This window comes from Leiobunum rupestre, chromosome 1 (assembly GCF_980474605.1).
Source record: "Leiobunum rupestre chromosome 1, qqLeiRupe1.1.hap1, whole genome shotgun sequence".
In the NCBI taxonomy this organism is placed as follows: Eukaryota; Metazoa; Arthropoda; class Arachnida; order Opiliones; family Sclerosomatidae; genus Leiobunum; species Leiobunum rupestre.
In genome coordinates, this window is record NC_143384.1 from 71,370,014 (window position 1) to 71,514,192 (window position 144,179).

General features: G+C 35.3%; 8 protein-coding genes across 15 annotated transcripts; 5 read left to right on the forward strand and 3 right to left on the reverse strand.

Moving 5' to 3' along the window:
• Positions 1 to 15,993: 15,993 nt before the first annotated feature.
• Positions 15,994 to 26,117, forward strand: LOC149966256 (uncharacterized). 2 transcript variants are annotated; one of them, XM_090181253.1, is made up of 10 exons: positions 15,994 to 16,126; positions 16,955 to 17,019; positions 17,082 to 17,192; positions 17,255 to 17,368; positions 19,434 to 19,541; positions 21,030 to 21,116; positions 21,185 to 21,367; positions 22,446 to 22,571; positions 25,469 to 25,675; positions 25,995 to 26,117. In XM_090181253.1, the coding sequence occupies exons 1-10, from the start codon at positions 16,057 to 16,059 to the stop codon at positions 26,049 to 26,051; spliced, it is 1,128 nt and encodes a 375-aa protein (XP_090037379.1). In that variant the 5' UTR covers positions 15,994 to 16,056; the 3' UTR covers positions 26,052 to 26,117. The 2 variants fall into 2 exon arrangements, with proteins under 2 accessions (XP_090037379.1, XP_090037388.1); XM_090181262.1 differs by having other exon boundaries at positions 16,958 to 17,019.
• A 24,037-nt stretch (positions 26,118 to 50,154) lies between these two features.
• LOC149966257 (centrosomal protein 20-like) lies at positions 50,155 to 52,580 on the reverse strand. The gene is made up of 5 exons (XM_090181338.1): positions 52,423 to 52,580; positions 52,167 to 52,367; positions 52,022 to 52,106; positions 51,864 to 51,957; positions 50,155 to 50,190 (listed from the first exon to the last, which is right to left on the reverse strand). Exons 1-4 carry the CDS (start codon positions 52,448 to 52,450, stop codon positions 51,900 to 51,902), a joined length of 372 nt encoding a protein of 123 aa, XP_090037464.1. The 5' UTR covers positions 52,451 to 52,580; the 3' UTR covers positions 50,155 to 50,190; positions 51,864 to 51,899.
• LOC149966258 (uncharacterized) lies at positions 50,926 to 51,982 on the forward strand. 2 transcript variants are annotated; one of them, XM_090181322.1, is made up of 4 exons: positions 50,926 to 51,173; positions 51,256 to 51,478; positions 51,536 to 51,612; positions 51,679 to 51,982. In XM_090181322.1, the coding sequence occupies exons 1-4, from the start codon at positions 51,053 to 51,055 to the stop codon at positions 51,777 to 51,779; spliced, it is 522 nt and encodes a 173-aa protein (XP_090037448.1). In that variant the 5' UTR covers positions 50,926 to 51,052; the 3' UTR covers positions 51,780 to 51,982. The 2 variants fall into 2 exon arrangements, with proteins under 2 accessions (XP_090037448.1, XP_090037439.1); XM_090181313.1 differs by having other exon boundaries at positions 50,927 to 51,173; positions 51,676 to 51,982.
• Nt5a (5' nucleotidase A) lies at positions 52,573 to 54,736 on the forward strand. 4 transcript variants are annotated; one of them, XM_090181300.1, is made up of 2 exons: positions 52,573 to 52,709; positions 52,907 to 54,736. In XM_090181300.1, exon 2 carries the CDS (start codon positions 53,031 to 53,033, stop codon positions 54,303 to 54,305), a length of 1,275 nt encoding a protein of 424 aa, XP_090037426.1. In that variant the 5' UTR covers positions 52,573 to 52,709; positions 52,907 to 53,030; the 3' UTR covers positions 54,306 to 54,736. The 4 variants fall into 4 exon arrangements, with proteins under 4 accessions (XP_090037426.1, XP_090037401.1, XP_090037417.1 ...); XM_090181275.1 differs by having other exon boundaries at positions 52,582 to 52,612; XM_090181291.1 differs by having other exon boundaries at positions 52,606 to 52,717.
• A 99-nt stretch (positions 54,737 to 54,835) lies between these two features.
• LOC149966260 (uncharacterized) lies at positions 54,836 to 59,239 on the reverse strand. The gene is made up of 3 exons (XM_090167515.1): positions 58,763 to 59,239; positions 57,261 to 57,611; positions 54,836 to 54,969 (listed from the first exon to the last, which is right to left on the reverse strand). Exons 1-3 carry the CDS (start codon positions 59,202 to 59,204, stop codon positions 54,836 to 54,838), a joined length of 927 nt encoding a protein of 308 aa, XP_090023641.1. The 5' UTR covers positions 59,205 to 59,239.
• A 249-nt stretch (positions 59,240 to 59,488) lies between these two features.
• LOC149966261 (protein SSUH2 homolog) lies at positions 59,489 to 79,551 on the forward strand. 2 transcript variants are annotated; one of them, XM_090181347.1, is made up of 9 exons: positions 59,489 to 59,724; positions 59,795 to 60,003; positions 67,944 to 68,121; positions 72,223 to 72,352; positions 74,803 to 75,051; positions 77,290 to 77,384; positions 77,445 to 77,537; positions 77,607 to 77,814; positions 78,475 to 79,551. In XM_090181347.1, exons 1-9 carry the CDS (start codon positions 59,708 to 59,710, stop codon positions 78,619 to 78,621), a joined length of 1,326 nt encoding a protein of 441 aa, XP_090037473.1. In that variant the 5' UTR covers positions 59,489 to 59,707; the 3' UTR covers positions 78,622 to 79,551. The 2 variants fall into 2 exon arrangements, with proteins under 2 accessions (XP_090037473.1, XP_090037482.1); XM_090181356.1 differs by lacking the exons at positions 59,489 to 59,724; positions 59,795 to 60,003 and adding an exon at positions 61,035 to 61,246.
• A 278-nt stretch (positions 79,552 to 79,829) lies between these two features.
• Positions 79,830 to 98,642, reverse strand: LOC149966262 (uncharacterized). 2 transcript variants are annotated; one of them, XM_090181410.1, is made up of 5 exons: positions 98,595 to 98,642; positions 82,057 to 82,409; positions 81,432 to 81,988; positions 81,057 to 81,366; positions 79,830 to 80,166 (listed from the first exon to the last, which is right to left on the reverse strand). In XM_090181410.1, the coding sequence occupies exons 1-5, from the start codon at positions 98,612 to 98,614 to the stop codon at positions 79,970 to 79,972; spliced, it is 1,437 nt and encodes a 478-aa protein (XP_090037536.1). In that variant the 5' UTR covers positions 98,615 to 98,642; the 3' UTR covers positions 79,830 to 79,969. The 2 variants fall into 2 exon arrangements, with proteins under 2 accessions (XP_090037536.1, XP_090037527.1); XM_090181401.1 differs by lacking the exon at positions 98,595 to 98,642 and having other exon boundaries at positions 82,057 to 82,556.
• LOC149966263 (uncharacterized) lies at positions 83,276 to 110,316 on the forward strand. Its single transcript, XM_090181390.1, has 5 exons — positions 83,276 to 83,568; positions 104,806 to 105,143; positions 105,912 to 106,661; positions 108,682 to 109,009; positions 109,904 to 110,316. The coding sequence occupies exons 2-5, from the start codon at positions 104,853 to 104,855 to the stop codon at positions 110,125 to 110,127; spliced, it is 1,593 nt and encodes a 530-aa protein (XP_090037516.1). The 5' UTR covers positions 83,276 to 83,568; positions 104,806 to 104,852; the 3' UTR covers positions 110,128 to 110,316.
• Positions 110,317 to 144,179: the final 33,863 nt, after the last annotated feature.

Below are 144,179 nucleotides of genomic sequence, written 5' to 3' on the forward strand. Positions count from 1 at the left end.
TTTTAGAAATTGTGGATTTCATAGAAAATCATTGGGAATTTTTGGGGATTTTGTGGATTTCGTAGATAATCATAGTTATTTATCTTTAAGAAATTGTGGATTTTGTGGATTTCGTAGATAATTATAGGGATCTTTCTTTTGGATTTCGTAGAGAATCATAGTGATTTTCTTTTAGAAATTGTGGATTTCATAGAAAATCATTGGGAATTTTTGGGGATTTTGTGGATTTCGTAGATAATCATAGTTATTTATCTTTAAGAAATTGTGGATTTTGTGGATTTCGTAGATAATTATAGGGATCTTTCTTTTGGATTTCGTAGAGAATCATAGTGATTTTCTTTTAGAAATTGTGGATTTCATAGAAAATCATTGGGAATTTTTGGGGATTTTGTGGATTTCGTAGATAATCATAGTTATTTATCTTTAAGAAATTGTGGATTTTGTGGATTTCGTAGATAATTATAGGGATCTTTCTTTTGGATTTCGTAGAGAATCATAGTGATTTTCTTTTAGAAATTGTGGATTTCATAGAAAATCATTGGGAATTTTTGGGGATTTTGTGGATTTCGTAGATAATCATAGTTATTTATCTTTAAGAAATTGTGGATTTTGTGGATTTCGTAGATAATTATAGGGATCTTTCTTTTGGATTTCGTAGAGAATCATAGTGATTTTCTTTTAGAAATTGTGGATTTCATAGAAAATCATTGGGAATTTTTGGGGATTTTGTGGATTTCGTAGATAATCATAGTTATTTATCTCTAAGAAATTGTGGATTTTGTGGATTTCGTAGATAATTATAGGGATCTTTCTTTTGGATTTCGTAGAGAATCATAGTGATTTTCTTTTAGAAATTGTGGATTTCATAGAAAATCATTGGGAATTTTTGGGGATTTTGTGGATTTCGTAGATAATCATAGTTATTTATCTTTAAGAAATTGTGGATTTTGTGGATTTCGTAGATAATTATAGGGATCTTTCTTTTGGATTTCGTAGAGAATCATAGTGATTTTCTTTTAGAAATTGTGGATTTCATAGAAAATCATTGGGAATTTTTGGGGATTTTGTGGATTTCGTAGATAATCATAGTTATTTATCTTTAAGAAATTGTGGATTTTGTGGATTTCGTAGATAATTATAGGGATCTTTCTTTTGGATTTCGTAGAGAATCATAGTGATTTTCTTTTAGAAATTGTGGATTTCATAGAAAATCATTGGGAATATTTGGGGATTTTGTGGATTTCGTAGATAATCATAGTTATTTATCTTTAAGAAATTGTGGATTTTGTGGATTTCGTAGATAATTATAGGGATCTTTCTTTTGGATTTCGTAGAGAATCATAGTGATTTTCTTTTAGAAATTGTGGATTTCATAGAAAATCATTGGGAATTTTTGGGGATTTTGTGGATTTCGTAGATAATCATAGTTATTTATCTTTAAGAAATTGTGGATTTTGTGGATTTCGTAGATAATTATAGGGATCTTTCTTTTGGATTTCGTAGAGAATCATAGTGATTTTCTTTTAGAAATTGTGGATTTCATAGAAAATCATTGGGAATTTTTGGGGATTTTGTGGATTTCGTAGATAATCATAGTTATTTATCTTTAAGAAATTGTGGATTTTGTGGATTTCGTAGATAATCATAGTTATTTATCTTTAAGAAATTGTGGATTTTGCGGATTTCGTAGATAATTATAGGGATCTTTCTTTTGGATTTCGTAGAGAATCATAGTGATTTTCTTTTAGAAATTGTGGATTTCATAGAAAATCATTGGGAATTTTTGGGGATTTTGTGGATTTCGTAGATAATCATAGTTATTTATCTTTAAGAAATTGTGGATTTTGTGGATTTCGTAGATAATTATAGGGATCTTTCTTTTGGATTTCGTAGAGAATCATAGTGATTTTCTTTTAGAAATTGTGGATTTCATAGAAAATCATTGGGAATTTTTGGGGATTTTGTGGATTTCGTAGATAATCATAGTTATTTATCTTTAAGAAATTGTGGATTTTGTGGATTTCGTAGATAATTATATGGATCTTTCTTTTGGATTTCGTAGAGAATCAAAGTGATTTTCTTTTAGAAATTGTGGATTTCATAGAAAATCATTGGGAATTTTTGGGGATTTTGTGGATTTCGTAGATAATCATAGTTATTTATCTTTAAGAAATTGTGGATTTTGGGGATTTCGTAGATAATTATAGGGATCTTTCTTTTGGATTTCGTAGAGAATCATAGTGATTTTCTTTTAGAAATTGTGGATTTCATAGAAAATCATTGGGAATTTTTGGGGATTTTGTGGATTTCGTAGATAATCATAGTTATTTATCTTTAAGAAATTGTGGATTTTGTGGATTTCGTAGATAATCATAGTTATTTATCTTTAAGAAATTGTGGATTTTGTGGATTTCGTAGATAATTATAGGGATCTTTCTTTTGGATTTCGTAGAGAATCATAGTGATTTTCTTTTAGAAATTGTGGATTTCATAGAAAATCATTGGGAATTTTTGGGGATTTTGTGGATTTCGTAGATAATCATAGTTATTTATCTTTAAGAAATTGTGGATTTTGTGGATTTCGTAGATAATCATAGTTATTTATCTTTAAGAAATTGTGGATTTTGTGGATTTCGTAGATAATTATAGGGATCTTTCTTTTGGATTTCGTAGAGAATCATAGTGATTTTCTTTTAGAAATTGTGGATTTCATAGAAAATCATTGGGAATTTTTGGGGATTTTGTGGATTTCGTAGATAATCATAGTTATTTATCTTTAAGAAATTGTGGATTTTGTGGATTTCGTAGATAATCATAGTTATTTATCTTTAAGAAATTGTGGATTTTGTGGATTTCGTAGATAATTATAGGGATCTTTCTTTTGGATTTCGTAGAGAATCATAGTGATTTTCTTTTAGAAATTGTGGATTTCATAGAAAATCATTGGGAATTTTTGGGGATTTTGTGGATTTCGTAGATAATCATAGTTATTTATCTTTAAGAAATTGTGGATTTTGTGGATTTCGTAGATAATTATAGGGATCTTTCTTTTGGATTTCGTAGAGAATCATAGTGATTTTCTTATAGAAATTGTGGATTTCATAGAAAATCATTGGGAATTTTTGGGGATTTTGTGGATTTCGTAGATAATCATAGTTATTTATCTTTAAGAAATTGTGGATTTTGTGGATTTCGTAGATAATTATAGGGATCTTTCTTTTGGATTTCGTAGAGAATCATAGTGATTTTCTTTTAGAAATTGTGGATTTCATAGAAAATCATTGGGAATTTTTGGGGATTTTGTGGATTTCGTAGATAATCATAGTTATTTATCTTTAAGAAATTGTGGATTTTGTGGATTTCGTAGATAATTATAGGGATCTTTCTTTTGGATTTCGTAGAGAATCATAGTGATTTTCTTTTAGAAATTGTGGATTTCATAGAAAATCATTGGGAATTTTTGGGGATTTTGTGGATTTCGTAGATAATCATAGTTATTTATCTTTAAGAAATTGTGGATTTTGTGGATTTCGTAGATAATCATAGTTATTTATCTTTAAGAAATTGTGGATTTTGTGGATTTCGTAGATAATTATAGGGATCTTTCTTTTGGATTTCGTAGAGAATCATAGTGATTTTCTTTTAGAAATTGTGGATTTCATAGAAAATCATTGGGAATTTTTGGGGATTTTGTGGATTTCGTAGATAATCATAGTTATTTATCTTTAAGAAATTGTGGATTTTGTGGATTTCGTAGATAATCATAGTTATTTATCTTTAAGAAATTGTGGATTTTGTGGATTTCGTAGATAATTATAGGGATCTTTCTTTTGGATTTCGTAGAGAATCATAGTGATTTTCTTTTAGAAATTGTGGATTTCATAGAAAATCATTGGGAATTTTTGGGGATTTTGTGGATTTCGTAGATAATCATAGTTATTTATCTTTAAGAAATTGTGGATTTTGTGGATTTCGTAGATAATTATAGGGATCTTTCTTTTGGATTTCGTAGAGAATCATAGTGATTTTCTTTTAGAAATTGTGGATTTCATAGAAAATCATTGGGAATTTTTGGGGATTTTGTGGATTTCGTAGATAATCATAGTTATTTATCTTTAAGAAATTGTGGATTTTGTGGATTTCGTAGATAATTATAGGGATCTTTCTTTTGGATTTCGTAGAGAATCATAGTGATTTTCTTTTAGAAATTGTGGATTTCATAGAAAATCATTGGTAATTTTTGGGGATTTTGTGGATTTCGTAGATAATCATAGTTATTTATCTTTAAGAAATTGTGGATTTTGTGGATTTCGTAGATAATCATAGTTATTTATCTTTAAGAAATTGTGGATTTTGTGGATTTCGTAGATAATTATAGGGATCTTTCTTTTGGATTTCGTAGAGAATCATAGTGATTTTCTTTTAGAAATTGTGGATTTCATAGAAAATCATTGGGAATTTTTGGGGATTTTGTGGATTTCGTAGATAATCATAGTTATTTATCTTTAAGAAATTGTGGATTTTGTGGATTTCGTAGATAATTATAGGGATCTTTCTTTTGGATTTCGTAGAGAATCATAGTGATTTTCTTTTAGAAATTGTGGATTTCATAGAAAATCATTGGGAATTTTTGGGGATTTTGTGGATTTCGTAGATAATCATAGTTATTTATCTTTAAGAAATTGTGGATTTTGTGGATTTCGTAGATAATTATAGGGATCTTTCTTTTGGATTTCGTAGAGAATCATAGTGATTTTCTTTTAGAAATTGTGGATTTCATAGAAAATCATTGGGAATTTTTGGGGATTTTGTGGATTTCGTAGATAATCATAGTTATTTATCTTTAAGAAATTGTGGATTTTGTGGATTTCGTAGATAATTAAAGGGATCTTTCTTTTGGATTTCGTAGAGAATCATAGTGATTTTCTTTTAGAAATTGTGGATTTCATAGAAAATCATTGGGAATTTTTGGGGATTTTGTGGATTTCGTAGATAATCATAGTTATTTATCTTTAAGAAATTGTGGATTTTGTGGATTTCGTAGATAATTATAGGGATCTTTCTTTTGGATTTCGTAGAGAATCATAGTGATTTTCTTTTAGAAATTGTGGATTTCATAGAAAATCATTGGGAATTTTTGGGGATTTTGTGGATTTCGTAGATAATCATAGTTATTTATCTTTAAGAAATTGTGGATTTTGTGGATTTCGTAGATAATTATAGGGATCTTTCTTTTGGATTTCGTAGAGAATCATAGTGATTTTCTTTTAGAAATTGTGGATTTCATAGAAAATCATTGGGAATTTTTGGGGATTTTGTGGATTTCGTAGATAATCATAGTTATTTATCTTTAAGAAATTGTGGATTTTGTGGATTTCGTAGATAATCATAGTTATTTATCTTTAAGAAATTGTGGATTTTGTGGATTTCGTAGATAATTATAGGGATCTTTCTTTTGGATTTCGTAGAGAATCATAGTGATTTTCTTTTAGAAATTGTGGATTTCATAGAAAATCATTGGGAATTTTTGGGGATTTTGTGGATTTCGTAGATAATCATAGTTATTTATCTTTAAGAAATTGTGGATTTTGTGGATTTCGTAGATAATTATAGGGATCTTTCTTTTGGATTTCGTAGAGAATCATAGTGATTTTCTTTTAGAAATTGTGGATTTCATAGAAAATCATTGGGAATTTTTGGGGATTTTGTGGATTTCGTAGATAATCATAGTTATTTATCTTTAAGAAATTGTGGATTTTGTGGATTTCGTAGATAATTATAGGGATCTTTCTTTTGGATTTCGTAGAGAATCATAGTGATTTTCTTTTAGAAATTGTGGATTTCATAGAAAATCATTGGGAATTTTTGGGGATTTTGTGGATTTCGTAGATAATCATAGTTATTTATCTTTAAGAAATTGTGGATTTTGTGGATTTCGTAGATAATTATAGGGATCTTTCTTTTGGATTTCGTAGAGAATCATAGTGATTTTCTTTTAGAAATTGTGGATTTCATAGAAAATCATTGGGAATTTTTGGGGATTTTGTGGATTTCGTAGATAATCATAGTTATTTATCTTTAAGAAATTGTGGATTTTGTGGATTTCGTAGATAATCATAGTTATTTATCTTTAAGAAATTGTGGATTTTGTGGATTTCGTAGATAATTATAGGGATCTTTCTTTTGGATTTCGTAGAGAATCATAGTGATTTTCTTTTAGAAATTGTGGATTTCATAGAAAATCATTGGGAATTTTTGGGGATTTTGTGGATTTCGTAGATAATCATAGTTATTTATCTTTAAGAAATTGTGAATTTTGTGGATTTCGTAGATAATCATAGTTATTTATCTTTAAGAAATTGTGGATTTTGTGGATTTCGTAGATAATTATAGGGATCTTTCTTTTGGATTTCGTAGAGAATCATAGTGATTTTCTTTTAGAAATTGTGGATTTCATAGAAAATCATTGGGAATTTTTGGGGATTTTGTGGATTTCGTAGATAATCATAGTTATTTATCTTTAAGAAATTGTGGATTTTGTGGATTTCGTAGATAATTATAGGGATCTTTCTTTTGGATTTCGTAGAGAATCATAGTGATTTTCTTTTAGAAATTGTGGATTTCATAGAAAATCATTGGGAATTTTTGGGGATTTTGTGGATTTCGTAGATAATCATAGTTATTTATCTTTAAGAAATTGTGGATTTTGTGGATTTCGTAGATAATTATAGGGATCTTTCTTTTGGATTTCGTAGAGAATCATAGTGATTTTCTTTTAGAAATTGTGGATTTCATAGAAAATCATTGGGAATTTTTGGGGATTTTGTGGATTTCGTAGATAATCATAGTTATTTATCTTTAAGAAATTGTGGATTTTGTGGATTTCGTAGATAATCATAGTTATTTATCTTTAAGAAATTGTGGATTTTGTGGATTTCGAAGATAATTATAGGGATCTTTCTTTTGGATTTCGTAGAGAATCATAGTGATTTTCTTTTAGAAATTGTGGATTTCATAGAAAATCATTGGGAATTTTTGGGGATTTTGTGGATTTCGTAGATAATCATAGTTATTTATCTTTAAGAAATTGTGGATTTTGTGGATTTCGTAGATAATTATAGGGATCTTTCTTTTGGATTTCGTAGAGAATCATAGTGATTTTCTTTTAGAAATTGTGGATTTCATAGAAAATCATTGGGAATTTTTGGGGATTTTGTGGATTTCGTAGATAATCATAGTTATTTATCTTTAAGAAATTGTGGATTTTGTGGATTTCGTAGATAATTATAGGGATATTTCTTTTGGATTTCGTAGAGAATCATAGTGATTTTCTTTTAGAAATTGTGGATTTCATAGAAAATCATTGGGAATTTTTGGGGATTTTGTGGATTTCGTAGATAATCATAGTTATTTATCTTTAAGAAATTGTGGATTTTGTGGATTTCGTAGATAATTATAGGGATCTTTCTTTTGGATTTCGTAGAGAATCATAGTGATTTTCTTTTAGAAATTGTGGATTTCATAGAAAATCATTGGGAATTTTTGGGGATTTTGTGGATTTCGTAGATAATCATAGTTATTTATCTTTAAGAAATTGTGGATTTTGTGGATTTCGTAGATAATCATAGTTATTTATCTTTAAGAAATTGTGGATTTTGTGGATTTCGTAGATAATTATAGGGATCTTTCTTTTGGATTTCGTAGAGAATCATAGTGATTTTCCTTTAGAAATTGTGGATTTCATAGAAAATCATTGGGAATTTTTGGGGATTTTGTGGATTTCGTAGATAATCATAGTTATTTATCTTTAAGAAATTGTGGATTTTGTGGATTTCGTAGATAATTATAGGGATCTTTCTTTTGGATTTCGTAGAGAATCATAGTGATTTTCTTTTAGAAATTGTGGATTTCATAGAAAATCATTGGGAATTTTTGGGGATTTTGTGGATTTCGTAGATAATCATAGTTATTTATCTTTAAGAAATTGTGGATTTGGTGGATTTCGTAGATAATTATAGGGATCTTTCTTTTGGATTTCGTAGAGAATCATAGTGATTTTCTTTTAGAAATTGTGGATTTCATAGAAAATCATTGGGAATTTTTGGGGATTTTGTGGATTTCGTAGATAATCATAGTTATTTATCTTTAAGAAATTGTGGATTTTGTGGATTTCGTAGATAATTATAGGGATCTTTCTTTTGGATTTCGTAGAGAATCATAGTGATTTTCTTTTAGAAATTGTGGATTTCATAGAAAATCATTGGGAATTTTTGGGGATTTTGTGGATTTCGTAGATAATCATAGTTATTTATCTTTAAGAAATTGTGGATTTTGTGGATTTCGTAGATAATCATAGTTATTTATCTTTAAGAAATTGTGGATTTTGTGGATTTCGTAGATAATTATAGGGATCTTTCTTTTGGATTTCGTAGAGAATCATAGTGATTTTCTTTTAGAAATTGTGGATTTCATAGAAAATCATTGGGAATTTTTGGGGATTTTGTGGATTTCGTAGATAATCATAGTTATTTATCTTTAAGAAATTGTGGATTTTGTGGATTTCGTAGATAATCATAGTTATTTATCTTTAAGAAATTGTGGATTTTGTGGATTTCGTAGATAATTATAGGGATCTTTCTTTTGGATTTCGTAGAGAATCATAGTGATTTTCTTTTAGAAATTGTGGATTTCATAGAAAATCATTGGGAATTTTTGGGGATTTTGTGGATTTCGTAGATAATCATAGTTATTTATCTTTAAGAAATTGTGGATTTTGTGGATTTCGTAGATAATTATAGGGATCTTTCTTTTGGATTTCGTAGAGAATCATAGTGATTTTCTTTTAGAAATTGTGGATTTCATAGAAAATCATTGGGAATTTTTGGGGATTTTGTGGATTTCGTAGATAATCATAGTTATTTATCTTTAAGAAATTGTGGATTTTGTGGATTTCGTAGATAATTATAGGGATCTTTCTTTTGGATTTCGTAGAGAATCATAGTGATTTTCTTTTAGAAATTGTGGATTTCATAGAAAATCATTGGGAATTTTTGGGGATTTTGTGGATTTCGTAGATAATCATAGTTATTTATCTTTAAGAAATTGTGGATTTTGTGGATTTCGTAGATAATCATAGTTATTTATCTTTAAGAAATTGTGGATTTTGTGGATTTCGTAGATAATTATAGGGATCTTTCTTTTGGATTTCGTAGAGAATCATAGTGATTTTCTTTTAGAAATTGTGGATTTCATAGAAAATCATTGGGAATTTTTGGGGATTTTGTGGATTTCGTAGATAATCATAGTTATTTATCTTTAAGAAATTGTGGATTTTGTGGATTTCGTAGATAATTATAGGGATCTTTCTTTTGGATTTCGTAGAGAATCATAGTGATTTTCTTTTAGAAATTGTGGATTTCATAGAAAATCATTGGGAATTTTTGGGGATTTTGTGGATTTCGTAGATAATCATAGTTATTTATCTTTAAGAAATTGTGGATTTTGTGGATTTCGTAGATAATTATAGGGATCTTTCTTTTGGATTTCGTAGAGAATCATAGTGATTTTCTTTTAGAAATTGTGGATTTCATAGAAAATCATTGGGAATTTTTGGGGATTTTGTGGATTTCGTAGATAATCATAGTTATTTATCTTTAAGAAATTGTGGATTTTGTGGATTTCGTAGATAATTATAGGGATCTTTCTTTTGGATTTCGTAGAGAATCATAGTGATTTTCTTTTAGAAATTGTGGATTTCATAGAAAATCATTGGGAATTTTTGGGGATTTTGTGGATTTCGTAGATAATCATAGTTATTTATCTTTAAGAAATTGTGGATTTTGTGGATTTCGTAGATAATTATAGGGATCTTTCTTTTGGATTTCGTAGAGAATCATAGTGATTTTCTTTTAGAAATTGTGGATTTCATAGAAAATCATTGGGAATTTTTGGGGATTTTGTGGATTTCGTAGATAATCATAGTTATTTATCTTTAAGAAATTGTGGATTTTGTGGATTTCGTAGATAATTATAGGGATCTTTCTTTTGGATTTCGTAGAGAATCATAGTGATTTTCTTTTAGAAATTGTGGATTTCATAGAAAATCATTGGGAATTTTTGTAGATTTTGTGGATTTCGTAGATAATCATAGTTATTTATCTTTAAGAAATTGTGGATTTTGTGGATTTCGTAGATAATCATAGTTATTTATCTTTAAGAAATTGTGGATTTTGTGGATTTCGTAGATAATTATAGGGATCTTTCTTTTGGATTTCGTAGAGAATCATAGTGATTTTCTTTTAGAAATTGTGGATTTCATAGAAAATCATTGGGAATTTTTGGGGATTTTGTGGATTTCGTAGATAATCATAGTTATTTATCTTTAAGAAATTGTGGATTTTGTGGATTTCGTAGATAATTATAGGGATCTTTCTTTTGGATTTCGTAGAGAATCATAGTGATTTTCTTTTAGAAATTGTGGATTTCATAGAAAATCATTGGGAATTTTTGGGGATTTTGTGGATTTCGTAGATAATCATAGTTATTTATCTTTAAGAAATTGTGGATTTTGTGGATTTCGTAGATAATCATAGTTATTTATCTTTAAGAAATTGTGGATTTTGTGGATTTCGTAGATAATTATAGGGATCTTTCTTTTGGATTTCGTAGAGAATCATAGTGATTTTCTTTTAGAAATTGTGGATTTCATAGAAAATCATTGGGAATTTTTGGGGATTTTGTGGATTTCGTAGATAATCATAGTTATTTATCTTTAAGAAATTGTGGATTTTGTGGATTTCGTAGATAATCATAGTTATTTATCTTTAAGAAATTGTGGATTTTGTGGATTTCGTAGATAATTATAGGGATCTTTCTTTTGGATTTCGTAGAGAATCATAGTGATTTTCTTTTAGAAATTGTGGATTTCATAGAAAATCATTGGGAATTTTTGGGGATTTTGTGGATTTCGTAGATAATCATAGTTATTTATCTTTAAGAAATTGTGGATTTTGTGGATTTCGTAGATAATCATAGTTATTTATCTTTAAGAAATTGTGGATTTTGTGGATTTCGTAGATAATTATAGGGATCTTTCTTTTGGATTTCGTAGAGAATCATAGTGATTTTCTTTTAGAAATTGTGGATTTCATAGAAAATCATTGGGAATTTTTGGGGATTTTGTGGATTTCGTAGATAATCATAGTTATTTATCTTTAAGAAATTGTGGATTTTGTGGATTTCGTAGATAATCATAGTTATTTATCTTTAAGAAATTGTGGATTTTGTGGATTTCGTAGATAATTATAGGGATCTTTCTTTTGAATTTCGTAGAGAATCATAGTGATTTTCTTTTAGAAATTGTGGATTTCATAGAAAATCATTGGGAATTTTTGGGGATTTTGTGGATTTCGTAGATAATCATAGTTATTTATCTTTAAGAAATTGTGGATTTTGTGGATTTCGTAGATAATTATAGGGATCTTTCTTTTGGATTTCGTAGAGAATCATAGTGATTTTCTTTTAGAAATTGTGGATTTCATAGAAAATCATTGGGAATTTTTGGGGATTTTGTGGATTTCGTAGATAATCATAGTTATTTATCTTTAAGAAATTGTGGATTTTGTGGATTTCGTAGATAATCATAGTTATTTATCTTTAAGAAATTGTGGATTTTGTGGATTTCGTAGATAATTATAGGGATCTTTCTTTTGGATTTCGTAGAGAATCATAGTGATTTTCTTTTAGAAATTGTGGATTTCATAGAAAATCATTGGGAATTTTTGGGGATTTTGTGGATTTCGTAGATAATCATAGTTATTTATCTTTAAGAAATTGTGGATTTTGTGGATTTCGTAGATAATTATAGGGATCTTTCTTTTGGATTTCGTAGAGAATCATAGTGATTTTCTTTTAGAAATTGTGGATTTCATAGAAAATCATTGGGAATTTTTGGGGATTTTGTGGTTTTCGTAGATAATCATAGTTATTTATCTTTAAGAAATTGTGGATTTTGTAGATTTCGTAGAGAAACATAGGGATCTTTCTTTTGGATTTTGTAGATAATCATAGGGATCTTTCTTTTGGATTTTGTAGAGAATCATAGGGATCTTTCTTTTGGATTTTGTAGAGAAACATAGGGATCTTTCTTTTGAATTTTGTAGAGAATCATAGGGATCTTTCTTTTGGATTTTGTAGAGAATCATAGGGATCTTTCTTTTGGATTTTGTAGAGAATTATACGGATCTTTCTGTTGGATTTTGTAGAGAATCATAGGGATCTTTCTGTTGAATTTTGTAGAGAATCATAGGGATCTTTCTTTTGGATTTTGTAGAGAATTATAGGGATCTTTCTGTTGGATTTTGTAGAGAATCATAGGGATTTTTCTTTTGGATTTTGTAGAGAATTATAGGGATCTTTCTGTTGGATTTTGTAGAGGATCATAGGGATCTTTCTTTTGGATTTTGTAGAGAATTATAGGGATCTTTTTTTTGGATTTTGTAGAGAATTATAGGGATCTTTCTGTTGGATTTTGTAGAGAATCATAGGGATCTTTCTGTTGAATTTTGTAGAGAATCATAGGGATCTTTCTTTTGAATTTTGTAGAGAATCATAGGGATCTTTCTTTTGGATTTTGTAGAGAATTATACGGATCTTTCTGTTGGATTTTGTAGAGAATCATAGGGATATTTCTGTTGAATTTTGTAGAGAATCATAGGGATCTTTCTTTTGAATTTTGTAGAGAATCATAGGGATCTTTCTTTCGGATTTCGTAGAGAATCATAGTGATTTTCTTTTAGAAATTGTGGATTTCATAGAAAATCATTGGGAATTTTTGGGGATTTTGTGGATTTCGTAGATAATCATAGATATTTATCTTTAAGAAATTGTGGATTTTGTAGATTTCGTAGATAATCATAGTTATTTATCTTTAAGAAATTGTGGATTTTGTGGATTTCGTAGAGAATTATAGGGATCTTTCTGTTGAATTTTGTAGAGAATCATAGGGATCTTTCTTTTGGATTTTGTAGAGAATTATACGGATCTTTCTGTTGGATTTTGTAGAGAATCATAGGGATCTTTCTGTTGAATTTTGTAGAGAATCATAGGGATCTTTCTGTTGGATTTTGTAGAGAATCATAGGGATCTTTCTGTTGAATTTTGTAGAGAATCATAGGGATCTTTCTTTTGGATTTTGTAGAGAATCATAGGGATCTTTCTGTTGAATTTTGTAGAGAATCATAGGGATCTTTCTTTTGGATTTTGTAGAGAATTATAGGGATCTTTCTGTTGAATTTTGTAGAGAATCATAGGGATCTTTCTTTTGGATTTTGTAGAGAATTATACGGATCTTTCTGTTGGATTTTGTAGAGAATCATAGGGATCTTTCTGTTGAATTTTTTAGAGAATCATAGGGATCTTTCTTTTGGATTTTGTAGAGAATCATAGGGATCTTTCTGTTGAATTTTGTAGAGAATTATAGGGATCTTTCTTTTGGATTTTGTAGAGAATTATAGGGATCTTTCTGTTGGATTTTGTAGAGAATCATAGGGATTTTTCTTTTGGATTTTGTAGAGAATTATAGGGATCTTTCTGTTGGATTTTGTAGAGGATCATAGGGATCTTTCTTTTGGATTTTGTAGAGAATTATAGGGATCTTTCTTTTGGATTTTGTAGAGAATTATAGGGATCTTTCTGTTGGATTTTGTAGAGAATCATAGGGATCTTTCTGTTGAATTTTGTAGAGAATCATAGGGATCTTTCTTTTGAATTTTGTAGAGAATCATAGGGATCTTTCTGTTGAATTTTGTAGAGAATCATAGGGATCTTTCTTTTGAATTTTGTAGAGAATCATAGGGATCTTTCTTTTGGATTTTGTAGAGAATTATACGGATCTTTCTGTTGGATTTTGTAGAGAATCATAGGGATATTTCTGTTGAATTTTGTAGAGAATCATAGGGATCTTTCTTTTGAATTTTGTAGAGAATCATAGGGATCTTTCTTTTGGATTTTGTAGAGAATTATACGGATCTTTCTGTTGGATTTTGTAGAGAATCATAGGGATCTTTCTGTTGAATTTTGTAGAGAATCATAGGGATCTTTCTTTTGGATTTTGTAGAGAATTATAGGGATCTTTCTGTTGGATTTTGTAGAGAATCATAGGGATTTTTCTTTTGGATTTTGTAGAGAATCATAGGGATCTTTCTTTTGGATTTTGTAGAGAATTATAGGGATCTTTCTGTTGGATTTTGTAGAGAATCATAGGGATTTTTCTTTTGGATTTTGTAGAGAATCATAGGGATCTTTCTTTTGGATTTTGTAGAGAATCATAGGGATCTTTCTTTTGGATTTTGTAGAGAATTATAGGGATCTTTCTGTTGGATTTTGTAGAGAATCATAGGGATTTTTCTTTTGGATTTTGTAGAGAATCATAGGGATCTTTCTTTTGGATTTTGTAGAGAATCATAGGGATCTTTCTTTTGGATTTTGTAGAGAATTATAGGTATCTTTCTGTTGGATTTTGTAGAGAATCATAGGGATTTTTCTTTTGGATTTTGTAGAGAATTATAGGGATCTTTCTGTTGGATTTTGTAGAGAATCATAGGGATTTTTCTTTTGGATTTTGTAGAGAATTATAGGGATCTTTCTGTTGGATTTTGTAGAGGATCATAGGGATCTTTCTTTTGGATTTTGTAGAGAATTATAGGGATCTTTCTTTTGGATTTTGTAGAGAATTATAGGGATCTTTCTGTTGGATTTTGTAGAGAATCATAGGGATCTTTCTGTTGAATTTTGTAGAGAATCATAGGGATCTTTCTTTTGAATTTTGTAGAGAATCATAGGGATCTTTCTGTTGAATTTTGTAGAGAATCATAGGGATCTTTCTTTTGAATTTTTTAGAGAATCATAGGGATCTTTCTTTTGGATTTTGTAGAGAATTATACGGATCTTTCTGTTGGATTTTGTAGAGAATCATAGGGATATTTCTGTTGAATTTTGTAGAGAATCATAGGGATCTTTCTTTTGAATTTTGTAGAGAATCATAGGGATCTTTCTTTTGGATTTTGTAGAGAATTATACGGATCTTTCTGTTGGATTTTGTAGAGAATCATAGGGATCTTTCTGTTGAATTTTGTAGAGAATCATAGGGATCTTTCTTTTGGATTTTGTAGAGAATTATAGGGATCTTTCTGTTGGATTTTGTAGAGAATCATAGGGATTTTTCTTTTGGATTTTGTAGAGAATCATAGGGATCTTTCTTTTGGATTTTGTAGAGAATTATAGGGATCTTTCTGTTGGATTTTGTAGAGAATCATAGGGATTTTTCTTTTGGATTTTGTAGAGAATCATAGGGATCTTTCTTTTGGATTTTGTAGAGAATCATAGGGATCTTTCTTTTGGATTTTGTAGAGAATTATAGGGATCTTTCTGTTGGATTTTGTAGAGAATCATAGGGATTTTTCTTTTGGATTTTGTAGAGAATCATAGGGATCTTTCTTTTGGATTTTGTAGAGAATCATAGGGATCTTTCTTTTGGATTTTGTAGAGAATTATAGGTATCTTTCTGTTGGATTTTGTAGAGAATCATAGGGATTTTTCTTTTGGATTTTGTAGAGAATCATAGGGATCTTTCTTTTGGATTTTGTAGAGAATCATAGGGATCTTTCTGTTGGATTTTGTAGAGAATCATGGGGATTTTCTCTTGGATTTTTGTGGATTTGAAATTTTTTCACATGGGTTTTGTGGATTTTTTAATTTGTAGAGAATTTTGTTGATTGTTAAAAATACATAATTTAAAAGAAAATCCGTGAGTTTAAAAAAAACTAAATCCACAATGGATTTTTCGATTAGTGTACGTGATTTATCTGAATTTCATAAAGCCACGTATCGTTCGCCAATTGTCGAATTTAAAGGGAATAAATAAGTTAATCACAATGCTGTACGGACAATTAAGTCGTATATTTGTAATTGAATAAATTGAATGAGCCGCTACCTTAGCTGGAACTTACGTTGGGACGAAAACTAGTTTTACAACGCCACGCATCAAACCAAGCAGAAATGGCTCCTCTGAGAAACCAGTGGCGTAACGTTTTCATTTTATTTTTTGCCATATTTTTGGTGAATATGGGTAAGAGCCTCATAATTATCATCGTTGATTCCGATGTTAGGCGTTTATCGATAATCGAAGCTACAAGGAAAATAAACCGATAAAATTAGACAATTTTGAAAGTTAGTCGCAAATAGATTATCCGCGTTAAAGTTTAAAAATCGTAATATCGTAAAAAAATCGCAAGATCGATAAAGATCTAAATCAACAATAAATAACGTTATATATCAATTAAAAAAATAAATTTCGATTAATATCGCGATATCGATAAAGATCTAAAACACCATTAAAAAGACGTAAAATATCGATTTAAAAACTAAATTATCGAAATAAAAAAAATGTAAAATTTCGATTTAAAAACTAAATTATCGAAATGAAAAAACGTAAAATATCGAAATAAAAAAACTTAAAATATCGAAATAAAAAAAACGTAAAATATCGAAATAAAAAAACTTAAAATATCGATTTAAAATATTAAATATCGATTAAAAAACGTTAAATATCGATTAAGAAATTAAAATATCCAAATAAAAAACTAAAATATCGATTTTAAATATTAAATATCGATTGAAAAGAACGTTAAATATAGATTAAAAATTAAAATATCGAAATAAAAAAACGTAAAATATTTATTAAAAATATAAATATCGAATAAAAAACGTAAAGTTTCGATTAAAAAACTAAAATATCGAATTAAAAAACATAATATATCTATTAAAATATTAAATATCGATTAAAAAAACGTTAAATATCAATAAAAATCCTAAAATCGATTCGTACTACACATATCTGAATTCCGTAAAAAAATTTTATCTAAATATCGTGTAATTCGGTTTACGTTTCTGGCAGAAGAATATTTGACCGAAGAGATCGAGTTCACTTTGTGCAAAATGGCGTTAGGGCCAAATAGAAATGTAAGTTACGAGAGATTAGTTCAAAATAAGAGAAATGTAAATAATTTTTCTCGAAAACCCAGCTGACCGCTATTGTTCCATCGCAAAATGGCTGCCATTTGACCTGTATCGTGGACTTCAAAACGGAGATTGAAACCTTCCGACCTCACTTGAGCCCCTGCGGACAGGAAAAGGTAACGACCAGCAAACTACCACCTAAATACGGCTCATTTAAAAAAAAACGTATTTGTCGTAGGTTTGTATCGCTGGACGTTGCGTTCCAAATTCTCAAACCGTCGATCCCAGCGTCGAAAGATACAATAAGTTGTGCCAGGATATCAATCGCGACTCTTCGGCAGTTGGAAATACGGTAAGGTTACTTTGAACGTTGGCTTTTTTGGAATTAAATCGCATATTTCTTTTATTTATTTTTAAAAATTCTACGCAATCAAAATGTTCTGAAATTTCCAAGTTAAGCTCTGGACCCCAAAACGTTTTATTTTTAATATTTGCATACATTTTCAGAGCACGTTTTTCTGACCTCCGATAAACGTTTCTGTCCATACTAATCTATTAATATCCTTTTTAGTAGGTGTGCCAGTCTCGTCCTTAACAATTGGGCTCATTCGAGTCTCGTGTCCTTAATTGCCAATTGGGATCATTTAAGTCTCGTGTCCTTGAAAATTGGGCTCATTTAAGTCTCGTGTCCTTGACAATTGGGCTCATTTAAGTCTCGTGTCCTTGACAATTGGGCTCATTTAAGTCTCGTGTCCTTGAAAATTGGGCTCATTTAAGTCTCGTGTCCTTGACAATTGGGCTCATTTAAGTCTCGTGTCCTTGAAAATTGGGCTCATTTAAGTCTCGTGTCCTTGACAATTGGGCTCAATTAAGTCTCGTGTCCTTGACAATTGGGCTCATTTAAGTCTCGTGTCCTTGACAATTGGGCTTATTCGAGTCTCGTGTCCTTGACAATTAGGTTTATAATAATAATCAGCTAGGCTAATACCCAAGGCACCAAACAAGGCCCAAATCATCTAGCGACTTTTATTGCCCTTAATTCAGTTGGCGGGTTATATTCCGTAGGAGGGTGGTGGCAACTTCTTCATGCCACGCGAGCAATATCCTCCCTCCTGACAAAATCAAATCAGCCCTATATCTTATTGGATCCCTAAAGCTGACGTGTTGAGACGTTATTGAAGCGCACACCGGTGACGTGTTTCCTTACCCCTCTCGTTGCGGGCGGGAATTCAACCATGGGTGCGTCAAAATTCTAAGAATTCTTCCGTTGATAGTGAGAATTTTCACTTCTCCAAATTTGGACGGTCATTCTCACAGGAGGTGACGTCGTCTCTTCTCACAGGAGGTGACGTCATCTCTTCTCACAGAAGTTGACGTAATCCCTTCTCGCGAGTTGTCTTGAGAAGAGTGAGAATGCCTTCGAGCATTCGCACTTGGTCAAAAATGGGGAAAATTATAAATAACAATGGCAGCTAATATTCTAGTCAGTTTACTTGATGCTGAAGAAAATAAACATTATGATATTTTTGTGGACGAAAATGAGAAAACCGAATGGTCAGTTAATTTCCGGTGAAATATTTCCTTTTAAATTATAAATAAAATTTTTTCTTCCTTTATATATTGTCGTGAAATCGTGTAAAAATAATATTTATCGTCAAAGGCTTAGATTACAACGTTCGTGGCAGTCTCGTAAGCCGCCATCTTTAGAAAAATCTTTTTACATTTGGCGCTTTTTAGCGAGTTCTCACGGGGAAAAACGTTTATTCCCATTCGACCGAAATCCCATTCGACCGAAAGAATTTTAAAATGTAGCCCAATTGGCGGGGTGATTTGGTATTTTATTTATAAGGTATGTACTATCGAAGATCCATGTTTAGGTTAGGTTAGGTTAGGTTAGAGTTGGTTAAGTTTACTATTTCAGTTTTGGTTCAGTTACTTTTCTTGACTAGGTGAAGATAAAAATATAATTCATGCTCATTCCATTTTATTTTCCAATTTATATAGCAGTGTTCGGTCGAATGGGACACATAAAAGCGTTCGGTCGAATGGGACACATAAAAACCGCACGTTTCGGCGGAATTCGGTCGAATGGGACACCTCAAAAACCGCCTTCGGTCGAATGGGATTTCGGTCGAATGGGACTAAAGCGGAAAAATGCTCACGAAGAATTCCTTTTTAGAATTTTGACGGCCCTATGAATCCTTCGGATTGATACATAATATTCATCCACTTACGTATAAATATATACTTGCTACTTCCAATGAAGTTTATTCCGAATTGCCAATACTACCTAAACTACTTTTGAACATATTCAATAATTCATTGATTTAAGTATATAATATATTAAATCTTATTAAAGTTGGACAAGCTTGTTACGGAAGTGTTCTAGACTTGTACCAGTGTAAAAATATTTACAGGTCCGTGGCCATCCATGCGAAGTTAGCTGTATGTCGAGCAACAGGCAGACTGTGGTCAAATTACCAGACGGCGAATATTGCTCTGGTAACGGAGCAAATCCCAACTCCGTAAGACTTATTCACATTTATCATTATCTTTTGCCAACATTTTTTTCCAAAACATATTTGGCCAACCGTGTTGCTCTGTGAGAGTGGATAATTTTTTTTGGTGACCTAGGCTTCAGTCTTAATATTTATATCAAGAATGTATTTATTTATACTCAGGGAGACTATTGACGGACACGTTGAGGCCCTAACCCCGTCACGCTAAGAGGGGGGGTGAAAAAAGGAGGTGGTCTTATTTTTTGCGTCCTCGCAGCAGCGTTAATCGCGTCGAGAAACGTAATTTTTAAGAACCAATGAGATTGCAGTATTATTTGATTTTATTAAAGCGGAGGAGCATACCGGGGGCCCCAACGGGTGGAATTGGAGAAACGCTAAAAATAATCTCGACATATTCAGTCTCCCTGAGTATAAATAAATACATTCTTGTTTATATTACATAAATTTAGTAAATATATCCTTTTGATTACGTAAATATTCATATGAAATATCTTTATTAATGTTGATATATTTTGTGGTAGTAGTAGAGATATTTAATGAAGACGAATAATACTAGCAATATTCTTCGCCGATTAAACAGCAAAATCATAGGATCTTTTGGTCGGGCCTTTGAACGAACTCGATTCTAAATTTAGCGATTTCAAACTTTCGTTTTATTATTATTATTTACCAACTTTTCTACCCTAAAATTTTTACGCTGAACGATTGTGGTCTGTGATGATAGTCTATCTTGAAGTTAGGGGGGAAGACTACCGTGGGCATTGTCTACTTTCGCGCTATTTCAAGCTGAACTCTTTTAATTTTGTATTTTAACTTATAAAAATAATATTTAAGTGTAGAGTAGCCTCTTGTTTAGTGCTTAAAATAATTTTGTCAATTTTAAATTTAAAAGTAATTAAGTTATTACGTTTTAATTCGGACCCCCGAAGCTAAACAAGTTGGGCAAGCGCCCAAACTACGCTTTAGTTAGGATCTTGTATCTCGTTAACTTATAATATTATAATTATCAAAATTATTTTAAGCACTAGAGGAAGGTTCCGCCTAATAAGAAAAATATAATTCAATTATGTAATTGTTAAAACAGAAACGTTCAGCTTGAACGAAAAAGAGGCTTTTACTGTATTCTTCCCCCTTAAGTTTACGTAACGGAAAATCGTCAGATCCTGTTCTATACATTTGACACAGATTAGTGGATGGTCGGTTAATGCGAGTGAAAACGAGTTGAGGTCACAAGAGTCAAATTATAAAATAACTACCTAGAAAAATGAAGGGATGTTTATATTAGTAAATTTTATGTTACTTTTCCATCATTATTTATCATTTTTCAAAAAGAAAACCTTATATTTACTGTTGAAATCGCTTAAGTTTTTCTATAAACCTTGGCTGAAATGGTCATGGGCGAAATAGATTGGACAATACCAAGTGGCATATTTATCCCTTACGTTACCTACGCCAATACGGATTTTAGCTGTTAAAGGTAGGCTTTCATTGCAGTTTTGCATCGACGGAAAATGTCTTGAGCGACTTGGCACTACGCAAGATGCCGTCTGCAAATCGCACGGACGGAACTGGGCCGTACCGGTAAGGAACTCTTACTCTATTAGGACGAAAGAGAGTAGATGGACTAGCTAACAAAGTGCCCATTCTAGAAACCGGGAGTGAAGTGCACCCTTCTGTGCTTACCGCAGAGTCCTGGTTCCACAACAATTGTTGAGGTTTACTACAACTCTGGCAGCGAATGTAACACTGACGTCACGAAGCAGTGTATGGAATATAACAATTTCTATATCAAAGCGGCCCTTAAAAAATCACACAAAATTACTGGAAAAGTAGTACGTACCTATTCAAATTCTTTTGTCGGATCTATCATTGCCGCCTTCATTATGATACGGCCCTGGTTATTAGAGATGGCAATGGATCTACGCGATTCTTCGAAAAAACGACTTTACTGGAGAGCTTGGAGCCATCTATTAAGTGCAAAGGAAGCTAAAATTCAAAATAGACGTTATTTCAGGTCAAAACGTGCGATTATTGCGAGTGTAGTAGGAGACTGAAGTCATATTTAATTGTTATACCTTGTTTTATATAAAAACAATTTGAACAATTAATAAATAAGCGCGAAATTTAAAATGACAGTGGCGCCACACTCTTCAGAAGTAGTAAAACTGGACGATGCCATTTTCCTGTGTTAGTATTCGTAGCTTGCTCGTGGGCATGCCTTGTGTTCGTTCTCCATGACATTAAGACGCCCATGGCGGTCACCTGATAATTTCGCCGGATCGTGTGGCGTTTTCCCTCGTGATCTGTGACGTCGAATTAATGTCATGGCGGCCGTATTAAGGCGGGTCTTAGCTATGACGTATGCCTACGACGCTACGAGCAAGCACCCAATGGAGGAAACGTGAAACATGCGTATATGAATCTTTTATATCTTCAATTTCAACCATCAAAACCATCTAATACGCTAATAGTTTTGGACGCCAACCGAAAGAAGGCGTAGCAATCGCATCTTTTACATTGTTTCGCTTCTCCTCCCAGACCATTGAGTTGGGAATATTAATCTAGAGATCCAATCAAAATGACGAGAAAACGTTATCATACGACCCGTGGCACCATCCATTATTTTTGAAATAAAAATCTTTTTGCCGGAAAAAGCGTCTTATTTGAACGAACTATTGAGAGATAGACGGCGCCACGGGTAGAATGATAAAGTTTTCTCGTTATTTGGGAGCAGACGGCAGTATTCTTATTTTTTAAAAACTGGTTTCGCGAAATACTGAAATCCGACGTTTTGATTGGACCTCTAGATTAATATTCCCAACTCAAAGTCCCAGACACCGGTGACTTTTCGGGCACTTACTTTGCCCTACAAAAGAAAAGAATATTCGTTAAAAGAAAATTCATTTTAAGTCGGATACTAACGATTGCCATATCGAATGTATCGTAATCGACGATAAAGGATTGAAGACAAAGCATGCTAAACTGAATAGGGCTAACTTCGACCCCTGCGATTTCAACGAGGGCCAGCCTGGACAGGTCTGTATATATCAATTGACGCTTCCATTCGCGACCGACACGAGTCTAGGTACTACAATGGCGCCAGCTTCTCCGAGGTAGCGCCTAAGATCTAGTGAAAATAAAAAATAGCAAAACGTTGCGAAAAATTATATTAAAATTAGAGCTCGGGGAAACGTATAAATTAACCGCCAAAATTTCAATTAATCATAACAAATTCGATTACTTGTTTATTTATGGATATTATTTACGTCAGAAATCCATACCTCTACTTGCAATGCTTATCCTGCCGTAAGATCACTCTGACGGCTTCGCCCCGCCTTCGAGATAAAAAAACCCCTTTGCGCGCGCTCCCCTTTCTTGTTGTTGTTTGTTAACTTAACATAGTGACGTCAAAAAAACCGTCAGCCACATCTGCCGCGATAAGCATTCCAAGTAGAGCTATGGATTCCTGTTTACGTCTATTATACGATTTAATATGCAACAAATAAGTTTTTATTCGGATAATTTTTGGATATGGATATAAAAGAAATGAAGGGAAAATTTTCTATCCGAACGCCCACACCCTAATTAAAATGCAAATATCATTATTTGTAAAGTCAAATTTATGAATTTAACGATGACGAGAAACCTCATCGTTATTCGTTTACGCAAAATAAATTTTACTTACCCTCAAGCGTGGTTTCCACTAGTGCGCGTAATAATGGACTAGAAACTTAAAGGATGCTTTTCGCTCAAGCCAAAACGCTACGACGCAAAAAATCCCCGTTAGGCCTTATGATATTTTTTGCGTGACGTTCACCGTCGTGACGTTTTTGCCTTAGTTAAAATCAGCCTTTAGGCGTAACAGATGTTTTTGCGTCGTGACGATTTTGCCTTAGTGAAAACCAGCCTTTAGGCGTAACAGATGTTTTTGCGTCGTTACGTTTTTGCCTAAAGGCTGGTTTTCACTAAGGCAAAAACGCCACGACGCGACGGTGAACGTCGACGCGAAAAATTTCCGTTAGGCCTAATACAATATTTTTATGTTGACGCTCACCGCTGTGGCGTTTTTGCCCTAGGGAAAACCAGCCTTAAAGCTGGTTTCACACTCGACGGAAAATATTCCGGAAAGACGATAATAAACGCCGAGCTGAAAATTGATGCCCATTCGATATACCGCTATACGTTTTTCCCTTAGTGAAAACAAGGATACATATATGTTAGAAGGATAGGTAGCCCTCCGACCAGCCCGTGTTTTCAAAACGCCGGCAGCGCCGTCGATATTAAGAGAGCCTCTAAACGTGGGACGTCTTGATTCTATTCCCTCAAGGACAAATTTTGGCGGTGCTTCCTCCATGTTTTGTCCTTGATGGAATCTAAAGACGGATTCTCTATCGCTCATGACCCACCGACGGCGCTGTCATTTTTCGTGCCTCGCCTCATATCCTTCTAACATATAGGATCCTTGGTGAAAACCAGCCTTTAGGCGTAACGGATGATTTTGCGTCGTGACGTTTTTGCCTAAGTGAAAACCAGCCTTTAGGCGTAACGGATGATTTTGCGTCGTGACGTTTTTGCCTAAGTGAAAACCAGACTTTAGGCGTAACGGATGTTTTTGCGTCGTGACGTTTTTGCCTAGGTGAAAACCAGCCTTTAGGCGTAATGGATGATTTTGCGTCGTGACGTTTTTGCCTAAGTGAAAAAAAATATCTGGGTGGGGTGGCGGAGTGATTAGCAGTTTCGCCTAGAAGCAAGAAAAGCCGTGTTCGATCCCATCTTAAGGCACTGGGTGAAAATTCGGAACCACTCCTTCTGCGTAGTTCTCTCCTCACTGGTTAAACGGATTATTGGCCGAGGTCTTCGGTTTCCACTTGCATAAAATGTTTTAACGGTAATAGTAAGTGTAAGAATCCGTTAAACCCAACTTATGTGGACAACTCTAATCAAAGTTCATTCCTCTCGCAGTCATAAGACTTATATTAAATGCTATGTCATAGAGAATCACAAATTAAACCCTTAGATTTTATCATCACTCCAAAATGTTCTAAACCAGATGAAAACACCACGAAGAATAATATAATTCCATAAAAACTTGCGGAGGTTAACGGACAACGGTAATAGCATATGTAACATAATTACTCATAAGTATGCCTCTGTATAATATTTCCATTGAAAAAAATTCAATGAGACCTTGTTTCACGCGGAACATGCATTGAGCGGACCCAAAAATGCAAAAATGCTTAAAATCCTTGCGCTATTGAAAAGGTTACCATGGAAATAAAATCACGTGATCGCGAGGCACGAGCTAAACTCGACATTGGCAAAGCCAGAAACACGTGAGGAATTCTCACTTACATCCGTTTCCCATCAGTAAAGTTGATGACGCATATTTCGTCACAGAGTTGTAAGTGACGTAATTTAGTCATATCCCGTGAACAAGGTTTCATTAACGAAAATGCTTTTATGGCATACTTATGAGTGATTATGTTACATATGGTAATAATTAGTGTAGGGACCCGTTAGCTCGCGTGGCACGAAGGGCTGGCCACCACCCTCCTACGCTTTGAAACCCGGCTACTTGAATTAAAGGCATTAAAAGTCGCTCTATGACTTGCGCCTAGAGCGGTGCTTTGGGTTTCAGCCTAGCTGGTTATTATTAAAAGGTTCACAGAATAGTTTGAAAAATTAGGGCCGACTTAGAAATACCTTCCCACTTCCCAAAAACAAACGATTCTGTGGAAAAAAAATCTTATACATATCTATACTTTGTATGGCTTGAGTTTCGATTGTGGTGCCATGGCTTCTTCGGCTTGTCAGACGAATCTGGTAATCGGCCAACTGAAAACATTTCGTTTCGCGATACCAAATTGACTACGTGGATGGGAAAGAGAAGTTTAATGAAAAGGGGATTGCACATTAATGAATACTCACCGCAGGGTTGCCTGAATGGGAAATGCATAGCGAAGAGCCCAGATGCCCTGGATGCCTGCAAAGAACTTTACGTTGATAAGCAGATTATAGCGCAACCCCAATTTCCTACCTGGGATAACAACTGCAAGGCCCAGTGCGCAGTTAAAGGAATCGCTGCTCACATGACATACGGGAAACCCCATTACAAGGACGGTTCACCCTGTCATACCAAAGTAAGAATTTCCGGAAAGTATTCATTTTAACCCTGAATATCGAGGTAGTCAGCCCTCAGTCTGGGTGATGGAAGGGGCTTCGTTATTACGCATTGAACACGCGTCATCGCTTAGAAATTGCTTTGATAGGCAGCGATTTCCTATCTCCTGATTGGCTCAAGTGACTACGTAAAACGCGGAAAGACACCACCTATCCTAGCCCCAGATGGTAGAAAAGGTCATGATATAGTTCGACCTTCACGGTAGAAATGAATACATTGCTTATAATGACGCGAGGTCTTTATTCGATTTCTAACTTTTACGGTTTCATCGATTTTAGTTATACAACGGATACACCTGCAAAAACGGCGTTTGCCAAAACAAGGTTGTCGGTTGACTTAAAATAAAGTTGATGTTGCATCGATAAAATTCCGATAATAAAATAAAATATATTTAACAGCAACCAGATTTTTTTACTATATGAATAATTTAAAAAATTAAGCATTTATTTCAATTATCAACCAAAACCTGAAAAAAATTAAAAGTAACACGATACTTCTGTATATTTGAACGCAGTTGCGCAAAATGGAAGATTAACCTACGCTTTTCCGCTAAAAACCGATTTTGCTTTCCACTTGACGTGAGGGTGAAAATCGGCCTTAATCAAATGTAGATGTAAATACATATTTTCGGAATCGATCAATTACGATAGAAATGTGAGCAACCTTTGGTGGAGCGCAAAAATAGCCCAAACCAGAAAATGTATGAAAATAACCCCCTAGGAATATGCACAAAAATTGCTTCACAATAAAATGCGTGAAAATTGTACCCCGCAAGTATGTGCATTAAACTTGCCCCCTAATCAAATGCATGAAAATTTCACACCCAAACTATGAACTAAACTTGCCCCCTAATCAAATGCATTAAACTTTCCCCCTAATCAAATGCATTAAACTTTCCCCCTAATCAAATGCATTAAACTTGCCCCCTAATCAAATGCACGAAATTTGAGCCCCAATAATATCCATGAAAATTAGTCCCCAATAATATGCATGAAAATTAGTCCCCAATAATATGTATGAAAATAGCCCAGCAAGAATATGCATGAAAATTTGTCCCCAATAGTATGCTGGAAAATTGCCCCAATAACATTTATTAAAATAACAACCCAATATGTATCAAAACAAGAACCTATATATGTATAAGATCGATCAAATCGGTTTCAGAATAACTCCGGCCAAAAAACCGCGTGCGGCGCGCGCTAAAGGTTAAAGTCGTTCCTAGCTCAAGCGCGCGCTGCACGCGGATTTTAGGGCAGAGTTATTCTGAAACCAATTAAATCATGGCCCAAGCGAAGCCTTTTGTTCAACGTTCTTATTCATATATATGTTCTTGATGAAAATAATACCCCAAAGATATACATGGAAATTTCACCCAGTCATATATATGAAAATAACCCCCAAGAATATACATTAAAATTACCCCCAATAATATGTATGATAATAGCCCTCAAAGAATATACATGAATATATCCCACCCAAGAGTATGTATTATAATTACCCTCCAAGAATAACCCCCCCCCCCCCAAGAATATTCCCGTAAAATATCTAACAATAATATGATGAAAATCGCTCCTCCCCCCCCCCACCCCCCCAAGAAGTGAAATGTGGGGTACAGTGCTGGTAGAAAGAAGAAATTTCCCCAGAACGTGTACTACTTTTTTCACGGACGTGTTTGAAGTAAAGAAAATAACCTTATTACGTTTCGACCTTTTCTAACAAGAAAAGGAACAATTTTCTGAACAAGTAATGAAGTAAGTTTAACAATTTCATGAAAAACCTAATATTTTAAGGTAATTAAAATATAAACGTTTTTCTTAGAGAAAATTATTGAGAAATATCCCATGCACTACATGCTAAATTTCTCATCCTCTGTACCAGACTAGTCCAGTGTTGCGCCATATCCGCAAAGTATAACTTGTATATCTAAATGTTTTTTATATATTTTGAAATACACAAAATGTAATATTTAATTAACTATTTTACCATACACACAGTGAAAAGAGTTTGACCTAGATCAAGCACAGTTTCTGTGGACCAAAAAGAAGCTCAGTGGTTTGAGAATGATTACAGTGAGTAATGCAAGCACCAGAAAACTGAGAGCACAAACTTACAACTATTTTCTTTAGGATTCCACAAAAAAACAGGGCATTTGAAGATAATGACTGTGAAAGTGATGATACTTTTGATTTGGAGAATTCTATGTATGATTTTGCAACAAAACCAAATACAACAAAATGGAAAACTAAGAGTACTAGTAAATACAGAAATTATAATTATCACTCTTATCCAAGATGGAAAAGTAAAATTATGCTAAAATACAAGCATTGAAACCGGGTAATAAGGGCAAATCTATGAAACGGGTGAAGAAAGGTCCCAATCCAAAACTGATATTTCCTTTTCAGCTCAAAATTAACTCCTATAAAATGAAGTCCGGGATCCATTGCTATTAGAAGTATTACTCAAGTCCGAAATGGAAGCAAAGCAAATACTTTAAAACATAATTCGGAACACTGATTTGTTTATAAAAGACTTCAAACCTGCTGGGACAGAAAACCAATCTGCTCACCCGCTTGAAGATGGGTTTGAAATGGAAAGGGAACACAGCAGATGAGGAGGTTCCACCACGCAACCCACCGAGAGCAGGGAATTAATTACCTTGGTATGCATGTAGACGGTGCAAATGTTTTTACCAATTAAGCCAAAATGCTGCACTAACAGATCGTAAGAAAACTATCGGGTAGCGCAAAACCAAGTAGCAGGGAAATGCGAATATTAAGGTTTGGGATCCAGTGATAGGTAAAAAAGCACTTTGTGGACAAATCGAGGTAACCAGCGTAAAAAAGGAAACTTAAACAGTATTTAAAGTCCCAGCTGCTTGATTTTGCGCTTGTTGCAGCCTACTTCCAGGGGCTAGTAGGCCACACTTTGAAGTTCTCTGGCGCTCTTTTAACTCATCGTAGGAAGATGGGGAAAAACAGGCAGACTTCTTAACTCACCCCCTATAACTCCTTAAATTTTTTGCATATCCTTTTGAAACACCCTGTATGTATAATTTCTGGATTACATAGTCGCCTTCAGTTGAACTTTTTCCTAATACTGAAGGTCTCTATTGAATCCCGAATCTAATCTAATAGTTCAATCAGCATGCTTGTTTGGGCGTACGCGACTTCTTGTTTTTCTTATATCATAATTGTTTTTAACTCTTATCAATCAGATATTAGCATTTCTAAATCAATATTACATTTTTTTTAATTCTGTATAAAAACCGTTGTAAATCTCAAAAAGGGGTTAGTTTTTGATTCCTGTTCGTCTCATGTAAATATGATTTTAAATTAAAAGTTTGCATATCATGAACCGTCGTTTATTCTGTTGATATCTATCACGAACAATGCTAATAGTTCTCCCTGGTATATTTAGGAACAGGGGCATTAGATAAATGATTCTAAACAGGGAAATCTTACGGATCCAAATTATTGCCCGTAAAGATGTAGCTGCAATGGCTATGAACTACGATAATAGATCCTACCGACATGCTGCATACTGGCAGCTTGGACGCTTGGGTCCCAAAAATCGACGAGTAGTGCCAGCATGCGTGGTCAACTTGTTGAGAAATGCTTATCCTAAAGCTCAGGGAGAACAGTCCACTGGCTACAAACCAGCGGAACTTGATGAAGATAACTATTATCTGTTTTAGAAGGAAAAAAAAGCAATACTCAAAAAAAATTATTTCATCGTTAAAAATTATTTCATCGTTATATCCGTCCATATCTATTAAAGTTTTAATATCTTTGTCAATATTAGTTTTTGTGATTCAACTTCTTTGCAAGCGTACTGATTCAAGATAACGTTTATCTCTGATTATGGAACCTTATTTTTTGTACTAAAGATAACCATAAATCCTTCGTAATGCAAGTTAGGTATTGATTATCGTGTTTTTGAAATGTTTAATAAATATTCGTTAAATTTTAACAAACCCTCATCTTATCTGCATCTCTTTTACATCGTTCTGGACACCACCAGAATTGAGATATAACAGTCTATCCAAAATAATATGTTTGAACAGTGCTTCTTTTTCCCCACCTATAACAAAATACTATAGTTTCAATTTGTTTATTGTAAATTTGCAATGTTTCATACCTTTAACATTTTTTTCCTGAGACTTTTGGTCACATGCTATATGTTGTGTGAATGTTTAACATTAAGATAGTCCTCTCTAAATAAAAATATGGAATTATTATTACTCATTCTGGATTTTATTTGTATATGGGCATCAGTGACCCCCTCTGCAACTGTGACAAACTATTGAAGCTTTTGCAGAAGTTTTTTCAAGCAGTTAGCAATTGAATTGTTAGTGACATATTAACCGGTGCTGTTTGCCCTCTTAATGGTGTGACATTGTAACCAGCGCTAGTTGCCCTCTGGCTGTTAGTGATATTGTAACCGGTGCTGTTTGCCCTCTTAATGGTGTGACATTGTAACCGGCCGTAGTTGCCCTCTGTCTTTTAGTGACATTTTTACCGGTGCTTGTTGCCATCTTAATGGTGTGACATTGTAACCAGCGCTAGTCGCCCTCTGGCTGTTAGTGATATTGTAACCGGTGCTATTTACCCTCTTAATGGTGTGACATTGCAACCAGCCGTAGTTGCCCTCTGTCTTTTAGTGACATTTTTACCGGTGCTGGTTGCCATCTTAATGGTGTGACATTGTAACCAGCGCTAGTTGCCCTCTGGCTTTTAGTGACATTGTAACCGGTGCTGGTTGTCATCTTAATGGTGTGACATTGTAACCAGCGCTAGTTGCCCTCTGGCTGTTAGTGATATTGTAACCGGCCGTAGTTGCCCTCTGTATTTTAGTGACATTTTTACCGGTGTTGGTTGCCATCTTAATGGTGTGACATTGTAACCAGCGCTAGTTGGCCTCTGGTTGGTGGTGACATTTTCACCAATTTAGGATTTTCCTGATGTCTAGCCCCGGCCGAGTTTTTTTAACAGTGCTATATCTAAGACGTAGAAGAAATTGAAATTAAGACTGTTTGATTATTAGAATTAGCTTGACAATGATAATATTTAAATTGGATCTTACTTATGAAGTTTGAGCCAATTTGCGGCGGTATCTTAGTAACCAGACTCTTTTTTCACTTCAAATTGGTACCAGCCAAGATATCTCGGATCTCCTGTCAAAACTTTAGGGGACATTTTATTGACCCTTGTTGAATTTCATAGCGCCAACGGGTTTTCGTTCCCATTATTATCGTCTAAGACTTTAGCCGTGGTCCATACGGATCCTATTTTCAAAAAAAATATTGATTAAAACATAATTAGTAAACAGTACTTTATACGTGAAAAACGAATAGGTTTCACTGAGAATAGTACTACTTTAAAAATTAAATTAACGTATTAAAGTTAAATTTTAAAGAACATTGAATTAAGTTACATTAAAATGTTAGGCGTGTACTACTTTAATTTTTTTAAATATAAGGTATATATACGGTCGTACGGAACATAACGAGTATTAAATTGTATAACTTGCATTGATTGAAGAGCTTTCACGCAGCTAAGAATGACGAACTAGCTGGCTTAAAGTTAACTAACAAAATCTGATAACGGAAGTTTAACCAAAACTAACAATTCACTAAAAAGGTATAATGATAATGATAATAATAAAGTACCAAGGGAAAACGATAAAAATTAACTAACTAATACGTATTAACTGATAACTATTAAAAAACCTAAAATTTTACAGAAATTTTCCAATAAATATCTAACTAAAATATCTTTTAATCAATTGGAGAACGCTCTATAAGAGAACCAAATCGAATTGGACCCGAAGATAGTTCGGCCTACAAATATGTATAGGCCAAAATAACAATGTTGGGTGGTAACGCATCTGCACAGTTATTCCTTAAATAATGATAAATACGGTTAATTATGGTAAATAGTGGTTAAATAGTGGCATATATTGGTTTCTATTGTCTATGTGAAATCAAAAAAAATCATTCCAAAAAGGAATATATCAACTTTAGACGATCTTAAACTTCATTTTAATTACTTTTCAAGTCTGTTCCAAATCTATTTTATCAACATAAATGTATTTTAAGATTTAAATACTCTAAATAATTCTTGGAAATATATTTTTTATCATTATTTACCACGTTTCTCATTTTATACCATAACGTTATTTACCATTATTTACCACATTATTTAAAACCTGCTAAATACCACTTCGGAACCCTGCTGATTACTACCTTTTATAATGCTGACTCTGTAATCAGCTACGTAATCAATTGAGTACATTCAAAGCTACTAGCTTGTACACTGATTACGGCAAATGATCCGCCCCTCAGGTCAGTATAAAAACTGAACTTTTGGCGGCTAAGTTCTTAGGACAGAAGGTGACATTACCCGATAAATTTATTCCATATTCTTGTTTACGAAACCAATATAAATGTTATGTTTTGATCTGCGGGGTTTCGTGTCTTCATTAAATTTTAATTTATTTTTAGCGAATCTCATAATGAACTTTGTTTATCAAAACCTCGTTGACATCTTTAAAAGCAGCAACCTAATTATGTAGCTCACACAAACGCCGCGAGCAAAATTGGCGCTGTGTGTAACTTCCAGATAACCATGAGCAGGAATCTTCTGGTTATGTACAGCTAATTTTCCCTTGAGTTCTATTGAAATTTAAATCGATTTCATATTGTAATTGGGTTTTACAAACACTTAATTTCTGAAGGTAAATTTAGTTTTAAATTTCAAATGAAAAAGACGTTTAATCCGTATTAATCGCCATCAACCTAACTTGGTTGTCATTCTCTCAACGAAAAGCGTAGCTTGTCTAAGTGGTCTTCATTAGCTAAATGATAGCGTTTCGTCTGTGTATTCGAAGTTTAAAATCCTTTTAATGATCGCAACGCAGAAAAAGAAACAGAAGTTCATTTCCAAATAAATAAAATAATCGTTAGACAACGGCTGCAAACTTCCGCAGTCGACATTAAAAAATAAGTTGCCAAAGGCAAAAATACAGTCTTTCCTTGTGACGCAGTCTACACTCGTTATACTCAACATTTGGCGAGAAAAGCACATTAATAACATTTTTTTATTTAATTTAATATTGTTTAGTTCTCAATTTTAATTTCATGTTAATAAATTCTCAATTTTAATTGCATGTTAATTAATTCTCGATTTTAATTTAATGATAATGAATTCTCAATTTTAATTTAATGATAATAAATTCTCAATTTTAATTTCGTGTTAATAAATTCTCAATTTTAATTGCATGTTAATTAATTCTCGATTTTAATTTAATGATAATGAATTCTCAATTTTAATTTAATGATAATAAATTCTCAATTTTAATTTCGTGTTAATTAATTATCAATTTTAATTTCGTGTTAATTAATTATCAATTTCAATTTCAAGTAAATTAATTCTCAATTTTAATTGCATGTTAATTAATTCTCAATTTTAATTTCGTGTTAATTAATTCTCAATTTTAATTTAATATTAATTCTTCTCAATTTCAATTTCAAGTAAATTAATTCTCAATTTTAATTTCGTGTTAATTAATTCTCAATTTTAATTTCGTGTTAATTCATTCTCAATTTTAATTTCGTGTTAATTAATTATCAATTTTAATTTCATAAAAATTGATTCTCAATTTTAAAATCATAAAAATTAAATCTCAATTTTAATTTCATAAAAATGAATTATCAATTTTAATTTCATAAAAATGAATTTTCAATTTTAATTTCATAAAAATGAATTTTCAATTTTAATTTCATAAAAATGAATTTTCAATTTTAATTTCATAAAAATGAATTTTCAATTTTAATTTTATATTGCTTAGTTCTCAATTTTTATTTAATATTGTTTAGTTCTCAATTTTTATTTAATATTGTTTAGTTCTCAATTTTTATTAAATATTGTTTAGTTCTCAATTTTTATTTAATATTGTTTAGTTCTAAATTTTTATTTAATATTGTTTAGTTCTCAATTTTAATTTAATATTGTTTAGTTCTCAATTTTTATTTAATATTGTTTAGTTCTCAATTTTTATTTAATTTTGTTTAGTTCTCAATTTTTATTTAATATTGTTTAGTTCTCAATTTTTATTTAATATTTTTTAGTTCTCATTGCTTAGTTCTCAATTTTAATTTTATATTGTTCAGTTCTCAATTTTAATTCAATATTGTTTAGTTCTAAATTTTTATTTAATGTTGTTTAGTTCTCAATTTTTATTTAATATTGTTTAGTTCTCAATTTTTATTTAATATTGTTTAGTTCTCAATTTTTATTTCATAAAAATGAATTCTCAATTTTAATTTAATATTGTTTAGTTCTCAATTTTAATTCAATATTGTTTAGTTCTCAATTTTATTTCAATATTGTTTAGTTCTCAATTTTAATTCAATATTGTTTAGTTCTCAATTTTATTTCAATATTGTTTAGTTCTCAATTTTAATTCAATATTGTTTAGTTCTCAATTTTAATTTTATATTGTTTAGTTCTCTATTTCCTAAAATTAATTATCAATTTCAATTTAATATTAATTCTTCTCAATTTTAACTTAATATTAATTCTTCTCAATTTTAACTTAATATCAATTCTTCTCAATTTTAACTTAATATTAATTATTCTCAATTTTAATTGCATTTTAATTAATTCTCAATTTTAATTGAATGTTCATTAATTCTCAATTTTAATTGCATGTTAATTAATTCTCAATTTTAATTTTGTGTTAATTAATTCTCATTTTTAATTTCGTGTTAATTAATTCTCATTTTTAATTTCGTGTTAATTAATTCTCAATTTTAATTTCATAAAAATGAATTATCAATTTTAATTTCATAAAAATGAATTCTCAATTTTAATTTAATATTGTTTAGTTCTCAATTTTAATTTTGTATTGTTTAGTTCTCAATTTTAATTTATTATTATTTCATTCTAAAATGACATTTTTAAGTTTAACATCCAGCGTCACTAGATAGAAGGTTCATCCATATTCCTAGAACAGACAAGGAAGAACTCTATATTATCTTCCTCTATAACCTGGGAGCAAGTTTGCGGATATCCATGTACCGCTCCACCTTTCGCAAAGGTGTCAACCAAATCGTAATATATTAACTTTGTCTCTTCACCGAGGTATAACTCTGGCCTCCTCTATGACGAGCCGTACTTAAAAAAGAAATCATGACATCGGAATTTAAAAAATAAAAGATAATAAAATATATATAAGAGTAATGTAACAGCGAGAACAGGTTGTTGAGACGAAAATTCGAAACGAAAAACTCATTTCATTGTCAAGGTTTTATTTAAGGAACCCATCATTTATATCGTACCCTAAATCACTTTGAATTCTTTATAAAGATAGAATTTCCACCCCCTCCCCCTTCCTTAAAAAATAAAGTCTATCAAATAGTAGTTACGACGGATAAATGGTTCCGAAAAAGAAAGCGGTTTTCGTTGGGTTCATCGTCCGTATTTCTCAAATGCCCGCTGGCTACCGTTTGACCTTGCTTCCGAATTTGAATAAATTATTAGTAACGGGTCGTTCGAGGAATGCAAGCGAAAAGAAACTCACCTGAAAACGGCATAGTTTGAAGAAAAACAATAATAAGTGTACGTAGAAGGACGTTCAACTTCGTAATAAACCGAAGGTCTAATTATAGCCAGCATTTTCTTGAGAGAGATAAAAAAATGCGTTACCTAAGACCAGTTTCGACAATCAATAGTTGATTTATTATATAAAAAGTGGTCTTGCCCAACTTGTTAAAATGTTGCTCTTACGTCACAAGAGCCAGCTTTATTAGTGTATTCTTCGCACGAGCGATTTGCTGCACGCGCGCTAGTAAAAGCTATTATCCTCTGGTGACTGTAGCGCGCGCTCGTAGACTTGTAAAAGTAAAAGACTGTGACGTAAGAGCCACGTTAAAACAAGAAGGCCACGTTACTTAATAAAAATAACTATTATAACTAAAAACGGGAATCCATACCTCTACTTGGAATGCTTATCGCGCCAGAGTTTCGTCTCGATGTTTCTGACGGTTTTTTTGACGTCACTATGTTAGCTTAACAAACAACAAAGTGAGAGGGGAGCGCGCGCAGAGGGGATTTTTTCTCTAGTAGGCGGGACCAAAGCCTCCAGAGTGATCTTACCATACGCGATACGATAATATAAGCATTCCAAGTAGAGGTATGGATTCCTGCTAAAAAAATATAGATTGTGTTATTTTTTAAATGGTTTTTTAATAAATAAATGTGCCAAAATAAATAAATACGTTTGATGATGGAAATTTCACAAAAAATACTTCAAATGTTTTTGATAGTGATGGTATTTTAACTTTAATTTTTAGCGATTTAAATGCTATAACGCGGAATAAACCCGGTATTTTTTTATTATATTAGCGAAGATTGCCAATCATAGATGGCGTCATTAGAACTTCATTTCTTCGTCGCTGTTGTAGCGGAAGTCCCGGAAGGTGATGACGGATTGGAGGGTCCGATTGGCGGAACGCACAGACCATTTCGGCATCGGAAAAATCCCTAAATTAAAATTTATTGTTAAATTGATGTTAAATTTGAACTAGTTAAAGGGAGTAGAACCCTTCTTATTTGGTAGGGTGCGCCTTAGCTTCTCTCTTTTCTCACTCATGGCGCTAGTCTAGAACAATAGTAGAAAAACCCAATTCTTCTATTAGAGGAAGCGTGCCCGCCCTGAAGAGGTTTTCTCACTTGAAACCTTTATTGTTTCATATTTAGTGTTTATTTTTTAAATGCACTCTTCGTTAACAGATAAACAACAATACCCGAACTATAATTTCATTATTTTCATTATAGTTTGGATGTTTATTCAATTATATTTTCCTAATAATGAGGTACGTGGTTTTAGATTCACGAAAGGCCTTCCAGTAGATATGATAAATTAATGCACTACCAAAGTGGGGATACTTTTAGTGGGTTAATTCCACAAAAACCACAGTATTTCACAATACGTATAACACGTGGTTAGAAAAATGAGGGGAGGGAATTATGTATTGCGCCAAGTTCCTGAAAAGGTTATACTCCCTTTAACTAGGGACGTTTAGGTTTCACCAAAATTTGTAAACGCTGGCTAGTATCGCTCTACTGGCGAAAAAATGCGTGACTTGATGCGCTCATGTGTGAAGGTTCACACATAAACACATGTAGCCATTCTTTTTTATAAATATTTTCCCGATAGATGGATGCTAATAACCGAATCGTTCATGTACGAATTACGATAACGGGTCGTAGAATCGTTTGAGTTTTGACAGTGGGCCTACAGAACCACGTATTTTGAGGATCTATCTGGAATTGGACCCCAATTTTTCAAACCATTCTGTTGACCTTTAATTACCTCCAGCTTTGATGAATGCTTAAGCCAAATAGACCATCACCAAATAAAAATCTTTATTTCTATGTACAGAGATAAATCAACTACCAAGGCTTCAGATGAAAGTAAAGTTTATAGGTGTAACCGCAGAAACTTAAGATTAAGTACCGCTAGATGTTGGGTTCTAAAATGCTGGCAAACAAGCATGCTAAACTCAAACATGTTGAAGCAGTGTCTCGCTCAAAAAATATTTGAGGTTGCTCAAAGTAGTGCAAAGAAAATGTCCATGGACTTACCACTCTAGTGCATGGAGCCCCATCCGCTCTCGTTACCAGTCTGTCCAAGGATCCGTCGATGTTACATACGGCGCTGCACAGAACCTGACAATGTTTAAGGAAATTTAATTAATTTAATTAATTTAAAAAATTGTACCACGAGTCAATCTTACTGGAACGATGTTGTGGATTGGTTTTCCCTTCGAAGCCTTTCTGCAAACATCAATGTCCTCTTCTTCGAAACACCTTCCATTCATGCACCTCTGTTTACATACGATCAATTTCATTTAGACCAAGGCTTATCGTAGTCAGGAATCCATACCTCTACTTGGAATGCTTATCGCGGCAGATTTTCGTCTCGATGTGACTGACGGTTTTTTTAACGTCACTATGTTATCTTAACAAACAACTGCGTGAGAGGGGAGCGCGCGCAGAGGGATTTTTTTATCTCGTAGGCGGGGCCAAGCCATCAGAGTGATCTTACCATAAGCGATACCGCAGTATAAGCATTCCAAGTAGAGGTATGGATTATTGTCGAAGTCAATTGTTTTTGGGACTTTTAAACGTACCTTGTTATCTCCGCAGTTTGTGTCATCTGGCATTTTGTACTGAGTATGAGTAAATAGACCAGTAAAACAACGATAACCACATCCGGCTGATCCAGGAATCTTAGATAAACCATTAAAATAACTATAATTTTAATCCAATGCCAAAAGGTCACGGTTTAAGCATTAACGACTGAGGTTATAAACCCAAATGAGGTAACGAAATTTTATTTGAGTAATATCTATAGATTATGTTACTAAAATTCATTAGAAATTAAGATTCTTACACAGAAATACAAGAGGCTATTTCCCGTTTAAGGTCAAATAAAAAAATAATAAAACTCTTACCATTACTGCTCTTCTTAGAGTTGAATTGTGGACGTGTCTTAAACAAGCACTTTGTAGATTATTGACGTCGTATGTAATGACGGCTGGAGGTCTGGAGCTCGCAGAAATAGGTCTATGTTGGAAGAAAGTCAGGTCTGGTGATCTAGTGGTAGGTCTGTTTGGTCTGGCAGTTGAAGTGGCTCGCGTAGTTGGGGCGGAAGTCGTGGTGTTACGGTTTCTGTTTGCTGGCGTTGGTCTTCTGCTGGGAGTGGGTCTTCTGGTAGTGGGTCGACGAGACGGGGTTGGTCTGCGAGTAGTTGGGCGTCTAGATGGCGTAGGTCTCCTCGTTGAAGATGGTCGCCGAGCTGGGGTTGGCCTTGTTGGTCTAGTGGGTCTCGTAGTGGTTGGTTTGGGCGTCGTGGTAGGTGCTTCCGTCGTTGTTGTGGGTTGCTCGGTAGATAATGAGTTAGCTTCGTAATTCACCAAAGGTATCTCCTGAGACATGTTGCCAGGTCTGGATGGTAATTTTTGCGAGGGTAGCGAATCAATGGCGTTTTGTTCGAAGACGGGTTCTTGAATTAGAGTTGATGGTTGTGTTGCTGTTTCTTGCACAACGGCCAATTTAGGGGGATCAGATGATGGAACTTGTTGAACCTCTGGCGCCTGTACTTCGGCAACAACGGCAAGTTTGGGCGGTTCTGATGCTGGTTCTTGTACGACTATGGGTGATTCTGGCGCTTGTTCTTGAGCCACCACCGCTAATGTAGGAGGTTGAGTCTCGTGTTCTTGTACAACGCCAAGTCGGGACGGTTCCGTCGACCCTTCAACTTCGTTAATCGAAGTTACCACCGATATGAATGTTACCGGGACAGCTTGACTCGTAGTGGACTCGAGCCTTGATGAAATAGTTGTGGTCGTATGCTTCTTCAATTCGTCAATCTGTTGTTGAAGAACCGAGACGTCCACTTGTTGCTGTTGTTGGTCAGGGTTGTTCTGATGAAATAGACTGGGAAACAAAGTCGTGTATTTCTCCATTAAGGTGGTAAGTTTTTGTTCTGGGAGGCTACTGGTGATACCTTGCGTGCCGGGCCTCAAAGTAGGTTTAGCAGCTTGGGTGGCCTTATCACCACCGTGATTGTTCTCAATTAGAATTGTCATAGGAATTGGAGTACTGGATGGCTTAAAAACCGGCGTTGATTTGTGGTTATCTAGGATGGTGGTACTGGCGCCATAACCCAATGAAGGGTAAGATTGCGAACCGGGTTCCCCTGGTACTTGCTCTTGGGCTTGTTGATTAACTAAAACTTGTTCTTGGACGGGCTCTTGTTGAATTGCCAATGGTTCTTGTACGGGTTCTTGATGAATTGAAACAGGTTCTTGGACTTCTTGTACTACAGCTTGAGTTGGGAGCGATTGCGTACTACTTACTGGTGGAGATGGTGTCCTAGTACGATCATTTTCCCTCTGGGCAGTTTGTCTCTCTAGTAACTCCAATAACTCCATCAACTCGGCTATCAGTTTTTGATTATCTTCCAGTGGGTGGGGTTTTTCCGTTTCCGGTTCCGCAGTTGCCGGTTTGGTCGATGGTTGAGGTTCCGCCGTGGGTCTCGCTTCGATGTAGGGCCTCAGAGATGGTAAAATCATAAGAGGTGGGTTCCTGTTGTCCAGGATGGATATAGTGCTGATTGGCTTAACAGTCGTGCTAGAAGAAACAGTCAAACTTCCCGGAACGTGAGGCGGTCGCGTTAAACTACCAGGAACATGGCCAGGTCTCAACTTAACCCCAGTATCGGATTGGGGAGGATACCTCATATCAAAAGCCGGATTGGAAGTAGTTGTAGTCGGGTCGTACGTGAAGCTGGGTAAATCTTGAGGCGTTTGCTGACCTGGTTTCGCTTTTATGGCGGATACCGTTGGCGGGTTACGAACGTCGAAGGAAGATTCTGTCGATGAGGTACTCGGATACCTCTCGTAAGTAAAACTTGGTAAATCTTGAGGTAGTTCTTGTCCTGGTTTAGCTTTTATGGCGGATACCGTTGGCGGGTTACGAACGTCGAAGGAAGATTCTGTCGTTGAGGTACTCGGATACCTCTCGTAAGTAAAACTTGGTAAATCTTGAGGTAGTTCTTGTCCTGGTTTAGCTTTTATGGCGGATACCGTTGGCGGGTTACGAACGTCGAAGGAAGATTCTGTCGTTGAGGTACTCGGGTACCTCTCGTAAGTAAAACTTGGTAAATCTTGAGGCAGTTCTTGTCCTGGTTTAGCTTTTATGGCGGATACCATTGGCGGGTTACGAACGTCAAAAGACGATCCTGTGGTTGAAGAACTGGGGTACCTTTCGTAAGTGAAACTAGGTAAATCTTGGGACACTTGTGATTCGGGTCTGCTTTTAATTGGTGATACCACGGGCGGATTTCGTACGTCCAACGCGAACGATCCAACTGTAGTAGAACTGAAAACCTCCTGAGCCGGTGGGCTTTGAGTGGGTTTCGCTTTAATTACGGGAGGATTGCGAACGTCAAAGGAAGAATCGGTGCTGGTACTAGTTATTTCTTGAACCACGGCTTGGGGCTGACCCTTAACAGCTTGCACCGTTGGTGGGTTACGTACGTCAAAAACAGAAGAGACCGTAGTTGGATCTCGCTCGTAGGTAAAGCTAGGTAAATCTGAGTTTTGAGGTTGTCCAGGCTTAGCTTTAATGGCGGAAACGACTGGCGGGTTGCGCACGTCGAAAACTAAAGTCGGTGTTGTTGAACTAGGCTTGTAGGTGAAGTCTTGGGAAGAAGGTTGTTGACTCGGTTTGGCTTTGATGGCCGATACTGCGGGTGGATTACGTACGTCGAAAGCGGAAGGAGTTGAAGGTTGGTCATCTTCTTGCGTGGGCCTTCCTTTAACGGATTGATCTTGAGATGGCGGGTATCTTAGATCGAAAGCTTCCGTAGTCGAGATGGAAGTTGAGGTACTCGCTGTTACCACTGGTTGAACCGGAGGTGGACTCGGTCTTTTCAAGTAAGGGTTAATAATTGGCGGATTCCTTACGGCGAATGAAGACTGCGTCGTAGTGGCCCTTACAAAGTCGTCGATGGTTATAATGGGCCTTCTGGTGATGGTCGTGGGTTTTTCGGTAGTTACAGATGGTGGACTTTTGACGGATAATTGAGGTGGATTCTTTAAGGAGCTACCGTGATTGTTGATGACGGTGGTGGTGCTACTGGGTGTCGAGGAAGAATCAACCTGGTATTGTCCGTCAACGACGGGATCATTCGACGGTTCGCTTTCAACGGCCTGAGCTTCTTGGATTACCGGACTGACGGAAGGTGGTTCCGTCGCGGATAATGAAGGCAAGTACACTGACGAACTGAAGTAGATGGGCGCTGTACTCGGCCTAATCGTTGTCGTCGTACCCGGTTTGGCGAAAGGAGTCGGGGTGGTTGGGTTCCTATTGTCCATAATCAAAATGGGCTCGGTTTGAGTCACGCCACCTTTAGCTACCGACACCGTAGACACCTTTTGCGACAGGAACGGTTCCGTTTCTTCCTGTTGCAGTTCTGGCTTTTCGGTAACTTCCGCTTGAACCGCTAAAGGTCTGTACTTATCCGGTATCGTCGTCTGTCGGTGGTTAGAGAACAATTCTGTAACTTTGGTAGATCCATAGGCCTCCGATACCAGCTCTTGAACTACGTTTTCGTCCACTACTTGCTGTACTTCGACTCGCTGAGCGATGGATGAGTCGGTCAATCTAGGGCTCGTGGTCGTTTCCCTGACTTGGTTACTTTCGGTTTCGACTTCCACGGCGCTAAGAACGGGTTTTTCGCTTGCCGTTTCACCCCCTTTGGGTCGGTATCGATCGTCCGGTGCCGGCACCCACGGGTTGAAGTTAATTACTTCCTGACTCAAGAAGGATTCCGGAGTGGAAGAGTCCGGCGACTGTTTATAAATCACCGTCTTGGTGCTTTGTTTCGACGTTTGCCTCTTTTGCTGTTCATTCGGGTCCGGTAACTCGCGATCTTCGCTGTCGAGGCCGACTGGAGATTCCGAAATGCTATTTTCGGACATGGAGGTATCTTGTTCCGCGTTGGGTTTAACGGTGGTCTCGGTGGGTCTTCGACGCGTATCTAACGCCTCGTCTCCTTCCGGAACTCGAGTCGTTGCGGATTCAACTTGCGGTGCCGGTTTCTCCTCGTTGACCCCGGAACTATCGGAGGATCTTTCTCTGGTGGCCCCCGAATCAATAGCGCCATCTATGATGGATTTTGCTGATTCGGTTGTAGATTGATCTCCGCTAGATGGCTCCGGGGTAGTCGTATTAGTTTCGTTTTTCGTTGTCTGAGCGTTACTCACTAAGCCTAAGGGCTTCGGCAACTCGTACGGTCTTCCGAAGGCATTGACCTTCTCTTTATCACCGTCGGGGGCACTGCGGAGCCTAGTTTCCGTCCCGTAAAAAGGGTCGTAGTATCTATACGATGGAACTTGACCCTCTCCAGGAATTTGACCTGAAGACGAAATAAAATATTCCAATAACTATTTTTCATTTCCCAGTTACGTGAAAAAAAAACAAAAAATCTAAGAAACTTTAAAAAAGCACGAAAAATAGCGGACTTGACACGCCAACTTAAACAAGAAACTTTAAAAAAGCATGAAAAATAGCGGACTTGACACGCCAACTTAAACAAGAATTATACAATGTTCATCGATGCGGTTCCTAAACAATCGATTATTTCACGGACGACAACATAATTGCGCGTGCAAAAAACGGGTTGTTTCTACCATCGCGCCGCCGAGAGGTACTGCCTACTTTGTCAAACCTAAAAATATCATAGACGCCGATCGAGATTGGCCGTGGTTACCTTCAGCCACCTTTGTCATTTTCACGGGCTATTATTAGCGCGTGAATGTTCAGATCCTTTGCATTTTTATCGAAAGAGAAAAATAATAATTTAACCAATCGAAAATATCTGAAAACGATTGCTATTAGAACGTCTTTCGGGTCAATAATTTTCGGTTTCCTATTTGAGATAAAGCTTCTTTTAATTTCTATTCTGTTTCAAGATTACATTATTTTTTTACAATATTTTTTATTTTTATTTTTATTTTTATTTTTATTTTTATTTTTATTTTTTATTTTATTTTACTTTTTTATTATTAAGATTTTTTTGGTTAGGTTTTTAAGATTTTATTCTTATTTTTTCAAGATCTTTTAGTTTTATTTTATTTTATTTTATTTTGCTTTATTTATTTTTTCAAGATTTTATTCTTATTTTTTCAATATCTTTTCTTTTTATTTTATTTTATTTTACTTTACTTCATTTATTTTTTCAAGATCTTTTCTTTTACTTCACTTTATTAATTTTTTAAAGATTTTATTATAATTTTTTTTCAAGATTTTTTACTTGTTTTTTTTATTATTATTCTTATTTTTTTCTAAAATATTTTTCTTTTAAATTATGTTTTTTAAGAAATGGTCGTGACCTTTATCAGCAAACGGTTTTTTTTTCGATTCCGTCAAAACGTTTTATTTCCGTAATAAAAAAGGGTAACGATTTTAGCGACAGCGCGTCGCCAGCGGCCAATTTCTTCAATCTTCCAAACGATTCGCCTTGTTTTGGACAGAAAGCACAAGTATCTAGCAATACACGCCGTGGTTTCGGGGCTTAGAGATAAAGATAAAAAAATGCTGAAGGTAAATTAACATTTTTAGCCGCTGAAAGCATTTCCTTCTAAGACAAGCATGCCCCCTGGTGTCCGACCCGCGCGACTATATATATTATCTCGGGGGGGGGAATTATTATCCCTCTATATATTCGTAATATTTCCCTTACAAGGTAAATCAAGAATGCATTCATTTATACTTAGCGAGAATAACTAGATGATCTAAGGGGCATCATGGTCCTGGTTTCCCCCTCGTCACGTGAGGGGGATATAGGTGAAACGTGACCGGCGTTGAAAGACGTCAGTTTCATGGAACCAATGAGAGACCGGGATTACTAAGGGGGGTGGAGCTTACAGCTAGAGCGTGAGGTGGATTGGAGGCAACGCTAAAAATCGTCTACACATAGAGTCATTCTTTCTAACTTGAAATAATTCTTGGTAAATATCATTAAAAAAAACCCGGTAGCTCGAAAGGTGAAATACTTTAAGACGAATTTACGGTGCGTGTGGGTGTTTTGCAAATGAACCCAAAACTGTATACACAGAAATATAAAAATTCCTAAAGTATTTTTTTTAATAAAAATATTCAGGAAGAACTTTGTGGATTTGGAATGGATCAATTTAGGAAAAGTTCGATATCCAGTAGTTGAAGCCGGAGGCAATTTGAAATAATTATTTTAACCTGCCGATGAAATATCGGTAAATAACAGTAATACCACTCCTAGGCATATTTAAAAATTGTGGAATTTAAATTGTCTTGGTCGTCAACTAACGGTCACATTGACGACCAAGGTACCAATGCCTACCGGCTAAATGGTTTGCTTTGAATATTTATTTTTACTTTAGGCTTAATATTTTAACGTGCAGGTTTGTAAATTTTATTTGTATAGCGTTTTATTTTGGTGGTTAAAAGCAGTAAAAACTAAATCGAAAAATACTCCGCTAACACCTGCTATGACTTTTTTTAACGTAACTAGCGACAATCACCCCAAACATCCGTTAAACTTGATGGTGAAAGTGTAAAACACTTCCTTTAATAAACACACAATGATAATAATGATAGCCATTAGAGCAATAATATTAAATATTTAGAAACATTTTTAATTTGGAAAATTTAATTTAAAAACTATGGTTGATTAATAATGTTTAAAACGTTAATAACTATGAAGTAGCATTTATGTTATTAACGTTTTTAGCATTATTAATCAATCTTGTTAGAACACTTATTGAAATATTTCGCCATTTAAGAGTGGGCCCTCCCAGAGTGGGCCCGGGCCCCGATAAAAAAATAATTCCGGAGCCCATCGAGCGCCGTTATTAATATAAATGTAAGATTTCTGGAAGAAACAAAGGACCGAAAGGTTCAAACCTGTGGACACCTACGCTGCACGGGCCACAGTAATTTCTACCATCAATATTTTAAATTACTATTCGAATTTTTTTATATTTTTAGGACATATTTTTTACGATAATTCTTTATTTCTTTAAGCCGACCCATATGCCAATTTTAGAAATTTTTTATTAAAAATTAACTAAAAACTATCAATAAAATTTAAAAATAAATAAATTGAGGTATAAAAATAATTATTTAAAAATAATATAAAAAATCCACAACCAAACCAAACTTTATTTTAAAAAAAAAACTTACTTTCCACGAGTGATAGGAGAACGGTTCCTAACGCGAATAATACTAGCTTTAAAGTCATGGTAATAATATTAATAAATTAAATAAATAATTAATAAATAAATAAATTAAATATAAAGAGCTAAAATAGCATCAGAACTTAGTCGAAGCACATTGAAAAGGAATGAGCCGTTTGGTGGGGCAATAAGAGAATGTTGCCAGGACGGTGTCCTGGAGTGGTCTGAAGTCGAGACCAGGAATAACCTACAACATGTTCCGGAGTGAAATCATCAGAGGCCAACCACCTTTTTTTTCCTTCCCGAAATTATATTTTGCTTCTCTTTCGAGAAATATTCTGGTTCGAGAAACGACTTATGGGTCTTCTTCGGATACGATTCCCAGAAAATAAGAAGTCCCATTTCCAACATTAACCTGAGGGACATTTCGAACGAAGATCGTAAATTACCTGGTCGTTCTTCGTAAGCATTAATTTATTTATACTTGACGATCCTAAGTTGATTGAAATCCGGTCATTTTTTAAAAAGAAATCATTGATTTAAATCACCTAATACATTCTATCTAGGATTTAACGATTTTAATTCAGAGACAATTAACTGAATTTTGGTTTTTAATTATAAAATAAATTTAAATTTGCGATATAAATCAATTTATTTTTTAGAAACAAATCATTGATTTAAATCACCTAATATACTCTATCTAGGATTTAACGATTTTAATTCAGAGACAATTAACTAAATTTTGGTTTTTAATTATAAAATAAATTTAAATTTACGATATAAATCAATAGATTTTTAAAAACAAATCATTGATTTAAATCACCTAATATATTCTATCTAGGATTTAACGATTTTAATTCAGAGCCAATTAACTTAAATTTGGTTTTTAATTATAAAATAAATTTAAATTTGCGATATAAATCAATTTATTTTTTAAAAACAAATCCTTGATTTAAATCAACAAATATACTCTATCTAGGATTTAGCGATTTTAATTAAGAGAAAATTTACTTAAATTTAGTTTTAAATTAGTAAATAAATTTAAATATGTTTAAATCACAAATTAAATTAATTCATTTTTTAGAAGCAAATCATTTATTTAAATTACCTCATATACCCTATCTAGGCTTTAACGATTTTAATTCAGAGCCAATTAACTTAAATTTAATTTTTAATTAGTAAATAAATTTAAATAAGGTTTAATTACAATTTAAATCAATGGTTTTTTAAAAACAAATCACTGATTTAAATCACCTAATATACCCTATCTAGGCTTAATCGATTTTATATCAGAGCAAATTAACTTAAATTTAGTTTATAATTAGTAAATAAATAAGTTTAAATCGCAAAATAAATAAATTGATTTTTTAAAAACAAATCATTTATTTAAATCACCTATTATAGATTACTATAGCGGTTTTAGCGATTTTAATTCAGGGCAAATTAACTTACATTGAGTTTAGAATTAGTAAATAAATTTAAATAAGTTTAAATCGAAAATTAAATCAATTGATTTTTTAAAAACAAATCATTTATTTAAATTATCTATTATACCTTATTATCTAGGCTTTAGCGATTTTAATTCAGGGCAAATTAACTTACATTTAGTTTTTAATTAGTAAATGAATTTAAAAAAGGTTAAATCACCATTTAAATCAATTGATTATTTAAAAACAAATCATTGATTTAAATCACCTAATATACCCTATCTAGGCTTAAGCGATTATATATCCGAGCAAATTAACTTAAATTTAGTTTAGAATTAGTAAATAAATTTAAATAAGTTTAAATCACAAATTAAATCAATTGATTTTTTAAAAACAAATCATTTATTTAAATTACCTATTATACCTTACTATCTAGGTTTTAGCAATTTTTACTCATAGCTAATTAGCTTAAATTTAGATTTTAATTATTAAATAAATTTAAATAGGTTTAAAAGCGATTTAAATCAAGTTATTTAAAAAATTATTGACTTAAATCACATATTATACTTTCTAGGCTCTATAGCAATTTTAATTCAGAGCAAACTAGCTTACATTTAGTTTTAAATTAGTAAATAAATTTAATTCAGTTTAAATCGCGATTAAATCAAATCATTCATTTAAATCACCTATTATGCTTCAATGTATTTAAGAAAATGAATCAAATTAGGCTTTCTTGCAATGTCAATTCAGAGCAAACTAACTTAAATTTAGTTTATAATTAGTAAAAACTTACGGGCGAAATTGAAGGAAAAACGTGTTTCAGTCGCTTAGCAGAACCAATGATATTCCGGGTTGATTTGATTGATTGTTAAGAGGAGGAGCATTCCTGTAGACTGTAAGGTGGTAGGTGGATTGGGTAGATACAATAATCCCAACGTAGTTACTCTCAATACGTTTACAAAATTAATAATGAGATGCAAAAAACGATTTAAATTCGCAATATACATTTAATTTGAAATCCCATTGGATTTCAAATACATTTATTAAATTTTAGATGGCGCCACTAACGACGTAAGTACTAGGGAAGTTAGGCTATTTCCACCAATGGGAAAGCGGGTGAAAGGTTATTGCTCTTTCCCTTTCTTTTCTATTGGGTGATGAAGGAGCGTGACATTTCTCTGGCTTTTCCATTGGTGGAAATAGCTTAACTCCTCCTGGTACTTAGTGGCGCCATCTAATCGGTGGTTGCTCCGAAAACCTTTTTCGGAAAAAGCGTGTAAAGCCCCGTTTTCAATGATTCAATCACGATTTTGCGTCAAAAGCAACCACGAGAAGCTTCTCTACCGGCTTTTTTGTCACGAGAAGCAGATATCTAAATGGATTTGATATAGGCTTCTTTTGAAATAAAAGCGCGTCAAAAAAGCCAAAGCAAAAAGCCTGAAAAATATCGTAATTGAAAACGGGACTTTAAGCTCCATTATCCCCCAAAATCATAGTAAAGACCTTTTCACACGAGCCAACTTTTGGATCCAACTAGAGGAGTCAACTTGAGTTGGGTCAACTAGTTGGTTCGTGTGAATAAAAGTTCGATGAGTTGATCCACCAAAAATGTACGCGAGAAAAAAATGGATCACTGATCCATTTTTGCTGACTCAGCATTTTGATTTAAAAAGTTGGCTCGTGTGAAAAGGTCTTTAGAATAGGATTAAAATACTAAAATCATGGAAGACTTCGAAATGAAATTACCACTACCCCGCCACTACCTGTCTCGCCAAAAAAAATCGAGAACGTTTTCAGTAGGATTTTAACCAATAGAATTCCCAAAATAAAAATCTATTAAACAAAATGGTATAAAGCTTCGTGCTTAGTTTAAACTTTGGTCAGAAGTATCACCGCCTATCGACTGAGATTTCAATCGAATGTGTGAAAGCTGTCTGCTCATTCAAAATTATCTCGATATAAAAGATTTCAGTTAAAGAACATTCATAAACAAAGGTCGTCTGCTATTTCTTCCCACTTTTTTTTTTCAAAATAAGAAAGATATTTATTTGGTGCCTATGACATAGCGGGAAATATGAATATTAACTAACAAAATCAGTAGGCTCCATTGGACGCGAATTTCCCGCTATTATTATAAGTGTAAAACGTGAAAAATACACTACATATTGATAAACCATATTTTCCTGATGCAATAATATTACAAATCAGGAATCCATACCTCTACTTGGAATGCTTATCGCGGCAGATTTTCGTCTCGATGTGGCAGACGGTTTTTTTTGACGTCACTATGTTAACTTAACAAACAACAACGTGAGAGGGGAGCGTGCGTAGAGGGGATTTTTTCTCTCGTAGGCGGGGCCAAAGCCGTCAGAGTGATCTTACCATACGCGATACGGCAGGATAATCATTCCAAGTAGAAGTATGGAAACCTGCACAATTTTTTTTTAAATATACGGGAGCCTGCGTAGGTACAAGTTTCAAGCGAATAACATTAGCAGGATACTTATCTCGTAAGAGGTATGTTATCTACTTCTGTTAAAATGTTCCCCTTGAATTTGGCATCCCTGATAATACCAAAAGTCTATATATAAAATAAGTATCTAGTGCAAACCCAACCGCCGGTATGACTCCACCTAACGATGTGAAAAGTAAACATTACGTTGAATAATTTATAGATTATTTTTCCGATGAAATAGTTTTAGAAAAGGACCATACCAGCGGAAAAAAATAGTGCATATTAATGATTTATAAATAAATATTATATTGCGGCAAATTTTCAACCAAGAGAAATTGAAGTTAAAGAACCACAGAATCGTTTGAATAAATATTTGGTCCATATTTCAGGAAGCTCCTCCCCTTTCATCACGTGACTCCCCAACCATAACAAAACTCGAGATTCTGTAGCCCCACCCTCAAACTATTCTGTGGTTTATTATTTGCAGGTAGGGTCTTACGCAACGCCTTGAAACAGCCGCCATGACATTATGTCACGTCACAGATCACGAGACAAACCACGTCACGATATTATATAATATAATACAATGCAATACAATAAAATACAATGCATTACTAAACAATAAAACATAATAAAATATTGAATTTAATATTTTTGTTTAAATAACTTTTACTTTATTTGTCCATATTCAAAACTTTCGAAAGACAAATAAAAATAATATATAAACATTTGACACTTCAAAACCTCAATGTTAATATTGTAACTTTCCGTGTGCATCCTTCTGGGAATTAATGTACTTTCCACTATAAAAAAAACCATTTCATTATAATAAATATAATTATAAATATAGTACGAACGGTTAAAGACAGACATTTTCAATGACAGCATACGCCCACCATTCATCGTTTTATAAGAGCTTGAAAACTAATAATATATGGAGCCCCTCCGGAGCAACATCTTATCACTTTTTTCGTAAGAGCAGTACATCTTTTAACGCCCCTACCTTTAGTAAACACCCGTAAAATTTTGATGTTTTTTTTTTGTTTCCCTTCGGAAACAGCCGAATATTTTTTTAAGAAGATTGAGAAGAGCTATTTTAAGACTCGATAGGCGATTCGCATGGTATGGTCAAAAGAATGTTATTTTTCTCGAAGGTCAAAACGTTTATTTAGTCTAGAACTAGTCTAGATCTTTTTAAATTGTAACAGATTACGAAAAAGAATTTCGCGCTACCATGTCAATAACATTAACCTGTCTGTTTTTTCGATTTGATGTGAAAGAAACGCGAAAACATAATTTTATTATATTTCTGATTTTAAACTTGGTGGTGTTTTTGAGATTTTAGAAAGATTCAACCTAACATTAGTAGAAATTCCTCTATATTCTTAAATAACAAGATTTAAGATTTATGATTTATTAATAGACCCGTATAAAATACAACTCTTTTGAAACAACGGCTCACCACCATGTGGGCGCCCGTTAAAAAAAAAAACACACAAAAAAAACAAGGTCTTTACGGGATGGCGCTCTTTACATATATTTATATTTTAAAAGGCAGCCAATCAATTCGCGAGGTTGAGAAAAACGGCGGGAAACCTAATGTGTTACGTGTAAAATACTTCTTAGGTATTAAAACTTAACTGTTTATTAAATGTAATCTATAAAATGGATCCGTTAATTGAAAATTTTGAAGAATTAACAATGAAAGAAGAGTTGGACGAGGTTTATTACGGAAAGATAGAGGACATTAAAAAATCAAGATCTAGTTTGGAATGTCTACTGCTCAGTAAGCCTTGTCTTATTCATAAAATCACAATTTTTAGCTGACCAACCATTTAAATGATATATATTTGTTTAAAAATTTCTAGATAAAGTTAAAGCCAATGAAGAAGTAATAGCCAACTTGAAAACTTATGAAAAAGGGTTTAGTTCGGTACAACTTAACTACGTGCCAGATAATTTAAAGGATACTTTCAACTCGGCAAACACAAATTGGGAAGATAGACTGCAAATTATTAAGTCGGAGGAAAAACTAGCTAAAGAAACATTGAATGAAGTCAAAGACCTTAAGCCCAAATTAATTGCTTCTAAGTACATTAACTATACATTTATAATTTTTTCAATACTTAAGCTGCTTTTGTAACGCAGATACGAACTAGCTCTTTACGGCAGGTCATCTGGAGTTAGACTAGTAAAACCTATGGCACCAGGACATGTATCAGGTGGTATGTTTGCTAAACCTTACTTTGGTCATAATACATTCTCATGGTTATAATTATTGGTTACAGTAGTTGTTGGAAAAGAAATGGCAGTTACATTTGATGATACGGTCGAAAAAGAAAATATTTGTGAAGATTTATGGGCCATTATAGGAAAAGTTCATAAATCTTAACTGAACATATTTTTTTAAATGTGTTCTGTTTTTTAACTGTAAATATGTGCCTTTCAATAATAAAATTTTATACTTTTAACTAACCTTAAAATTTATTGCTTGTAAGTTGTTACATCAGAATTATTGAGATCTTTCTTTGGCTTTTAAAAAAAATTGTATCATATTGTACAGCAATGGTCTGGAAAATAAGAATTAAATTTTTACTGACTGGATACCACAATTAAGAATTAGTGCATTATTACATAGATTCTGATTTCTTGTCTTGTTCAACGTTTAACTGTTCCCTTGCAAAATCTTTCCCAAGTGCATGTTTGGGATGCCCAGTTTCTAAAGAAAACATAGCAAATTATTAAAATTACTTAACTACGAAATTTCAAATAATTTTACCTGCTAGAAGAACAGATTCGGTGTATTTGAGGTGATTAAATTCCAAGTATTCCCGTATTAAATCATTTATAATGAGGTTCTCTTTAACTGGGGTCTCCGAAGGTTTACGGGTTTTTTCACAAAGTGCAGTGAATACTTCAGCTCTGATATGGGCTTTTAAGGAATTTAGCGTTCCCTGTTGATCAAGCAACTCAACTATAGCTATAAATATAAGAAAATTGTTTATTTACCGTACAAAATTTCATGAAAGAATTACCTTTTTTCATATCTTCTGACTCGGCCATAGTAATTTTTACCGCCAAATAGTTCGAGCACGGCCAAACGCGAACAACGCGTGATCAATGTTGGCCGTGGCCCGTGTGTCGAGCGTTTTCAAAGTAGATGTCGCCACAACATCCACAGTATTTCTTTTTAGTATCGTCTGTCGGAAAAAAAAAGAGAAAAATGTATGAAGCATCGTTTAAAATATATAAATTATCCTTTAATTTAGTTGAAATTTTAAATCAAATCGTCACTTAAGTCGCTGCAGTATCTTAGGCTTTAGTAATATAGTAAAACTTTCTTTTCATTTATCGCGAATCTAAGCTTTTTGTTGCATGTTTTGTCTCTTTTTTTTTATGGGCCTTGGTGTTTAGGTCAAAGGGGAAAAGCATGGGGGAATTTGAGGGCCACGCGTGCAATGTAAGATGGAAAGATTACGAAAATATATTGATATTTAATGTTTTTCATTTATTTCACAGGACTGCCACCACATACCGTTTATCTGTGTGTGTTCAACGTATACGGAGAACGTGTGAACTTTACAAAGTGGCGAAGTTTCTATCATTTACGAAAAAACACTTAAACCGAAGACATTGTAGCAGCATGAATATTAACAAAAATTCATTTTGCATCAATAACTACGATGTTATTGGTTTTGATTTAGATCACACCCTGTGCAAATACAAAATTCAACCATTAACGGAGCTAATTTACGAGTTAATGCTTAAATATCTGGTCACAATTAAAAACTACCCTGATGAGATTGGTGGAAGCTACTCTGAAGCTTGTGATTTTTTTCTAAAAGGAGTCATTGCTGATTTAGCCCTGGGAAATTTCCTCAAAATCTCTGCAGACCATACCATTTTAATCGCCTATCACGGAACTAAACCCTTAAATGATGAAGAAATCAGAGCCATTTATGGAAACGATAAAAAATTTAAAGTGGCTGAAGACATATTTCCAAATCTATGTTTGTCTAAACCATTGAATTTAAAATGTTTCGTTTTTCGAGATTATTTTGGTATTCCTTCAGCCTATTTATCTGCTAAAATAATTGATAAATTAGATAGGGATAATGATGGGAATCAACTAGAAGAATATACATTTTGGTCAGATTTGTGGGGTGCGTTTCATGAATTATACAAGATTGAACATTTTCAAGAAGAAATTGGGGGTTATTTCTCGGCTCTTAAACGTAATCCCCATCGATATGTGGAACAGAATAGTTCCATCGTTTTAAATTGGCTTAAGGAACTTAAGAAGACCAAGAAACTATTTATACTGACTAATTCATACTATGATGTTGCAGAATTACTACTCAAAAACTGTATTGGTCCTGATTGGATGGACTATTTTGACTTCATTGGATCTCACGCTAGAAAACCAGGGTATTTCACGGCACACAGACCCTACTTAGCTATGGAAAACTACAAAGAAGGTGGAGTAGTTATTGGGAAAGAAATGAAGCCAAAAACGGTGTATTCTCAGGGGAATTTTATTGATTTAAAAAGGTTACTAGAGAAAATGGGTAAAAAGAATGATGCCAATTGCCTATACTTTGGTGATTCCATATTAGATGATGTATATGCCCCAAATTGTTATTCTAAATGCGATACAGTGGCCATAGTCGAGGAACTAGCTTCCGAATCTAGCCCATCTACTCATAACGCTTCTCTAGAATTAAACTCCACAATCTGGGGATCATTTTTCAAACACCAAATTGGAAATCGGGAAGTATCTACTTTTTTAAATTCAATGATTGAGAAATATTCTCAAATTGCGATACCTGATGTAGAAACCTTAGCCAAAGTTCCTATAACCCAGGAATTACCAAATTTTAACCTAGAAAGTAAACATACCGGTTATTTTAACGGTTAAGGTTATAAAAACCTTCAAATTGGCGAGTTGAATTTTACGTGAAACAGGTCCTTGAGTATTGTTTGTTACTTCGAAACTTAAGTTAAGGAGTTGTAGTCCTAGTTTGGCGGGTACAGATTTTACTCCTGAAGCGCCTTGTTCTGAACTATCAATCTACGCGATGTAGGGTAGTTTATTGTAAATCCTGTCTGTCCCTTGGACCTAAAAACTGCCAATCACAAAGTTATTTAAAAAATTTTAAACTTGAAACTGTTAAAAAAAAGAAAGTTACATAAATATTTAATATAATGTTTGAAATTAGTTTAGTTTAAAAATTGAGAAGTTTTGTTATCTGTTTACAAAAGGTAGAAAAATTTAGTGTACCATACTCTATATCGGGTTTGTATTTATTATCATATTATGAATTCTGTATTTTATATTTAAAAGAATATTTAAAACTAAATAATGTGATTAATTTCAAAGCATGCTATAGAAATAACCTTTAAACAAAGCAAGACGAAATATGCGCAAAAAATTTATTTATTCTATAGTTAATCAAGATCAGAAACTTTCAGATTTGTTAGGTGTTTTTTGTTACAAAATAGACCCATGATACGAGTTTTCAAAGATTCGGGATAGTCCAAAACCCAGAGAAGATTCTTAGAAGTGCATTTGATAGGATTATCTAAAAGATTAATTATAATATAAATGTTAGTTTTTGGAATGTTTAGCTTAATAGTACCATATGTAACATAATCTTGACAGAAGTACTTATCTTTAATTGTGTTACATATGATAGTACCACCAAGAACATTTTAAGAGTATTGAGATCATAGGAGTCAACATAATCTTGTCAGAAGTACTTATCTTTAAATATGTTACATATGATAGTACCACCAAGAAAATTTTAAGAGTATTGAGATCATAGGAGTCAGTCCGTTTGGAGATTAGCAAGCCTCAAATTCAAATCTAAACAGTACAGGCATCTGTATTTCCAAACTTGTGAAATATCAACCCATGTTTTATCCTATAGATAAGAAACTGCTCTCAAAATTGCGGTCATAGCCCAAAGCTACAGAGCTATATGCATCAGATTTATAGCCCGGTGTACCGGTAAGATTGAAACCACACCACCGGAGCTATACTATAGAGTAGTAGCACTGAAATAATTATCTATGATTTTATTTCGTCAGGTACACTACTCTAACCATTGGATACTAAAAACGCTCGCTATAATGAATGTCGCATAAATAGTGGAATGCCTTAAGCGATACTTTTAGATAAAAAATATTTATGAGATTTGCCGTGGGTAATACGACTAACCTAACCTAATAAAATACGTGCTTCTTCCATGGTAAATAATCTATTGAAATTTTACTAACTTACTTTTCTCGATGATAGTTATTAATAAGTTGCTTTCCGCGTTAGCAAAACGAAAAACGTTGTAATGATACAAAGTTCGGTGCAGTAGCAATCACAAATAATATGATTAAAAAAACTACTAAATCTGGATAATTTTTAAATTGTAAATATTTCTGCAATTATTCATTTCCGGAAGTCCCCGTTCATTTTTTTGGTTCAGCAAACTGTAATGTAAATCCTTAATTTCATTTGATTTGGAAGTGATATCCCCTCTTCGATAATAGAATAGTAGCACTCCGAAGCTTTGGCCATGGCCGCCATTGTGGGCGCGAATTTTTTATGAATAGTAAAAAGCATGGGTGACGTCGTGTGACGTAGCACTGCCATCACTCTATCGTACCGTAGCACTCGGTAGCTTTGGCCATGGCCGCCATTGTGGACGCGAATTTTTATGAATAGGAAAAAGTATGGGTAACGTCGTGTGACGTAGCACTGCCATTACTCTATTCTATTTCATACGTTTAACAATTTTTTTTTCTTAGAGCCTTACTAAAAATTTACACGGTTTTCCTAAGACTAATAAAGTCTTAGTATTGGCAACTTCCTCACGTGCGAATAAGACCCGGTGTTTACCCCTTTTTGTCATCCCCCCAATCTCCGGCGTACATCACGGTGACGCTAGGAAATTGTTTTACACAACCGCTCCTATTACCGTTTCACCCTGATTTTATTGAGAGGTATTCGGAGAGTGACGTCAGCACGGGAAGTAAAGCGCCCTCTGGTTTCGTGCTGTCAAAGGACAACTCTACAAGTGGTGAAAACCGCGGTCCAAAACGGAGACATGGCAATCATTTCTGATATCTGTGCTATTTTTCGCGCGGCCAGTATTTTTTAAAGCGCAAGTAGAATACAAAGCAGACATAAATAGTTTGTTTTGTTAAAAACACAGAAGAGAAAACAGTAGAAAGGACTGCCAACTTTTATCTTTCTGTATATATATTTTTTCTTTTTCTTTTGTTTTTGTTTTTGAGTATCTGTATCAGGGTGTGTATGGTGCGAACATAGAAATCTCATAGGTAACTAGAATGCTGCCGCCTACGGCCGAGCTTGACGCCAGTTCGCCTTGAACCTTCAGCCAATGAGAGGCCGTAGAGTGGTTCCGCCAAGGAGGATAATAATCCTCCTTGGATCCGCTACTATTATAGCGGGAGATAGGTGACGTCATTCTCTCTGGTGACATTAAATTCTTGGCAGAACCACTCTTTGAGCTCTGATTGGCTGAGATCTGGCTATCGTCTGCCACGGCGTTTGGTCCATTTGCCAGTTACATGGCAGCATTCTAGTTACCTATGAGATTTCTATGGGTGCGAAGGCCTAGTTGTCATGTGCACCAAAATAAAGTTTATTATTTTTGGGGGGAAAAAATGAGCCGCAAAAGCAAACGGGCGCAAAATGTGCGTCGAAGTCCGCTATAGAGTTTGAGTTGTAGAGAGCTTTCGGTAAGACTAAGATCTGCCGTACTTATGGAAAACTATTATTGACTTATGACGTTATCGATTTTAGCGCCTTGGCTTCAATAATATCCCGGTCCCACCCTCATCTCTTATCTCTTACCAAATAAATCGACTTGAGTTTTTGTAGAGTTGATTCTATGGACGAATGGTTTCCAAAAATCGGGGTTAAGAACTTCAATTCGGTTTCTCCTCAGAGATAAACCATTCAAATCGTTTAAGCCATTGAAAGCAGAACGGGAAATGTTGGAAATCAGGTTATCATCAAGTTTTATGGCTGACAAGGAATTTTCCTGTTTGAACTCGAAGGCATTGTCTCCAAGATATTTTATCTTGTTATGACTTAGATCCAGTTGCAGAAGTTCTGGTAAAGCGGAAAATGATAACGGCGAAATGTTCTCAATGTTATTGTTCTCCAATCCTAATATTAGCAACGATGGTAAACTTGGGAACACTGAAAAGCAAATGATAATGTAAATTCAAAAAAACGATTTGCTGAAAAAGTAAGCCACGTTCCCATTAGGCTGTGTTCAGTAATTCTAAAACACTCAACGGTCAGCGGTTTTTTGCTGAACGGGTTTTTTGACATCACGTGGCCTGTCCGTTGAGCAACGAAGTCATCGGCTGTAAGAGTCTGGAACAAGCGAACAAAATTCGGGACAGGGTAAATCTTACCCCGAGAACAGGCGAATAAAACGTCTTAGGGTAAAAAGTTTAACACTTTTTGTCCCCGGACAAGCGAAAAAAAACCCCACCTAATGTTGATCAGAGCGATATAGAGCGCTCGAGAGCAGTCAAATGGAAAACGCTATAAACGTTTTTAACGTGACGTCAAAACCGGATCGTGCAGTAGAGTGAACGGTCTCGTTGAGGATTGCTGAATACTACCCAAAATGTAAAATTTTCGGAGTCAACTATATTAATAAACACATTCGACCCCAAAATTTTATAATTTGATCTTACGAAACCGTTTCAAAACGTTTCCAACGTGTCTAGTGTGCACGCGGTTATAGTAACAGAATATCGTTTAGAACTGATATGGCTAAATTTTGACACATCCTAGCCCCCCCCCCCCCCCTCCCCCGTTTACTTTGGAAAAATACATATACATTATCGAGATGGAACATTAAATTGCCTATTATAAACAGCCATGTCGTTAATAAAGGTATTAATTATCGCCAACACACTAACGTGGCAGTAATTTGGCCATTCGAAGAGAGTAGAGTGTGACCAGTTACTGAAAGTTGCAATTACGCAATCACTTGGTAGCAGACTCATTATCCGAAATAATGCAGTGTCATACTTATCTAATTATGTTACTTATACCATAAGTCTATAATATTGTTTCATAAGTTTCTCACTTTGGGAAATATTTTACTGCTAGTAGCGGAGTGACGTCATCACAGCGAGGCGCTGTCAAAGGCTACGTGTGACGCGGGAGCAAGCGGACGCTAAACGGCGACGAAGCCCGTAATGCAATCTGTCTTGTGAACAGCTCTCAGTAAAACTTTAGCATGTGAAGAATAGGAAGTGTCACACTTATGTAAAAATATTATACACTTATGCTTATACTAAAGAGTCAAAAACACTTAAAAAATAGATTACCATTTACCGATTTGATGAGATTAACTTCTAGTCTCAAACTTTTCAAAAGGCGCAAATCTTCAAAGGCATTTCGCGGTATTGACTCGAGGCGATTATGTGACAGATTTATTTCCAATACAAAGTCCTTCATGCTCGAGAAAACATTGTCGTGTACCTCCTTAATTCTGTTATATTGCAAATACATGTATTGAAATTGGTACCGTCCAAAAGATCCATTTCCCAGCTTGTCAAGATCCGTATTTGACAGCCAAAGGTTCCTAAAGCGCGGCTCCTTTACGAAAGACCTGAAAGACTGTTGGACTTCGCCCAAATCCAAGACGTAATTGCAGTTGATGCCTTCGAAATCGCAAGTACACGGTCTAAGATCATCTTTGTTTGGACACAAATGTTGACCATTAACTAAAAGGAAACCGAGAAAAGGGCAAATTAGTTTGGCGATCATGTTTCAAAGTTTTCAGAGATATTCTAAATAAATGCGTTTGACATAACTTTATTTATGATTAGATTAATAAGCCGAAAACATGTTTCTACGAAACATTTTCCCATGCTCTATAAAATAAGTAGTTTAGAATATTATTATCTAATCGTTTTTAAAACAAAGATATACTTGAAAAGGAGGATCAAAACTTACACTCAAAATTGGCGCTCGAATTTTATCGACAAAAATAAGCAGATGGCATGAGAAACCGTTACGTTAAAAGCAGATGTTTTTCGGGCGAAAAATGTGAAAAACTGGATATTTATAATGATCATTCTTCCAAAACTAATTTTACATTTTCAGTCATGTTTGTTAATAACCGGAAAAGTGAATTTTCTACTCGTCGATATTCCGAAGTCCGCGCGAAAATTCCAAACAACTCTTATGTGATTTAAAACAATACATTTACTTTGAAAAGTTAATTTCTGATCTCGTTAAGCCTTGTTCTATCAAAATAATAACGCACAATGGGTGATAACTCAAGGTAAATGGGATGCGTTTCAATTATAATATATGGAAATAAAATTTAATTATAGATTGTATGTATTTAACAGATATACACCCGCATCGAGCTTAAAGGTAATTTTACCCGCTCACACACTGCCAAGACAAGCTGCTCCTTCAGCCCCCATTTTTGACCACCATGGACAATTTAGTGGACATAATCATAGTGGGGCTGCAAATGACAATTTTCAAGAAATAATGCTCAACGATTGGCCTAATTGCAACGGGTCTTCCACAAATAATGCTCAATCTCAATTACGTAAGATTTAATTTATAATATAAGCATGAATGCATGTACTTTGTATATCAATAATAAAAATGAAACAAATGGTTTGGAAGTCATTTCCTATTCTTGAGGGGTTCTTTGATCTCTCTAAAGCTATATTTAAAGAATGCTATTTCCGTTCCCTTTGTCAAAAATATTAGGTTTTCCATTGATCTTGAATGAAATATTTTTGGCTGCGTTTCAAAGTTTTCATACCACCCTCAATATTTTTTGGCATAGCTCACTTATTTTTCTTCTACATATCTTGCAAAAAATATGTAAAGATATACCCGTTAATCTAATTTTAAATGGTTTAAAGTTTCATTAGTGATGAAATAGAGATTTGAAAAAACAATTATGGTGTAAGTTATATATTTCTGGTATGTCAAATGCAGTAAATTTCACAGAATGCTTTATCATTTTAACACTATTACAGTAATTTAAATATTAATAAAAATTAACCGGTTTAATCTTAAATTAATGTCTTTTGACTGGCTACTATTTTAATAAGTTTACACTCTACGAAGCGCATAAACTGATAACGAAGACTAAAGTGTTTAGACTGTAAACCCTCTCCTAAGAAGTGATTTTCAATGAAAGCTTTATTGCGGAAACAATTATTACCGGTATATACTTCAAACGCCTACTTCCGAAAAGTTTATTTTAGCAACGTAAACTTGCACTTGCAAAGGAATTTAAAAAAATCTTCGTGCTTTTAAATTTCACCTTCGCAAATAGGTAACTTGTGAAGGGGTGAATTTAAAAAAAAAAAGCTGCTTCATGCTAAAAATAAAACTAGGTACAACAAAGTTTTTTTTCTCTCTTTGGGACGTAGGCAACGAGAGAGAGAGAGATTGGAGCGTGGAAGATGTGAAAAGATGAAAGACCATGACAGATTTTTTTAGAAAAAGGAAAAGGTGGTTTTTTCTTCTTCACGAGATAGGCCGGGTGGTTTCGTAGGGGAAAGTTTGGCTATCCTAAAAGCTAATTAGAAGATTCTCGTTCAGTTTGAAGTGAACCTCTTTTCGAGGAGCATGTTTAAAGATGTACGGCTCTACAGATATAACGGCAATACGGTGCTACGTTAGGGGGCAAGTTTTGAAATTTAACCTTTACCATGTGATAAATTAATAACAAATTATGAGTTATAAAAGAGCATGCGGTAGATCGCGACCTGTTTTTTCCAGGGAAAATAGTTTACGACCACCGAGTGTTGTTTACAAACGGCAGCTAAGCAGTAAGTTTGCTGTGTAGTAATTTAACAATCAATTTGTTTTAAATTTAAACTAACTTAATATTAATTTATTAAATTCCTTATTCTTGAAATTAATAGATATAAAGACAGAAGCAATGTAGGTTTTGAAGTAATCGATATTTTAATTGTGACATTGATATTATTTAACAATCAATTGGTTAAAATATAAAGCAACTAATTTGAATCCATTAAGTAGCTCATATTCTTAAATTTAATTGATTTACACAGAGAAGCAACCTAAATTTATCCTAAATTAATCGATTTAAACACATAAGCCTTTTCCTGCGAGAAAACGCGTAGGAGCGTTTTGAAACCGATACACCATTGATTTAAAAGAATTAATTTCCGGGTTTAAAGCAAAGATTGTGGAAATAAATATACTTTCAGTCTGGTATGAGTAGCTTTTTCTTTTAGAAAGCGATTAAGTACAAAGATAAGAATTCTTCGCCCTCAAGCTGTTCTCTCTAAAAAGGGTTCGCGATGGGCGATTTAAGCCGAGCTATTTTTGACTTTCACCGCTAAAAGTTTTAATCGGCGGCTTTCAACGCGTCATTTCCCCCCTCGCCCTGACCCCAGACCACTGCACCTACTGAATGTCTCTATTTTTTACTTCAACACTTTTGAAAATTAGTTCTAAACTCTATAGCGATTTACATAAAATAGCAGGGTTCATACACACCTAGAAAACCTGGAAATATCAGGGAATTAGATTGTTGAAAGAACAGTCGAGGAAATTCCCATTTTTGTAAAAATCAAGGAACTCGAGAAATTCCCATTTTTGTAAAAATCAAGGAACTAGAGAAATTCCCATTTTTGTAAAAAAAAAAAATTAAGGAACTAGAGAAATTCCCATTTTTGTAAAAATCAAGGAACTAGAGAAATTCCCATTTTTGTATAAATCAAGGAACTAGAGAAATTCCCATTTTTGTAAAAATTAGGAAAATTCCCAATTTTGGAGAGAAAAACATCGATAATATAGGGAAATTCCCAGTTTTTATAAAAAAAAATCGGGGAAATAGGAAAATTGCCATTTTTGTAGAAATTGGAAATTTCTAATTTTAAAAATTGCGAAAATAGGGAAATTATAATTTTTGTAAAAATTGAGGAAATAAAGAAATTCTAATTTTTGTAAAAATTGGGGAAATAGGGAAATTCTTATATTTGTAAAAAATTGTTAAATAAGGAAATTCTAATTTTGGTAAAAATCCGAAAATAGGGAAATTCCCATTTTTTTTAAATCGGGGAAATCAAGGAAATTTTATTTTCGTTTTATGAGAAATCAGTCAAATTTCTTTTTTTTTTTGTAGAAATTAGCGAAATTTATGGGAATTCAGAAAGTTTGCGTTAAAGAGTTTTATATAAAGAATGTTTCTTATTAAAGATTTGACTTCATTACCAATTTAGTTAAAATGCCAATGAATTACCCTATACCTCTTCGTGAAGTTAGCAATGACTTGCTGTTTGCCAGTATTTGTATGAACTCTGAAAAGGTGGACTAGGAAGTGATTGGCTCTAGTGGTCGCTGAAAAATTAATTGCATGTTTCGCGGAGACTTTTACGTCAGAGTTTTTATTCGGGGGCCAAAAAAACCCTTAATTAATAACGACGGTACGGCTTTGGCATGGTTAGATCATGGACCAAGAATTTAAGGGAACTCACTGTTCCCGATATTTTGACACGGTAGGCGTGGCCTAAATCGGAAGGCTTACTGAGGTACATCAGCCGCTTTGAAGCGCCTCAAGAATTCTGTTCAACTATCACTGCGAGTTGGGGCTTAGGAGATAGTACGTGCGAGAAAGTTAGGTTAGGCTTAGTTTATTAAATGTTTTAAGTTTAGAAATGAAATGGATTCCAGTAAATTTGATTAAAAAACCTCAGCCATACGTGGCTTATTGGTTATTTTTACTTAACACAATGGTTAATTACCATTACTTAAATTTTAAAGGCCCAATTTCAAAAATAAAAGGTCAAAAACTGACTAAGCCTAATCATTTAACCGACAACAACGGCGCCATTTTGACGAAATTGTAACTTGTAGCGCTTTTAAAATTGTGAGCTTTGCGGCTGGGAAAATTAAGCCCTGTCACATAATTCTCCTTCACATCCTGAAATGGCGCATGTTAGGTTTTAAGGGAGGGTGCGAGCCTTTGAACATGGCAACATATACTAGTCTATTGGAAGAAATACAAAGCTGAATGGCGTAGGCTGAATTCTTAATATGAACTATCACCATTACTATAATTGTTTTTGTCTTTAGTTTTTAATTATAAATTTTAAATTTCTGTAATTTTATTTCCGACTAAAACTTTGGGGTTTTTTTTGACCGTGCGCCCACAGATGGTGGTGAGCCGCTCTGTTGCAAAAGAGTTGTATTTTATACGGATCTATTAATAAATCTTAAATCTTAAATCTTCAATCATGCGTGATAAAAAAAACATGAGCTCGTGGCGCCGTGAAAAACCTTTTTCATTTTTATCATTTTAGCCCAATATTCCGCCTATCTATCGGAAACCAGATATTTCGGCTTAGCGGAAGTCTCGCGTATTTTAGACACTAGAGGGATCTGTGCTGAGAAAACATCTTGATTACGCAATAACTATGAAAATCAGTTTGGTTGTAAATCTCGTTAATTGTCATACTTATTGTTATTATGTTACTTATGCTAGAGGGGCGAGGCTAAAAAGTGGTCTTGCCCAACTTGTCTAAAAGTTGCTCTTACGTCACAAGACACAGCTTTATTAGTATATCCTTCGCACGAGCGATTTTCGCGCGCGCTAGAAAAAGCTATATATTCCTCTGGCGACTGTAGCGCGCGCTCGTAGACTTGTAAAAGCAAGAGACTGTGACCATGGACTAATTAATGTATACACAGGGACGGTCCGCATAGGAAATTTAGCGGCTAGCGATTGCTAAATGTGCCCTCGAGCGGCGACTGTGCGAACTAACGACAAACTGAGTCAAGGGGGATGGAAACGGGAGGAAAGGTTTAAGGGAACAAAAAAAAACAGTCGCCTTGCCGGCGATGTTGTAAGCTCCACGTGCGTTTGGTAAATGAATTCATTTATATTAACAATTAAATTGATTGATATTAATTTTTCGGCCCATACATTCGAGACCTTATTCTCAATTTCTCCAGACAAAAAGAAGATTAAAAAAGTGGATTTAAGTGATTCCGATAATGGTAAATCAAAGATTTTTTTGGACAAGGCTTAGAAAAAGATGAACAGGAAAGGTATAAAGAAATCTTTCGTGTGTTCTTTATGACAATACTTCGAATCACTTTTTCACGAAGGGTAAACACACAGCTTTTTCCTCATAATTAATTTGTAAAACTACTTAATTAAATTAAAGCTCCTAAATCATACACCTTATTCAAATGAACGAAAAAAACCGTTTGTTTTTCAAATCATAAGCAGACGCCAACATCGATAGACTCCAAGACTTGCAGATAGAGGGCAGCATCGTTTTTCCGTTTGATGACGTTTTGACTCGGCTAACTTTGCTTAAGGGGGGGGGAGGAAAAGAGGGAACTGCATTAACAAGACTTAGTCGCCGATTTTATGAGAGAGTAGCGTTGTGCGGACCGTCCCTGTGTATACATTAATTAGTCCATGCTGTGACGTAAGAGCAACATTAAAACAAGAACGCCACTTTACTTTTTAAAAAGAACTATTCCTCGCGCGTTTCTGGCTTCAGCAATCTAGAGCTTATCTCGTGTCTCGCGATCACGATATTTTGTTTCAATATCACAAGGAATATTCGCGACCGAAAGCTATCGCTTCGCCCTCTTTTGGCAGCCAGTATAGCGTAAGGATTTACGCGAGGGGTTGGACATTTACCAAAATCCCGTACACTTTGTCTAAAATCGCAAAATCTTTGAACACTCTCTCTATGGTAAATTAACATTGAAATCCTAAAATAACTTAAAAAAGTAATGATAAAATCGCCAAAAATCTCTACGAAATTCCGCAAAAAGTCCGGGAATTTGGAAACGGGTCTAAAAATTAGAAAAAGTCGGGGAATTTGGAAACGGGTCTAAAAATTAGAAAAAGTCGGGGAATTTGGAAACGGGTCTAAAAATTAGAAAAAGTCGGGGAATTTGGAAACGGGTCTAAAAATTAGGAAAAAGTCCGGGAATTGGAAACGGGTCTAAAAATTAGGAAAAAGTCCGGGAATTTGGAAACGGGTCTAAAAGTTAGGAAAAAGTCCGGGAATTTTCAAAATTAGTATAGAAGTCAGGAAAATGTCAAGAAATTTAATTTTGGTTACCAAATAGCTCCTAAAATTTCAAAATTTTTGCATAAAATAAGTTGGGGAAATCCACGGAAATAGTTAAGAAAAACCCTGGGAAATGGTTGGAAATAGAAAATCTTTACTAAAATATTGGTTAACAATTGCAAAATTTTGGGTTACAAATAGTTCAGGGAAAATGTCCATAAATGTCTAGGGAAAACCTAGAAACGTTAGGGAATTAGAATCTGAAAAAAAATGTGGCAACCATGGTCTTTCATTTGTTATACAGGGGCATACTTACGCGTGATTATGTTACATATGATACGAGGCAGTACAGTAACGGTAATTTTCCAAAATAATTGGTCTTATATTTCTTAGAAATAACGTACTGTCTGTTGTACGACTAAAAATTCGTTGGAAATGAAATAGTTCCTCATCGGTGTCGAATCCACGTGTTATGACCACCACCCGTACTGTACGGTCTGAATATTGAATAAACAGAAAACCAGTCTATTTTTAAAACACTGAACTCGGCTTCGCCACCCGACGCTGCACCCCGCCTTCGATCGAAGCATTTGTAAACATAAACAACTTTAGGAGTGGAGAGCATTAACGGGGATCCGGGGGAGAATCCGGAAAAATAGCACGTGCTTTCTTAAGCGTGCGTGTGGCGAAAATGCTGCCGAATAATAAACTGCTTCCAGCAAACACTCTATAAATTTGAGGAGCGTATTATTCCCCAGTTTTTGCATTCGCATTTCAGTCCTTTGACGAATACAGACTTTGCGGGGAAAAGCGGTTTATGAGATCGCAAAAAGGTTCCACTTCTCGGTTCCCAGGCGAGGGGCTGATCACTTTAACGACTTCGGGACTGTAGCTAAGTAACCAAAGAATACGTGGAATACGCTAAGTAATCTATGAAGATCACGATGAGTACGCCAAGATTACGCGAAGATCACGATGAGTATGCCATGATTACGTGCAGATCACGATGAGTATGCCATGATTACGTGCAGATCACGTTGAGTACGGGAAGATTACGCGAAGATCACGATGAGTATTCCATGATTACGAGAATATCACGATGAGTATGCCATGATAACGAGAATATCACGTTGAGTAAATCATGATTACGCGAAGATCACGTTGAGTATGCCAAGATTACGCGAATATCACGATGAGTATGCTATGATTACGAGACGATTACGCGAAAATCACGATGAGTATGCCATGATTACGCGAAGATCACGATGAGTATTCCATGATTACGAGAATATCACGATGAGTATGCCATGATAACGAGAATATCACGTTGAGTAAATCATGATTACGCGAAGATCACGTTGAGTACGCCAAGATTACGCGAATATCACGATGAATATGCCATGATTACGTGAAGATCTCGATGAGTATGCCATGATTACGCGAAGATCACGATGAGCATGCCATGATTACGCGAAGATCACGATGAGTATGCCGTGATTACGCGAAGATCACGTTGAGTACGCCAAGATTACGCGAATATCACGATGAATATGCCATGATTACGTGAAGATCTCGATGAGTATGCCATGATTACGCGAAGATCACGATGAGCATGCCATGATTACGCGAAGATCACGATGAGTATGCCGTGATTACGCGAAGATCACGATGAGTATGCCAAGATTACGCGAATATCACGATGAATATGCCATGATTACGTGAAGATCTCGATGAGTATGCCATGATTACGCGGAGATCACGATGTGTATGCCATGATTACGCGAAGATCACGATGAGTATGCCGTGATTACGCGAAGATCACGTTGAGTACGCCAAGATTACGCGAATATCACGATGAATATGCCATGATTACGTGAAGATCACGATGAGCATGCCATGATTACGCGAAGATCACGATGAGTATGCCGTGATTACGCGAAGATCACGATGAGTATGCCAAGATTACGCGAATATCACGATGAATATGCCATGATTACGTGAAGATCTCGATGAGTATGCCATGATTACGCGGAGATCACGATGTGTATGCCATGATTACGCGAAGATCACGATGAGTATGCCATGATTACGCGAAGATCACGATGAGTATGCCATGATTACGCGAAGATCACGATGAGTATGCCAAGATTACGGGAGGAGTACCCGGAGTAAGCAGATTACGTACTCATTACGTGAAACGTGTACACCGATTACGCGGAGTACACCGAAATCACGGGAATAATACGTAGAGATTACGTGGATTACTTTCATATTACGGGAAGCGTGTACACCGATAACGTGAAGTGATCAGCCCTCGTTATCAACCTAACAAATGATTAGTATCGTATTTTAATAGAAATACAGCAATGGTTCTAAATCGAAAATAAAAATGATGTGAAGCTTGTAAAAAACTAGCTTGGAAATGTGTCCTTTAGTTTAATGATTTCCGCATTACTTACAGTGACACCACCTCCGGATGTGGTCGACGACGAGCCCGAACCCACGGCTCCTTCTCTCGAGCTACTGGAGAAAGTGTTCGGCTACGAGGACATCTCCTTCGACGCCCATGACGTTCCGCCGCCGCTGATCCCCAGTACCCCCCACGAAGAGGAACAACCCCAACGGGAACCCCTGGCCAGGTAAGACCCCATTTATATGATTTCACATGTTTCAAAAATAAAGGATAAAATATTATTTTTATTGCAAAAAGCCCTTCAATAAAACAGTTTCAAAGAAATTTACAAGAAGTAATATATCCGAAAGCCAGGGCCTACAAGTTTCTGTTTATTTGGTGCTTGTTGAAATATTTAAAAAATTAGAGAAATTGGTCAGGGGAAAACCTGGAAAATTAGAGAAATTGATCAGGGGAAAACCTGGAAAATTAGAGAAATTGGTCAGGGGAAAACCTGGAAAATTAGAGAAATTGGTCGGGGAAACACCTGGAAAATTAGAGAAATTGGTCAGGGGAAAACCTGGAAAATTAGAGAAATTGATCAGGGGAAAACCTGGAAAATTAGAGAAATTGGTCAGGGGAAAACCTGGAAAATTAGAGAAATTGGTCAGGGGAAAACCTGGAAAATTAGATAAATTGGTCAGGGAAAAACCTGGAAAATTAGAGAAATTGGTCAGGGAAAAACCTGGAAAATTAGAGAAATTGGTCAGGGAAAAACCTGGAAAATTAGAGAAATTGGTCAGGGAAAAACCTGGAAAATTAGAGAAATTGATCAGGGAAACACCTGGAAAATTAGAGAAATTGGTCGGGGGAAACACCTGGAAAATTAGAAAAATTGGTCGGGGGAAAACCTGGAAAATTAGAGAAATTGATCAGGGAAAAACCTGGAAAATTAGAGAAATTGATCAGGGGAAAACCTGGAAAATTAGAGAAATTGGTCAGGGGAAAACCTGGAAAATTAGAGAAATTGGTCAGGGAAAAACCTGGAAAATTAGAGAAATTGGTCAGGGAAAAACCTGGAAAATTAGAAAAAATAATTTCGAAAATGTCGTACGAACTCTGTTCGTAAAATTTCCTAACCTTTTAGTGTCTTTCTGAGCCCTATTTTCAATTCCCTGAATTTTCCCTGACCTCCGGCAACCCTATAGAAAAACATTTAATTAAATATCCTTTATTTCAATGTCTTCCTATAAATGCCTTTAATTTCACCTATTTTCCTATAATTTATCTGTGGTCCAGGTTGTATTTATTTTTATTTTAAATTTTACCATGATTTCCCGCTAAAAATCGGGAAATTACGTTCTAATGGAAGATCTTTTATTTCTCATTAATTAGCCCTATTATTTTTTCTAAATTTTTTCTAATTTATTTCCTTAATTTTTCTCTACCACATCCTTTATTCACAGTGATACCAAAAGTTTTTCAAAATAGCGCCCCTCGGTAGTGGCGCTATGAACTAATCTTACCCAACTTCATGTTAACGTGATATTCCGGGAATTTGGCACCCGATTTTCAATTCCACCTGTTCACTTGAAGTATTCGTGTTGTAATGACCGGTTATTTGTAATAAGGACTAAGTGAAATTGTAAAAGTAAAAGATAAAAGTTTAAAGTTCACTTATATGTCCTTTTCATCGTTAGGTGCCCGAACAACCGCCTACTGATAGCGCGGCACTCGCGACGCTACCAAGAAACAAAGATAATTACACATGTAATAGGAGGTATAGCCATATAAATTAAAATTGATCCGAACTACCAAAAGTAACATAAGACCCAAAAGTGTGTCAGAACGGTATAGTAGTTAATGAGAGTTTGTCGCAAAGTAAACAAGTCAGCCCAGGCCGTAATATTAGTTCCACATCGGTGTATTCGGGTGGGCAAACTAATACAAAAGCTGTTGATTCTACGTAATTTCTTATCGTTTGATATATAAATTGCCATCCTAAGTTAAAGAGTGGATGGCGCTCACCATCAGGAGACCCGGGTGGGCAAACTAATATAAAAGCTATTGAGCCCATGTGATTTCCTATTGTTTGATATATATTTAGCATCCTATGTTAAAGAGTGGGCACCGCCCACCCTCAGGATACGCGGGTGGGCAAACCAATATAAAAGCTGTTGAGGCCATGTGATTTGCTATCGTTAGATATATAAAATACCATCCTAAGTTGAAGGATTAAAACTTGGGTGCCACCCACCCTCAGGATACGCGGGTGGGCAAAGCAATACAAAAGCTGGTGAGGCCATGTGATTTCCTATCGTTAGATAGACGGAAAGTATCAAAGGTGAAATAGGTAAGCAAAACACGACGAACATAATTCGTTTAAATTATTGAAATTAGTGGAAATATGATTTAAAGAAATTCATAAACTGCTATTCAAATATGTTTATTTTAATAAATTTATATCAAACATTTGGGTAGTTTAGGCAAATTCATAAAAAAATACCCATGAATGTAATTTTGCAGAACAGAAATTAATAGAATATGTCATTCTCGAATTTTATATTATCTTGGTGATTAAATTGGTATTTTCTTAGAGCAGATATTTAACATGGATTATTAACAGCTGCATGAATCATATGATTGCAAGAATGTATTTATGTACTAAGAATATGGCAAGACGGAGATTCTGTCCCCATGGTCGCATACTTTGCAGCTTAAGGGCCTGTTGCAAAAGCCCTAGCCAAAGTGCTAGCCCATTGAATTTAACATGTGCAATTCAAGCAAAGTAGACTTTTGCAACAGGCCCTAAGTTTGACCGCTTTGGATTTTTTGGTCTCACTCTTTCACGTAGACGCGAGCGTAGACGATTGCAATCTTTTACTTTTATTGTTAAGAGGGTTGGTTGGAGGGGGCGGAAATAAACGGCACTGCGTGCGTTTCAAAGAGTTCTATCGAATAAGACCACTCTCCCTTTAAGGGGGTTGGTCGGAGGGGGCGGAAATTAACGGCACGCGTGAGGAGGCGGAAAATCTCTGTACCACCTACACAAACTATAAAAGTGTTAAAAGCTAAAAGTTCAAGCAGGTAGTTCGAAGAGGACGCCGTGGCTTGCTTGGTAAAGGCGTCGGTTTTGGAGATTACGCGGCCAGAAATCTGGATTCGAAACCTGGGTGGCGCATTTGTTTTTAATCAATAGAGAAACGCTAAATTAGAATTTCTTCGATGCAATAATTTCAATTTCAATTCTATTTCAATTAAACCAAAATTTCGTACTCTATTAAATACGCTTCCGATAAAGCTGAAGGTCTAATTTTCAATAAAGCGTAACAAGTGTCGGTGGTTCTGTGGTAGAACGTCCTCCTGTCAAGCAGGAGGTCCCGGGTTCAAATCCCGCCCGATGCGATCGCAAATTGATACTAAGACGAATACCGTGTACAACTGATGGAAACCCTGCCATTGGACGTTGAGAGGTGGTAGCATTACACTCAGCACTCGGTCCGTCCCAAAGTCATTAGGAAGAAGTTGGAGAGAAAACGCCCATACAAACACAACAGACTCAACATGCACAACCATCAGAACACAAACACAACAAACTCAACACTCACAACCTACGTATAAACACTACAAAAACGTAAAACACCAAACCGTCACTACGGTGAGCGAAAAAACACCATCCAAACCAAACCGCAAATGATTCCGTTAACGCTCACCGTCACACGGTGGTTTTGCCAACCCTTCGAGAAACTGCGAACGCAGAGATCTCGAGAAACTGCGCACGCAGTGATTACACTTTGCACCGAAAATGCGAACGCGTTCGCAGGCCTGACAGACAGACCCACAGACAGACACGGTGATTGTATTTACCTCGGAGAGGTAAAAGGGGAGTCGGAAAATACGTCATCAAAATCGAGGTACTCCAGCGCCGCCGAGTGAGGCGTTTTAGAACGTATGTCTACGGGTGAGTAAATCGAAGAGAGAAAATCGCGCCAGACTATAGACTAAATATAATGATGTAGACTAGGTCTCACTAGAAATTTTCATCGGCGCGAACGTACAGCTGACACACTTTTAGGTCTTATGCTACTTTTGGTACTACGGTTACGCAACAGACGGACATTTTTTGGAGTACTATATGATTGGCTGAATTTGAACTCTGACTTCTTTTGGATGACCAATAGACAAATTCAAATCACAAGGAGTGTTAAACTTCCGGTTCAAAGAGTTGCTAGTCGTTTTACTGATTTATCTTTGGTAAAGAAAGGATTTAGTAAGAAAAAATGCTTAAGCAAGGCTACATGTGTCATACTTAGACGTATTATGTTACTTATGGTTGTATTTTGTGTAGTGGACCAATAATCACCGAAGCAGAAGCGAGGCAAGCTCTTCTCAAATACGTCTCGCAGCAGTGCTGTTACGGCAAAAACGCCGCCACCAACATGGCTGTTACCACGATAGAGCACTCATACGCGTTTCACGTAACTGAATCTTTCATTTTTCCATAATCAAACGCCAAGGGGCTCACCACTAAAGAACTCTGCTGTACAACTGGAAATCTAGAAATTCCAAATAACTTTCCATTTGATTGCTCGAGATTCGCTCCGAATCTGTCTCTGACATCATAGATAGATCTCGCCCCGATCGACCAGAGTAAAACCGCAAATGGAACATTCCATGAACATATTCCCGCGCTTTGTGATTTTGCGTCTGCTAAGCGTTTGAATTTTGGCGTCTGCCATTTTGCCACAAAATCTAAAAGGAACACGCGAAAATTTGCTCCGATCTCAATCTCGATCCGTTGATCTGTCGAAATCGGGAGATCGGTTTTGGGCGATATCGGAGCACCCGAGAGCGCGAAATGGAACACGCGAAACTTGATCGGAGCATGTCCGAGCACGCAAATGGAACATAAAGTGTTCCTCACAGCGCTCGAGAGCAGTGAGCAGTCAAATGGAAAATGATATAAGAAATACGAAAAATCTGGAGAAATATTATAAATCTTGTGGGGTGGCGGACTGCTTAGCACTTTCGCCTCGCAGCAAGAGGAGCCGACTTCGATCCCAACTTGTGACACTGGGTGAAATTTCGGAACCACTCCTTCCGAGTTGAGTTCGCCAGTTCTCTTCCCACTAGTTAAAGGTGTTTTCTCCGGAGTTCTTCGGTTTCCTCTTTCCATAAAATCTTGTTGAGGTTTAGGGTATGACTTTAGTACTCCACCATCTCCACGACTAGTGTAAAAGTTAGTTCTAGTAATTATTTAGAAATAACAACGATTTTTCGTACACTATAAAACGAAAAATCGTTGTTATTTCTAAATAATTACTAGAACTGAGGTTTTAGGGTAATAGTGCTTTAAGTAAAAGACCATTCATAGCAGAGTACAGAGTTTGTGCTACCGCGACTGGACATACAGCTGGTTTGTCTGTGGTTTATCCCCTTTATACTGCCAAAGCCGAGAATTTTCTATGTATAGATCTGGCAGCATTTTTCAAAAGGGGTTTATTTAAGCGCCTATATAGTGAGTATAGGGAGCTATTGGCTTGCCTGGCTTAAGGTGGTGCCTTGGGTGTTAGCCTAGCTGATTATTAGTAAATCCGTATAAAAATTGCTAATAGGCGGTTAAATAAATCCCTCTCTGACTGTCTTGCCCCCTGTTGAAAAATGCTGCCAGATCAATGAATAGATAATTCTTGGCTTTGTTAGTATAAAGAGAAACCACAAAAAAACCGGTTATACTTACAGTCGCAGCAGCACAAACTCTATAATCGGCTATGAATTATATTTTATTTAAAGGAGTATCTCGAGAAATACGAAATATGGCCCATATTTCTGGAATTCCCACAATCCTTAATAAATATTATAGATTTCGAGAAATCCGTCAAATCAATTAATCTTTCGAGAAATACCAAGAAATACTTTTCTAAAATTCAGAAATCCATGATAAATATTGGAAGTACTGGAGACCTCTAGAAACCCGTAGAAATATATGAGATATATATTGGGGTAGCGGAGTGGTTAGTACTTTCGCCTCGCAAGAAGAGGAGCCAGATTCGATCCCAACTTGTGGCACTGGGTGAAAACTCGGAACAACTCCTTCCGCGATGAGTTTGCAAGTTCTCTTCCCCTTTCCATAAAAACTTGTTAACGGTAATAGTAAGTGTAGGGAGCTGTTGGGCCTTGTTGGCTTGCGTGGCTTGAAGGGCTTGCCACCACCCTCCTTCGCGTTGTAACCCGGCCACCTGTTGTTGAAAGGCATTATAAGTCGCTAGATGACTTAGGCCCGAGGCGCAGGTCACTTCCATTTTGGGTGCGTCTTAATCATAGTAAAATGATTAAATCAGGGTAATCAAGATTAAAAAATCTAATCACGATTTAAACGAGATTTAATCATTCTAATCATGATCTAATCTTTTTAATCAGGATTTAATCATTTAAACAGATTTAATCATTTTAATTAGATTTTATCATTTTAATCACGATTTAATCATTTTAATCACTATTTAAGCATTTTAATCAGATGTGATAATTTAATCACGATTTAATCATTTTAATCAGATGTGATCATTTAATCAAGATTAAATCAGATTTAAACATTTTAATCGTGATTAAACGTGATTTAATCAATCAATTTAATCGTGATTTAATTGAATTTAATCAAAATAATCACGATTAAATCTGATTTAATCGTTTGAGGGGTGAGTCGTTAATCAAGGAAGTGATCTGCCCCTCGCTTGGGCCTAAGGTGGTGCCTTGGGTATTAGCCTAGTTGATTATTATTATTTTAAGTCTCTAGAAATCCAGAATAATTATTGCGAAATATCCGTAAATATTTGGAAATTGGAAATCTGTTGTACATAAGTTTTTCGAAGTGGCTAGCCCCTCGATCAAGCTCGGGTGAACGTATTCTAATATCGTTATTCCATAACAGTACACCCTAGAAACCTTCATGGAGAAGCGATCGACGTCGTGGGCTTTCGAGCCGTATACGGGAGGGTCGGTGGATGGCCCGAGCGAAGGAACTCCTCCGACGCCCTGGGAAGTGGTCATAAACCCGCCTGGCAATTTCCAAAATACTTACATGGAGGCCGAAGTACCGCACACTGCTTCCGTTAAAATGTGCCACGCGTGCGGCGGTATCGGCCGGAAACGGTGTTACACGTGCACCGGAAATGGATGGGTGAGTTTTGCTAGTTTACTTCACTAACAAGGAGACATCCCGAGGTGTTTAAGTAGACCTTGATGTACCTTGAAAGCCCCTAAAGTTTCAATGGCCATTCGTTTTGTCATGGCAACCAAAAATGTTTTTCACAACTTAAATTTTCTCTACGTTAAATAGCATGGATTGTATTTAATTAATTTAACCCAATTTTATCGATTTAACCCAATTTTATCGATTTCACCCAATTTTATCGATTTAACCCAATTTTATCGATTTCACCCAATTTTATCGATTTCACCCAATTTTATCGATCTCACCCAATTTTATCGATCTCACCCAATTTTATCGATCTCACCCAATTTTATCGATCTCACCCAATTTTATCGATTTCACCCTATTTTATCGATTTCACCCTATTTTATCCAATTTTTTATTTTTGGAAAATGGCAATTTATTTGAATTTCCCATGCCATTTTACTTAGAGAAAGTTTAAATTTGAGTTGTGAAAAACATTTTTGGTTGCCATGGCAAAACGAATGACCATTAAAACTTTTCCCTATAGGAGCTTTCGAGATACCCGAAGGTCTACTTAACCCAAGGAATCTATATGTGCAAGCCCCCGAGTTTGAAAAAAATCGGGGAGAAACACCTTGAGATGTCTCCTTAATCAAATAATTTAAGGGTTGTTTAAAAAATTCGGGACGAATTTCGGGTAGCTCCACCCCTTTCGTCACCAGGGCTGTCGTATCGGATTTAAATCAAGTTATTTTTTAAAAAGCTCATTCATTTAAATCACGTATTATACTTCAATGTAGTTATGAAAATGCATGAAAGTAGGTTCTCTAGAAATTTTATTTTAGAGAAGCTGCAATTAAATTTTATTGTTAATTAGTTATTAAATTTAATATTGATTAATTTAAACTATCGCCGCACTCAAATTTTTTATCAATTTGTCAAGAAAAACGGGCATGAAACTAATCCATAAAATCAAAAAAATTAACACTCGCTTCCAAATAAAGATAATTCTGTTGTACCACCGTCAAATTCAAACGATTTATTTATAAGACCGTAGAAAACATAGTAACTCTAATTTTGACAAAGCTTTAAAAAATATTTCGAGGTTTTAAAGCTAAAGGTTTCCGCTGGGTACTTCCGGTTTTATTTATTTCCATTATGTTACTTGAGTACTAAGACATAACTGGATGTTAATAAGCCTGAAATACACCTTCTTACTATTCCATATTTTCTATGATAAAACTCAGATTTTGGGAGGAGTAACTGCGTAATTGGAACAGGAAGAGTCCTTTAAAACTATAACGTTCTGAATATTGCTTAAGGATCACACCGGCGATTGAAAAATTCGGGATTATTCGGCCCGATTTTAGCACGTGGTAGCACATAGTTTACGGCCTATCATATTCTGGAAACAAGCGCGGGAAACTGGTTAAATTCCAACGCCGGTGGATCTCTTTAAAGGGAGTATGAACTAAATCGAAAAATCGTCTGCTAAAACACGCTATGGCTTGCTTTAAACGTAACTAGCGCCAATCATCTAAAGTTTCCGTTAAACCTGGTGGAAGAAATGTGAAATTAATTGATCCACCATTAATATACTCCCTTTTAATAGAAAGAAATACATTCTAGCATAAGTGTATAATATTCTTCCTATTCTTCACACGCAAATGTTTTACTTAGAGCTATTCACAAGACGGACTGCATTACGGGCTTCGTCGCCGTTTCGCGTCCGCTCACTCCCACGTCACACGTAGCCTTTGATAATACCTCGCTAGGGGGAGATTTTCTTCTTGTGATGACGTCACTCCGTTACTAGCTCTCAGTACAATATTCCCCAAAGTGACAAATGTATGGAACAATATTATAGACTTATTATTGTAGTCTATACTATAGAGAAACAGCTATTATTTTATAGAGAAACAGTTGATTAAAACTATGCGTCAGGGCAGGTCACAAGTGACGATTGAAGATGATTTTCCTGATCTAATTTAATACTATAAGATTATTTGGTATATTTTTTTATAAATGTTATTAGTTATCGAGGAATTTCAGAAAACCTATGAAGAAAAATTGATATTGTTTGAATAAGAATGACTTGGTAGATAAAACAAAAATATTTAAATAATTTTAGTACTATCTAAGTATTGATAGCAAGCATTAAATGGGAGTACCCGAATTGAGTGCACTCAATCACAAAAGTGCCTCCTTTTGCAAAAAATTCTGATTAAAGCTATTTTGCAGGAATATTGCAATTCATGCCAAGGAGATGGTCAGAAAAATACTCTTCAAGGTCAAGTAGACCGTTGCTTTCAATGTCACGGAACAGGACGAAAAAAGTTGGTATTTTATTCCCAAGAATATGAACACCCAAACTTATCGACTTATCTCTATTGCAGATGTTGGAAGTGCACGGGTGATGGCATGGCTTGTTGTAGGTCTTGTAGCGGTACGGGTCAAATAAAGTGTTTCATAAGGCTCATGGCAAATTGGTCAGTACTGGTAGCTTGTTTTATGTTTGTAGAAGTTTTTCTAATCTAAAATTCTAACATTTTGAATAGGACGAATCGCATTGATGAACACGTTGTCAAAAGTTCAGCGTTACCCGATGATAAAGTTAAGCTAAGCTCTGGCAAAGTTGTCTTTCAAGAAGAGCAACCGTGGGTTTATCCCATTAACCATTTTCCTGACACAACTATCAACATGGCATCGACGCAACTAGTCCAAAAACACGCATCTTCTTACCCCATGGAGAAAATTCTAATGCAGGTACTCATTTCTACATCCTAATGTAAATTTATAATTATATTTCACATAAGTGTCAGTTCCCCATATTCCATATATTTAATTATTTGAAAGAGTCATATCCAGGGTGACCACAGAAAAGCTTAAAAAAGTGTAAACTGTCACCTTATAGGATTTTATAGATTTTTTTAAATGGGATAATTTTTATTACATTCATGAAAAAAAAAGGTTTCAAATACTTATGAAGTGAAAAACTATGGTTTTTAAAGGCATTTTGGCTTAATAGTTGGCCGTGGTCTGAGTGATGAAGATTTCTGATATTTCGAAATTGTTTGGCTAGAATCAGCATGACTGTTCGAAAAGCTAACTTTGTAGTTTTGTTTTACATCTAAATTATATAATAAATAACAAAAGAAAAAATTGGAGAAAATAGTGTAGTTATAGTAATATTTATAAAATGTGTGGTTCATATATTAAGGTATTAGACCTAAAATGTGCTCTTTGCTTCATTGTTTTAAGGAGTGTCAAGCAGGAGACATGATTGTTGTCTGACTATTTGTTTTTAAATGGGTTAAACATCATTTCAATAATTATTTCAACTGACACACTTATGGAATATAATTATAGGCTTATGTTTCTACATTGAAACACATTTTTGATTTTTGAACATCCCTTTCGTTTCAGAAACATAGCATTAGGATTGTTCCCGTTGCTAATATTCATTTCAGGTGGAGAGGAGAAATGGGAAGTTTCATTGTCTACGGCTTCGAGAGAAAAATATTCGCACCAGATTACCCGCAAAAGTGTTGCTGCTGTTGCGTAATACTTTAAAGCGTACTTTTTAGTTCACTTAGTGGCTTAGCTTTTAAACTATGAGTGCACGATCATTTCATTTCTAACAAAATGTTCCATCACATTTTAATGACTATATCATCGATATTTTAAATAGTATCACAAAGTTTCTCGTTACTAACTTTCAAAAGATTCAATCTGGGACGCAAAATGTTGTAGTGCAGTAAACCTCCTCCAAAATAACTGATGCCAAAAAGAAAAAATACAGCAATATTACCTATAATTTTTAATTCCTGATTTAATAAGAACCATAAACAGGGAAAATTGCTTAATTACAACGTTACTTATCGACTAATCTGCGCTTCTCTGGTCTGTTCTCAGTATTGTAATATCGCGTTAAGCCAAACAATTTAAAAAAACGCGTCTCCCTTTAAAAAGTTCCATGAACACAAATAAAGCTGGCGACATCTACCGATATTTAGTATTAGTAATAAGCCCGCTAAATTTGAATTTATATTAAGCAAACGACTACTTCAATTTTAATATTTTCCATATTAGGTTACCATTAGTCATTTAAATTAATTCATTTAGCAAAAAAAGAAACCAAAATATTTGAAAAAGTGAATCATACCCTTTTGACGTTTTTAAATGCATTATAAGCCTATTTTTGGCTGGAAATTAAACCACTTTGTCGTTAAAACAAAAAAATATAATATTAAATAATATATACTCAAGAAGACTAAAGAAATTTTGAGGTTTTAAAGTCGATACAAGTTTTTAAACCAAATAACAAGTGCCTAAAATCGAGAGCTGGGAAAAATAAAAATACTTCCAGAACTTTCTTAGCGATACTTTTTGTATTAGAACATCTATTATCGTACCGTACATTTTTCTTTTGTTATTGGTACAAAGATTGTACCGTTTATAGTGTAAAATTTTATACAAAAATATCCTATTTTTTTTCCATAATGTAAGCGTTGTTTACTTTTTCACGTGAATTAATAAAATGTGATTTTTAAGGAAAAATTCCAGTATTTCATTTGTCTAAATTAAAGGGATGCGGAATCGGAAATATTTGCCTATATTGCCATGCTAATCCCAGAAATAATTTAATAAAGCTGCAAAAATGCCAAATAATTATCGATCAGATTGACTATAACTAGTCCCTCTGATTCTAATGGTTAAAAATGTAACCAATATTATTTTGCCAAAAAAGTATGTTCTTTATTTGGCACGAAATACATTTGCAAAGAAACTTAAGTTGAGTTTATACGCAAATACTGAAAAAATGTGTAATAGTTTCTTAAAAAAATGTTTGATAATAAAAAAAAAGAAAACTAATATTTCTTATTCACAAAATGAATGGAATGATAAAGATATTCGAAATTTAAGCAGGATAGCATATATTTTTGGAGAAATATTTGCATCTCTCGATGACTTTTTTCAGAAGCTGGTTGACGAATCTATGGGCGCTTCTGTCGACGGAGTAAGTCCTACTGGCGCAAACTGACATCGGTTTGGGACAAGTGGAACGGTAATGGTGAAGGGACACGACGTCGGACGGCACGTGAGCCATGTGGCAACCTTAACAACAAAAGCAGTCATTCCAAATTCTTCCGGAACATCTCTCTGTTTGTCTAGTTCTTACGCGTCATTAGAAGCTCTTCCATTGACGATATCTCGTTACGAAAGCTTTCTAATGACATGTAAAATAGAGAGCTGTATAGAAACTGTTTTTTACTATTTAGTATTTACCACGGGAATGAGGGTGGAATCAGATTGGTATCTTCATTTTGGTTAGGGAATGGATGAAAAAGGTAATTTGGAGTTCAGGAATAGGCGGTTTGTGTGTCAAATGGATTGGGAATGGTTGAACGACAAAGATTTAAATGTAAATGGGATAGGAATGGATATTGTTTCGACGGGAATAGGCAGGCCCGTATTAAGGCATGTGCCAAGTGTGCCATGGCACAGGGGCCCACATTGGCGTTTATTGAGTCAAAAAGTAAGGTCTGAATTTTTTAGGGGCCCCAAAATCTACTTTGCACAGGACCCCCAATCGCGTTAATCCTGCCCTGGGAACTGACTTGATTGGTAACGTTTCTGCTTTCAATACAGCTTTTTAGTGCAAAAGCGACATAAGACCCAAACGTGTGTCAGCCCTACCTTTGCACCTTTTGAAATATTTACTGAGAGCTAGTCAGGGCCGTAGCCAGGACATCGATATAGAGGCTAGGTCGGGCGAAAGAGATCCCAGTACCAGAGATGCCCCCCCTCCCTGGCTACGGGCTTGGAGCTAGTCTCACCATCGACTACAAAGCCAACTAGATTTATATGTACTGGAAGCGTTCTCATTGATCTATGGGCTAATTTATTTTTATATCTTTTAACTTCGCGACAAGCTATCAGTGGAAAATATAACGATCTGGCATACTTTTGGGTTTTATGTCGCTTTTGGTGCAAGCAAGACGTACCTGGCTGGCTTCTGTATACGTAATGATTTCCCATTTCACGAACATTTTCGGCGATGGCGATGTATTTGGACCTGTGATTGTAGTCGTAGTGGAAGTTGGACTTTGTGGTCTTGTAACGAGTAACTAAATACGGCTGTTGCTTGTGGGACAAACTACGAGCGGGTTTGAAATGGAAATCGTCCTTCTTGAAACGGTAAAAGAACTTGTTCTTGAAGACTAAACCCGAGTAACAGATCTTGGTGACGTTTCTCCGGGGTCCGGCAAACTGAGGAGCCGCTTTGAGCATCACTTCGTGCAAACTACGATGTACCTGATGGACATCGAAACGTTTCATATTTATCGGTACTTGGGGCCGAATGTTAACTAAATAATTACTTTCGGTATTATAAACTCGTCAAAATCAACGTTGACGACGTACTGGTACCGACCCATAACTCGGTAAAGGCACTCGTTCAACGACGTATAGACGCCGTAAGTCCTGATATCGGACATGGGTCCCGATTTGATCCCGTGAAGATTCCACTCTAGCGTGGTCATCAACCCATCTTCGACGTACTTGTCCAAAACCCGTTGAACTTGGGGTCCCACCGAGACAATGTAGACGAAGAAATGTTCAACACCCATCATACGATAATATTCCAAGAACTCGATAAGAGTGAGAGATTCGTTGAAGTCCCCGTGCATCGGTTTGAGACATAAGGCCATGGATTCATCGCGTTCGATGGGTAATGGCCTGTTCTGGTGGATCGGGACTCTCACCCCCCGGGACAAATCATTTTCGATGTAAAAGTAAACATGTTTGGGAAAGATCGTGAAGTATTTCTCATCGACGCAACAGTCCACAAAGTGTCCAGCGTACGGTTGTTCACGATGTTCGAGGATGGCCACCATTCTACCCTCGACGTGTAGAAGTTTGCCGATGGTGCTGGAATCTAATTACCAAAAATAACGAATATCTCCCACTCGGGAAAGAAAATACACATATTTTTTCGTAAGTTACCAGTCTTGAAAGCGCAATGCATGAGTGGCGGGTTCTCAAAGACGGTAATAGTTATCAACCGGACGCAACCGGGTTTTCTTCGATAATCCCAGTAGGCCGAGTAGACCAAAACCTTTCGGTCACTTTCGTTGGGATTGACGTTGACGAAATGGTCCGGTCCTTCGTGTCCGCCTTCGAAGTATTCAATAACCTCCCAAGCACGTTGAAACTCCGGGACGCTTTTGCTGTCAACTTCCTTCTCCCTGCTTAATGCGATTTCTTGGTCCAAAATCTTCTTCGTTAAGTTGACATTGTCGACGAACAATAAAGCGGCGATGAAAAACAAAATTAAGGACAAAACGCAGCAAATGAAACTGAAAAAGTAATATTCTTTCATCATTTTCTTTCTACTATTTTAGACTATATTATTTAGAAGAAAAATATTTAATGTGTCTTCCGAAATATATTAGGCTTATCGTGCACGAGCTTTATTTAAGCATAAATAAAAATTGCACGCGCCGGGCGTTCTTTTTAAAAGGTTTGAGTCACGCGCTCAAAACAATTTCCTGCAACGCGCGATATTCTTTTCGCCTGTTCTCGGACTAAAAGTGTACTCTTTTTACCCTTTTCGCTTGTTCCGGGATTTCGGAGTAGGGTAGAAGAGTAACTCTATGACGTCATTTTACCCCAATTCTGTGGTGGCGAATAGTTTGAGTTGGAGTAAAAAGGTTTTTCCAAAATGGCTGCCTGTGGTCTTTTTAGTAGATAAATTCTGGCTAGCAGACGACAAATCCAATCTCTCTTTACACCTTTTCAAAGGGAGCCCTAATACTCCGTAATTAACAAGCGAATAGTTTATGGACCGGAGTAAATCTCATCCCCGGAACAGTCGAATAAAACGTTTTAGGGTAAAAAGAGTACACTTTTAGTCCGAGAACAGGCGAATAGTTTAAGGGGCGGATTAATTCTCATCCCCGGAACAGGCGAATAAAACGTTTTAGAGTAAAAAGAGTACACTTTTAGTCCGAGAACAGGCGAAAAGAAACCACATAATATTATTAAATCTGTCTTCATTAAAAAGTGGAACTTGGCAAAATTTCAAAAAGACAATTTAAATTTGATAAGCAGAACGCTTAACTAAAAAGAAATATATTTTTTCGCCGACACTCTAGTCGGCTCTTAAGTGTCTTCAAAACGGAAACCGTAAGAATAGCCAGGAATATAAAATAATAAAAGAAAAACCGCCAACCAATTGCGCCGTGCTCGGATATACGCGAGATTAGCTTATTCGTAAGCTATGTATACGGCTTCTGATAAGATAAAAGTGTTCTTCTTCGGCGGACGAGGGGAGTAAGTTGTTGCTCGAAACATGTACATTCCTCGAGGTCTTCAACGCCAAGAGACTTCTCTTCTCATCGCGTCAAGAGAAAGTCAAAAAACTTTAAAAATAAATATATTTTTATGTTTCCGAGAAATCTTTTTTGAATGATGATAGAAACTTCACCGAGTTACAGTCTGGATTTTAACTAAACGGTAAGGATTTATTGTACGGTTAGTAGGAAATATCAGAAGTATATAATAGCCCTTATAGATAAGTATTAATTTCCGTATCATGCTTATGTTATTTGCTTGAAAGACATGCGTACCTTCTTAGGCCTTTGCTAATTTTTCAAAAGAAATAGTGGTTTTGCGGAAAATTTGGTGTTATAGTGATTTTTTAAGCCATTCGTGGGGAAAATATGGATTTTAAATAAATGAATATCTTAAAGTTAAAAAAATCCTAAACTGTTATTTTAGAAGATAATGAAAATTGCCACGGTTCCCAATTTCATTGACGTCGGATTACGTCATCTTGTTTTCTTTAGTGTTTATGAAAATCGTTATGATGGCTAGGCCTAGTTTTTCGTGCTGTTATGATTAGTTTTGGTTAGGTTAAGGCTTATGCTAGGTTAAATTAGGTTAAGGTTAGGTTTAATTTAAATTAGGTTCCGGTTAGGTTAAATTTAAATTAAATTAGGTTGAGGTTTGGTTAAATTTAAATTAGGTTAAGGTTTGGTTAAATTTAAATTAGGTTGAGGTTAGGTTAAATTTAAATTAGGTTGAGGTTCGGCTTAGGTTAAATTAGGTTAAAGTTTGGTTTAGGCAAAATTAGGTTCAGATTAAGTTAAATTTAGGCTAAATTAGGTTCAGATTAAGTTAAATTTAGGCTAAATTAGGTTCAGATTAAGTTAAATTTAGGCTAAATTAGGTTCAGATTAAGTTAAATTTAGGCTAAATTAGGTTCAGATTAAGTTAAATTTAGGCTAAATTAGGTTCAGATTAAGTTAAATTTAGGCTAAATTAGGTTCAGATTAAGTTAAATTTAGGCTAAATTAGGTTCAGATTAAGTTAAATTTAGGCTAAATTAGGTTCAGATTAAGTTAAATTTAAATTAGGTTCAGGTTAAGTTAAATTTAAATTAGGTTCACGTTAGGTTAAATTTAAATTAGGTTGAGGTTCGGCTTACGTTAAATTAGGTTAAAGTTTGTTTTAGGCTAAATTAGGTTCAGATTAAGTTAAATTTAGGCTAAATTAGGTTCAGATTAAGTTAAATTTAGGCTAAATTAGGTTCATATTAAGTTAAATTTAGGCTAAATTAGGTTCAGATTAAGTTAAATTTAGGCTAAATTAGGTTCAGATTAAGTTAAATTTAGGCTAAATTAGGTTCAGATTAAGTTAAATTTAGGCTAAATTAGGTTCAGATTAAGTTAAATTTAAATTAGGTTCAGGTTAAGTTAAATTTAAATTAGGTTCACGTTAGGTTAAATTTAAATAATAATAATAATAATAATAATAATAATAATAATAATAATCAGCTAGGCTAATAAATAAATTAGATTAAGGTTAGTTTAAATTTAAGTTAGGTTAAGGTTCGGCTTAGGTTAAATTAGGTTAAGCGTCGGTTTAGGGTAAAATAGGTTCAGATTAAGTTAAATTTAAATTAGGTTGAGGTTCGGTTAAATTTAAATTAGGTTCAGGTTAGGTTAAATTTTAATTAGATTAAGGTTAGGCTTAATTTAAATTAGGTTACTATTGAACACTAAGGTCTTTTGGTTGAAAAATGATTTCTGGATATTGGAGGCTTTTTGACCAATGAATATTAGGAACCTTTTCTACGTTGTGTAGTACATATTATACCCTTAGTAAATTTTGAGTTCACGGTTTGTTGTCGAAAACGAATTGCAAAGTACCTCGAACTTCGGATGGTACATGTTTCATACTTAAATCCTAGCTGTATACTGCTTTCTTATAAGATATAATATATATAATTCCGCAGAGATATATTAAAGATAAGGCTATTATTGGGAAAATTATGATGCGTCATGAAACTCGGCTAAGCCTAATCACAAGTAAAATAAAATACCCATATGGCAATATGTTAAAATGTATGACGACTAAACGGTTACATTTCCTTCGCGGTGTACGTTTACGTTTTAACGAAATTACCTCGACAATGAAACACAAAAAAAACGTTTTTCTAAACAGTAAAAATAATTAACCGTGAGTCGGATTCGGTAACCGTTACCTATTTCAAAAGATTCAAGGCGCAGTCTTTACAAAAAAGTTTTACCGAATATAATTACGCTAAATTTAAATCAAAGAATTAATGATTTTCACGATCGGTAGATTTTGAATAAAATGAAAACGGATGTTTATAAAATTGTATGATTTTGCTAATTTCGCTGGGATGTTGCGAAACCGTTTTATTTAACGGATGTTACAAGAACGGATTTGTTTACACCTAGGGATAATGACACCGTCGTCATTTCGCCGAAATTTATTTTACCAAAAACATCGGGTTATTTTTGTTTTTCCGATATATTTAAATTATCGCAGGTAGAACCATAAGTCTATAATATAGTTCCATAAGTTTGTCACTTTGGGGAATATTTTTCTGAGAGCTAGTAACAGAGTAACGTCATCACGAGAAGAAAATCTCCCCCTAGCGAGGCGCTGTCAAAGGCTACGTGTAACGCGTTAGCAAGCGGACGCACAACGGCGACGAATCCATTAATGCAGTCTGTTTTGTGAATAGCTTTCAGTAAAATTTTGGCATGTGAAGAATAGGAATTGTCACACTTATGTAGCAATATTATACACTTACGCTAGAATGTATTTCTTTCTATGAACTTATATATTTATGGTGGATCAATGAATTTTACATTTCTGCCACCAGGTTTAACGGAAGCTTTAGATGATTGGCGCTAGTTACGTTTAAAGCAAGCCGTAGCGTGTTTTAGCAGACGATTTTTCGATTTAGTTCATACTCCCTTTAAAGGGATCCACCGGCGTTTGAATTTAACCTGTTTCACGCACTTGTTTCCAGAATATGATTGGCCGTATGTGCTACCAAGTGCTAAAATCAGGCCGAATAGCGAGGCGCTGTCAAAGGCTACGTGTGACGCGTTAGCAAGCGGACGCAAAATGGAGACGAAGCCCGTAATGCGGTCTGTCTTGTGAATAGCTCTCAGTAAAACGTTTGCATGTGTCACACTTATGTAACAATATTATACACTTATGGTAGAACTGATTGAGTAATTTTTTATAATATAGCTAGAGACATCTACGCCTGTTTAATGTTGTGTAGTTTCGTCCAACATATTATCGTTTCTGATTCTGTTCTTCGCGAACTCTACAGTATCCGACAATTTTCTCTGGTAAAATGAACTTCGGCGAAATCAGCCCGGTATTTCATTGGTTCCCTGCACCACCTGGTGACGTTGTCCCCTCCCCCATTCGTACCTGTGGGAAAACTAGACCCTTATCGTCTCGACCTGCTCATTCTCCCTAAATATAAATATATATATTCTTGGATCTTGATGATGCAGTGAAAAATATTTGCTGAAATTTTATGCGCAATAGTTTCTATTTCACCGGCGACACAAGCTTGCGATGCTTCGTCGCTTCATAATATTACGGCAATTAAGTTTAATGCGTTAAAAGTCATATCTAATTACGTAATTATGGTTTGTTTGATGCCTGGAAGTGATATTAAAGCGCGGCCATTTCGAGGTTAAAAACCTGACTGCGTGATTCCCCGTCAGAGCATTAAATTATAAACTTTGGAATATTGCGTTTTTAAATAGTGAGTTAATTTAAATTATGTTATATTTACACCTGGAAAAAAATTATCGATAATTTTGAGTAAATTTCACAAAATTGTTCGTAATTACAAAATCGGTATATATATATATATATATATGTGTGTGCATGGATAATAAATTAAATAATTTATTTGCATTTTTAAAAACGTGTATACCAAAACAGTATATAGAAATTTTATAATAAACTAAAAATTGAATTTCACAAAACATGTTTCTTATACGCCTATATTAAAAGGTCGGTAAAAATGGCGACCCACCCAGCAAAATTTTAATTTATTTGAAAGATCAATGAGAAACTGCTATTTCGTTACGAGTCGTCTGAAACGCGGCCGATTTTAAACCGAAAACATGAAACTACGCGAGACAGGAAATTCGTCTCCATATAAATTCAAATTTCGCAGGGTGGGTTGACATTTTTAATATAGGCGTGGAGAATAGATTACAATATTTTAATTTTTAAAAGGTCTTTGAGTGAATAATTAAATTAAATTTTATTTAATTTAATTTAATTATTCATTCGAAGATCTATTTGGTCCGAGTTTCGCGTTTTTGTTTGCTCGAAGACCTCTCGGTACGAGCTATTAGTAAGTTTTTAAATTTCTTCAAATTTGTTTAGGGTTTAGCTTTATTATCCCTTTTCATTATGGACTTATCTACTTATTCGCCAATTTTATCATCCTTTACAATGCAGTCCATAGGTGGCTCCTTTTAACTTAACATTATGTATTTATTTCTGCTTAGGGACTCCGAGAATAACTGTCGAAACGATAAAATCATGATAAAAGTTTATCCTGCATTATATGGAGGGGGGGGATAAAAAACGTCATCGATGTGCACTTCAATTTCGTCGAAATACGTCATTTTTAGGTATCGACTGTGATACCAGGCTGTTTGATTTTTCAAGGGGAATGAGCTACATGTAATTACTAGAGTGTGAGAGTGATTGTGTGCAACGCTAAAAATCTTATCAACATAGTTATTCTCTCTACAGTAGAAATTAATTCTTGGTGAAACAGACCATCAATAAAAATTAACCTTGGGAGAAATAAAAGTGTCACGAGCAAGTTCAATTGGTTTGTTTATACTATTATTATAGTCCTTGCTATCTTTATAGTTTCCGCTCTGATATTAACTCGAAGTAACCCAGTATTTAAACTCTGAGAAGCGAGTCATATTCCAAGATTGATATCTTTTATTAGTGGTGTTAAAACCTATAATTTAATAATAACGAGACTAAAGCCAAGTTCACACTTACAACATGGACCAACTCACTGCGCACGATATCTTGACACGGTAGGCGTGGCCTAAATCGGAAGGCCATTCCACTGAATTTTATTAAAAAACCTCAGACATACGCGTCTTACTGGTTATTTTTACTTAACACACTGGTTAATTACCCTTACTTAATCTTTTAAAGAACCAATTTAAAAAAAAGGTCTAAAATATAATAAGCCTCGAGATTTAAATAACTTAATCGAGATTTAAATAACTTAATCGAGATTTAAATAACTTAATCGAGATTTAAATAACTTAATCGAGATTTAAATAACTTAATCGAGATTTAAATAACTTAATCGAGATTTAAATAACTTAATCGAGATTTAAATAACTTAATCGAGATTTAAATAACTTAATCGAGATTTAAATAACTTCATCGAGATTTAAATAACTTCATCGAGATTTAAATAACTTCATCGAGATTTAAATAACTTAATCGAGATTTAAATAACTTAATCGAGATTTAAATAACTTAATCGAGATTTAAATAACTTAATCGAGATTTAAATAACTCATCGAGATTTAAATAACTTAATCGAGATTTAAATAACTTCATCGAGATTTAAATAACTTCATCGAGATTTAAATAACTTCATCGAGATTTAAATAACTTCATCGAGATTTAAATAACTTCATCGAGATTTAAATAACTTCATCGAGATTTAAATAACTTCATCGAGATTTAAATAACTTCATCGAGATTTAAATAATTTAATAGTGAAGAATTTTTTTAATCAATTAATCGTGATACATTATATAATTATATAATTCGGGAGCCACAAATACAATTTAAATAAAAATTCATAAGATGTGGGCGTGGGGGGGGGGGGGAGGGTATGAGGGATAGAATCATTTACGGGGGCTCTTTGTAAGCGACCCGTATACGCAAGACAATATACCGTTGACTTGTATGAAAAGGCGCACGTGTGTGCCGGCGATTTAACACACCTGAGTAATTTAGTCCCCCGCCCCACACAACCCCCGTTTTTACCTGAGCTGTTGCGATCGACCCATGATGCCCGTACTAGTACCGCATGTTCCAACCTTTAGATACTCTTATAGCAGGAACGCACCGGTCCGCCAGCTAGCAGTAGCGATTAACCGCCGAGTTTAACGAAATCAATTTTAAGATTGACCAATACAAAAATCAAAGTAAGAATATTTTGGAATATATTAATAAATATTGGATTAGGTCTCTTGGCCCAATTTCGTCCCTGGCTACTATAGCGCCTGCACTAAAACCCCAACTTAATTAATTAACCCGTGTTACTCTAGAGTGTGTAATTATCTAAGAAAAGCACTCGACGTTATGGTAATTTTAAAATATCTATTTGGACAGTTAGACCTGTAATCGTTAATAATTTAAATAATATAATCGTTTATAATTTAATTAATGTAATGTGTATTTAAAAAAAGCCTACATTCTACGACATCCATTGACTATACTTATAATTATGTAGTTAATAGATAATACGTAAAGTTTAATTTAAAATTATAAAAAAATATGTCTTAATTTATTTTAAGTCGTTATACTTAAAGTAACGACAAAATATAGTAGCAGTGGTGAGTAAATATTTCATAAAGTAATAATATCGAATCAATTTGGTAAATTTACTAATAATATCGAATCAATTTGGTAAATTTACTAATAATATCGAATCATTTTGGTAAATTTACTAATAATATCGAATCATTTTGGTAAATTTACTAATAATATCGAATCATTTTGGTAAATTTACTAATAATATCGAATCATTTTGGTAAATTTACTATTAATACTTAATATTGTTTAAAATACTAATAATATTTAATAATAGTTAATATACTAATAATATTTAATAATGTTTAAAATACTAATAATATTTAATAATAGTTAATATACTAATAATATTTAATAATGTTTAAAATACTAATAATATATAATAATGTTTAAAATACTAATAATATTTAATAATAGTTAATATACTAATAATATTTAATAATATTAAATATTATTAGTATATTAACTAACGTTTAAAATACTAATAATATTTAATAATAGTTAATATACTAATAATATTTAATAATAGTTAATATACTAATAATATTTAATAATAGTTAATATACTAATAATATTTAATAATAGTTAATATACTAATAATATTTAATAATAGTTAATATACTAATAATAGTTAATATACTAATAATAGTTAATATTAGTTAATATACTAAATGAAAAGAGACTTAAAACGGTTTTAAAATTCACAATTTATTTATTTAAAAAATCCAACGTTTCGGAGGATAAATAAATTGTGAATTTTAAAACCGTTTTAAGTCTCTTTTCATTTAGTTTTTCACAATGTGCTTCTCTTCAGTTCTAGTTAATATACTAATAATAGTTAATATTAGTTAATATACTAATAATAGTTAATATTAGTTAATATACTAATAATAGTTAATATTAGTTAATATACTAATAATTGGTTAATATTAGTTAATATACTAATAATATTTAATATTAGTTAATATACTAATAATATTTGGGAATAATTAATATACTAATAATATTTAATAACAATTAATATAGTAATAATATTTGATAACAATTAATATACTAATAATATTTGATAACAATTAATATACTAATAATATTTGATAACAATTAATATACTAATAATATTTGATAACAATTAATATACTAATAATATTTGATAACAATTAATATACTAATAATATTTGATAATATTTAATATTAGTTAATTTACTGATAATTTTTTATTATAAATATTTCATAAGATATTAGTTAATTTACTGATAATCTTTGATTATAAATATTTCATAAGATATTAGTTAATTGACTGAGAATTTTTGATTATAAATATTTCATAAGATATTACTTAATTTACTGATAATCTTTGATTATAAATATTTCATAAGATATTAGTTAATTTACTGAGAATTTTTGATTATAAATATTTCATAAGATATTCGTAAATTTCCTTTGTATTATTATTACTAACCTAACCAATAGTAATCATTTTACTAAACTTACTAATATTATTAGATATTAGTAAAACTCATAAATAATAATTAATTATATATTTTTTAATTAAGACATTCGTACCAGTATTAGAAAAATACCACATGTAAATTTACAAACAATTACCGAAGAAAATAGAATATTTATAGCGAAATTGAAGACCAACAATAGCGTGTAAAAATATTCGCCAGAGTCAAACCTGCGTGTGTATAGAACACGACGAATCGAATAACGATCGTCCTCGAGTGTGGGTTAACGGGCTTTGGACATTTTCATCAACGAATCGACATCGAAACGGGGTCGTAGCCCACTTTTTATCTCCCTTTGAAGATATCTGGCGGCTCATCCTTTTTAAACTTAACTGACGAAACAGATACGGGTTCTACTTTCAACTAGGGTACACGCGTTCAATTTCCTCCGTTTAAAAGATATGCGTATCGCATAAGTATAATAATGTTTACATTTAGTCATAGTTTAAGATTCTTTAGAATTTTCGTATACCTAACAATATTTGGCAATGATAAAGTGGAATCTACGATACAATGGTAAGTGCGGGTGATATTCCCGATAAGTTAATAATTGCAGCGGTTATTTATTAGACTTACATAGTATCAAAAGTATAAAATATCTTTTAAGAGTGAAGTACACTGCTTCTGTAATTCGAGTGGGTCCTGTAGATATTTTTCCAAGTGGTCAATCTTCAGAACTAATCTACGAGGGGAAATCTTCATAAGTATATGAGGGGGGGGGGATCTTCAGAATTAATCTATGAGGGGCAAGGTTCATAAGTATACGAGGGGGGAATCTTCATTATAAGTATACGAGGGGGCAATCTTCATTATAAGTATACGAGGGGGCAATCTTCATTTTAAGTATACGAGGGGGGAATCTTCATTATAAGTATACGAGGGGGCAATCTTCATTTTAAGTATACGAGGGGGGAATCTTCATTATAAGTATACGAGGGGGGAATCTTCATTATAAGTATACGAGGGGGGAATTTTCGTAAGTATACGAGGGGGGAATCTTCGTAAGTATACGAGGGGGGAATCTTCGTAAGTATACGAGGGGGGAATCTTCGTAAGTATACGAGGGGTTAATCTTCGTAAGTATACGAGGGGGTAATCTTCGTAAGTATACGAGGGGGAATCTTCGTAAGTATACGAGGGGGGAATCTTCGTAAGTATACGAGGGGGGAATCTTCGTAAGTATACGAGGGGGGAATCTTCGTAAGTATACGAGGGGGAAATCTTCGTAAGTATACGAGGGGGGAATCTTCGTAAGTATACGAGGGGGGAATCTTCATTATAAGTATACGAGGGGGGAATCTTCATTATAAGTATACGAGGGGGCAATCTTCATTATAAGTATACGAGGGGGCAATCTTCATTTTAAGTATACGAGGGGGGAATCTTCATTATAAGTATACGAGGGGGCAATCTTCATTTTAAGTATACGAGGGGGGAATCTTCATTATAAGTATACGAGGGGGCAATCTTCATTTTAAGTATACGAGGGGGGAATCTTCATTATAAGTATACGAGGGGGGAATCTTCATTATAAGTATACGAGGGGGGAATATTCGTAAGTATACGAGGGGGGAATATTCGTAAGTATACGAGGGGGGAATCTTCGTAAGTATACGAGGGGGGAATCTTCGTAAGTATACGAGGGGGGAATCTTCGTAAGTATACGAGGGGGGAATCTTCGTAAGTATACGAGGGGGGAATCTTCGTAAGTATACGAGGGGGATATCTTCGTAAGTATACGAGGGGGGAATCTTCGTAAGTATACGAGGGGGGAATCTTCATTATAAGTATACGAGGGGGCAATCTTCATTATAAGTATACGAGGGGGCAATCTTCATTTTAAGTATACGAGGGGGGAATCTTCATTATAAGTATACGAGGGGGCAATCTTCATTTTAAGTATACGAGGGGGGAATCTTCATTATAAGTATACGAGGGGGGAATCTTCATTATAAGTATACGAGGGGGGAATCTTCGTAAGTATACGAGGGGGGAATCTTCGTAAGTATACGAGGGGGGAATCTTCGTAAGTATACGAGGGGGGAATCTTCGTAAGTATACGAGGGGGGAATCTTCGTAAGTATACGAGGGGGGAATCTTCGTAAGTATACGAGGGGGGAATCTTCGTAAGTATACGAGGGGTTAATCTTCGTAAGTATACGAGGGGGTAATCTTCGTAAGTATACGAGGGGGGAATCTTCGTAAGTATACGAGGGGGAAATCTTCGTAAGTATACGAGGGGGGAATCTTCGTAAGTATACGAGGGGGAATCTTCGTAAGTATACGAGGGGGGGATCTTCGTAAGTATACGAGGGGGTAATCTTCGTAAGTATACGAGGGGGGAATCTTCGTAAGTATACGAGGGGGTAATCTTCGTAAGTATACGAGGGGGTAATCTTCGTAAGTATACGAGGGGGTAATCTTCGTAAGTATACGAGGGGGGAATCTTCGTAAGTATACGAGGGGGAAATCTTCGTAAGTATACGAACGGGGAAATCTTCGTAAGTATACGAACGGGGAATCTTCGTAAGTATACGAACGGGGAATCTTCGTAAGTATACGAACGGGGAATCTTCGTAAGTATACGAACGGGGAATCTTCGTAAGTATACGAGGGGGAATCTTCGTAAGTATACGAGGGGGAATCTTCGTAAGTATACGAGGGGGAATCTTCGTAAGTATACGAGGGGGAATCTTCGTAAGTATACGAGGGGGAATCTTCGTAAGTATACGAGGGGGAATCTTCGTAAGTATACGAGGGGGGAATCTTCGTAAGTATACGAGGGGGGAATCTTCGTAAGTATATGAGGGGGGAATCTTCGTAAGTATATGAGGGGGGAATCTTCGTAAGTATATGAGGGGAGAATCTTCGTAAGTTTACGAGGGGAGAATCTTCGTAAGTTTACGAGGGGAGAATCTTCGTAAGTTTACGAGGGGAGAATCTTCGTAAGTTTACGAGGGGAGAATCTTCGTAAGTTTACGAGGGGAGAATCTTCGTAAGTTTACGAGGGGAGAATCTTCGTAAGTTTACGAGGGGAGAATCTTCGTAAGTTTACGAGGGGAGAATCTTCGTAAGTTTACGAGGGGAGAATCTTCGTAAGTTTACGAGGGGGAATCTTCGTAAGTATAAGATTGGGAATCTTCGTAAGTATAAGATTGGGAATCTTCGTAAGTATAAGATTGGGAATCTTCGTAAGTATAAGATTGGGAATCTTCGTAAGTATAAGATTGGGAATCTTCGTAAGTATAAGATTGGGAATCTTCGTAAGTATAAGATTGGGAATCTTCGCAAGTATAAGATTGGGGAATCTTCGTAAGTATACGAGGTGGAATCTTCATAAGTATACGAGCTGGGGATTTTCGTAAGTATACGAGTAGGGAATCTTCATAAGCATACATTTAGCAAATCTTTATAAATAATTTGGGGGTGCAATCTTCATAACAAATCTTGCGGGTGCCATCTTCATAACTAATCTTGCGGGTGCCATCTTCATAACTAATCTAGGGGGGTGCAGTCTTCATAACTAATCTTGGGGGGGGGGGGGGGGGGTGAAGACTTCAAAACTAATATACGGGGTAACTAACGAAATGGGGGCAATCTTCGTAACAATTGAAAGGGAGGCAATCTTCGTAACTAATGAAAGGGGGGCAATCTTCGTAACATATTAAATGGGGCAATGTTCGTAACATATTAAATGGGGCAATCTTCGTAACATATTAAATGGGGCAATCTTCGTAACATATTAAATGGGGCAATCTTCGTAACTTATCAAATGGGGCAATGTTCGTAACATATTAAATGGGGCAATGTTCGTAACATATTAAATGGGGCAATCTTCGTAACTTATCAAATGGGGCAATCTTCGTAACTTATCAAATGGGGCAATCTTCGTAACTTATCAAATGGGGCAATCTTCGTAACTTATCAAATGGGGCAATCTTCGTAACTTATCAAATGGGGCAATCTTCGTAACTTATCAAATGGGGCAATCTTCGTAACTTATCAAATGGGGCAATCTTCGTAACTTATCAAATGGGGCAATCTTCGTAACTTATCAAATGGGGCAATCTTCGTAACTTATCAAATGGGGCAATCTTCGTAACTTATCAAATGGGGCAATCTTCGTAACTTATTAAATGGGGCAATCTTTATACTTAATGAAATGGGGGCAATTTCACTGTGTGCCATTGAAGTTAGCCAGGGCGTAAAACGCTTCTTCCTTAGTTCTTAAGTTCTTTAATTTTCCCGACAAAGGGTTCGAGACCCATCGAAACATACTTAATTAATACAAAATTTGGAAATTATATAGTGATATCTAGATATACGGTGAGATTCTTCCGGAACTGGGAACTGAGGGTCAACGTTGTATACTTCACTCGTAAAAGATATCTCATAAACATCTGAGAGTAGAAACAAACGAATAGATGAGTCTTTTTCGTGTAGGCGTAATTCTGTTAGAAATTTTTTATACGTCATATTTGTTTTCGCTGCGATTGGGCAAGTGATTAGCGAACTTCCTTACAACTCTTGGTGACCATTAGTAAAATTTTTAGGCAACAATAACACGGACTCATCCAGAATCATTGAGGTAATAAAGTTATATAAATTGCCAGAAATGAGCTACATAAACCCCTTAAAATGACCGAGTTGCATCGTTAAGATTTCAATTTTGTATTTTTGGGCAAACACTTGGACACCTATCGAAGTTTTTAATAAAAATAATAATAAGCAGCTAGGCTAATACCCAAGGCCTAAGTCATAGAGAGACTTTTAAAGCATTGCCTCCGTTATAACGAAGGCAACGTTTAAAGCCATTAATTCATGTGCTATTGTTCGCACTCCTCAAGATGCCACGTGAGGCAACAGTTATCTACACTCACTTTTACCGTTCACAAGTTTCAATGGAAAAGGGAAAACCTTTTCTCCAGTGGGGAGAGAACTTGCAAACTCAACGCGGAAGAAGTATCTCCGAGTTTTCCCTCAGTGCCCCAAGCTGGCATCGATCACAGCTCCTCTTGTGTTGTACGTTTTCTGGTTTTACTTTCGAAATGTGGGAAGTCGCTAGATGATTTGGACGTTAGGTGGTTCATGGAGAGTAGATTTTAGAGGATCGGTAAAAAGCAAGGTTTTTAGCCCCCGTAAACCAATCACACTAAGTGAGTTGGCCAAGGTTATTTGAAAAACTAAACAAGTATCGCTAAGAGTGGACGATACCATAAGTTAATGATAGGTATCATTAACTTATGACGATACTGTTCGAAAAAAGAAAAAATATAAACACGAAGTACATTTTTAAGCCAAAAGGTATTTTTTTCACGTTTTTATAGATTCAATATGATATACTAAATATCAGTTGATAGTTTTTATTGAATTAAAAAACCAAAATTAAAAATTACTAAAATATAAAGCGCAAAAAATTACGTAACAATATCAACCGCGTTAGATTGCCATTTTGAAATTTTAAGATCACGTGGTACAAACGACCTTGCAAGACTCTCTCGGAGTCTCTCGAGCTGATTGATACGTGGCGAGAAATAAAATGCACTGTGGAAGGGTATCGAAAACCTGTCCTCTTAATTTACTGTCCATGGGTGTTTGCTTGAGCATAAGCCTAGCTCATTATTATTGGGTGGGTGCTTGCTCATCGTGTCGTAGGCGTACGTCCTAGCCAAACCCCGCCTTGAAACGGCGGCCATGACATTAGTTTCACGTCACAGATCACGAGGTTAAATGCCACGCGATTCGGCGAAATAATCACGTGACCACCATCGCAGTCTTAATGTCATGGCCGACCTATACGCGTTACCATGGCAACGAACACAAGCCACACCCACTAGCAAGCTAGGAATTATTATTACATAATTATTTTATTCGAGAGACTGAACAGATCGGTATAATATTTGGCTCCTTAAGCTACGAGTTCATTGAACAGAACTATTGTTATTAAGAAATGTTCATTGTAAGTGCTACTGTAATTACCACTGGTTAGCGAAGATGTTATAGGAAGGTATTTCCTAAAATTTGGAAATCATGAGGTGGTTTCTTTCAGCTTGTTCTGGGATTTCGGTGTAGAGTAATAAAAGTAAACCTATGAGGTCATTTTACTCCGATTCTGTGGTGGCGAGTAGTTCTAGTCAGGGTAAAAACATTCTCACAAAATGGCTGCCTGGACGAGCGAATGATTTTGTCATTTTTCTCTCTTTTACTTCCGCTTTTGAAGAGGGTTACGTAGTGTTACCCCAATATTTTGACCTTGACGAATAGTTCACGGTGAAAGAGCAATTATCTCCTCCAGAGCAAGCGATTAGTTTAATTTAGCGTTTTGTTCCAGAACAAGCCAAAAGTATCCATCTTAAATTAAATTACGCCATAAATCGCATACTAACGCAAAGTATGACACTTTGATTGACCATTGATTTAATGGTAATTTTCTCGGCTTACCTTTTTTCGACACTGACCTTTTGAGTAATATATTTTCGTCCTTGGTAGTAGTAGTAGTAGTAGTAGTAGTAGTAGTAGTAGTAGTATATTTTATTATTTAGACACTAGAGGGCTCTAAGCTTGACTAAATCTTTATTACTCAATAGTTCTGAAAATTAGTTCGGTGATAACCTTTGCTAATTATCATACTTATTTTATATTATGTTACTTATGTTAACGTTAATAAACCATATTATATTCGATTTATAATGCAATCTAAGTTCTTATTGGATACAAGTATATTTTGAAGGCGGTACGATCGTTTTTTTATTCGTGATTGTAACGTGTGGGACAAATTCAGTCCGCTCGTCCACTGATTAATCAGGGCGAGATATGTGTAATGGCCACGCCAACGGGGGGATATGTGGGGACAGGGGTGGGGACAAGGTTGGGTTGGGGGATTGGTGGTCGTCCTCATACGGCCATCCACAAACTCTGCCTCCCAGACGCTTGGGATTACAGGAGTTCGCCACTACTCCCGGAACGATCGGTTTTTGCGGGAGTTTTAGCCCTCCCAAAATGACTAACAACCCCACTGAAATGGCCTATAAATCTCGTTTTGATAGTTTGTTAGTAAAATTAGTTTTAATTTAAATTCAATGTACGAACCTGGCAAATCTGCGACGCATTTTGAAAATACATATACCCTAATTATTTTTGAAACAAAACGCACCGTTTCCGAATACAAATTTAATGCTTTGGCAATTAAAATGCCTAAGTTTAAAAATTTCCACGAAAAAATGAAGCAGTAATCTTTAAAGAGTTTTAAATTAGTAGAAACGTTAAAAGATGGGTTAATGGCAATGTTTCAAATAGATTAAACTGCAGTAAAAAATAAATAATTAAATAAGTGGTTTGGGCAAATTTAATGCAATTTGTTTAGTCCGTAGTTTAAAATTTCGTTTCCATTATTTTGTGAAAGATAACTTCTCTTACGTCATAACGTCGTCTTTCCTTAAAGTTGCTTTTTAGTCTTACACGAGCCTAGGATAGGCATTAAGTAAGGCTCCTGGCAGGGCAGATATTTTGTAAGGGCTGAAGTAGTTTAATTTTTGGAGATGCGATTTGAGATGAAATCGCCGATAAAGCTATTGGTTTTTTTGGATAGGGTTTTGTATGAATATAAAAAAAATATATATCTATACTAAAATAAATCAGCGTGTTTTTTTAGCTTAGTATAGCTAACAAACTCGATACAGTAAGCTCGTGTAAAACTATTATTTGGGTCGCTAAAATTTTTAAGACTTCATTTTAAGCGATTTTAATGCCCAAGATTCAGTATTGTGGATGCCTACTTGCCTAGCGGGATTATTCGTACTGTCAACAATTATTGTCTGGAAGTACTACAATGAATATTAATGTATCAGCGTTGGTGTACAGTACAGAGATAGCCATACGGATTTGTTGCTACTGTCAACTTCAGCGAGAAACGTATTAGAATCCCGTCATTTAAGTTAGTCGACTGTAGATAAGAAGCTTCGTACTGTCAAAAACTAGAGCCCATTGAGTAAATTGGAAGCCAAATTCGGAATCTGTAGGTCTTTTTACCAAAGAGTACCAGTTTCCATATTTTGAGGAGCTTTACGAATCATGTTACTGAAAAAAATGTTTATTAAGTAACGAAACTCTAGCCAAAATGCAGGAAATTTCAAAAAATTATAACTTTTCAAATTTTTGAAATTAGCCCGCTAAACTCCAGGAGGTTTCATATTAGGGTAAATAAACCAGGGAAAAAATTTTGAGTGAAATCCATCACTATCGAGCAACAACGCTTGACGATTTCACGTGGAATGACGCGTAGTCAATAGCGTTTACCCATCACTTCCTGTAACCAACTAAAAATAAGACAACGGCCAACTTTGATGCCACAGTTGGCCGTGATAGGAAAATACAGCGACCAATCGAGGCTAATTTTTTGGAGGTCAAGTGCCGGAATTGGGTAAGCGTTTCGTTTCAAAACCGTCAATCAGAAAGCTCTCAGAATTCGAATCTGGGGTATTGATTAGATGGAGAACCAAATTTTCACCCATTGAGTTTTGAAGAGTTGTTTTTGTATAAAATATAATTAAAAAGGCCAAATTGCAAGGGCCCGCGGAATGTAGACGGGTCAGTTAAATAAAGAAATACTTGATATAAGCATAAGTGGATAATAAACATAAGTATGACACTTCCTATTCACCCAATGCAATTTTTTAAATGATTGTCTGTTTCGCCAATGACAACGTAAACCATTACGTATCGACGGACTGACAACTCTCCGCGAACTGCTCCTAGTATTTGGAGGATGCCCGGAAAATTGACGACTGTCCACCGGCAGCCTTTTCGACGGACCAGTCAAGGCCAGGAATCCATAGATCTACTTGGAATGCTTATCCTGCTGTATCCCGTATGGTAAGATCACTCTGACGGCTTTGGCCCCGCCTATAGGAGAAAAAATCCCCGCTGCACGCGCTCCCCTCTCACGTTGTGGTTTGTTAAGTTAACATTGTGACGTCAAAAAAATCGTCAGCCACATCGAGACGAAAATCGGACGCGATAAGCATTTCAAGTAGAGGTATGGATTACTGACAAGGTCTATTAAAAATTGAAATGCTTTCAAAAGTGAAAAACGCGCTTAATTTTGGAAAATAATAATGAGATATTAAATCGGAACTATTATAAACACTGACTCCATACGAGTACGCTCGTATTTCTCGCCATCAAACTGACCAACTATTTTGCCAACGGAAACATCAGACTATTGTATTTATATACCCCGTGCACCACCTAAGCATTATAGGGGTTTTTCATCATTTGTCCCGGCCGAGCCGTCGACCTGTATACAAAATTAGGAAACGCTTAATAAACGACGTACACAAAGCAAATATACACCCATATATTTGTAACACCTACTCACGACTCACTCGTGAGTTTGTTAAAATTCACAACGATATAACGCATTACGCGTTCAAGATCGTTGATCGTTTCGTTATCCAGATTTCGAAGACCATCCGCTTGGAGTGGTCTTCTTATCTAATGGTTCGTTTTGGGACAATTAAGAACATAGTGCTGCCAACGGAAACATAAGTATATGTATTTGTACCCCGCTGCTCCGCCTTAAGCACTACAGCGGCCACCTAAAACAACCAGCCCTGGACAAAAGTGCGCTTTGCGAAACAACGTTCGGCCAGTGAGACAGCCATTTTGACCGCCTCACATATAGCAAACAAACGCCCTCATCACGGCCCAACAAAAGGCGACACCATGGGTTGCCCGAGACCCACCCTCGCACAGCTGAGGACTAGAGTGGCTTCCTCTTCCACTGCAAACTACCCTCCTTAGTAGGTCACAGAATGACGAGTGTGGAGCACCCATGAGGTTCCAGGGACCCAGCGCCCCGATCACATGACCTTGAGAGCCGGGTATGGAGCCCCCCACAGGCTCCAGTGACCCCATCACACCACTAGATAGGGACAGTGGGAATTAAGACGAGTTTCCTATTCTTAAGCTTCCTATTTCGAAATCACTCCGCGACAGACTATAATTCCTTCTGTGCCATACTTATGTTTTTTTTCCACTTATGATATAAGTGATGGCACAGGCTTTTCTTTATGTTTGTAGAGAGCATATAAACAAAATGTCGCTTTGTTGACCTCCACAATTGTGTCCGCTAGCTCTTCGTATACGGGATCGTTCCCGCCCAAACCAGGTAGCCATGTGGCGCCCTCCTGTGGCCAGAGGTCCCCCTGAAAACCACCCCGGGGTTTTCCATATCGTAGCCAAGGCCCCCATCTAATACATAAAGATGAGTGTTTGTATGTTTGTCCGCTATAGGAATCTACAGTTTTCAACTTAGGTCGACCACATTTGGTATACTATCTCATGGTACCTAAGACCATTTACATGTAAATGGTCTTAGATGGTACCCTGATTGTAGTTTTTAACGGTTAAAGCCACTTTAATTACTTGAATTAATTTTATATTTAGGTATATCCGCTATATACCAGATACTACACTTTGATCTTAGCCAAAAGACCGAGTCTCTTAATTCTTTAGGCATACACACGAAAAAAGCTGAAATAATTGCAATTTGTTTTAAAAGCCTTCTTCTATAGACACTAAGCCGTATAATAAAAGGCAAATTATTATGCAATCATCGTATAATTGGTTAATATTGTCATTAACCAGCAGTGGCGTAACTAGGGTATGGCAGACATGGCACATGCCATGGGCGCCACTTTGAGAAGGGCGCAAAATGGCCAAAAATCAAAAAAAGTAATATGAAAAATTCAGAAAGATTTCTAAAAAAGTGTATATCTTCAGTAAACGTTAAGAAATATCAAATGTTTGTCACTTGGTCTGACATCAATACAAGAGGTAATAAAACTATCTATTATTTTCTTTATAGGCCTACTATTCATTAATCGCCTTTTTCCTAAGTAGAAGCCCCCAGTGCGCATGGTAACAAGTCATTTTTAACTCTCCTTAAATGCGCCCTTGCAGACTGGGCGCGATTTCTGTGCTTGCTATTGGTGACATTTACGCCACTGTTAACCAGTGGGTTATATTGGGTACGGTGCCACGCGTGGAGACAGTTATAGCAGCGTTCTATTTTCGTGTTAAATGTGTAGCATTTTCCTTGGTTATACAAATAGTTATATTTCCCCTTGAAATACCGGCAGGGTTTTCAACCGTATTATAATAATAGTACAATTCTATTCTATAATATTACCGTTCTTTTTACCTCTCCGAGGGGACAAAGTCCCCTAGGAGGGGTTATACAACGACCGTGTCTGTCTGTGGGTCTGTGGGTGTGTCTGTCTGTCAGGACTGCGAACGCGTTCGCATTTTCGGTGCAAAGTGTAATCACTGCGTACGCAGTTTCTCAAAGGGTTGGCAAAACCACCGTGTGACGGTGAGCGTTAACGGATGCATTTGCGGTTTGGTTTGGATGGTGTTTTTTCACTCACCGTCGTGACGGTTTGGTGTATTACGTTTTTGTAATGTTTATGCGTAGGTTGTGAGTGTTGAATTTGTTGTGTTTGTGTTCTGATGGATGTGCATGTTGAGTCTGTTGTGTTTATATGGGCGTTTTCTCTCCAACTTCTTCTTAATGACTTTGGGACGGACCGAGTGCTGAGTGTAATGCTACCTCTCAACGTCCAATGGCAGGGTTTTCACCAGTTGTACACGGTATTCGTCTTAGTATCAATTTGCGATCGCATCGGGCGGGATTTGAACCCGAGACCTCCTGATTGACAGGCGGACGTTCTACCACAGAACCACCGACACTTGTTACGCCTTATTGAAAATTAGACCTTCAGCTTTATCGGAAGCGTATTTAATAGAGTACGAAATTTTTGTTTAATTGAAATAGAATTGAAATTGAAATTATTGCATCGAAGAAATTCTAATTTAGCGTTTCTCTATTGATTAAAAACAAATGCGCCACCCAGGTTTCGAACCCAGACCATTCGGCTTGGCAGTCGAGCGCTCTACCACAGAACCACCGATAGCTGCTTAGATTCACTGAAATTAAGACAGGCATCGTAAGCATAATAGGTAATAAAGTCTTTTTTTATTAATGAATTTATGAAGGCCTAATCTGGTATTTTTTAAAGGTTAAATCTTGTTTTAGCGCAGTCAGCCGAGATTAGAGGGTTAAAGGGTAGACCCTGTGGGTAGTCCACTTTCTTAACGACCTATATATAGTTCTGTTAATTCAAAGGAGATAATTTAACGTTAATTGCTTTAAAAGCTGGCGGTTAGTCAAGTGGCTCTCTGTGCTTTGTTGATGGTAAGGTTTTTGCTTCTTGTAAATACATTTGGTGTGGATATTTGGATATCTACGATTTCTTGGGTGTGCGAGTCATTATATGATATTGGAAATTGGACGGCATTGGTCTTTTTCATGTGGTATGCGTCACAACGTCAACAGGAAGTGAACGAGTTGTCCACTACCAGATATCTACGGTATCTTCATCAAGGGCGAGTGTTGAAATAAAATGAGCGTTAAAGATGCGGCAAGTATTTCGTAAGCGAGTAATTCCAAAAAGCCTCTGTAGATATTTCTTTCATTAAAATTTGCGTCGTATTATATTTAACTGATAAACTTGTTCTGTAAAAGGGTTTAATTCAATTGTGCATTGTTATAGTACGTCTAACGTACTGTTGTAACTACTTAACTTATGATATTCTGAATAAATTAAAATTGGTCGTTTCGTCTCAATTATTTTAATTATAATTAAAATTTTATACCGGGCGGGATAGAAATGGGTTAATATTTTTAACAAATAACTCTAAATTGCGGAGATATATCTTTAAGGGTTATCACGAGAAATTAATACCACTAGGGACAATTCTACCGAGGAGAGGTATATTTTGGCTTGCCAACTTGTTTTTCCGTACTATAATTTCAATCACGTACTGTATAGTACGTTTTTTGCGATAATTTTACTGTATTTCCGATATTTAGGCGATAATTTAGGAAATTTTAGAAAGTATTTCTCTTTTCAGAATGGAAATATTATACTCCTTGTAGTGTTAGTTTGTACTTTTACTGCCGACTAATCAAGCGTGTTGTGAGAACGAAATAGGTCGTGGAACTTGGGAAGTGGGTGACGCAATAAATATGCGAGTATGGCCAACTATGATCAAGTGTTACAAAAGGGTGTACTTTGTACAAGCGAATAAAACCTTTGAACTATAATTTTCTAGAAAATTCGATATTTTTGGGCTTTGATACTATAATTTCAGTTTTGCGACCTGGCAACGTTGAATACCGCGTACTCAAGCTAGTTACAAAATATAATAAACAAAATTGGTACACATTTGTTCGTAGATCTTGTAGGAGTGGTCCCGGAGCTGGACGGTTGATGAGCGTCCAGCATGGTTCAGCGTCGCGCCTGGTCGGTGCAAGTCGTCGGAATAAGGGTGGGAACCGTGCCCTTCATGCTGCTATGCTGCGTCATCTTCACCTTCACCGGGGTCATCATGTTCTGGCCGGCCTCCTTCGAGAAAGACGCCGTTTCCGGGATCTTTTCCGTTTCCGGCGGAAGCGATACGGCCTACACCATCAAAGACAACGAACTGTTGTCCATCATCAATCAAATCCGGCGTCGTTCCCAAAAGTCGTTGCCGTTCCTCTCGCCCTTGAAGATTCTGGGCGGTCAACCAAAGGTTAAAGGTTATTCACCAAAACACTATACGTCCCCACTATATTAAAGGGGATTTGTCACCAAAACCAAAATTTACGAGGTTTTTTTAAAGAATGATAGAAAATGTATAAATGATTATGTCCCTGAAATTTTATAGTTATTGGAAAAGCATTTAAAAAGTTACGCTACTTTTTCCGCAACCTACATCAAACGGCTCCAAAAATTCCAGAAATCGCGGTTGAACCTACGTGCAGCGACAAAAGAATGAAAATTTGAGAAAGGGTGGCGTATAAGGAATTTTAAAAACACGATAAATTACAGTCTACGAATATAACTCGGTTAAAAAACCAAGGAGAATGTCGTAGCAGACGACAGTTCCAACCGAAAAACGATAAAACCGGGGAAAATAATATTTAGTTCACGAGATGGCGCTGCAGGTGGGTTCAACCAAGCGGTTCTGAGATTCTCGAGTCGGGGGGGGGGGGGGGATAAAACACGAAATTTAGTTGCTAATAATAAATCAAATACTGGTAATATTAACATGAAATTTTTTGTATAACCATTTTGGGACGTCCTCTATCCATTTAAATAGTTTTTAACCAATTTTAGGGTGGTGACAATTCCCCTTTAATTGCATTCACTGACCTGGGGTATAGGTTCACTATTTTATTTTTATTTCATCTATGATTCGATATAAACTACTCCAGACACTGTTCAAACATTCAATTTCCTCACGATGGGTTGGGATCAAATACTTTTACACCTTACTAAAGACGCGTCTCTATTACAGGAAGTGGAATCCGAGTCATCGAATAACGCGTCTTATAAATCTTGCAGTCTCGAAGACAGCCAATGGAAGCGAGCCAACCCCCCCACAGAAAAAGACAAACTGCTGTTGTACTCGGCCTACTGGGACAACAGGAACAACTTCGGGTGCGTGCGTCTGATAGCCACAACGGTGACCAAGAAGAGTCCGGATATCCAATGTCGACTGCGTTTCGACGGAATCCAGGACACTGTGGTCATCAAGGCCACCAAGAAGCCGCTTAACGAACACTGGAACCTCTTGTACGCTTCCTTCCTGTTGTCCTGTTGCATCGAGAACTCCGTCAAGGTGATCCCGGATCGAGTAACGGTGTACGTCACAGATTCGGAACAGTTCGGGACTACCCTCAAAGTACGGAATAACCTCGAGGACCGGACTTCACCGAGAGGTCAATTGGCCGTCTGCGTCAAACCGTTCCATTATGATTTCAATAGGGCCACGTGGTTGGTCGAGTTTATCGAGTTTAACAACATGATGGGCGTTGAGCACTTTTTGTTCTATAACAATTCGGTGGGTAGCGAGGTCCAGACGGTGTTGACTTGGTACCGTGAACGAGGGTTGGTCAGTGTGTTGCCTTGGACGTTGGACGTAGTGACGAAAAAGGAGATTCGGACGGAGGGAATGTTCGGGGCCCTCAACGACTGTCTCTACCGCCTCATGTACTTGTTCAAGTACGTACTCGTCATTGATATTGACGAGTTCGTTGTGCCAAAGGTGATTATCAGTTCCATCTAAGCCACACCTTACTTGTAAAGGACAGTGGACAGTGGTCACTATACGAAAGAACGCGGATGTGTGTTGATATTCCAAGTGGCCAGGCTATATTTCGTATAAATAAATAATCAGCTAGGCTATTACTCAAGGCACCACCTTAGGCTCAAGCAGGGCCGTCGAGAATGGGCCCGGGCCCCGATAAAATATCAATTTTGGGCCCCAAGAGAGCCGTTTCGGAGAGAAACCCGGGAAAAGTATATCTGGTTTATTCAATCCCGGGCCCCGGTATTTTGTACCGGCTCCCCTCCCACTCTTGTCGGGCCTGGGCCCAAGTCGGCTAGCAACGTTTAATGCCATTAATTCTAGTGGTCGGGTGAAACTGCGTAGGAGGGTGGTGGCAAGCCCTTCATGCCACTTGAGCCAGGAGCTCGCTACACTTACTATTACCAAAAGTTACATAATTATCAAAAGTGTGCCAGTTCCAATACTTTCCAATGGTAAAGATTTAATATTAGAAGAAAGTAAAGAAGCAACTTTATAATTACACAGTAAAATTCTTTTTAATTAATAAAATTAAAAGGTGAACAACGACTAGTTTCGCCTCTTACAGAGGCATCATCAGGTCTGATTAGCCGAGCGGTCGACAAACTAAAAACGAAATAACAACAAGTCACATGTCATAGATTCGCCCCAAAATATTCGCGGTACCAAAGTTCGGCTAAAAAAGCTGTAAGAGGCGAAACTAGTCGTTGTTCATCTTTTAATTTTATTAATTAAAAATAATTTTACTGTGTAATTATAAAGTTGCTTCTTAACTTTCTTCTAATATTACCATATACACAGGTGTTTTTACTTTACGCTAAAGATTTACTGCATGCTACTATCGAGATAGACCACATAGAAGGCTAGGCTGGGATGGACGAAGCACCCACTTTCTGGTTTGTTCTTTCGTGTTTGGAATTAAAACACAGATAGAGGGCGGTAGCGTTTCCGTCAAGTTGCAAAAAATAAATTAGCCTGCCAGCCTTCTCTAGTGCTTCCTTAGCTCTCGAAGCTCTCACCAGGCGTCACTGTTTGTACTTTGGAACTTCATTCCCTCCCCAATTAATACCCTCCCTCCTCGACTCGCAACTTTTACTTCGCGTGCAACATTCATTTAAAAAACGATTACACTGACCAAAGAATTTAGACCCCAGGAATGGAAACTGCAGCTCCATCTAGTATAATTTGCTTGTCTCTAGCCTCCAAAGGCAAACCTAGGTTGACGGGCTTATTTCGCCTAGCCGGAAGCTCTCCCGTCAACTCGAAGCCGAGACATTAACGGTTTTTCTTTCGATTCCTGGGGTCTATATTTTTTGCACTGACACACTTTTGCTTTTACCCTTAACCTCAACCAGTTCTATATGGAAAGGGGAAACTGAAGAATTCGGAGAAAAATCCCTTTAACCCGTGGGGAGAGAACTTGCAAACTTAACCTAGCCACCTGTGAATAAAGGCCTAGCTGATTATTTAAACCACCATAAGTGTATAATAAACATAAGTATGGCACAGAACGAATTCGGTTAATGATAGTCTGTCGTGGAGTGATTGCGAAATAGGAAGTTTCCGAACCGGAAACTCGTCCCTTCCTACTCTTTCCGTTGGCAAAATAGTTGGTTAGTTTGATGGCGAGAAATACGAGCGTACACGCGTTAAGGTTTGAAATTCGAAAACAACTAACTTCTGAAATGGAGCCAGTGTTTATTATAGTTATTTTTATCTTCCGATTCAAGAATTCGTCATTATTTTCCAAAAGTAAGCGTTATTTACACTTTTGAAAGCATTTAAATTTTCAATAGGCCTTGGCTGGTCCGTCAAAGAGACTCATATTAGTGAAAATCTCCAGTAACCCGACCACCTAAATTAATAGATTTAAAAGTCGCTTGATGACTTAGGCCTAAGGTGGTGCCATGGGTATTAGCCTAGCTGATTTATTATTATTATTATTATTAAAAACAATACTAATAATGGTCGTGTTTAGATTCACGAAAACTACATTCAGCTGATGGGGAGTGTGGAGACGCGAGTGGCCGAGAATTTCAACAAGAAAATGTCCAACAAGAACAAAGTTCCTTGCACTTCCGGTTTCAGTTTCAAGAACTACTTCTTCTACTTGTACTGGGACAACGACACCAGCCTGTTGGGTCACCCGCCGGAAATCCCCCCTCGTTTCCTGCCCTACATGCTCACGCAGTACAAAACGCGCAGGTTGGAGCTACCCAACAAACACGGACAGAGGTCAAAGTTCATCGTCGCGCCGGACAAGGCCATCGAGATCGGAAATCACGCCATATGGAGGAGACTACCCGGTCTGCGTTCCTTCATAATTTATTTTCACGTTTCCATATCATAATAATTGCATAAGTAACATAAGACCCAAAGTATGAATGGTATGAATTTTGTGGGTGGGGCGACATAATTGCGTGTTTCAAAAGAGAAAACGAAAGTCCGAGTCACGAGTACGAAGTTTACAAACGATTTTGTAGATTGTCTGTCGCAGCGATTGATTTTCGAACTAATAAATTCGATACGCCACACTCCGAGGGGTCCGACATTCGTACAAATCGCGTACACTCTAGAGAAAAATTATTTTATGAATCTTGAAATCAACTGTAAGATCCCGAAATCAGTGTAAAGAAGAGAAATCACAACGAAAATCATGCTCTAGATTTCCAACATCAGTTTCGGATTTCTGATATAACTCCGTACGCAACATTTTCAAATGTCGGAGCCCTCGGTCCACTCTCCTCATGGGCTAAAATATTGCCATCTAGGTGCCACAAACGAATTAGGTAACGGATAAAATGTGTACCTTCACAAAAAGCTTCTGCCCCCTTAACGAAATTTTTCTGGCTACGGGCCTGTGTATTTCAGATATATATTTTGAATCCCAGAATGCTATACTATTATTGCTATATCCTCCATAATTCAATAGACCGAAAAATGCTATAAAGCACCATCTGCTGTTTATAAATCCAATTGAAAGCTTCGGAAAAAGGCGGTCACCATGGTAACCCGTAGTTAAAAATCGCGAAACGATCCCGATTTCGTTGACCGTTGGAGTCAACACGCTTTACAACCGGGTAGCGCCACGTAGCGGTAGAAAGTTAAACACTCAGCGGATAAATGAAAAAAAACCCCATTATATATAGAAAGTTATATGTATAAATATAAACCAAGGCTTAACCGGGTTCTCGTTTTAGGCTGCACCACCGAGTTGGTTTCCGAGAACGTAGCGGCTTTGCACCATTATCGAATCTGCGAGTTCGGCGGCTTCGAGTGCCTCAAAAAGAAGAACGTCGTTGACCGCACGGCCCACAAATCCGGCATCGATCTGCTCACTAGGGTTCTCAGGAAATGCTTCGATATTTTCGCCGCAGATGGCGGCACTTGTCCAGTCACCGAACCTTTAGGGTCGCCGTGGTAATCCATTTCCAAGTTCGAATTATTATTTGAAATGCAAATTCTGTTGAAACAGTGTCTTGAAAATTTAAAATATACAAAAAAATTTGGTTTTTATTTCTGTCGGTTCTAATAAATTTTATTTTTACAAATTGTATGTAAATAATAAAAGTTACTATCTACTATCTAGATGATGAAAATATTCGGGGAGATAAACTGTAAAAAAATAATTGTTTAAGTTTAATTTATTAAATAAATTTTAACCATTAATTTTTTAATAATTAAAGTTTGTTGTTGTTTGAATTATTAATAATGGAAGTAAGAAATTTTTAAACGTATTAATATGATCGGTGAAAATTTAGTAGCAGATCCGACCAATCATATTCTCGAGCGGGAAAGTAGTTAACTTCAATAGCAGTTTTAATAGAGCTTAAGTTAAATACTTAAAGATAAAGTAACATGGTCTTCTTGTTTTAATATCTTTATCAAAGATATTATAGAACTCTGACCACTTTCTGGTTGACGGTTTTGTTACGTAGCGTCATAAGTGTATAATATTGTTACATAAGTGTGACACTTCCTATTCTTCACATGTAAAAGTTTTACTGAGAGCTATTCACGAGACAGACCGCATTACGGGCTTCGTCGCCGTTTTGCGTCCGCTCGCTAACGCGTCACACGTAGCCTTTGACAGCGCCTCGCTAGGTAGAGATTTTCTTCTTGTGATGACGTCACTCCGTTACTAGCTCTCTGTAAAATATTCCCCAATGTGACAAACTTATGGAACAATATTATAGTCTTGTCCTATCGCAGCCAACTTCACAGCGCGTCATCAAAGTTGGCCGTGGTCTTAACAATTCGTCAGACTTGCAAATAGTGGTATTTTGGACCCCCAACCTCTAATGTCTATTTTTCATCAGGGTCACTGACTCGCGGGGAAGTGAAATGGGGTAGTGAAAACTAAATAAATATATGCAGAAGCGAACGGTAATAGTTAGTGTAGGGAGCTGTTGGCTCGAACGCGTGGCATGCAGGGCTTGTCACCAACCTCCTACGCATTGTAACCGGCCGACTGAATTAATGGCTTCAAACGTCGCTTGATGACTTAGGCCTAAGGTGGTGCCAAGGGTATTAGCCTAGCTGATTATTATCATTTCATTTCATTATTATTGTTAATGGTTTCAAATTAGTTTAAATGTTCTTGCGCATATAATATAATAAAAATTAAAAACAACGAATTGGTCTTGTGCACAAGCGTTTTAAAAAAAATTTAATAGAAGAAAAAATAATTCTTTATTATTAAATTTTTTCAAAGCGCTTGTGCACAAGACGAATTCGTTGTTTTTAATTTTATCATATAGAAAGGAAAAGCATATAGTTTATAAGTATTGTTCATTTTCCGGAAAAATAAAATGAGGAAAATTTTCCGCAAATCGAAAAAATAAACTAGGGCGTCTCAAAACCCGGAGCCGGCATTCTCGACAAAGACTTGAGCGGAGCGTGGGCGCTACGATAATCGTGAATTATTAGTTAAATCTTTTTTATAATTTATAATAAGTCCACTCTTTATTAAAAGTGGAAAAAAAAGAAAAATAATACGGTAAAGAATACGGGCGAAAAGCAAAACTCGCTCACTTTCAATGCGCGAAAGAATACCGAAAAATAATACGGTAAAGAATACGGGCGAAAAGCAAAACTCGCTCACTTTCAATGCGCGAAAGAATACCGAAAAATAATACGGTAAAGAATACGGGCGAAAAGCAAAACTCGCTCACTTTCAATGCGCGAAAGAATACCGAAAAATAATACGGTAAAGAATACGGGTGAAAAGCAAAACTCGCTCACTTTCAATGCGCGAAAGAATACCGAAAAATAATACGGTAAAGAATACGGGTGAAAAGCAAAACTCGCTCACTTTCAATACGCGAAAGAATACCGAAAAATAATACGGTAAAGAATACGGGTGAAAAGCAAAACTCGCTCACTTTCAATACGCGAAAGAATACCGAAAAATAATACGGTAAAGAATACGGGTGAAAAGCAAAACTCGCTCACTTTCAATGCGCGAAAGAATACCGAAAAATAATACGGTAAAGAATACGGGTGAAAAGCAAAACTCGCTCACTTTCAATACGCGAAAGAATACCGAAAAATAATACGGTAAAGAATACGGGTGAAAAGCAAAACTCGCTCACTTTCAATACGCGAAAGAATACCGAAAAATAATACGGTAAAGAATACGGGTGAAAAGCAAAACTCGCTCACTTTCAATGCGCGAAAGAATACCGAAAAATAATACGGTAAAGAATACGGGTGAAAAGCAAAACTCGCTCACTTTCAATACGCGAAAGAATACCGAAAAATAATACGGTAAAGAATACGGGTGAAAAGCAAAACTCGCTCACTTTCAATACGCGAAAGAATACCGAAAAATAATACGGTAAAGAATATGGGCGAAAAGCAAAACTCGCTCACTTTCAATACGCGAAAGAATACGGAAAAATAATACGGTACGCGAAAAGCAAAACTCGAAAGAATACCGAAAAACAATACGGTAAAGAATATGGGCGAAAAGCAAAACTCGCTCACTTTCAATACGCGAAAGAATACCGAAAAATAATACGGTAAAGAATACGGGCGAAAAGCAAAACTCGCTCACTTTCAATACGCGAAAGAATACGGAAAAATAATACGGTACGCGAAAAGCAAAACTCGAAAGAATACCGAAAAACAATACGGTAAAGAATATGGGCGAAAAGCAAAACTCGCTCACTTTCAATACGCGAAAGAATACCGAAAAATAATACGGTAAAGAATACGGGCGAAAAGCAAAACTCGCTCACTTTCAATACGCGAAAGAATACGGAAAAATAATACGGTACGCGAAAAGCAAAACTCGAAAGAATACCGAAAAACAATACGGTAAAGAATATGGGCGAAAAGCAAAACTCGCTCACTTTCAATACGCGAAAGAATACCGAAAAATAATACGGTAAAGAATACGGGCGAAAAGCAAAACTCGCTCACTTTCAATGCGCGAAAGAATACCGAAAAATAATACGGTAAAGAATACGGGCGAAAAGCAAAACTCGCTCACTTTCAATGCGCGAAAGAATACCGAAAAATAATACGGTAAAGAATACGGGCGAAAAGCAAAACTCGCTCACTTTCAATGCGCGAAAGAATACCGAAAAATAATACGGTAAAGAATACGGGTGAAAAGCAAAACTCGCTCACTTTCAATGCGCGAAAGAATACCGAAAAATAATACGGTAAAGAATACGGGTGAAAAGCAAAACTCGCTCACTTTCAATGCGCGAAAGAATACCGAAAAATAATACGGTAAAGAATACGGGTGAAAAGCAAAACTCGCTCACTTTCAATACGCGAAAGAATACCGAAAAATAATACGGTAAAGAATACGGGTGAAAAGCAAAACTCGCTCACTTTCAATACGCGAAAGAATACCGAAAAATAATACGGTAAAGAATATGGGCGAAAAGCAAAACTCGCTCACTTTCAATACGCGAAAGAATACGGAAAAATAATACGGTACGCGAAAAGCAAAACTCGAAAGAATACCGAAAAACAATACGGTAAAGAATATGGGCGAAAAGCAAAACTCGCTCACTTTCAATACGCGAAAGAATACCGAAAAATAATACGGTAAAGAATACGGGCGAAAAGCAAAACTCGCTCACTTTCAATGCGCGAAAGAATACCGAAAAATAATACGGTAAAGAATACGGGCGAAAAGCAAAACTCGCTCACTTTCAATGCGCGAAAGAATACCGAAAAATAATACGGTAAAGAATACGGGCGAAAAGCAAAACTCGCTCACTTTCAATGCGCGAAAGAATACCGAAAAATAATACGGTAAAGAATACGGGTGAAAAGCAAAACTCGCTCACTTTCAATGCGCGAAAGAATACCGAAAAATAATACGGTAAAGAATACGGGTGAAAAGCAAAACTCGCTCACTTTCAATGCGCGAAAGAATACCGAAAAATAATACGGTAAAGAATACGGGTGAAAAGCAAAACTCGCTCACTTTCAATACGCGAAAGAATACCGAAAAATAATACGGTAAAGAATACGGGTGAAAAGCAAAACTCGCTCACTTTCAATACGCGAAAGAATACCGAAAAATAATACGGTAAAGAATATGGGCGAAAAGCAAAACTCGCTCACTTTCAATACGCGAAAGAATACGGAAAAATAATACGGTACGCGAAAAGCAAAACTCGAAAGAATACCGAAAAACAATACGGTAAAGAATATGGGCGAAAAGCAAAACTCGCTCACTTTCAATACGCGAAAGAATACCGAAAAATAATACGGTAAAGAATACGGGCGAAAAGCAAAACTCGCTCACTTTCAATACGCGAAAGAATACGGAAAAATAATACGGTACGCGAAAAGCAAAACTCGAAAGAATACCGAAAAACAATACGGTAAAGAATATGGGCGAAAAGCAAAACTCGCTCACTTTCAATACGCGAAAGAATACCGAAAAATAATACGGTAAAGAATACGGGCGAAAAGCAAAACTCGCTCACTTTCAATACGCGAAAGAATACGGAAAAATAAGACGGTACGCGAAAAGCAAAACTCGAAAGAATACCGAAAAACAATACGGTAAAGAATATGGGCGAAAAGCAAAACTCGCTCACTTTCAATACGCGAAAGAATACCGAAAAATAATACGGTAAAGAATACGGGCGAAAAGCAAAACTCGCTCACTTTCAATGCGCGAAAGAATACCGAAAAATAATACGGTAAAGAATACGGGCGAAAAGCAAAACTCGCTCACTTTCAATGCGCGAAAGAATACCGAAAAATAATACGGTAAAGAATACGGGCGAAAAGCAAAACTCGCTCACTTTCAATGCGCGAAAGAATACCGAAAAATAATACGGTAAAGAATACGGGTGAAAAGCAAAACTCGCTCACTTTCAATGCGCGAAAGAATACCGAAAAATAATACGGTAAAGAATACGGGCGAAAAGCAAAACTCGCTCACTTTCAATGCGCGAAAGAATACCGAAAAATAATACGGTAAAGAATACGGGCGAAAAGCAAAACTCGCTCACTTTCAATGCGCGAAAGAATACCGAAAAATAATACGGTAAAGAATACGGGCGAAAAGCAAAACTCGCTCACTTTCAATACGCGAAAGAATACCGAAAAATAATACGGTAAAGAATACGGGCGAAAAGCAAAACTCGCTCACTTTCAATGCGCGAAAGAATACCGAAAAATAATACGGTAAAGAATACGGGCGAAAAGCAAAACTCGCTCACTTTCAATGCGCGAAAGAATACCGAAAAATAATACGGTAAATAATACAGGCGAAAAGCAAAACTCGCTCACTTTCAATGCGCGAAAGAATACCGAAAAACAATACGGTAAAGAATATGGGCGAAAAGCAAAACTCGCTCACTTTCAATGCGCGAAAGAATACCGAAAAACAATACGGTAAAGAATACGGGTGAAAAGCAAAACTCGCTCACTTTCAATGCGCGAAAGAATACCGAAAAATAATACGGTAAAGAATACGGGCGAAAAGCAAAACTCGCTCACTTTCAATGCGCGAAAGAATACCGAAAAATAATACGGTAAAGAATACGGGCGAAAAGCAAAACTCGCTCACTTTCAATGCGCGAAAGAATACCGAAAAACAATACGGTAAAGAATATGGGCGAAAAGCAAAACTCGCTCACTTTCAATGCGCGAAAGAATACCGAAAAACAATACGGTAAAGAATATGGGCGAAAAGCAAAACTCGCTCACTTTCAATGCGCGAAAGAATACCGAAAAATAATACGGTAAAGAATACGGGCGAAAAGCAAAACTCGCTCACTTTCAATACGCGAAAGAATACCGAAAAATAATACGGTAAAGAATACGGGCGAAAAGCAAAACTCGCTCACTTTCAATGCGCGAAAGAATACCGAAAAATAATACGGTAAAGAATACGGGCGAAAAGCAAAACTCGCTCACTTTCAATACGCGAAAGAATACGGAAAAATAAGACGGTACGCGAAAAGCAAAACTCGAAAGAATACCGAAAAACAATACGGTAAAGAATATGGGCGAAAAGCAAAACTCGCTCACTTTCAATACGCGAAAGAATACCGAAAAATAATACGGTAAAGAATACGGGCGAAAAGCAAAACTCGCTCACTTTCAATGCGCGAAAGAATACCGAAAAATAATACGGTAAAGAATACGGGCGAAAAGCAAAACTCGCTCACTTTCAATGCGCGAAAGAATACCGAAAAATAATACGGTAAAGAATACGGGCGAAAAGCAAAACTCGCTCACTTTCAATGCGCGAAAGAATACCGAAAAATAATACGGTAAAGAATACGGGTGAAAAGCAAAACTCGCTCACTTTCAATGCGCGAAAGAATACCGAAAAATAATACGGTAAAGAATACGGGCGAAAAGCAAAACTCGCTCACTTTCAATGCGCGAAAGAATACCGAAAAATAATACGGTAAAGAATACGGGCGAAAAGCAAAACTCGCTCACTTTCAATGCGCGAAAGAATACCGAAAAATAATACGGTAAAGAATACGGGCGAAAAGCAAAACTCGCTCACTTTCAATACGCGAAAGAATACCGAAAAATAATACGGTAAAGAATACGGGCGAAAAGCAAAACTCGCTCACTTTCAATGCGCGAAAGAATACCGAAAAATAATACGGTAAAGAATACGGGCGAAAAGCAAAACTCGCTCACTTTCAATGCGCGAAAGAATACCGAAAAATAATACGGTAAATAATACAGGCGAAAAGCAAAACTCGCTCACTTTCAATGCGCGAAAGAATACCGAAAAACAATACGGTAAAGAATATGGGCGAAAAGCAAAACTCGCTCACTTTCAATGCGCGAAAGAATACCGAAAAACAATACGGTAAAGAATACGGGTGAAAAGCAAAACTCGCTCACTTTCAATGCGCGAAAGAATACCGAAAAATAATACGGTAAAGAATACGGGCGAAAAGCAAAACTCGCTCACTTTCAATGCGCGAAAGAATACCGAAAAATAATACGGTAAAGAATACGGGCGAAAAGCAAAACTCGCTCACTTTCAATGCGCGAAAGAATACCGAAAAACAATACGGTAAAGAATATGGGCGAAAAGCAAAACTCGCTCACTTTCAATGCGCGAAAGAATACCGAAAAACAATACGGTAAAGAATATGGGCGAAAAGCAAAACTCGCTCACTTTCAATGCGCGAAAGAATACCGAAAAATAATACGGTAAAGAATACGGGCGAAAAGCAAAACTCGCTCACTTTCAATACGCGAAAGAATACCGAAAAATAATACGGTAAAGAATACGGGCGAAAAGCAAAACTCGCTCACTTTCAATGCGCGAAAGAATACCGAAAAATAATACGGTAAAGAATACGGGCGAAAAGCAAAACTCGCTCACTTTCAATGCGCGAAAGAATACCGAAAAATAATACGGTAAAGAATACGGGCGAAAAGCAAAACTCGCTCACTTTCAATGCGCGAAAGAATACCGAAAAACAATACGGTAAAGAATATGGGCGAAAAGCAAAACTCGCTCACTTTCAATACGCGAAAGAATACCGAAAAATAATACGGTAAAGAATACGGGCGAAAAGCAAAACTCGCTCACTTTCAATACGCGAAAGAATACGGAAAAATAATACGGTACGCGAAAAGCAAAACTCGAAAGAATACCGAAAAACAATACGGTAAAGAATATGGGCGAAAAGCAAAACTCGCTCACTTTCAATACGCGAAAGAATACCGAAAAATAATACGGTAAAGAATACGGGCGAAAAGCAAAACTCGCTCACTTTCAATGCGCGAAAGAATACCGAAAAATAATACGGTAAAGAATACGGGCGAAAAGCAAAACTCGCTCACTTTCAATGCGCGAAAGAATACCGAAAAATAATACGGTAAAGAATACGGGCGAAAAGCAAAACTCGCTCACTTTCAATGCGCGAAAGAATACCGAAAAATAATACGGTAAAGAATACGGGCGAAAAGCAAAACTCGCTCACTTTCAATGCGCGAAAGAATACCGAAAAATAATACGGTAAAGAATACGGGCGAAAAGCAAAACTCGCTCACTTTCAATGCGCGAAAGAATACCGAAAAATAATACGGTAAAGAATACGGGCGAAAAGCAAAACTCGCTCACTTTCAATGCGCGAAAGAATACCGAAAAATAATACGGTAAAGAATACGGGTGAAAAGCAAAACTCGCTCACTTTCAATGCGCGAAAGAATACCGAAAAATAATACGGTAAAGAATACGGGCGAAAAGCAAAACTCGCTCACTTTCAATGCGCGAAAGAATACCGAAAAATAATATGGTAAAGAATACGGGCGAAAAGCAAAACTCGCTCACTTTCAATGCGCGAAAGAATACCGAAAAATAATACGGTAAAGAATACGGGCGAAAAGCAAAACTCGCTCACTTTCAATACGCGAAAGAATACGGAAAAATAATACGGTACGCGAAAAGCAAAACTCGAAAGAATACCGAAAAACAATACGGTAAAGAATATGGGCGAAAAGCAAAACTCGCTCACTTTCAATACGCGAAAGAATACGGAAAAATAATACGGTAAAGAATACGGGCGAAAAGCAAAACTCGCTCACTTTCAATACGCGAAAGAATACGGAAAAATAATACGGTACGCGAAAAGCAAAACTCGAAAGAATACCGAAAAACAATACGGTAAAGAATATGGGCGAAAAGCAAAACTCGCTCACTTTCAATACGCGAAAGAATACCGAAAAACAATACGGTAAAGAATATGGGCGAAAAGCAAAACTCGCTCACTTTCAATACGCGAAAGAATACGGAAAAATATTTGTTGGCCCGAGAATAATTAGTGGCTGCGGGAGGGCGAAAACGAAGAGGGATAACCGGAACGGGTTCAAGAGAGAGAGCGAGAGACCGAGAGCGAGGGGGGAGAAAACTGGGGGCGGTCGTCTACCGCGAATTTCCCTCTCTCTTCTCCGTCTCGTTCCCTTTCTTTTCTCCCCCAAGTGCGACACACACACACACACACACACACACACACACACACACACACACACACACACACAGCCAACTTTCCCATTGAAGTCACCACAGTGAGAGCTCCACTCACTCGCTTCGCTCGTTCGCTCCGCTCAAACATTTAAACAAATTACTTTTTAAGGATTTTTAATTTTTTAAACTTTTATCGATATAAAATGTCTAATAACAGTAAACATACTACAAAACATTAATAGTTTTACGTTGTTAATCAATTTAAAGCTAGTCTAGAGGTTTAGTTTCACTTTTAGATTCGAAAAAATTAGACTAATCATGGAATTAAAACTTTTATTTTATTTTTTTCGGAAAAATATGGAACATTTTCCGGAAAAAGGCCTCGGTCATTTTCCGGAAAATTTTCCGACTTACAACACTTTAGTTTATGATACAACGTAAACTTTTCTAAAACATTTTTCATTTAATTTGAGGTCCTGGTGCCCCTCGACACCTTCTTTGAAGGATTTATTTCGAGGGTCCCAGCATTTATTTTGATAGTAAATGACCCGCGTACTGCCCCTAATTTGCAAGTGTGCTACTCGCACCCGAAAACTATCGCTATGCCCCCTTTGGTTGGAAATTGAAACCTAGATAGGTAGCGGCTAAAGCAGTCGCCATTAGTTTTTCCTCATCGTTATTCGTAAATTTGACATTATAAATAATGATACTTGCATTTTAGTATAATTTTTGCATCGTTTGCTTATATTTTGGTAAGCTTATTTAAGAAAAAACGTTCTTATGAGTTTTTAATTTGACTGTGTTTAAAGGCTAGCGGCGTTCTCCTTGTGTTTGTTGCTCCTAGGTGGCAACTAGGAGCAACAAACACAAGGAGCACGAATTTAGCCTTTAAACACGCTAAGACAGTGTTGTGTACCAATTTCATTGGACGAGCCTTTACACTGGACCGTTTTACGGGCGGGGGGAAGACAATTTCCGAATTTTCCCCTTCCGACGGCAACAGGCGCTATAGCGTCTAACCAATGAAAACTGTACGCAAGAAAATGCATGACTTTAGACCTCGCTTTAGACGAGTTGCGTTCTCCTTGTGAGGGGTGCTGTGTTTGTTGCTCCTAGTTGCCACGAGCCAAAGGTCGTAGGCTTAGACGACTCGACTATCGAAACTGATTAGAATTGAGCCCCTTCCAAAAATACGAAAACCGTATCTGGCTCGTTACAATCGAGGGTGATACGAGGGCCAGGTCTTTTCCATTTTGGGTGCGTCTTAATCATAGTTAAATGATTAAATCAGGGTTATCGTGATTAAAAAATTTAAACAAAATTAAAAAATCTAAACAAAATTAAAAAATCTAAATAAAATTAAAAAATCTTATCAACATTAGAAAATCTAAACACGATTTAAATGAGATTTAATCATTATAATCATGATGTAATCTTTTTAATCATTTTAATCAGATTTAATCATTTTAATTAGATTAAATCATTTTAATTAGATTAAATCATTTTAATCACGATTTAATCAATATAATCGGTCAAATCGAGGTTTTATAACTAAGTTCAAAACTAAAGTACGATCATTTAATATTAATTATTAATATTGATGGTTCTATCGCAATTGACGGATTTTGAAATGACGTTTTAGCGCGCGACACTACAGCCTTCTTTGCGTGCTTTTTTGACCATAACATGTAGAGGTATTTTCACGCGCAAAATGAATTTTAAAAGCCGTCAATTGTGTTTGATTCTCGTTCTAATTTCTAATCGCGGTTTAATCAAAATAATCGTGATTAAATTGAATTAAATCAAGATAATCACGTTTAAATCGGATTTAATCTTTCGATGGGTGCGTCGTTAATCAAGGTATCGCAATTCACCAGCATTTGGTGGTGGCTCCAGACGAAGAGAAAAATATTCCTGTAGGGCCAAATCGAAAAGGACCCCAATTATCCTGAAAAACTCTTTTAATTCCGTAGAACAACACCTAAAAAAGGATTTTTTTAAATTTTACAACGCTCTTTTCGTCCAGTCGAACAAACAACTAATAAAGGTTTTTTGTTTTAAAATTTACAGGGATATTGATTTTTAAAATTAGGCAGAAATCGACTTTATTTTTATTATTAAAATAGGAATGTAGGGAAAGAGCATAGAAATAGTTCTTTTTATAAAATAACCTTGGCCATCTTGTTGAAATGTTGCCTCCCCGCTTCAGCTGGGGATCCGTTTTCTCTCCCACTAAAGAGCTTATGAACTCATTCTTAGGCTTGGCTGAACTATTCCAGGGCAACATTTCAACAAGTTGGGCAAGCGTAAAGACATTTTATAAAATGAGCTATTAGAGAGAGGAACGGAAAGGCATTTCCGACTTCAAGTATATTAGGCCTACTCTCTTCCGGTTAATGTTTGTGACGTAAAACGGTCATTTCTTCGCATAGATCTAGCTCGGTTCTAAAGCCAAACAATTTATTTTTTATTGAAAATTATCGATTCATATTATACTTTTAATTTGTTCCAATCGACGATAAATAATTTATCGTTGATTGCAACAAATTAAATGTATAAATAGGATGCAATGTAGAGTATAGAAAAGGTAAATAATTTTTTGCGTCAAACACTAAGGCTTTAAGATTTGATAAATATGTTTTCTGTTTAGATTCCTACAACACATATTCAAAAGCTCACGAAACCATTACTTATAAATAATAATAAATATCTAATAAAATTAATTTAAATTAATGTAAATACTCTCATCAACATCCCGCGAAATCCGACCAAAATTTAAACTACGCACGAAGCCTATAGAGTAATGGCAGTGCTACGTCACACGACGTCACCCATACTTTTTCCTATTCATAAAAAATTCGCGTCCACAATGGCGGTCATGGCCAAAGCTACAGAGTGCTACTACTCTAAACTAATAAAGTTCTTTCTTCTGACGTAAGTGCAACATATTATATTTTTTTTAACTTTTTATTAATTGTATTTTACAGAAAACACTATTAGCATAATATTACGATCGAAACATCTCATTTATTTTTGACATTTATACAATGTTTAATAACAAAATCTTGTCTCTAGTCTAAATATTAATGCGAAAATGGCCCCTGCAAAGGTTTTAACGACAGAAATATAAAAACTGGGAGTAAACAAATCTGGCTCCATCTATCAATGAGACGGCGAAGCAAACAGGGGGAAGATCAACGTGCAAAGGCTAAGCCGCGGCTTGGAGAAAAAGTAGAGGGCGCGTTGGACCCATTTTCTCGTTTTATACTTTTTGTAAAAGAAATCTTATTATAATGGGGCTTAAGAAAAAGAAAACGGATAAAAGCCAAGGCTTAAATCAACACTGGCGGACCTCGGCTCGCTTTTGCTTCTACGCCGCGGCGCCCCAATCTAGCCGAAGAGCGAGAAGAAGAAGTGGAAGCTTCTTTTACGGGCGTCGCTTCTTGTACGTCGATATAAAAACTATTTATCACTACATTACGCGAGGCCTATTTTCCAGATAGCATCTTACGGGATTTGGAGCGCCACCTAGCGATCAAACTAGGAACTACTATCGTTAAATCGCTCTTCGATCGAGGTTCTCTTGACGGTATAGTTTGTACGTAGTTAGCTACGGCTGGAACCTAAAGTGGCGGTTGTAAATATAGAGGAAGAACGAAAAGCTGGCACGGACAAGGCTTAGTGAATGAGAAACTGAAAGTAGAAGAAAGCCTCGCTCCCATGCTTTATTACTTTCCCTGGTCGCTACATTAATCATTGTCGGATATCTTACGCTCGAGTTACCCGTCGCGTACGCTAACCTACGTTTAACGCCATCTTTCAACCCATTTTGAATTAACCTAATTGATAAATCTGTAAGTAACATAAAATCATAAGTTAGACACTTTCTATTCGCCCAATGCTATTTTTGTTTAATTTAGTCTGTTTTGTCAATAACTATATACATTATGGCGTGGCTAAGGGCTGTCACCTCTTTTACTAGAATTGGAACTGAATACGTTTTTACTGGTCAACCAATTAAGGCTATACACACACACACATATATAAGAAATTATAGATATATATATATATATATATATATATATATATATATATATATATATAAGTAATAATAAATTTTATATATTATATATATAAATAAATAAATAAATAAATAATAAATAATACATTTCATATAATATATATATAAATAAATAAATAATAAATTTTATATATAAATAAATGATAAATTTTATATATAAATAAATAATAAATTTTATATATAAATGATAAATTTTATATATAAATGATAAATTTTATATATAAATGATAAATTTTATATATAAATGATAAATTTTATATATAAATGATAAATTTTATATATAAATGATACATTTTATTTATAAATAAAAAACTAAGATAATTTTATTTACTATATAATCACAAGATACAAAATTGGACAAAAAATTAATTATAAATAAATATTAAATTTTATATATAAATAAATGATAAATTTTATATATAAATAAATAATAAATTTTGTATATAAATAAAAATTAATATTTTTATATATACAGGGTGTTAACTAAAAATGGACCAGAGCGAATATCTCAAAATGTGTTTTAGCTACGATTTTGAAATTTTAGGTTGTTATAGAGCACTCAGGGGGTCACGCAACTATGAAAATTTCAATGACCTCGAACCATGTCCATTTTTAGTTAACAACCTGTATATATATATATATATATATATATATATATATATATATATATATATATATATATATATATATATATATATATATATATATATATATACAGGTTGTTAATATATATCTCTCTCTCTATATATATTTTTATATATACATAAATAATACATAATTTTATATTTAAATAAATAATAAATAATTTTATATATAAATAAATAATAAATAAATATTTTTGGAAATATGAGACTTTAAAGGCCTAGGTTTTCTTCTGCCTGTTTTCCTTTAAGTATACTTCCCGTCGCGCAAATATCCTGGTGGTAGGCCAACGTGTTCTGCGGTTGGCCTACCACCAGGATATTTGCGCGGCGGGAAGAAAACTTAAAGGAAAACATGCAGAAGAAATACTATGCCTTTAAACGCGTTGTCGCTAGTAGTTACAGCCAGTTACTTGACAATAAAGAGTAGCGTAACTTCCTACTAGAAAACTTTCAATTTACGCAATCGCTGTGTAACAGACTTAACATAAATTATTCAGTGTAATACTTATATGTTCTATGACATTTATGGTATAATAAAATCAAACCTTATCAAAATATATTAAACGGAAAAAAACCACGAACTCGTTATAAAACGTATTTAAATATAAACTAAATCGCTTCTACCCCGTATCGCGCAATTAAAAAGCCTCGAAATACGCAATTTAAAAAGTAAAAACGACGCTTTTTTAACAATAAAACGCCGAATAACGGCGCTAGATGGCGTAATAAGACAATACCCTCACCCCGCACCATTTCCCTCTCTCTCTCCCCCTCCAATACAATATTAAAGTGAAAAGGGGGGAAAGAAGGAAGGAACGAGAGGGGGGCGCGCGTGAGCGAATAAAAGGTTAAATTGCCGGGAAGAAATAAAAGTTTTACAACGTGCCTAGAGCCAAGGCTTAGCGAGTAATAAAATATAAATGACCAAAGGCAGATAAAAAAAGAACGAGTAAAAGTTGTAAAAACGGCCGTTTGACCGCTCTGCCTTCTAACTTTCAAGTAAGAAGTGCTTTTTCGATGAAGAGTGAGAGGTGGGGCCGGAGAAAGGGATAACTCTCAGCGATTGTGAGCCCCCTCAAGCGGTTCTTATCCGAAAAACAGCGCTTCGTTTAACCGCAAAGTACTCTGGGTAATCTCGGCCCCCGTTTTGGCCCCTTTATTTATTCATAGAATAAGATACCTTTCCTGCAAAAGTTGACCTCCAACGTGCACCTGAAGTTAAGTCATATACCATAATAGACTATGTTTCCCTACAAATCATGGGTACCGCCATTTTGTATATACTTATTTCATGACAACACTGAGGGTACTAACACTACCTACGTAAATAATCAAGGCCCGTGCATGCTCTGAAAAAAAATACATTTACTGATCTTTCGAATTCGCCGCAAATTCCCGCTAGGTGCGCGTGTACGACGAATCTACTGCTCAGGCCATGTCTATAGCATAGGCCATGGTGATTAAATCACGTAGGCTACGGCCGGTAGTGGCTTCATCGCAGCTTCGTTACTTCGTAGGACAGCGTTTAAAAATAATAAAGAATAAAACTAATTGGTAGGTTTTTCTTTATAAATCTCAAGCTTTATATTACATAATTTTAAAATCGAAATACTAGTTAGCCTATATCTATTTGGCAATTCTCACAAATAAAACTATTAACTATATAAAATTACATTAAAAATAAAGATTTTCTTAAGCCCCCCTCCTACGCATTGTAACCCGGCCACCTGAATTAATGGCTTAAAAAATCGCTTGAAGACTTAGGCCTATGGTGGTGCCGTGGGTATTAGCCTAGCTGATTATTATTGGCTAACAAAATATTTAGAAAAGTTTTACTTTTAAAAATGGCCAAAATTTACAACTTTAAACAATATATAGGCCTATATTATAACTAATATTTTTATTTTAAATTATGGTAATATTAATATTGAGATTTATGAAAAAAATACCTAAACATTAGTTTTATTCTTAAACGCTGTCCTACGAAGCCGCGATGCACGGATACACCAGCCACTACCAGCCGTAGCCTACGTTATTTATCACCATGGCCTATGCTATAGACAAGGCCTGAGCAGTAGATTCGACGTATATGCGCACCAAGCGGGAATTGGCGGCGAATTCGAAAGGCCATAATTGTTTTTCCTAAGCATGCACGGGCCTTGATAATTACGTAGGTAGTGGTACTAATACGGTAAGAAAGTTCCTACTGGTGGGTTCTTTTGAATGTGCTTTTTTCAGGTTAACACAGGGCCGCGTAGCGCCAACGCAAGATGCTCGTTTTTCGTCTGTTAAGCAGAAGATTTTACATTATGCTCTGCAGACGAAAATTCAACGGTTAATGAACTTCTTGCGTTAACCGCTAGGCGGCGCTGTGTACATTGATGATGATAGTTATTAAGAGAATAGCGCAGTAGGAAAGAAAAAAATTAACGGTAGATTAGACCCGAATAGCTACACAAATGGAACTTGACGTTTCATGCAGTGTTCGAATTTTATTGTAAAATGCAAGTAAGTCAAATAGAGATGGTTTCATCTTTAAAAATATTTAAATCAACTGTCGCTCTATCATTGCCACCTGTATTATGATAAGGTGGCAGGCCCTTGTTATTAGAGATGGCAATGAATCTATCCGATTCTACGGAAAAAGAGACTTTACTGGAGAGAGTAGTGCCATCTATAAATGGAAAAGGAAGCTAAAACTCAAAATAACGTCGTCAAAGAATTATTTATAATTATTATAATTAGTAACTTATACCATTTTATCCAATAACATAAAAAATGTTGTCTCTTAAATGAACAATACATAATTTAAACATTTACAAATGAAGTGCAGATAGAAAACCGTTAAGGTAATTTAAACAATTATTCCTCTAGCGAGGAGCCTAGGGGGAAAGTGTTAAGTACATGTACCTCTTTGGACGGCTATTGCAATCCGTTGAAGAAGGTACTGTACCGAGCGCGTCTCGCCTGTCACTTCGCGAATTCGCCGGCCGATGTACCAAAGCTAGGCTATCGCGCCCGATTATACTTAGTTGATTTTAACCTAAATTATATATCCCATATACATGTATAATATATTGTTTAAAATTACTATAATTTAAGTTATAGATAATTTTACAAAACGAGCCAATCAACGCGGGGGATACTTTTAAATACCGCCTTTCGGTCAAATTGTAGCTTAAGTATCTTGTTTTGATTTCGACGTTAGTGACATCTGTTGTAAAAAGAGTTACTTAACGTCGAGCCGACACTTGCTTTAAAATTGCGATCTCAAACATTTTGTCTTTGACAGTCCGACGTTTTTCCCTCTCGTAGATAACCTTTTTGTCTAATCGTAGATAACCTTTTTGTCTAATCGTAGATAACATTTTTTTAGTCATAGATAACGTTTTTTAGTCATGGATAACTTTTTTTAATCATGGATAACTTTTTTTAGTCATAGATAACTTTTTTTAGTCATAGATAACGTTTTTAGTCATAGATAACTTTTTGTCAACGGGAATATAACATTTTTGTGTAGTCGTAGATAACGTTTTTGTCAAATCGTAGATAACATTTTTGTCTAGTAGTAGAAAACTTTTTGTCAAATCGTAGATATAATTTTGTCTAATCGTAGATAAAATATTTGTCTAATCGTAGTTAATTTTTTTGTCAAATCGTAGATAACACGTTTGTCTAGTCGTAGATAACTTTTTGTCAAATCGTAGATAACATTTTTGTCTAGTCGTAGATAACCTTTTTGCCAAATCGTAGATAACATTTTTGTCTAGTAGTAGAAAACTTTTTGTCAAATCGTAGATAACATTTTTGTCTAATCGTAGATAATTTTTTTGTCAAATCGTAGATAAAATTTTTGTCAAATCGTAGATAACATTTTTGTCTAATCGTAGATAACATTTTTTTAGTCATAGATACCTTTTTGTCTAATCGTAGATAACATTTTTGTTCAGTCGAAGAGAACCTTTTTATTCAGTCGAAGAGAACCTTTTGGTCTAATCGTAGATAATCTTTTTGCCTAGCCGTAGATAAAGTTTTCCTCTCATAGAGAAACTCATCTCACAGAGAAGCTCTTCCACTCGCAGAGTACTTTTTCAGTCTCGTTGAAAACCTTTTCCTCTCATGGAGAACCTTTTTTCGATCTCGGAAATAACCTTTTTTCTGTTTTGAAAAGAAATAAACATTTTCTCTTCAGGAAGCTTTTTGGTTTCGTTTGTGAACATTTAATTTAATAGAGCGAAATCTTGCTTACGTAGATAAATGTCTCACTTAAATCAACCCCTAGTTACGAGATATGTTTTGGAGTTAACGGGAAAATTTTGGGGCTTCTTAGAAAAAATAAAAGCGTAAATGGAATTTACAAACAGAAAATGGCGGCAAATTTCTAAATATTTTGCCGTTATAAAAACGTATAGTTAGTAGACGAAAAAAATTTCTGATGAATGATTAAAATGATTAAAGCGATGATATCGTGGATCTACTTATTAAACTGTCAATTAATAAACAGAGTTAAATATAAACTATTTTAATAATTAGGTTTATGGCAAGTTTTGAGACCCTAAGTTAGACTTTTTAAAGATTTCCTTTTGGACGGTTTTCTTGTATTACGCGGCTCGTATGTGGTTTGACTTGAGGGTTTATTTTTCCATTTCTAACTTATGGTCCAGTTTGGTATAATTATAGTATAACGGTTTGGTTCAGAAATCATCTCTTTTGGGGAAATTATTGAGAATAAAAAAATTATTTTAAATTAGGATTTTATATCTTACCAGAAATACATGAACCGAAATTATCAGCGACCAAAAGTGACATAATTACCAAAAGTGTGACAATCCCTGTACTTTCGTATGCTAAAGGTTTAATGAATGCTCGACTCGAGATCGACCACATAAAAGACTATTTATTGTCGCCTTTCTGGATCTTTTTTAGTCTATGGTATTATATCGTAGGTAGATGGCAATAGCATCTCCACAGAACGTCGAAAAATAAAAAAATTAACTAACTTTGACCAGTGCTACTTACGAGGAGACGACCCGAGGTGGTTCTCACCGATTTGGTTCAAAGTTGGGGGATTGTTAGACCTAGATGTAACATGAAACCCGTTAAAGGGAAAAGTTACGCTGGGCTTCCGTTTTGCCATGGCAACCAAAAATGTTTTTGACAACATAAAATAAGAAAAAGTCTATGTAAAATAACATGCGAAAATGACCAATTCTGAGGGTCCTCCCTGTGCAAAACTTCAATAAATCAAAAAAATATTATTTAAAAAAAAATAAACAAAATAGTAAATTTAACAATTTTGGATTACTTTGGACCAATAGGGGGGAATAAAAACCATTTTAGGTATAATACAAAATATTTGTAAAACTTATGGCGTGATAACTACCATATATTTCCGCCGATAAATCTTGAAATTTCTACATTACATTATCTGAACGATGTAAACAGATTTTTATATTTCGATAGAAAAACGACGCCATTTTATAAAATGGCGGATACAAATATAAATCATGGTGCCATAAGTTAGGTAATTTGTATCCGATTAACCTAAGATTTTCTACGTTACATTATCTGCCCGAATGAATTCGTACAATAGATTTTTATAGAAATCCGACAACATTTTGGAAAATGGCGGATATCAATAAAACTCATCGTGCGATAAGTTCCGTAAATATTCGTCGATTTATCAGAAATTTTCTACGTTTCATTATCTGCCCGAGTTAATTAGACCTATGGGTTTTCCAATAATAATCCGACGCCATTTTGAAAAATGGTGGATATAAATATAACTTATGATGCGATAACTGCCGAAATTATTTGTCCAATTACTTGAAATTTTATAAAAAAATTTAGAATTTGTCATTTTCGCATGGTATTTTACATAGACTTTTTCTTATTTTATGTTGCCAAAAACATTTTTGGTTGCCATGGCAAAACGGAAGCCCAGGGTAACTTTTCCCTTTAACGGGTTTCATGTTACATCTAGGTCTAACAATCCCCCAAGTTTGAACCAAATCGGTGAGAACCACCTCGGGTCGTCTCCTTGTTAGTTCCTCCGTTCCTCACTACGAGGCGTTATTTGTGGGTTTTAACTTCCTTCCCTCCCCAAGGCATACTTTCCCTTCTCCCCTCCCAACTTGTATTTCGCTCATAACATTCATTCAGAAATAGGTCCGATTGGCACACTTTTGGTACTTATGTCACTTTTGCAGCGACCTAGTCCTCTAACACTGGCTCCCCCCCCCCTTTCTAAGTCGCTGTAAATAATCCACCTCCTTTTAGTGTTAGACAGTTTGAGTGCTCTACCTGGCGGTTAAAGTGGGAAATTCTGTCAAAACACGAACTAAATAATTTACTGCCAAAAGTATCGAAGTTGGTCAATGTAAAAAATGGTTTCCTGAAAATCTTTAAACGTATTTCGTGCTTAATATTTTCTATTTCAATTTTCGAAATGGCAATGTAATATCATTTGAATGAACAAGCCAAAAGTTAAACATAGGTCGGTAGTTTGTACCTTAATTAAAACCGAAGAAAAACCCAAGAAAGTGACAATTTTATCACCTAAGCCTTTGACCAAAACTACTAATAATAGTGTTGTTAATTTTCCGGAAAAATAAAATGCGAAAAATTTTCCGAATTGCGGTAAATTTTCGGCAAATCGGAAAAATAAAAAATTGAAACACAAATTACTTTTTAAAGGTTTTTAATGTTTTTAACATTTTATCGATATGATATGTCTAATATCAATAAACATACTACAAAACATTAAGTGTTACATTGTTAATCAGTTTAAACTAGTCTAGAGGTTTAGTTTTACTTTATTATTCGAGAAAATTAGGCGAAATTACCGCTTTATTTAAATTTGTAAACAATATATTAGACTAATCATGAAATTAAAACTTTTTTTATTTTTTTTCAGAAAAATACAGAAAGTTTTCCAGGAAATAGGCCTCGGTCATTTTGCGGAAAATTTTCCGACTTACATCAGTAACTAATAATAATAATAATAGCTAGGCTATTACCAAAGGCACCACCTTAGGCCCAACTCATCTAGCGACTTTTAATGCCAAAAGCGACAACTCAGTGTTATTTATTGCCTTTGAACTTAAACAAAAAGATATCTGTCAATAAATTTGATAATATAAAAATTTCCACCAAGTTGCTTGTACTCAAACCTTGATTCTTAGTTGGCCACCCTTGTTGTAACAAGTAGCTAAAACAATTAATCACAATTTTTCATCTGAATTGTCTTATCAGGTATTTATTTACATTTATAATTTCTAAGTTTTTCGGTGTTTAAAGAATAGTGATTTTAATGATTTATAAATTATTCTTAGATGAATGAAGATTACAACAGCATGTCAATTATGCAAATAACAACCAAACACAGTGTCAGTCTTTTATCTGGAGAACTTGGCAAACAACCTATTACGCTACTCATTACCGCTGATGGTCATTGTGTTCTTAACATTGTATTTAAACACCCCCTCAAGTTCAATATTATCAAGGATGGAAATATAAATTTGGATATTCTAATTGCTACATTTAACATCATCACTGTTCATAGGGGCCACGTGTTCTGCCCTGGAATTAATTCGGGAACGGTTGAAAATGCTATTTTCACGTTACCTAACAGCGTAGTTGAAATTCATCATCCATTTACCCCCATTACAAGTCCAGAAATTGTGAAGTGTTTTACGAAATACCGAAACACAGTGCAAAAATTGTGAGGTGTTTTACGAAATACCGAAACACAGTGCAAAAATTGTGAGGTGTTCTACGAATTATGGAAACACAGTGCGAAAATTGTGAGGTGTTCTACGAAATACCGAAAGACAGTGTAAAAATTGTGAGGTGTTTTACGAAATACCGAAACACGGTGTAAAAATTGTGAGGTGTTTTACGAAATACCGAAACATGGTGTAAAAATTGTGAGGTGTTATACGAAATACCGAAACACGGTGTAAAAATTGTGAGGTGTTTTACGAAATACCGAAACACGGTGCAAAAATTGTAAGGTGTTTTACGAAATACCGAAACACGGTGTAAAAATTGTGAGGTGTTTTACGAAATACCGAAACACGGTGTAAAAATTGTGAGGTGTTTTACGAAATACCGAAACACAGTGCAAAAATTGTGAGGTGTTCTACGAATTATGGAAACACAATGCAAAAATTGTGAGGTGTTCTACGAAATACCGAAAGACAGTGTAAAAATTGTGAGGTGTTTTACGAAATACCGAAACACGGTGTAAAAATTGTGAGGTGTTTTACGAAATACCGAAACACGGTGTAAAAATTGTGAGGTGTTCTACGAAATACCGAAAGACAGTGCAAAAATTGTGAGGTGTTTTACGAAATACCGAAACACGGTGTAAGAATTGTGAGGTGTTTTACGAAATACCGAAACACGGTGTAAAAATTGTGAGGTGTTATACGAAATACCGAAACACGGTGTACAAATTGTGAGGTGTTTTACGAAATACCGAAACACGGTGCAAAAATTGTGAGGTGTTTTACGAAATACCGAAACACGGTGTATAAATGGTGAGGTGTTATACGAAATACCGAAACACGGTGCAAAAATTGTGAGGTGTTTTACGAAATATTGAAACACGGTGTAAGAATTGTGAGGTGTTTTACGAAATACCGAAACACGGTGTAAAATTGTGAGGTGTTTTACGAAATACCGAAACACGGTGCAAAAATTGTGAGGTGTTTTACGAAATACCGAAACACGGTGTATAAATGGTGAGGTGTTATACGAAATACCGAAACACGGTGCAAAAATTGTGAGGTGTTTTACGAAATACCGAAACACGGTGTAAAAATGGTGAGGTGTTATACGAAATACCGAAACACGGAGCAAAAATTTCGAGGTGTTTTACGAAATATCGAAACACGGTGTAAGAATTGTGAGGTGTTTTACGAAATACCAAAACACAGTGCAAACCTCTTGGGAAAGGGGAGGTTCAATGTAGTCATTGTTTGTGTGTTGGAAATTGTATTGCCAAGTCTAACAAGCGTAAGGCTATGGAATCACCGAACCGACTCTATAAACGACAAAAGCTATCAAGCAATTTTCCCATCCATGGAGAACTTAACACCCAAATGCAAAACAGTTCGGTTATCTCGTATACATCAGAATCGTTCCATTTATAAAGTAAAGCTATCTAAGTTAACAGCAGAATTATTGATTAGAACTGTCAGTTTAAATCAAGAAAATTCCACTGAAATGTCAAATATAGTAAATATTATCAATGAGAAATTCAGTTTAACTCTTGAAGAAACTTTCAAACACACTACTGGGCTGACCCAAGAGCTTGAAAGGTCATCCTGGGAAAAGGATTCGATTACAAAACACTTATCAGACCGAAGAGATTTCTCTTCCCGACAAGAAAAATCTCGGTCATCGCCTCACATCCGTGAGTGGATTGCCATCACCTTAAGGATAGCGTTAGGGGTTTGCAGTCGTAGCCCAGCAGCTTCAAAACTTTGAGAACAGTGGCGGATACAGAAAAAAGTCAAGGGGGGCGCTAAAACACATCTGGAGCTATGGGTGTATTAACAAATCATCAAGTTACACGCAAAGCTTAAGCGTCATGGGGGGGGGGGCGTATGTATCCACCACTGTTTGAAACTTCCCAGTGTTTCCACACTGAAAGGAAAAACACGAAAACTTAACCACAAACCTGGAATTAATGAAGACTATCTACTCGAAGAGCAAATTAAATATGCTAATTTTAACTGGTATTGGAATTGTTATCGTTGACGAGGTAAAAGTAATTGGTAAGGTAATGTGGAGTTTGTTGGATTTGCCATCGATGAAAACGACTGGCCAGAATTGACTGATATTTACAAAGATTCAACACCTCAAGTAATCGGTCCATATTTCACCTCCTCCCATACATTCCAACAAAAGAAATTAATAGCAACATAAGCCTATCATAAGGTCCCCATAAGCAAAGGTCTAGGCCAAATTGTTAACAATCATATACCCGTTATTAAGAGGTAGGTATTCAAAATCTGCACCTCCTAGTGTCTACCTCCTCAACTATGTATTTCTGAAATAAATTTCGCGAAATTCATTATGAATTCGCACAAGTCCCCTAGGAGGGGTTATACAATCACCGTGTCTGTCTGTCTGTCTGTTTGTGGGTCTGTCTGTCAGGCCTGCGAACGCGTTCGCATTTTCGGGGCAAAGGGTAATCACTGCTTCGCAGTGTCGGCAAAACCGCCGTGTGACGGTGAGCGTTAACGGATTGATTAGCGGTTGGGTTGGGTTTGGTTGATCTTTTTTCGTCAACGCTCACCGTCGCGACAGTTTTAACTCACTTTGATTGGATATTTCGTTATTGTAATGTTTATGTGTAGGTTGTGAATGTTGAGTTCATGTTGTGATGGTTGTTGGTGTTGAGTTTGTTGTGAATGTTGAGTTCGTGTTGTGAATGTTGTGGGTGTGGAGTTTGTTGTGCTTGCGTTATGAAGGTTGGGGATGTTGGGTCTGTTGTGTTTGTATGGGCGTTTTCTCTCCAACTTCTTCTTAATGACTTGGGGACGGACTGAGTGCTGAGTGTTATGCTACCTCTCAACGTCCAATGGCAGGGTTTCCACCAGCTGTACACGGTATTCGACTTAGTATCAATTTGCGATTTTTTGGCGCCGGCCGGGAATCGAACCCGGGTTTGCCTCGTGCAAGAGATGTACGCTAACCACTCAGCCACCAACGCTTGTTGATTTACGGTGTTTTTCTAAAAAACAGCTTTGGCGAATGTCCTTTACAAAGTTATAACGTTAGGTACTATAATTTATTCTACATCATTTTAAATATTTATAAGCTTATATTTAATTAAATATTTATTAATTATATTAATCTTATATTTAATTAAATATTTATAAATTATATTAATCCTTTATTTAATTAAATATTTATAAATTATATTAATCTTATATTTAATTAAATATTTATAAATTATATTAATCTTATATTTAATTAAATATTTATAAATTATATTAATCTTATATTTAATTAAATATTTATAGATTATATTAATCTTATATTTAATTAAATATTTTAGTATTTTAATGTAAAATTTTATTATGAACAGGAATTGAACTCAGGTCGCATTGTAACAATGCGGATAGTTCACCGCCGAGCCATTGACTTCCTTAGGGTAAATATTAAAGTAAAGGGACAATTATGATAAGGCGGGTTTTTTTACTAAACGGATTAATACAATATCTGTATATATTGTTTATTGAACTTTGTTTGTTTATTCTTTGGTACGGTTTTTGTTTTGTTTTAAATTTCTGTTAAATTCTTAACTACGTTTTAGCAAAGATAATCTAGACTACGTTTTAGGAGTTTTGAAAAATGTCTTAATAAATAATATCAATTTGAAAAGAGTAACAAGCTACAAATACGTGGGAGTAATATTTGATGACCAGTTAAACTGGAACGATCATACCTCTAAAATTGCTAAAGAAATCTCTTATAATATTTATACAATAAGTAAAAACAGAAATGCTCTAACTACTAATATATGTAAACAGTTATATTATGCCCTGGTCTATTCTCGTATTTCATTTTGCATCTCAGTATGGGGTAATACTAGTCAAACTAATCTAAAACGTATATTTGTTCTTCAAAAAAGGATAATTAGATGTATAAGCCGTGCAAATTATCTGGCACCTTCGAGTCCAATTTTTGTTAATCTAAATGTATTAAATGTTTACCTAATTTATGATCTTTGTTGTTTAGTTTTTATATTTAAATCCATAACTACGTATATCTATAATAACTTTCCCTTGAACAATGCTAAATTAACATATACCAGGAGGAACAATGTATTAACTACGCCCAAGGTCAAAACCGCAAAAAAATTAACTCTATATTCTATAAAGGTGTAAAATTATTTAATGATTGTATAAATAATGAGATTAAGAATTTAAATCAATTCAAAAGTGTTGCAAAAAATATGATACAAATGAAAGTATACAAACTTCCTTAAAAATCTTTAATTTTAAACTTAATTTTTAATTTTTTTTTAACCCAACTAACATTTTGTAACCAGTTCTGCCTGGAGATTGTATGTGGCCTAAAAGTCATTTTTGACTTGGCCTACTAATGTTGAAGATGTTATACTAAATAAGAAACCAATAAATAAATATTATTATTATTATTATTATTATTATTATAATCTCTTACACGCAGCAGAACCGGCTTCGATTCCCGGCAGGCGCCTTTAAATCGCAAATTGATACTAAGGCGAATACCGTGTACAATTGGTGGAAACCCTGCCATTGGACGTTGAGAGGTTGCCATAACACTCAGCACCCGGTCCGTCCCAAGAGTCAATAAGAAGAAGTTCAAGAGAAAACGCCCGTACAAACCCAACGAACACAAACACAACAGACTCAACAGATTGAACACCCACAACCGTCATAACACCAACTCCTTTGTCCCCTTGGAGAGGTAAAAATTGAAGGGGCTTCCATAAAGATTGATTTGCAGGTTATATTCCCTTTAAATGATACTTTTCTTGCTGTAATTTAGTGTCGTTTTGGATGATGCTACCTAGTGTATTCGGTCCTATTGGTTGAGATTTACAAAGTCCTAGTCTCTCGAATTTAACACGTTCACCGTCCTATGACCGAGGCTTAGAGTCAAAATTTTACCTTAAATTATAATAAACTTCTTTTCTATTGAACAAAAATAAGTGGAACGATGAAAAGGTACACACCTACATTATGTTTATTAACAGAGATAGTAGTAGTTTAAGTATTTATTTAAAGAATTAAGAGTTATTTTCTTAGCCAGCTAAACTGAGAAATCACGGAGCTTCTCGTCGAGTGATAAAATTATAATATTTCGCGCCACCGCTACGATAGAGGGCGGTACTCTACGGAGTCTTTAAGGCGCAATACGGAAAAGCATCGAAGGGTTTTCCTTTTGAGGGGTCACTTGGTTTAAGTCTTGTCTCGAATAGAAGTACACTACACTTACCTTTGCTCTTTTTTAATCTACTAAACACGAAACTACATCAGTTTCGCCAAGAACATAAATTTTAAAGAACATTTAGGAAAGGAGAACTCCAATTGCCCCCCCCCCCCTCTATTTTGCGCCCTTAGCGCAAAGTGCAACACTAGTGCTACACCTTTTGGCTCAGCATAGTCGAAAGTGGGCAAATCTACACTAACGGGTTACTACGACGAAAAATGTGGGCTTATAAAATGAAAATTTTTATTTTGCGTTTTCAAACGATTTAAACTATAAATATTGGTTATTTGTGTAAATAAAGTAGTTATCTTTCATTTCTAACCCAATTTCTTTATTTAAGGTCTTTGTATAAGTAATTACAGCAAAATAAATAATAAGCCTTAGTTATAATTACAGAAAAATTTCAGAAAAATTTACTATTCACTTTATTGGTGTGTACTATACCTTAAAACAGTAAAAACCTTTTTCTACACCTGACGAACCAACTCAAAACCAAACATAAAACTTCTTTGTAATAACCCTTTCGTTGTTTTTAAAACCTTTTAAACCTGACGAACCAACTCAAAACCAACATAAATCATCTTTGTAATAATCCTTTCGTTACTTTTAAAACCTTTTAAACCTGACGAACCAACTCAAAACCAAACATAAATCATCTTTGTAATAATCCTTTCGTTATTTTTAAAATCTTTTAAACCTGACGAACCAACTCAAAACCAAACATAAATCATCTTTGTAATAATCCTTTCGTTATTTTTAAAACCTTTTAAACCTGACGAACCAACTCAAAACCAAACATAAAACTTCTTTGTAATAACCCTTTCGTTGTTTTTAAAACCTTTTAAACCTGACAAACCAACTCAAAACCAAACATAAATCATCTTTGTAATAATCCTTTCGTTATTTTTAAAACCTTTTAAACCTGACGAACCAACTCAAAACCAAACATAAATCATCTTTGTAATAATCCTTTCGTTATTTTTAAAACCTTTTAAACCTGACGAACCAACTCAAACCAAACATAAATCATCTTTGTAATAATCCTTTGGTTGTTTTTAAAACCTTTTAAACCTGACGAACCAACTCAAAACCAAACATAAAGCATCTTTGTAATAACCCTTTGGTTGTTTTTAAAACCTTTTAAACCTGACGAACCAACTCAAAACCAAACATAAAACTTCTTTGTAATAACCCTTTCGTTGTTTTTAAAACCTTTTAAACCTGACGAACCAACTCAAAACCAAATAAAAAGCATCTTTGTAATAACCCTTTGGTTGTTTTTAAAACCTTTTAAACCTGACGAACCAAATAAAAAGCATCTTTGTAATAACCCTTTGGTTGTTTGTTAAACCTTTTAAACCTGACGAACCAACTCAAAACCAAACATAAAGATTCTCTGTAATAATCCTTTCGTTGTTTTTAAAACCTTTTAAACCTGACAAACCAACTCAAAACCAACATAAATCATCTTTGTAATAATCCTTTCGTTACTTTTAAAACCTTTTAAACCTGACGAACCAACTCAAAACCAAACATAAATCATCTGTGTAATAATCCTTTCGTTATTTTTAAAACCTTTTAAACCTGACGAACCAACTCAAAACCAAACATAAATCATCTTTGTAATAATCCTTTCGTTATTTTTAAAACCTTTTAAACCTGACGAACCAACTCAAAACCAAACATAAAACTTCTTTGTAATAACCCTTTCGTTGTTTTTAAAACCTTTTAAACCTGACAAACCAACTCAAAACCAAACATAAATCATCTTTGTAATAATCCTTTCGTTATTTTTAAAACCTTTTAAACCTGACGAACCAACTCAAAACCAAACATAAATCATCTTTGTAATAATCCTTTCGTTGTTTTTAAAACCTTTTAAACCTGACGAACCAACTCAAACCAAACATAAATCATCTTTGTAATAATCCTTTGGTTGTTTTTAAAACCTTTTAAACCTGACGAACCAACTCAAAACCAAACATAAAACTTCTTTGTAATAACCCTTTCGTTGTTTTTAAAACCTTTTAAACCTGACAAACCAACTCAAAACCAAACATAAATCATCTTTGTAATAATCCTTTCGTTATTTTTAAAACCTTTTAAACCTGACGAACCAACTCAAAACCAAACATAAATCATCTTTGTAATAATCCTTTCGTTATTTTTAAAACCTTTTAAACCTGACGAACCAACTCAAAACCAAACATAAAGCTTCTTTGTAATAGCCCTTTGGTTGTTTTTAAAACCTTTTAAACCTGACGAACCATCTCAAAACCAAACATAAAGCTTCTTTGTAATAACCCTTTCGTTATTTTTAAAACCTTTTAAACCTGACGAACCAACTCAAAACCAAACATAAAGCTTCTTTTTAATAGCCCTTTGGTTGTTTTTAAAACCTTTTAAACCTGACGAACCAACTCAAAAGCATACATTTTGAAAATTTCGAAATCAATTTTATATGAAAATAGATTGGGTTGGTTTATTTTGTGAAATAGGTAAAAGTTCAAAATCCGTTCAGAGCACATTTCCAATTTAGAGCCTTAATTAATTTAATTAAAAATTATTTAAAATGAACGTTTTAAGTCAAACTTTCGCTATCTATATTTAGTTCTCGTCTCAAGATTTTCTCCTTCTCATTGCACTTTCAGTTTCTTTCGGATTTGTGTTATTTTTAATAAAGCTCCCCGTCTCAGAAGCGCTTTGTTTCGTAAGATGTTAATTATTCACTCGAGCGAATCAATTTCGGGTTCACTCTCCTTCCTTAATTTGCATTTTTTTAATCCCTTCACTGCGATATAGTTTGAAGGCGATTGAAGAGCCCCTAATGAGTGTTCTTCGTTTTTATGTACAAATTAATCTAAAACATTCTTTGATTTTTTCTCCCGCCGTTTTGATGATTGCCAAAAAAGTTAATTCGTGAATCTCCGAAGGCGCTTGAAAGGTGAAAAACTCGGTTTGGCACTCCAAACGAGGCCAAATTAAGGAACTTGGTCGTAGACGATTTTTTTCCCTATCGTAACTAACTTATTCCTATCACAGATAGGAAATTTTCCTCTCGTTGAGAGCGTTTTTCTTTTATTTCGTAGATGAATTTTTTATTTCGTAGATTATTTTTTTATTTCGTAGATGAATTTTTTATTTCGTAGTTTATTTTTTATTTCTTAGATGAATTTTTTATTTCGTAGATGAATTTTTTATTTTTGTAGTTTATTTTTTATTTCGTAGATGAATTTTTTCTTTCGTAGATTAATTTTTCTTTCGTAGTTTAATTTTTTATTTCGAAGATTACGTTTTTCTTTCATTACATAGATTACGTTTGTCTTACGTAGATTGTTTATCTTTCGTAAATTAAATTTGTCTTTCGTATATTAAATCTTCCTTTCATAGATTCAATATTTCTTACGTAGATTATGTTTTTCTTTAGTAGATTAGGTTTTTCTTTCATAGATTAAGATTAATATTAATCTTTACGTTATTCTTATTACCTCTCCGAGTGGACAAGGAGGTAAGTGAAATTTGCCAAGTAAAAAACAAAGTTTGTCAAGTCGTCTAAGTTTGGATTGTAACGGTACATTTCAATTTAAATGTTTTATTAAAATTTTAATAGGTGGCGCCTTAGCGGTGGGAACTATATACTATACAATTGAATTAGTAGTACTAATGTACTTTGAAAGTTATAGATGGCGCCACCCGTATAATGATAGAGTTGACGGCTGAGTGCGCCGTTTCGAAATTTAAGAATTTGTTTCGCGAAACCAAGACTACCGCGCCTATGTCATTCTAGCGGTACTATTCCCAATTAGCCTTTTCAGTTTACATAGAGCCACGTAGTGGCAAATGCGAGAAGCTCATAAACTGCTGGATTTTCGTCGGCGAAGCAGACGCTTTATTGAAAAATCGTCTGCTTAGCAGACGAAAATCCAGCAGTTCATGAGCTTCTCGCATTTGCCACTACGTGGCTCTATGAAAACTGAAAAGGCTATTTTAATGGCGAAAACGGCTCGGCATTTGCGTACTCTCTTTATATATAAAGCGAGATACACGAAGAAGAAAAAAGAGATTGAACGATGCTACAGCAATTTAAAAATCCCATCAAACCCGCTTACTATTTTCTCGTCGTGTATCCCGCTGTAGTAGAAAATAGATACATTTCATCCTGACGAATACTAGTTGTTGATTAACTGAACTGCTTTGAATAACTGGAATTATTCATACCCAAATATAACACAAACATTTCAAACACTTATTACTGAAATATTAACGCAACTTTAGGAATAGTGGCTTGTAAAATTTTCACTTTCCTAAAGAATATCACTATAATATTCACGACTTACCTCATTTACCCTAAGTAAAAAAAAACTGTAACATCTCCTATAGAAATTAAAACTAGGTATTTTTACAAATTTTACACAGATTGCCAAATTTTACGTAGAAAATTAACACTGAAATAATAACGAACAACCGATATTCTCTATCACGCGTCTACCTGCCTTTAAATTTTATAAGATGCTGTAGGAAAATTGACTATTTAAAAAGCTTTTACCACAAGGCTCAAGGCTGAACTAAAGTTCCGACCATAGGCGGCTATGTTCCGACACACTAGCTGCCTAGCATAGAAATCAGGTCTTGTAAGTTATACATAAGGAGAAGCAACTACATAGAAATCTCAAACATAGTTAATGACTTTAGAGAAGTAATTGCTGGGAAATTCTAAATGACTTTTTGCAACATCGTTTACAATCGATTTAGTAGTTTTTTTTTAAATAACTAACATGTTTCATAATTTTCATTTTGCCAAGTCCACCTCGATTTGCCAACTCTACAAAGCTTTTGGGGGGGGAAAAATACAAATACCCTCTGTAGATATTTCTTTCATTAAAATTGGCTTCGTTTTATATTCAACTGATAAACTTGTACTGTAAATAGGGTTAAATTCAATTGTGCATTGTTTTAGTACGTCTAACTCACCGTTGTAACTACGTAATTTATATTATTCTGAATAAATTAAACTCGGTTGTTTCGTCTCAATTATTTTAATTAAAATTAAAATTTTATACCGGGCGGGATAGAACCGGGATTACGTTTTTAGTAAATAACTCTGAATTGCGGAGATATATCCTTAAGGGTCGTCTCGAGAATTTAATACCACTAGGGACAATTCTTCCGAGGAGAGGTATATTTTGGCTTGCCAACTTCAAATGGCGGCATACATTTTTAAAGCCAAAGGTAAGAACTGCGAACGTTGGTGTAACACCCAATACCTGAGGTTATATTCCCTTTAATGAGGCATTTTCCACAAGTTCAGCCAAAAGGTTGACCTATGCGAAATAATAAAACATTTTCTTGTGCCCTATAACTATCGTTGTTTTCTTCATTTTACTCAGTATTATTGTACAAGTAGCTAATAAATTTTAATTAGTAGGGCTGGCCAAAAATCGGATTTTTTCGTAAAAAATCAAAAAATCTGATTTATCTGATTTTTTGATAATTATCCGATTTTTTTCAAAAATAACAAATCGGCGCCTTTTTAACTACATTTGTGTACGAAATTGTCCCTTGTGAGTCGTCAAATTTCTATGTAGAATAAAACTATACTGATTCTCCCTATAAATAAAAATGACACTTGGAACTCTTATCCCTCACTCTAATTACATAGCAAACAACTTAAAATTTGATAATATTCAATTTGGATAGTTGTAAATATAAATACTGCTGTACATACTGCTTACAGCCTGTAAGTATTGCTTTGAAATCAAACTCGTACTGCAAAATCCAGCTTAAAATGTGTCGCCAACTTCATTTAATTTTAAATTTTTTAATTTGATAATTATCATGATTTTTTCGTCGGATTATTATCGATAATTATCAATGACAATTATCCATCGATAATTATCAACCAACCCTGGCGAATAGAGTAAATTTTCATCCCTTCATATCAATTTATTACTAAATAAATGTTGTCATTTTGTTAAATTTATTTTTCCAGTGAGTGTCTATCATTTATGACGGCAGCCAGCCAATTAATCCTTAAAGGGAATAAAACCTCAAGTCTCAACGCATTCTTTATGGAAAACCCCGTCACAATTTGAGCAAGAATTAACTAACTAGCGCCGGTAATATCTGAAGCCATATAATGGAGTGGCCAATATTGGAAGTCTCGGTGTTCCACACCAGATACCGGAGGTTCTATTTCCTTTAAAAATTATCAGATACGGGAAGGACGACCATCGGGGACACGAATTCATTGGTTTGGTAAATCCCCCGTGAATACCCTTGGCACCACCTGAGGCCAAGCTACTTTTAATGCCTTTAAATCAGGCGGCCAGATTAATTGGCGTAGGAGGATGGTTGCAAGTCCTTCATGCCACGCCAGGCAACAGCTCCTTACACCCACTATTACCCGAGGGGCAGATCACTCTAATGATTATTAGGACACCCTCGTATGATGAAATCATGATTAGATTAAAATGAAATCTGTAGTCTATAATCTTTGTTTCACGGCGCTACATTCCGAGTGTATAAATATATAATTTCCTGATGCAATTCGTATTTTTCAGGACACAAATGAGACGCGTGTGTTCGAGTCTATAATATTTGTTTCACGGTGCTACATTCCGAGTGTATAAAAATATAATTTCCTGATGCAATTCATATTTTTCCCGACACAAATGAGACGCGTGTGTTCGAGTCTATAATATTTGTTTCACGGTGCTACATTCCGAGTGTATAAATATATAATTTCCTGATGCAATTCATATTTTTCCCGACACAAATGAGACGCGTGTGTTCGAGTCTATAATATTTGTTTCACGGTGCTACATTCCGAGTGTATAAATATATAACTTCCTGATACAATAGAAGTTTCTTTAAAATTAAATGAATAAAAAGTAAAAAAATAGAATGTGTTTCTCTTACGCGCGCTAGAAAAAGCTATATTCCTCTGACGACTGTAGCGCGCGCTCGTAGACTTGTAATTTGTAAAAGTAAGAGACTGTGATGTAGGAGGCAACATATACGGGCTGCTCAACGGTCAGCGATTTTTTACTGAACTGGTTTTTACACACAATCCTAAGGATTTGTGTGTATTAGTCTCATGTACAGTGTAGCTGTTGCCGCCGATGGCGCCGTGTCGCGCATACGTCTTCAACGGTTAGGGCTAGAAGAGTCAATGATATCTCGTTCGGATGTACATACATCGCCATTGATAGCCTTTCATAAAGTTTTCAAATCGGAGCCCAAGAAGTTGGGAATTTGCCCAATTTACTATTTTCGGTGATTTCCTTTATGTGGTAGATATTTTGTTTAAAATTAAGTCCGAT

Bases quoted from the DNA above. Each gene is read 5' to 3' on its own strand.
- LOC149966256 (XM_090181253.1), top strand. From the start codon at position 16,057: ATGGCTCCTCTGAGAAACCAGTGGCGTAACGTTTTCATTTTATTTTTT. The intron at 17,193-17,254 runs GTAACGACCAGC...TATTTGTCGTAG, and splicing joins GCCCCTGCGGACAGGAAAAG to GTTTGTATCGCTGGACGTTG. The intron at 25,676-25,994 runs GTAAGAATTTCC...CATCGATTTTAG, and splicing joins GTTCACCCTGTCATACCAAA to TTATACAACGGATACACCTG.
- LOC149966258 (XM_090181313.1), top strand. From the start codon at position 51,053: ATGGATCCGTTAATTGAAAATTTTGAAGAATTAACAATGAAAGAAGAG. The intron at 51,174-51,255 runs GTAAGCCTTGTC...AAAAATTTCTAG, and splicing joins TTTGGAATGTCTACTGCTCA to ATAAAGTTAAAGCCAATGAA. The intron at 51,479-51,535 runs GTACATTAACTA...TTTGTAACGCAG, and splicing joins CCCAAATTAATTGCTTCTAA to ATACGAACTAGCTCTTTACG.
- LOC149966257 (XM_090181338.1), bottom strand. From the start codon at position 52,450: ATGGCCGAGTCAGAAGATATGAAAAAAG. The intron at 52,368-52,422 runs GTAATTCTTTCA...TTATATTTATAG, and splicing joins GTCAGAAGATATGAAAAAAG to CTATAGTTGAGTTGCTTGAT. The intron at 51,958-52,021 runs GTAATAATGCAC...CTTATTTTCCAG, and splicing joins GACAAGAAATCAGAATCTAT to ACCATTGCTGTACAATATGA.
- LOC149966260 (XM_090167515.1), bottom strand. From the start codon at position 59,204: ATGATCGCCAAACTAATTTGCCCTTTTCTCGGTTTCCTTTTAGTTAAT. The intron at 57,612-58,762 runs GTAATCTATTTT...TTTGCTTTTCAG, and splicing joins TCTCATCAAATCGGTAAATG to TGTTCCCAAGTTTACCATCG. The intron at 54,970-57,260 runs GTAAGAGATAAG...TTAATCTTTTAG, and splicing joins AACTCAAGTCGATTTATTTG to ATAATCCTATCAAATGCACT.
- LOC149966261 (XM_090181347.1), top strand. The intron at 72,353-74,802 runs GTAACTGAATCT...ATTCCATAACAG, and splicing joins AGCACTCATACGCGTTTCAC to TACACCCTAGAAACCTTCAT. The intron at 77,815-78,474 runs GTACTCATTTCT...CTTTCGTTTCAG, and splicing joins TGGAGAAAATTCTAATGCAG to AAACATAGCATTAGGATTGT.
- LOC149966262 (XM_090181401.1), bottom strand. From the start codon at position 82,435: ATGATGAAAGAATATTACTTTTTCAGTTTCATTTGCTGCGTTTTGTCC. The intron at 81,989-82,056 runs GTAACTTACGAA...TTTGGTAATTAG, and splicing joins GCATTGCGCTTTCAAGACTG to ATTCCAGCACCATCGGCAAA. The intron at 80,167-81,056 runs GTACGTCTTGCT...TTTGTTGTTAAG, and splicing joins CGTATACAGAAGCCAGCCAG to GTTGCCACATGGCTCACGTG.
- LOC149966263 (XM_090181390.1), top strand. From the start codon at position 104,853: ATGGTTCAGCGTCGCGCCTGGTCGGTGCAAGTCGTCGGAATAAGGGTG. The intron at 105,144-105,911 runs GTTAAAGGTTAT...TCTCTATTACAG, and splicing joins TTCTGGGCGGTCAACCAAAG to GAAGTGGAATCCGAGTCATC. The intron at 109,010-109,903 runs GTCTGCGTTCCT...TTCTCGTTTTAG, and splicing joins CATATGGAGGAGACTACCCG to GCTGCACCACCGAGTTGGTT.